We start from the raw sequence: 121,896 nt of genomic DNA, 5'->3' as shown, positions 1-121,896 counted from the left end.
ACTGCATTCAGCAGAGACTTGGGCATGTGGGGTTGGGGGTCACTGGATTCAGAAGCCCACCAGTTAAAAATAGTCTGTGGGCAGGTTGAGTATGAATTCCAAACTGGCACACGCACAAACCCTGTATACATGTGGCCACTCAGCACAACCCAGTGTAGTGATTTTAGCCCAGCTGGAGCTCAGTGCTCACTCACTCCAACCTGGTGGATGTTTAGTCACCTCCAGGAAAGCCAGGCTCCCTCACGCCTGATGGTGGCTTGGGGAGAAAAACTCCATCACTCTGACCATCCCTTCCTTCCTCCTTCTTCCCCCAGCTCCACATGCCGACCGTGATGCCATATGGTTTGGAATGCTCCAGCTACACTGGGATGCTCAGCTGACCCCTCCCAGCTCCTTGTGCATCCTGGGCTCCTGCCTGCCAGGGAGCACTGAGGAGCACAGAAGGCCTTGACCTGTGTAAGTGCTGCTCAGGCACAACAAAAACATCCCTGTGTTTTCAACACTCTTTTCAACACAGATCCAAAACACAGCCCTGCACCAGCTGCACTGAAAATACCAGCTCTGTCCCAGTCAAAACCAGCACACCTAGAAAACACAGCACTTGCACAAGCAGCACAAAAGTTTTAGTTCTGTCCCACTCCGTGTCTGATCCACACGAAGGTTTTTGTGTTAGGAATACATGCAGACACACCATGTGGGCAGGAACTGTGCTCATACATCCAATCTATCCAATCCATCCAGCACCTACCAGTGGGGCTCCAGCCCCACTCATGTGCAGAGACACACACACACCCACATGAGGCTATGCACCCCTCCTGTGACCAGGCATGGACAGCCAGCCCACCTGGCAGCTGGCCCTGGGTGCCCTTATCAATCTTTGGACACACACACACACACATGCAGACAGGTCTCACAGTGAACCCCAGACCTCACACTCTCCCCTGTGCTTGGCCTGGATCAGTAGCCAGCTCCTCCCGTTGTTTTGCAGGTAGGGATGGAGAAATAGCTGGCCCAGGATATTTCTGCTTTGCTATCTGTCTCCCAAGCCACCTATTCCATTTGCCTGCCAGCAACAGTGGAGCCTCCACCCAGGGATGTGTATGGACACAGTTTGATGAGCAGACAGGAGAGATGGCAGCAATGAGGTGCAGGGCATGGCCAGACAAGGGCACTGACTGGTCTCTTATATCCCTTAACTCTCACCTACTCATTACTCCCCAAGCCACCATGATCCCTCCCTTTTGCCACACTGCTTCCTCCCCATAACATCCTCTAAATTTGTTGCATCCCAAGACTTTGTTCCCCTGCACGCCACAATGTGCCAAACCCCTCAGGTGAGCCTCTCCTGTTGTCTCACCCTGATGGATGTCACCCTTGGCCCATGGGGCTGAGGGTTCCCTGGGACAGTCCAGCAAAGGGCAGGGAGGGATCACGTCCCCAGTGAGGCCACCAGGGTCCCCTACCTTTTGTCCCATAACAGCACTGGGTCTGGCATATGAAAGCCTTTTTGCCCTCTCGTTCAGTTTGAAAGCTTTTCTTAAGGAAAAGCAGAAATTTATACAATCTTTGGATTTTAGAGGCTGCAGCTTTGTTTATACTAAAAAACGTGGGCTTTGTGGTGAGATCAGGATCCTCAAAGTGCAGCAATGAAAATAGGAAAGGGAAATGGTCTGAAAACACAACCAAAATACCTGATTGCACACACACATTAAGTAGTAAAAGAGGAAGATCTCAGAAGTGTCGGCAGTAGGCCAGGAAAACACTGGAATTTCACATGTTGAAAATTCATCAAACCTCCTTGGTATAAAGTTACATGCAGGCAACTTCTGAGCAATAAATGAGTCTGTATTATCCCAAAGCCTTAAAAATTGAATTGACTAGTGAGTGGGAGCTTGGAAATCCTCCCTGAAAAATTCTTCCCTTCAGCTTCAGCCATGGCCAAGGAATAGCAAGTCTTTTATGTTTTTTTATTTTTTTAGCTTTCAAAAAAATGAGAGATGTGCAGAGCAGCAGATATTCTGCTTAAGTACTGCAAAGACAGCAGCCCCACACATAATCACATTATCTTACTTTTCTACACTCTGTCCTTGATATTTTTCCATTTGCATGATTTATTCTTGGCTACTATATAGCATAAATCTATACAAAAGATGTAGAGCCCTTTGTCTGAGTGCTAAAACCACAACAAATAGGCAACAGGATTTAAAATACCCTAAGCCAGCTTGAAGCATTTGGTTCAACAGCCATCAGTTGCATGTTGGCACAAGGAAAGCTACTAGAGTAGGTTTTTTACAGATGAGTGAGTTTTAAAAGTGGCAGTAGAGTAGGCCAGGATCTGACCAAAATGGTCTTGGAGCATCCTAAAGTTAAGATGTTTCTTTGAGAAAATGAAATATTTTCACACAAAACTCCCTCCCCATGAGTTGCTCTCTGCCAGTGCCCCACCTATATCTGAGTTTTCTGCAATGGGGTGTGAATTACAGCACCTCACTTTCTGATTGCTGAACTCCATCACATTCTAGAGCATCTTGAGTCTCTTTGAAATAAGGGCCCCTTTTCAAAACACTTCCAGTTAGTCTGAGCTGAAAGCCTGAATCCAGAATTGTGGGAGAGATGGGGAATTGTGAGGGAAAAGATTTCACCACCAGGAGTGCAGGCCCTTGATGGACCTTGGCAGGCAAGCGTCAGTTTTGTTCCTGGAAATGGAGGTACATCTAGAACTTGGAAGAGCAGAACAAAGCAGGCTGCTGCCTCTAGGTAGCAAATTAGAGTGGCAGAAAGAGGAAATGTTTGGCTTTGGGAGTCTCCTGTGAGTCTCATAACTGCATATGGAAGGCAGCTCCCTCTGGAATGACTCAGTGTGTGCCACAGCTCATGGGTGTCTTTGCTGGGTGTAAAAGAGCTGCCATGGGTTTTGGGGACATGACTGAGAGCCTCTAGAATAGGTCATGTCAAGTCTACAGACCCATTTGGAATAACAATTTGTAGCCTCTCTGAGTAATAAATGCCTTAAATCTTACTGTTCCTATTCTCATGTCCCTCCCAGGTCAGTCCTGGGATAAGCAGATTCTGCAGAAGTTTTCTTCTGAGAAAGCCCATGACAGCTATTTTTATATATACTGAGTTGGAAATTGTTGACATCTCAAAGGGAAATATATTTTAATAGCAATTGTTTCAGTGCCAGCTCACATTTGCTTTAACATAAATGTCTTTTTATAAATGAACCCAGTTCTGTGAGAAAATCATACATGCAGTAACTTCAAAGAGCTGGCACTGCCTGGAAACCACCAGCCTCCACAGCACATACCTGTCTTTTAAAAGAAATATTGATCAGATTTAATGACTTGTGAAATAAGTCATATATTTCCACATGTATTTCCACAATATTGTATCAGAACAACATGGCCATTTAATGTCTTGACAACATTTTCACAAAAGCCTCTTTTGCTTATCCTTAGGGTGAGGTGCCACCAACCCCAGAGCTCCCTGGCTCAATGCTCTCTGTGTACCACGGCAGAAGATGGAGCAGATGAGACATAAATGCAATTCCTTTCTTGGGAATGCATAATACTTTTCCAGGATTGCTAAGGAAATATTCTCTGTCAATACTCACAGGCTGAGGAATAAAAAAGGCTTTCTGGCACCCCCCTGAACAGTTAACTCTTCCAACACAAGTTTGAGAAGAAGAGAATCATATTTCAAATAACTTCATGTGCTTCTCTATTACTGACCAAAAAAGAAGTAGAGGGAAGTATGGCTAAAAAAACATTCTTTACAACATTTTACATTTCTTCTTTTCCTTGCTGAAGTCAAATTATTAGGATTAAACTTCAAAAGTCCCACTGGTTTCTCTGAATGGTTTGCCAAGCATTTAGTGATCTATTAGCAATTATTAGAGTGTGCTTGGCAGGCTAGCAAGCTGGAAAGTATTCATTTCACATCCAGCAAGCAAAACACTTTAGAGACTCATATAAAGAGTGCAGTGATTTCAGAGAGGGTTGTCATGATGAGTTTGAGTTTCTTGCCTACTTCTATTAATTTGACAGTAATGATATAAGTTCAATTGCTAGGGCAGAATGAAATACTTCAATAATTCTAATATTTCAAACTCAATTATTTTAGATTTCATTTAATGGAAAATTTTGCTATTTTGTTCCAAAGTGTAAGAATACTACAATTTGAGATGCAGGATATTTCCATGGAATAGCAAAAGAAAATTAGATTTTCTGACTTGCAGCTATAGTGTCTTGGTTCTAATTATATTCATCCTTACACTTGTGTGAGAGGGTACCTGCATTTTTGCAAACTGGCTTAAGTAAAAGAAAATTTGAATTAAAATAATTGTCTCTTCTAGGACATCTGTTCAACATTAAAAAAGTATCAACTCATTATCTGATACACATTATCCAAGATAATGTTAGCTTTTTTTCATTTTATGCTTCTTTTCAATTGCAGCCTAAATTCCCAAGCTCTCTGAAATGGTGAGTCATTAGGAATGTAATTTCAAAGACTGTATTTAATCTCTTTATCTTTTCCCATAACTGATTTACCCATGGGCACAAGTAAAGCACACAAAACATATTCCTAAAGGCCCCTAAATTGTTATTTCTTCCTTATCTAGCTTTATTTTATTCTCACTTTATTTAAAACTGTTCTAAAAAGAGTCATAGAGTTGGTAATTTTGACTGTGAGGGAATTGAGCGGCTTTTATCACCATATGGATTGGAGCTGATGACTAGATCTGAATTTTGTCTCCTCTGCTTCTTGTTTCATGTGTGTTTGATCCACAGCACTGTCTCCTGTCTGTTCCTACTGGCTCTGGAATACAGGCATAGAAAGGTTTTTTCCTTTGTATCACTATTTTTTTTTTCTTAAAGCATTCTCCACATGAAATTGTTGTCTTAAGTAGGAACCATGCCAAGTAAGGTACTAAGTAACTGAAAATAAATTAATTCAAAACAGTTATTAAAGTTAGTGACTATCAAAAGTGAAAAAAACCCAAACCCAAACCAAAAATCTAACTGATCTCTTCTTTGAAGTTTAAAGACCTGGGTAGAACACTCAGAAATAAGAAAGGGGGGAAAAGGGAGATCTTCTGTATTTCCAAATTGTTGTTAATATTTTATTTATTCTGGTACAGTACCTGAAATATATTAATGTGCATTATTGCCACATGTGTGTAATATCTTTGTAGAAGACATGGCGTAGAATAGAGGTAGACATGGAACCCTTCCTGCAATTATTTCTGGGAATATTTTTCTCACTTTTTTGTCTGAGTATGTCATGGATGTCACCAGTTTGTACTGATAACTTTGTTGGTACATTGGTTAGTTGCAAGTGTAGTCACTAACCGGTGTAGCAAGCATGTACCAAATGTTACTGTCCTGATTTGGTAACATGTTCTATCTAGTTTGAGGATGCCTTCCCAATAAATACACACTTTTAGCTTAAATCAGCTTTTCCATCTGTAATGACAAAACCTTTCTCCCATGTTGACCTAAACTCCAACTAATTTTCCTAACAAGATGCTAAACAGGAGCCTTGGCTGTAAGTGAGGCTGATAAGCCTGGACATGGCTGCAGCTGGAATGCAGACAAAAGCCACCCAAGGGCAAGCAGTCTTCAAATGTCCTTCTCAAAGTTCCTGCAGGGCAGGGTTATCTCCCACCACTGCCAAGCGTGGGGGACAGACCTCACTGCCCTTGACTGGAGGCTCTCTTCACAAAAAACACGATAGAGTAACTTCTCCCAGGCCCCAGCAAGTCCACGTGGCTCTGCTGTGATAGTGCTTGCACCTCAGGCACTGTGCCCAGGATGCCAAATATCCAGCCACAGATGTATCCTAAAAAATATTTGAAAGAAGAGAAGTAGCTTTTAAAGGAGTGCAGTGACACAGAAGACAATTGCAATTCAGAAAAAAATCTCATATTTATCATTGAGGGAGACTGATGTATATTTAGAGGAATCATAATTTTGAACTTGATCAAAATGAATTGTGTATTTTTATAGCACATCCTTGTTATAAGACACAACAACCCAAACTGTGCTGTCACTTTGTAACCTGTAAAATAATTCACAGAGGACAACGCTATTTTTATCATTTATAGCACCTAATTTTTTGATACAGTGACATAAAAATTGCAATGCACAGACTAAAGAAGCAAGCTGAAATCTGAGGAAAACACTACATTTCAGGTTTTACTGAAAAAAACTTAAACTCAGGTCCATCTTCCAATGACTTAACCTTAGGTTTATTTCTGCAGTGTCCTGCTACCTTTCCTTCATAGTTAGGTGCTCATACTTGTAGATAGAGAACACTCCTGGAAACTTTATGCTCTGTGCAGGAACACAACAAAGACAGATTATGTTGAGAACGAGCAGTCTTTCTACACTAAGAGACACACTGACAAAGGAAGTGTCAGCTTCTTCTTCCAAATGCTCCACAATTGATTTAAACATAGCAAACCCCTTCCCTTGAGGATCAGGGCTGATGTTTATTATTTCTAAAAACAAGAGTCCACTGATACCCCATGATGTGCCACCAACAAGAACCTCATCATTCTCTTCTACTCTCTCCTGTTTTTCCCTGGCCTATGATTTTTCTGCTCTTGTATTATTTTTCTTTGTTTCTTTTGACAGGAGTTTCTAATTACCAGCACACAGACATAGTTTTCCTTCTGCTTCATTAGACACAAGGCATTTATCCTTTCTGCATGAGAAAGGCAAAGTTCAAAAGCACATCTAATTAAAAGCAACTAGCAACCAAGTTGGCCTCATGGGCAGTGCAGGAAACAGCTTGCCTGTGGACATTTTACCAGCAATTTGACTTCTGTGCTCCAAGCAGTCTAAAAAACCATTTTTTTGATCAAAGGCTCCCTTCTCAGACTGAGATTGTTTGCAGAGTGGGCAGATTACACTTTGGAAGTGCTAAAGCCATGACTTTGCCAGCTTTACGTTTTTGAGAATGACACTAAGCCACCAACTTGAAGTTGTACAATTCTTGGGTCCACACCAATGGACTGGAACCCAAGAGGTTTACCTCAATCTGAGTTCAGAAAAACTCAGAAGCCCATTCCAGTTTTCAGCCCATTCCAGGGAGGGCTGTTTTTGCTGTTGTTGAATGGATGAGTTCCTAGGTATTACTGTTTGGGGGTACTTCCTACATGAATGTCATGTCCTCAAGCTCTTCCAGTCCTGACCAATACTATATCAGCATTTATTTACATAACTGCAAGATGCACAAATCCTAGCATTGATTACTAAGTTTTCCCTTTTAAAATGAGAAGAGGCAGCATGAATCCTTAGATTTAGTCCCAGCTGAGGACAGGAAACAAGGAGACAGCTGTGGCTATCCTGGCTGTTCTGCCAGGTGGTGGATGCACAACCCAATAGTCACCAGAGATTCCCATTTGGATGCTCATACTTCAATAACCCTGAAGAAATTTCTCCCACTCTCTCAACTTCTGAGTAATGCCTTCAGGTAAGAAGGCATTGAATATTTAGCTCACAAACACTGGTTTTCGCCCCAATCTCCTCCAAAGACAGAAACCTCCTTCAGCTCATAGTTTTTATCTGATTTTTTTTTCCACTGCCAACTGTGGAAAACCTCACAAATCTCAAAGAACACAGTCCACTCCTCTTGACAGCCCAGCTGACTGCAATTATAATGTGCTGCCATGCCATAAAGAGGAAAACCCAATATGTATAAATATAACAATATTTAAAGTAACATTTTTAGCACAATTTCCTTACTGGCTCTGATTGGCTCCCTTTTTTTCTTCCATTCCTTCTGGGCAAAAGATACATAATATTCCAAGAGTGTCCTAAAATGTAAGCAAGTCATAATCATAAATTTCTGCAAATAGAAATATTTCACTAATTTTTTAAAATTTATAAATTCCAATAATCTCTTTGGTATACAAAGGTTGCTTAGACTTCTGGTATTTCTTTATCCTTATTTTTGGAGGAGAAATCAGTCTGTTTCTATTCTTGTTTCTTGATTTTTACAATTGATCTCTTGCTTCTCAAGATGAAGTGAAACAGTTTTTCTGGCATTAGAAGAGCTAGACAAGAGATCTACAATTTAAAAGTCAATATAAATCTTATAAAACTGGCCAACTATCTAAGGGTAACAAAGAGTAATTCTTACACTGCTTTAAGCTCAAAAGCAGCTCCTTACTGTCCTCTAGTGGAGCAGTAAATATCCTCATAGACACTGAGCTCCTTTCTTGTAACTAAACCTGTTGCCTTTGGAGAGCAATCCCTGCTCTTTCCTTTCCTCTTCATGACTTCATCAGCATCCATGACATCCCTTTTGTGTGTGAAGGGGTTCTGCTCTTCAATTTCCCCCTCTTCTATATCCCAGTTCCGCTTGTTCAGTTAATAATTTATCAGACTTCTCCCTTCACCCTTTCTCAGAACACAAATAGGCTGAATAAAATTCTGCTAAAACGTAGCAGAATCCCACTGTAATGCCTTATATACCTTTAAACAAGCTGTCAGATAAATCATATTTTGACACCTTCAGAGTATCTAAAAAGTCATCAGAATGGCGGCTGTAAAAAGCGTCATCTTTTCACACTGTGTTTATAAAGGTCTGAAAATCTTGTTCATTACACTCCTATCAATTAGCCCAGCTCCCATGACTCCATAAAACTCATCAGGCTGCAGCCCCACTGATGTCCTTGGGGTCTTCTTTAGGACCTCAAGGCAGAATTGTTACTTTGTTCTCCTTGACAACCACAGCTGGTTTGAAGCTCATGTTCCATGCTATAGTGAGGAATTTAGCTGTTTTTTCTCTCACCTTCCAATCCATGGGAGCAGGCTCCAATCCTGTCCTCTTGCCAACACCCACATCATTGACTTTCTCTGCCATTTCAGTTCCCAACAGCTCTGTCCACCCACCCTGCAAAGAAAGGTTCCCAGGCACTTCCATAATGAACATTGTGTAAAAATCCCATCTTTCCTTGTCATCTTACCTTTAAATGTTCCCATTATTGTTTGATCTTTCACTTTCACTGATCAAGTTCTCAAAATAGGATTTATAATTATTTCTTTCAGAAACTGTCTCAAACAGATGCCTTGAGAGGCTACCTAGAACAGAGGCTAGATAGTGTTAAAGGAATAAAGGAGGAAGGAATAAATAATTTATTAAATGGCCTTCAAAGGATACATCTTGGGCAGTACAAGAGCCTGGCTGTGGCTCCAGCCAGGATGGATGGCGGGTCCCAAGTTTTCACACTTTTCTAAGTTTGGGTCTAAATTTACATATTTGGGCTAATTGTCCAATTACAGCTTCAGGTTATGAAGTCCCATCCTCCCAGATTGCTCTCCTCAATTTGCTGTTTATACTTTTTGGGCCTGAAGCTGTAATGGTGCCCATGGTTCTCAGGCTGGAAAAGGATTGTTTTGTCTAACTAAGCCGTGAAGAGAACTTGCTAACACTTCACATAAAAGTTCAGTTATATGCTAATGCAGTACAGAATCTGGAAAATATGAAAGCTAAAACTTAAGGCATCAAAACAGCCTACTTCATAGCAAAATTTACATTTGACTAGTTGCAGAGTGCCTCTACTTTTCTTTTGGTGGATGTAGCTTTTACTGTGTAAAGGCTCTCCCTAGTTAAAAGCAGTCTCCTACCCTACTCTTCTTGCTAAAACTTCTTTTCTAATGGATAAATATTTATGCAGACCATCTCAGAGTTGTTCTAAAACAATTTTCAAGATACCTGCAAGAATTCCACTTTTTGGCAGCACCTGTTTTTTTTTTAATTTAAAAAAAATTCCAGGAAACCAGACTTACTTTGGAATGGGTTGACTGCCTGTTCCAAGAAATGATTTCACAGTGTTGCAAACATTTATTGTCAGCATGAATTAGTATATATGGGAAGGAATAAAGACTTTCATTGTTATTTGGCTCCATGCCTTTGGCAATGCTTAGGATACATCCCTGTGAAGTGCTGAAGTAAGAAAACCAACTAAGCAGGTAGGATGGGGACAGTGCCTACTGTTATCCCTTCTTCTACTTTTCTGCAAGGCCTGTTACTTCAACATAAAAGGATTTTGTGGCACTCAGTGTTACAGTTAAATTGATCACATTTGTTTTAGTTTTCTTCTTGGACCTATGCTACAACTTCTCCACCAGCAGAACCTGCCACCATTCCTATATAAAAATAGCTGAATTTAAATGGTCCTATATCCACCAAGATTTTAAATATATTTTTATACCCATACATAAAGTATAAGAATAGAAATTACAGATACATTTGCTTGCTTTATGATCTCTTTTTAAGAGTTCTCAGTGCTTGAACCCAACTCTGTAGCTTCTTTATTCCTAGGGATCTTATGGTGATCTTTGGCTTGCCTACCTATGTAGGTATTACCCTGCCTCTGTGATACTGTATGATCTTACTTTCCCAATGCAAGTATGGAAATATATCCCCTCCTACAAAAGATTAATTTAAAATATCTCTGGATAATAATTTGTAACCTAGGTGATGACTACTGCTGTCCACTAGGAGAATTCTGGGCAGAGCTGTCACCCAAATTTAGGAATAATAATGCTTATCTCTACCAATAAATGAGACACATATCTGCAAAGAGATTTCAAGGAAAAAATAAAAGGAATATTGGACATTCTAATTTAAACACTGAGGAAAACATGGTGCTCTACATTTAACACCAGAATTGAAGAAAGACACTTAAGACTTCCTGGTTTTCACACTCCCAAAGTATGAACAGTAGACACATTTCATATTTAATGCAGCTTTATTCCAAGTAGATACAACCATTATTGCAACAAGAGAAAAGAAATACAAGAAAATCCAGAGCAAAATAAAAGCACCCTAGAAAATTGTCATTTCTGTTCCCATTAACAGACATTACTCTTGCAAGAACAACTGATTTCAGTGACTTCAAAGCAGTTATTCACTGACACAAAGTTCAGACAGGAATTGCTGGAATTTCAGCTGCTGGCCTTAAAGAAAAAAAAAAGTAGGAGACTTCTCTGACAGGTGCAAAAATGAATACAAAATGTATTAACACAATATGAAACAAACATACATTAAATAGTCTTGTTTCCTGGTACATCAGACTTGCAAACCAATTTTATAAAATTTACATATTCAATTAAACAATTTATCTATCATTGTGGAAAACACAGTTCTTTATTTCAAGTTTATATTAACTATAAATATCTACGGACAGGAGAGATCCACTTCAGGCTGGCACTCCTCACTTCCCCATCCTTTATGTCTTTTGCTCTTTGCCTTTGGGAGAAAACATCACAGCGTAAGGCTGCCGCCTCTTTGGACGTTGACAGGGAGCAAGGTCCTCTTTAATGTAGCCTTAAAAAGAATAAACCTGGGGTAAGAAATACTATACAAAACCAGGAATAACTTTAGCTTTAATGTGTGTTTAGCCTCAAAAAATGACTTGTAACTTTTTTTTTCTTTTTAGGGAACTTTGGGGTTCTGACTTCACATAAAAGTTTTGAGATTCCAGTGTGTAAATATCATTCATTAAAATACACAGCAGCTTTCTAGCAGGTGACTGCACAGTAATGCCATTCAGACAGTTAACAGTGAAGAACAGAATGGAAACTATGAATTGTTCATCTATTCAAAACAAAACTGCACTTGTCATTTTCTTTTACCAAGGATTTTACTTAAGAGTAACAAAGTATGCAAGAACTGCTAATTCAGTTGACTAACAAAAATCACTTTTGAAAATGTAAATCCTAGTCATACAGAGGAAACTTCAGGCACATATATAAACAGTACCTCCCTCTGTTTTAAGAGCACCCAGATTTATAAAGACTGGAAAAAGCTGAACATGAGCCTATGGATCAAACACACTGTGAAAGCTCTCTGATAAGAGAAGTGGATAGAAAATTTCTATAACATACTCAACTTAGCTAACACTGACAGTGAACAGACATTTTATGCAAGTCAGTTTCAGCACCTGGCTTTTGTCAATTCCTTACTGTTGATCAGCAACAATGCCCACCAAAGTGAGAGTAGCAGATTTCTACTTCATAGTTGGAAAATTCTGTCTATGTAACTCAGTTATTTAAAAAAAACCCAAAACAGCACAAACAGACAGTTCAAGATACCAATAAGGAGTAGAAGATACCTATGTTGTACCCCACTACACCAGAGTGGCAAGAGCAATTGCTCATCGTGGGAACTCCCTCATGTTTAAATTCTCTTGCTGCACTGCTATAAAATTATTTCCTTTTCCAAGGGAGGGTTGATCTAAAGTCTGATATGCTGTTGAGAACCATCAACAACTGAACAGCTCTTCCTCCAGACAAGAAGCTAATTTTTAATGAGGCTGCAAGCAGATTCCAAATGGGTAGTAACAAGTTATATGGTCCATAAAAATCAAGGCTCCCTGTTGTGAAAGATTAAGGATGACACTGCAACACTATCACACAACACACATACACAACTCTGGCTACATTTTCCTATGCCTGACCTGACACTGTTACAAGAACAGATAAAAGCAAAGATTAATGTTTCACAGCTAATGCACAAGTAAATACATAAATGGAACTCAGAGAGTTCCTGTAGGCCTGCTCACCCCAGCACTTCACCACTTCTGAAGAATTGTACCTAGAGTACACTACAAACTCACTGTGTTTTAACATAATTTGTAGAACCTCAGTTTTACACCAGGCTCTAAGATTTTGAAAAATTATTTAGAAAGAACAAACTTCTATGTGAAGATCAGTTAAAAAAAAACCCCAAACCAAACACCACATCTTTTCATTGTCACTAGCAAGCAGGGTATATGTATGAAAAACTGTTTAACTACACCTTACCTGCAACATTTCCATTATTACCTGGTATTATGAAGCTCCAAAAAAACACTGACAATGGACATCAATAGTGCTGCCTGTCTCTCCTGAGTAAGTACAATCTCTTGGCCTTTCACTCTGAAAATCCAATTCTTGCTTATGGTCAAAATATAGAGTTTAAGTTCTATGAAAATCCCAATTATTTCCCAATGCCTTCTCTAAGAAAATCTCCCTATATTCCTTTCTTAGTAGTATAGGAACTGCTAACGCCAGTGGATAATTTCACTGGGAGAAATGGTAGATAATTTCAGGGGAGAGGAAAAAAAAAAAAGAAAAAAAAAAAAAAGCAGCAGCTTTAAAAAGTACTTTTCAAGATTTTTTTGGTACAAACCTCTTTCCACACAGGTTTGGGTGGAAGGAAATCCAACCTCCCAGAAATTTTCAGGAGTATTTGGAGGAATGTAGCGAAATCTATGTCTTGAACAGGAAGCGAGTTTCTTCTCTCTCTCTTCTTCTGGAATGTCTGCATAATACTGAATGTAAGCAGGGGAAAAATGAGTTAACAAATTCATACATAATAGAAACTGCTTTACACAATTGACATTATCAATCACTGTGTTTATTAACACAGTTATCTAAAAACAATGGTGAAGACAGCTAGAGTAGAGATTTGTTATCCAAGCGACAAACACCTGGCAATTATCCTAAAAGCTCACTGAATTTACAGACTAAGTATAACAAATTCATTGTGGCAAATCTGTTAACCTTCTATCTTTTAACATACCATAACAAGGTTGAGGTATGTGTACAATTACTTATGTCAACAGTCTACTGACTGATTTTACAAAGCTAAGTAGCACAGGTGTTGAAAGAGATTGGAATTTTAAAATTTATTAAGTGTCAGCTTGCATCTAGAAATAAAATTAAAAAAGGAAAAAACTACACACCCCATGCTGCAGAATTGTTTCCAGTATCCAAATTTACAGTAGTAACAGCAAACTTAAGTCAAAACGTTTCCTACTTACTTAGCCTCAAATTAGAAGTAAATAAAGAGTTAGTTTAAATAGCTGACTGACACTGGGACTCCAGAAATTATCTGTCAGCTGAGCATTCTCTACAGTAAATTGGCTACACTCTTTCACCCCTGTCAGCTGTACTGGGGGCTGCAGTGAGAAAAGTATATACTCCCTCCAAACCTTTTTGCTGGGTGTTTCCCTGAGTAGCATCATAGAAAGGTAGAGTATATTTTTTTCCATGCAGTTTTCTCTGTTTTAATTCTAGTTGTAATTCTAGTTGTATTTCCTAAAAATACAAATCTGGACCTTAGAGCACATAGAGGGTCAAAATATTTTAAAAGTGAATGCACTGCTTGATTCAACTGGTAAGTCAACAGTCAGAGCCACACAAGAAACCTGACCTTTGTGAAAACAGTAAAACATTCTACTGAAATGTCAGTCTTGCAATTCAAAAAGGCAAATCAAAGTTTATAACTCATTCAATCAGATGGAAAGTGACCTAGACTGGGGAACTCAGGAAGAGAACAGGATACCTCTATCAAAAGAGATTATTTCATGCTCTCAGCTACTGGCATGATTTCAGAAAACCTACTTGGAATTGTAAAGTATGCTCATTCAATTTTTACTGACAAAAGTTAAGAACGAGGTGTTAAGTCAACAAAATTAACTATAAGAATTCTAGAGTGTCTGTATAAGACAAATATTGCTGAGTTTTACTTAGGGATAATTAGCAGTGCTCCTTATTTTGTCCTGTAAATAGCCTGAAATTTTAGAAATTAATCTACTAAAAGTTGTCAGTGTGTTGCATTTTTTTAAATTAAACAATCATGATAAGTAAGGAATAATTACAGATCCAACAATGAAAAGTACAGTACAGTTTAGTGGGAACAGAAAATAAGAACAATCAAAAATCAAAATAAGCATGTTTAAAAAATAAATTAGAAAGAAACTTCTTCTTTGGTTTCTTTAGGAATCTATTAGGGTTGACAGAGAATGAGAGTTATGTATGTCAGCTAAACAGCAAAAAGAACTCTCAGCTGTTTTCTGGACTGATCTCACTGTCCATAGCATTTTTAATCCACACAAAACATTCAAGCTAGGCTTTTCCATGTGTGAAGATACTGCAATCTCATCCTGTCTTCCCTGTAAAAGAATTGTTTATAGAACTCTACAATTTACAGTTTCAGAAAGCAAGCAAACCCTAAAAATGTTCCTCCCATTAGTTTAGCAAAAATTTGCAGAATAATTCCAGTAATCTAAATGCACGTAAAAATGCATCTGAGTGATCCTCCTACTCACCTAAGTGTAGCTACACTTAACAACCACACTAACAAATGTTACTTTTACAAGCTACCTGTAACTTCTGCCTACAATCCTTCTCTGATAGCATCACAAGGTCATAAAAAACCAAAACAAGACTTCTTATCAAAAGTTCTACACTGTAAAGTGTATGCGATGCTTCCACAAAGCTTTAAGATAAAGCTTATAAAGGACTTTATTATCAGCCTGCTGTGGCATGTGCAGAAGTTAAATCCCAGGTCCTCTCAGAGTGACAGTAACTGACCCCACTGACACCGCTTGCCGTACAGGGCCAGAATCAATTGACCGATCTCTCTCCACTCCCTAAATATTCCCTTAGACTGTGGCAGCTTTTCAAACCCATATGGCTAATCAGCAAGCCAAGACTTTTCTAAAGCATCATTTATACTTTATCCAATACTCCCTTCTCTCACAGGCATTTAATTCAAAGCTAGTTTTATTATTGTGCAATGACACAGCCAAGCATTCCACACATTCCAAGACATTAATCTTGAATGGTGTAGACTTAAAAAAAAGCCCCCAAAAGCCAAAACCAACAACGAACCCAAACTTTCCTAGCATTTAATGTAAAAACCTACTGTTACAAAACTGGAGCTGTGAATGTTTCCAGACACTATAGTTATCACTCCAATTTGACAGAAAGTAACACAAATTGGATTTACAGAAGGAAGATCTGTAGCTTACAGAAACAGGAAATTAAAATGCTTAACACATGGCTCTGGAACCATGAAACAGACTGAAGGTTGGGGGTTGTTTTGTTTTTTTTCAAACTCTTTAAATCAAACATTTTTTTAAATGATATTTATAGTTGACTGTAAAAATTAGGTATTTGTATTTAGTGAGTTTTACCAATATTTTTCAGAAAATATTTTCATTAAAAACATACTCTAATTAATTTCTTCATCTAAGTAAATGGGACTTGACTATAAAGTGAATAGCAGGAGAATCTCTGAAGATGTTGGTTCTAAATACATGTGAAAATTAAGTGGAAAGATTCCAGAAAATCCATCATTGTTCAGTCATTAATCCACACTTCTACTGAGTCATCATTTATGAGCTCATAACTCTACTAATGGCTAAATATGTTCTTATTACACATATAATTACGTCAATATTTTATCTCTACACCAAGTATCTGAAAGCAGCTTAGACAATAGAAAAGGAGAAAAAATTTGTGTAATGTGAAATCAAAAATTTCATACTTTTTAACAAGTATTTTAAACAAGTAACTTTAAACATTTTTGCATGCATTTGCATAAATATACACATTGTCTCCTATGATGGTGCAATTATCTGAAAAAAATAACCCAGAAAAGAAAGAAAAAATCAACCAAAATGAGATCTGTCTATAGATAGACATATAAAGGTACCATTGGATACAGAACTTATTCCAGCACCCATAAAGTTCAGTAGAGCTTTTGATCTAAAGTTTGGAAACCTGTAATAGCTCTTTGACCAGCTAATTTATTTTTTATTAACAATAATTGTACTGGAACCATGATGTAAGAAGCTCTTCTGTCATGCAGATACACACAAAAAAATCAAACCCAAGTCTTTCCATGCTATATGTGGTTACTGCAATAAAAACAAACAAACCACCTGCAAATTTGGTTATCCAGCTTTGGTAAACACTTACTTCCCAGCTACTGTAGGTAATGATGATGATGCCACCAGATTAACAATTAAAAACAGCACTTCAGCACTTAAGATACTGTCTGGAGTTAGAAGAATGGAAGACTGACAAATTTAAAGCACTACTTACTATTTCACATTCCTTACAAGTGTGGCCAAGTAATTTCCTTCTTTCGTCTTTTTTCCGAATAACCTCAATATGAGGAAAATCTAACACAGTATTCTTTCTGAAAAACAAAAATGTTTTCACATAATAGTACTTTTATTTCTTCCACATGACTGGAATTTTCAAACTTTTTACAACACAATGATGGACAGACAAGTTAAAAAATAATTCAGAAAATGTCTACAAAACCCAAATCATACTGCCTTTCATAGTTGAACTGGGCAATTTCTATAAACTAAACAGTTTTCAAACATAATATGAACTTTTACATAACCAGAGATATGTGTCTCATTATTATGGCTTTTCATAGTGTAAAAGTAATTCCTATATAGAAATTACTCAAATAGAGATCTTGTATAGAATATTTTTGTCCAAGACAAAGTTGTGCTTGCAATGATTTCCATGAGAGGAACATATGTCGGGGTTCAAGATCAGTAGTTTCTTTTCAACTTAACTGCTTTCAAAACAGTAAACAAGTTTTCCTCCACAAAGAAAACATGCACTGAGATAAAATATAAGCTAACTGAAGGGCTTGGTGTCATTACAAAAGGAAGACTCAGACTTCTAATTATGATTATACTGGAAGGCAACAGAGGAGGCACTAAGAGGTGCAGTTGTTGAAAACTATTCATTTATTGCCTAGAGAGCAAGGGGTAAAAAAAACAGAGAAGGAAAAGTTTTCATTTGTACAAGCAGCCCACAGGTCCTTGGCTCATAAATTCAGGCATGACCACACACCTGCAAGAAGCCACACATATTACAAAACACTGCATTCACTAAAATTATAAAAAGCAGAAGAGGCAATCTCTTCTCTTCAGCAAATATAATAGGCATCTCAACATTTTTTTCCTTTACCCCACTTTTTATCTAAAGTCTTTTATCTAATGTAGTAGATCTACTTCTGCATCTTCTGCAACTGCTAGGCTGTTACGCACAAACACGTTTATTTTATGGAGGATCAAGTTTCCTATAGGGAAGATACAAAGAGCCTTAAAATGCCCATAGAGAAAAAACTAAATTACCTCTCATCACTTTTGAAATAAGGCTCCACAAAAGCTTTCTGCTTGGCTTTATCTTGTTTATCCTCATGTTCTATAAATAGACATGCAAAACAAAATGGAAGGTTAACAGACTGCCTGCAGAAACTTCTGTAAAATTATTAATTAACTTTTAAGAAATATAAAAATGCAATGTACAGTCCAGTCTGAGACAACAGATTCAAATAGATACAAAAAATAATACAGAATTGATAGAACCATCTATCAAAAAGCATTACTGGAGCAGAAGGAAAGCAGCAGTGACACAAGCAAAAAAGAGAAGAACATCAAAGGAAAGGCTGCTTAAAATACAAGATATACTGTAAAATCTTCCACAGAACCTAGAATATTGAGAAGAAAGGAAGTCAATAACTGTAGCCAAAACCTGGTGTTTCTTTTAAGAGTCAATTTAATGTTCTGCTGCTGTGCCAACTTCCACTATACATTCCACATTTGTGTGGTGATAAATGAACTACCAAAAAAAACAAAAAAGAAATTCATATTGCCTTATGTTTTGTCCTTAAAAGTAATCAACTTTACCACAAACTGATGCAAAAAGAACTGGTGGTTAATTTGGCATATTTGTTCCTAAAGAACAGAGTCTGATTTCAAATCAGCTCCTGTAGTTTAAGTAAGCTAATAAAGACAAAACCAAATTATATCCCACTCTTTAGTTTCTTGCTTGCTGCTGTTATTCCCTTATCCTGCTCTTCATCATGAAGAGTTTCTCTTTCATCACATGCAGGAGCACTGTCTTCTGGTAGGCAGGATTCGTATTCTTCATGGCTTGTCCGATCAAACATATCTGTTATTTCTCCTCCTGTTATTAAAAGCACAAAGAACATCCAAATCAGTGTCTCAATGATTTTAGTCAAGAAATTGCATTTTGACTAAATGTGTATCAAAATAATTAACATTTACTTATTGCTCCAGTACCAATTAACTCAAAAACAGCTACACCTTAATTCTTGCTGCAACTTCTCTGTCAATCTTTCAAATGCAGCCAATGCTCATTTATTTTTCAGATACCTTGGATCCCATTTCCAAAATCTGATTAACTGCTAAAATCATTGTGAGGTACCTTTAACCTTAATACTGGATATGTGAAATTTTTGTTCTTGTAATTATGGACTTATCCAAGCAAAAGGAAATACTTTTTGTGGGTAGGAAATAGTCAGTGCCCTGCAGCCATGATTCACCACATACCATATGGTAAAAGTGATATAAACACATTTGGATTTATTTTAAACATACTAGTTCTACTTATATGTCATTAAAAACAAAATTAGTCTTCTCATACAAAGAATGATGTGATTACATAGAAAACTTTTGAAGCTGTTTACTGCAGGTGAGATCAGAAATGTTATATGGTTAAGTATTTCACCCTTTAAGCACTGTAAAGGAATAGCTAGCTACTGGCTCTCTCAGCACAATTCCTGTCTTTTTTCTTAACCTATGTTAAAAAAAAACAACCTCAAAACCCATCACCAACTCTCTAGGAAACAGACTGACCCTGTGTAGCCTATAGATTTCATCACCAGTTTTTTACTGCAAACCATTTTCTACTATCTAGCCACACAGGAACAAAAACTGCCCCTTTTTACTCTTTCCTCCTCCTCCTTCTCAAAAAACCAACCAAACAGAAAAGCTCCAACAAATCCCCAAACTCCCACCATACCACAAAAAAGCAAAGTAAACTGAAGAGAAAAGAAAAAGTCTTACGTGGACTGCCTTCCTGATTTTGCTGTTGACTTTTCATTTCTAATAGCACACTGTCACTAACATAAGTATAATCCATATCAACAACTTCCCCTCCAACTCTGGTCTGAGAACCACCCTAGGGGAAAAAGAAGCAAACATGACCATTCCACCCAGAAGCAATTGGTCAGTCAGTGTCAATGCTGTGTATCAGAAATACTTTCAAAGCAGTAACTGGCTTCTTTTTGGACACTGATTTTTTTTTCCCTGCAGGTTACAGCTTCATTAGAATTCTTTCTCACAACCATTTGTCCACTTTCATACTGAGGTTATTCCTGCTGAGTTTATGAAGTACAACTAAACAGTGGACATGTTTTAGGATATCTGTAGCATGAACAATATCAAATGAGCCAAATTCTGAATTTTGTTACAAAGTGGGTTTGGTCTGCCCAGAACAATGTTCACAATACTGCTTTGCAGGCTTTTTCAATATCATAGAACATGCAGACTTATTATAAAAGTTCACCTTTGTATCAATCACAGTAATGTCCATTTTGTACTGTGAAAGATCAGCTCCTGGGTCTATGCTCCACTGGAAGTTTTCTAAAGAAGGTTTATCTTTCAGGTCTGTATGCACAGAATACGAGAAAAAAAGGACAAATAATTAGAATGCAACTCTGCCAGAAGCATCTGATCTGCTGGCTGTCCTGTGTATGTGCTTAATGATGGCACTCAAGGTGATCTGGGGTCAGCCTGGGTCAGGCTGACAGGCTTGTAGCTCCCTGGATCCTCACTCCAGCCCTTCTTGCGCATGGGTGTCACATTTGCTCACCTCCAGTCAAGTAGGACCTCCCTGGTTATCCAGGACTGCTGATAAATTATGGAAAGTGGCTCACTGAGCACTTCTGCCCACTGCCTCAGTACCCTCATGCGGATACCATCTGGCCCCACAGACTTGTGTGTAAGTGGTGCAGGAGGTCACTGACAATTTCCCCTTGGACTATGGGGGCTTCAATCTGCTCCCTATTCCATTCTTCCAGCTCAGGGGCTGGGCACCCTGAGAATTACTACTAAGGATTTAGGCAAAAATGCACTAAGTATCTCATTCTTTTCCTCATCCTTTGTTTCCCCCAAATCCAATAAAGCTCATTCTCCTTAGCCCTACTTTTGTTGTTGATGGATTTTCAGAAATACTTTTTATGGCAGTAGCCAGGTTAAGCTCTAACTAGACTTTGGCCTTTCTTATTTTCATACTTTATATTTTATACTTTATATTCTTATTTGATGTGTAACTTCACAACATCCTTGTAGTTCTCCTGAAGCTGCCTGCTCCCTCTTCCAAAAGTCATAAACTCTTTATATCTGAGTTCTAGCCAATGCTCTCTGTTCACAGGCTGGCCTTCTTTCCCATCAGCTCACCTTGCAGCACACGGACAGCCTGCTCCTACACCTTTAAGATTTCCTTCTTCAAGAATTCCCACACTTCTTGGACTCCTCTGCCCTTCAGGACCACCTCCCAAGAGAGGACTACCAAGTGATCTCCTAAAGAGGCCAAAATTTGCCCTCCAAAAGTTCAAGGCAGCAGTTCTGCAATCTCCCACTAACTTCTCTGAGAATGGAAAACTATCATTTTGTGACTGTCATGCTCAAGATGGCCCCCAACCATCACTTCACCTACCAGTCCTTCTCTGCTTACAAACAACAGGTCCAGGAGGTGCCTTCCCTAGCTGGGTCACTACTGAAGTTACATCAATGACAATTCAAGTGTCAGGTCTAAGCAAAGAGTACAAGTGTCTGGTCATTGCTCCAAAGATGCCTCTTGATTTAGCTTGGAGGGGAATATTTAGATTTCAAGCCACATGGCCACACCAACTATTGGCAAGTATCTTTTAAATTCATAATGCAGTATTTCTAAATAAAGTATGCAGTGTAACAGCTTGGCTGAGGAGTACAGAAGCTTTGATTCTACAATGCTAGTTCAAGAAGTTTTCCACCTGGGAGAACTTAAGAGGAAAGATACATGCTCTGGAAAGAATATATGACAGCCTGTGTTGATTATCAATGAAGATACAAATTTCCTTACCAGACCATTAGGAATAAAAAAAATGACTTATGCTTACACTTGAGTAGTTTTCAAGTATTTGATATAGACAGTTTAAACTCAAACTTCATGAGATTTTATTATTACACTGCAATAAATAACAATTATTATAACAGCAAAGAAGAAGATTCCTAGCCTGTTGAATGTACACCTGAACACCAATGATATATTTATTATACAGTGGCAAAAGTATGCCAGGAAGACAGAGACTTGTACATGTTGGGGGTGATCTTGAGAAATCCCAAATAGAATGTGACTGAGTTAGAAGCAGAGCAAAGGATTAAAGTGGAAGAAAGGAAGACAGGAAAAATTCTATTCAATCTGAGCACAGGCTGAAGGGGTAGGCAGGCAGTAAAAGGAATATTTTCATCAAGTTACCTTGCTCATTTTGCTGTGCTTTACTTTTTGATAGTCTACAAGGGTTTGGCTGAAGTACAGATGCTGGTTCAGACTCTCCATGTCCTGTCCTTGTTTTCTTTCTACTGGGTACATGGCCACTGGCAACCTAACAACATATTGCAACTTTACTATTACCCAAAACTCAAATAAAATACTTCAAAGGAGAAGAAAAAAGAGTCAGAAAAGCATACCTTTACATCATCAAAAAGTTCCTCTGTCTCTGCAGAACTCGGCAGTGGTGCAAATTTGAAGGGGGGAACTTCTTCTTTCGTTGGGATCTGGTTTTTCCTGTCAGGGAATGCTCTTCCCAGCACTGCCTCTTGTACACAGGATTCCTCTTGTACATCTCTGCCAAACAAACAGCTCTCATTGTTGGCATTTGGAACGGATGATGAACCTTCAGGAATGGTCTTCCCTATGTGTGAAAAAATGTCATGCAGAGTCACTTGCTTCAGTCTGTTTCTATATGTCTCCTCACTTCCTTGTTTTTTCTCTTGCCCACGAACTCCAGAGAAGCGATCAGACAGATCCAAGGGCTTATCCCCTGTATGTTCCCCATTAACCTTCTGAACATCAGACCTAAAGGGCACAGAGCTCTCCTTGCTGAATGATGTTTTCTCACAGCTAACTCCATTATCATCTTCAGCTTTCTTTCTCTTAGCACACCTGCCTTCTAGCTGCTTCTGGTATACAAGCAGGACATCGCTCTTGATCACCTCATTTTTAGCTGTGCAGGTGTTTCCAACACAGGTTACAGCCTCACAAGAATTCTTTCTCACAACCATTTGCCTATGGACAGAGGCCTGGCTGATAACAGAGTTGATTTCTGTCCCAAGATTCAGAGGTGCAACAAAAGCAACATCTTCAGATTTTGATCTACTTTTATGAGATCTGGAACTGGATGGATTGATGAAGAGGTTGGTTTTGAGATGAGGCTTCAATCCTGAATCTAAAATACAAGGAGCATGAACTGTACTTGAGTTGTTCTTCATGGTGCTAGAAGCTCCAAAAACAGGGGAAGCTACCCGAGAATCCCAGTCATCACGTGGTGGAGTGTTATGAGATGGATCTGAAATACTGAATACAATGAAACATGAGAGATTTTTCTGGTGTACAGATGGAAGGAGAGAAAGTGATATTAAAAAAATATAACGTTTCCTAGTGCTGATCTGCTTTAAAGCTGTGTGAGCTGCTAGTATTAACTGAATATGGAAGGAAAAACAACAATTAACCTATGCTAGGGATAGGTACTGTTGCACTTAGAGCTATAGAAGGCAAACAAAATACAGATCTCATCCTTCACTTTGGTGTATGGTGTGAAATTCTGTTCCACATTCAACTGAGAACCAAGGACAGAGTTAAGTCTGCCTAAGTATCTCTTCTATCCAAGGACTCCCTATTTCTCAGTGCAATGAAAAGGAAGAAAGTGAGAGTGGTTGCAACAGAAGTCTATTTAGGTTCTTGCATACATCTTAAAACCACAGCAGATTCTCAAAGCTTCTGCAAGTGAAGGAAAAAACTGCAAGCTCCTTTCAGGTACTGTTTTTTGCCTGTCATCAACAAAACATAGTTCAAGACAACAAATAGGGCCAAAAAAAATCAGTTTAGACTACAATATCCTGAGGAGAGTGGGAAGGGCAGCAGTCAATTGGCTTGACACCTAATCAGAGCAATAGGATCCTTCTTGCATTCCAGCTCTAGGCCCACTGTCCACAGGGTTATGGGCCTTAGAAGATACCTTGCAATAATGAGAAGTTAGGAAAGAAGGGACTATGTATACAAGAAGCCCAAACAAGAAGTTTGTGAATTAAGTAAAAGCCTACAGTTTTGCATTCTATCAGTTTCACTGCTTCTCATGTTACTTACTTGAAAGAAACCCCTCTGATACAAAATATTTGTTTCCATTTCTATACCTTTAAAGCAAAATGCTGCATGATTTGAAATTCTACAAAGACCCAACTTCTAGAAGCCTACTTAAAACAATTATAACTATTATAATTGAGTGGAAACACACCCTAAATTGTTGTCATCATTTCTTGATTCAGAAGCTGGCAGTTTTCTTGAGTCTTCAGACTGCATGCTCTCTGAGGCCTGGCTCATAACTGTATTAGTGAGGGGAAGATTCAGTACACTCTGGGACTCCTTGCAAGTGGTGAAGGAAAACAAAGAAAAGAAGTGTGAGAAGATATTGGAATTAAAATTAGAAATATGCTCAGTTGGCACATAAATACTCTGAAAACCAATTAAAATCAAAACATTCAAAACTCTGAAAAATCATGAAAGCTAAGAGATTAAATTTGGACCAGAAGCTTTAAAGAAATCTTATGGAAACTGAAAAAATTCATTCACATGCATGGACACAAAAATATTCTTCATACTATAATTTTCAAGGTAGTTACCAACCAAAACGATCAAATAATCTCACCTGAGTCACCAACCAGTCTCATGGCCAAGAAACATTTTTCAATGTCTTAGATTTGATTACTGCACAAAGGGAATTTATCAGACCCAAGGATTTAGATCACTGTACTAACAAAACTTGAAAGGAAGAACCATGTCTCTACCTTCCTCAACCCCCCCAGACAGGTCAGCACAGTAATATCTCTTCATGCTCAAGTCAGCAAAGACTAAGCAAAAGCAAACCAAAGTGAGCTTACTGGAACTCAGAATACTTTTGCAGAATTTTAATGCAAAAGAGAAAAACACTGGTTTTGTAAACAACTGGCCCAAAAAGTTGGTTATGTAAGAAATTTGGTAATACTTACAGATTCCTCTTCAACACTAAGTCCAATTGTTTCTGCAACAACTGCAGCCAAGTTAAAAGATGGCTTTGGAACAGGGTATCCTCCCACCCTTGGTTTATCTTTGTGAGTAGAAAGAAGATCACAATAAGCTACATATGCACTATAGTATCTTGCTTGACTCACAGAGATGGTACAAACACAGAAGAAAAAGGATCACAAATTAAAACTGGCATTTATGGAAATAGTTAGATCTCTGTCAGATAAAAGATGTATCTGGAAGCTGTAAGAGGCAAAAGAATTTCTGATGAGAGCAAACTGCTGTATCAGTTTGATACAGAGAAATATGTGTCAAATTTGAATAATACTGCTCCCCAGAATTAAAAATCATTGTATAAGTTGCTTTTCACACTGCTGGTACAGGACACAAATAGTCTGATAAAAGCATGTAGAACAGAGATAATGTGTATTTATAATACAATGCTTGTCTTGCATATTTCCATTATTTTTAATTTCTTTTTACTAGGAAAACAAGAGTTTCCCCTCTTTGAGGGGTTTAACATTACTCTGTTCATTAAACTGCGGCAAGACAATAATATTGGAAAGCACAAGAAGAGCAACCACCACAACCCTGACATGCATGAATAATTCCATGCTGATTCTCAGTCATTATTTTAAAAGGTTTGCACTTTATTAGGTTTCTGTGTTAAAAAAGGTTAAAGAGATGAAACCTCAGTTTTACAATATTTTTGCCTTATTTTGAATGGAATTAGAACTAAATCTATTAATACACTTACTTGGCACAGGGGACAGTTGTTGATCGCAGGTGTCTGTCACTAGTATCTCTCCTCCATGGTGAGTGCTCACTTGTGTGGAAAAGAATGGAATTTTTCCAAACTCTAGGAAATGTGGAAACATTTTCACATGGTGAAATTATCCTTTTGTGATAATTTTGTACAGATACAAACAATGACCTAGATCTTAAAGGCACTTAAATGCGAGACTTAATATTTCAGTAGATCCAGCAATGTAAGCACATCTGATAATTTGTGACAGTGATGTGTCAGAATAAAAAAAAAAAAATGATAAATATTATATATTAATACTTTTTCTCACAAATATGATTTCAGCCAGTCAGGCCTAAAACACTACTGACACAAAATGACACCACCATCTAGTCTGACCACATAAAAATAGTTATTCAAGCTGTATTTGGCCTGTTAATAGGGCAATACAATTACTGAACGATGAAACATCCAAGGCAACAAAGTTCTGCATCAGCTAAGGTAATAAAAAGGTGAAAAACCTGAGATCTGAATCATGACAAACATATGCCATGCAGTCCTTTCTACCTTGATGACCAATAGCTTTTCAAAGCCATTAACTGTGATAGTTAAGTGTGACACCACTTCTTCCATATTAAACCTTGGATTCATTTAGTAGCTCTATTTTTTATACAGAATATGGAGAGAGATAGGTATGCCTAGAAAGGAGAAACTACTCACAGCACTAAAAATTTCAAATGCAAAATAAAGGGCATGAATAACCAGCCCACCCTTTTCATCCCACAGTTATCCTATTTTTATTCTTGGGAAGAGACTTTTAGTAAAGACTAATACTTGGATGTATTCATACTTAAAATATCTTTTTTTATGCCACAAGATAAATTGACCTGGATTATAATATTTCCTGTGTATCAATAAAATACAAGCACAAAGTGCTTTATTTCACAAAAATACTTTTTGTAGAAAAAATTAATATTTCTATGACACGTTTCTATTTCTTGACAGAACAAAGTCTGGAAATTAAAGGCACACAGTACTTTTGAATTTAAGTCACAAAACAAATGCAAACAGTGTGGAATACAGAGAGATGATGTAGATATCTACCAGTTCCAGTTACATTACTTCAGTTGCAGAATACTTTTAGAATGTGGCAAAATATCTATTTCACTCTCCACTAGGTGGTGACATTGCTGCGTGCACAAGTCAAACCCGAACAGATACTTTATCAGCCAATTTGCACGTAGAGAAGAAACATAGGCTGGAAAACTGTTACATTTGCATATGCACATGGGTGAATAAAAGTAGAAGGTTGAGATAAGTTCTGAGCATATCACTGATATAACAGTTACTGCTATAGACTTTTTTGCCTGGACTCATGCATTATCATATAAAAAGAGAAAAGGTAGAGCAAGAAAAAGCACAGCGGTTTGTTATTTTTAGTTTTTGCCCTTTGCAATCAAGTTTATACACCATCCTTTTCTTTAGCCCTTAATTAATTAAAAAAAAAAAAATCCTCTTACCACTGTTGCTTTCCCTAAGCTCCAAATCTGGGGGTGCATGTTCTGCATATCGGACATGCCTATTCTCTTTTTTCCTTCTCATACGATTAACCACAGAAAATGAAGATGTTAGAACTGGAGAATCTGGAATAACTTCTTCTGCCTCCACTGCTTGCTGCTTTTGCACCCTGGAGACCAAATCAAGTGGTCAAATAAAAGTCCAAGTCAGCAAGATGAAGAGTTTTCACTTCAGCAAGCAGGACAATCACACAGTACGAGAACTCAACAATTCTGGAAATACAGCCACCTCAATAACATTACACTGTAAAAAAAGTTATATTCAACCAGTTTTTAGATACATCCAACAAAAGACTGACAATTGCTCCATCAAGCCCAAGAACAGAATACAACCCTAGCTTTTCACCTTTGAAGTCAACATACAACTGCACTATGGAAGCCCCTTTGCCCAGAAGAAGGTAGGTACTGTAGAGGTTACAGCTCGTCCTCTGAAGCAGGTGCTTCTTTAGCAAAAGGATGCTGAAATGGATGGATCAGTGTCTCTTCCCCTGTATGGAAATCCCTGTACATCTTCACAGTTTATGACCCTGAGATTGGCTGAGCTGGTTAGAGCATGGTGCTGGATAACACCAAGATCCTGGGTTCAATCCCTGCATGGGCCATTTGCTTAACAGCTGGACTTGATGATCCTTGTCGGGTCCTTTCCAATTCAGAATATAGTCAGTGAGCAGAAATACTGCCTTAAATACAAAATAAAAGCTTTTGGACAATTTCAAATAGTACTGAATAGCACTGTATTCAAAGCAATCCCTCTCCAAAGCACTGATGTTACCTCTAACTCAACTCAAAAAGGTCTTCAGGAAATAATGTAAAAAGCATGGAAAACAAGTAATGTAAAATACAAGATAAGTTATGAAGTTTACCTTCTCTCACACTGTCAGCTCTAGCAGCCAGCTGGAGAGTCAGTATATAAAAACTGGTGTAACAAACAACGTCTTTTCTTTCCAAAAATTCTATCTATACATAGCAAGGAAATAGCAACAAAAAAGGACTGATTTTGGATCTTTGAATTTAAAATAGTTTGTTTAGTACTTCACAGAGGGCTAACTGCCCTATGGTGGTAGCAGTGAGATGTGGAAGAGACAGTAAAAGAAAAGCACACAGAAATCTAACTCAGCCTGCTTGGTCATCTTCCTGCAGTTGCATTTTCCCTTAAGATTCTCAAGAGAAAACACAGGCCAAAAGATAACTTCCTAACTATAAAGAGAAGGATATAAGGCTTTGATTTAAGGGAAGAAGAGGAAATACAGATAAATTTTTGCTTGCATTGAAGCTGAACCACAACATCTTATATAAAATAAGGTAATGGAAAACTTAAAAAAGCTGTCTGGCTTGAGACAAAAAGCATTTTTGCAGTTAGGCTTTTTACCACTACTAACTTTGAACCCTTAATGACAAATAGTGATGCACCAATGTTCTCAAGTCTTGATGAATCCCTTGTGTGATTTTGTAATTTCTCTTTTCTAGAACATTTACAAAGAAAGCACTGGAAAACTGTATTATCTACTAGCAATTTCTTAAGACAAAAATCAAAATAAACAACAGAGAAATATACTAATCAATTTACTTTGCAAATTTAAGTTAGCTGTTTGAGTTCTCTTTAAATTTACTGGCCTTGTTTGACAAATGAACCTACTAAAAATATATTTCTCTGCACCTTACTTCTATATAAACCAAGAGGTAGTTTCTACATCCCATCACAGAAAAAAACCATCAAATGAAGCAGCTGCCATACATACTGTACATCATAACTATGTAATAAATAACTGCTGAATCATAGATTTATCTGAGACCCCAGGAGAGGTTTTTGCAGAAATTTCCTTGCTGCTCCCATCCATGCATAACGAAATCTCAATGTCATAAAGGATCAGATAACATAGTTCTTCTACACTTCCACTGACTTCACTTATATGGAGAATTCTCAGGTTTTTATTCCTAATATTATAACTTGGTTACAAAATACAGAAGACTGCAAAAATCTGATTTCATATGATGCAGTAGAAACAATCTGCTACTTTGCACCTACAATGTGATATTATATCAATCTAAGTTGCTAATTCTAAATAAAGTACCGTGACTATAGCTCAACCAAACCAACCAAATGCAGTAGTATTAAAACTGCAGTTCCATCCTTGTAAATTACTGTTCATCCACTCAACTCTGCACTTATTTAAATGATCACCTAACATGCAAAGCAAATAACATATTGTGACATTGGTCATTGTCAGCTTTCCTGCATTGGCCAGAGATTTTTAGTGGAAGCTGGGGTCATGAAGTATGTTACCCCAAGAAAATTAAATGCATACATAAAAAAAGAAAGGACAGTGAAGGTGCAAAGACAGGAGACAAACCAGGAAATACAAAGGAATAGGGCTGCAGTCATTCTGAACTGAACTCTAGTTGTTTCACTCTCTACTGAAGTTGAATTCTGACAGAGACAAGAAATAAGCCACATGCATAAAAACCCTTCTGTATTAAGTCCACACATCCTGTCCCATTTCTCCCAGGCATGTACACAGCTTAGTCACAGATAGGGAAAAGTGAGATAAGTTTCAGATGATGTCAGACCACAACAAGAAAGGAACACTACCTCTGCCTTGCACAGTACACCACATTCACATATTAACAGCAACATTAGATGGCACATTCTTACTACAGCAGATTAAAATTTCAGTCAATTTGTAGCTCATTATTTCTAGGTCTTTTTTTCAAAATTTACTATAGTATTTTTCTTTTAAAATTGCAAAATTATAGTAAGTTTATTTTAAAAATGTATTGCAAGACCCTGGGACTTTTTGACTATTTAAGTAACTACTTTTCTGAAGTCTTAGTCTAGGAGGAAAGAAAAGGTAAAGAGGCAACCAAGGAATAAAAGCATAAGACGTAAGGCTTTGCTATACACTGTGATCAGAAGTCAAGAAAAATTTCTATGATAAATTCACTTCTCCCAGTTTTACTCTCAGTTTAAAGCAAGATGCACACAGATAAAAGAAAATAAAAATCTGCACAACAGAAGGCAGCTGGGCTTATGTTGTTATAAGTAGGCTACCTTATCACAGTCTATCTATCAGAAAGAGGAAACAAGATTTTAAGACTTAAAAGCTGATATTTATATTCCCAGACATTTCTACTGAGGAACGGGGGAATATCCCAAACAACCCAAAACTTACTCTAGCTCCTTCTGTAATTGCTGGAACTGTTCAGTTAACTTTTTATTCTCATCTTGTAAGTTGTTTTTTTCATTCACTGAAATTTATAGAGAAAAGTATTTAAAAATTCAATATACACATGTTAACAGAACAATCTTGTCCTTGAAGGAAACAGAACCAATTGTAAAATGTAATACCATACACCTTCTCTGTGGTTTACAAAAATTAAGTTTCAGGCCAGTCATTGAAAAAGTAATAAAATGACATGTTAGAAAAGGCAGAGGTGACACAATTACTGTATCACAACATTAGTTCTACACAATCATTAACTACTTTTGTCCACATACACACAAGTGAGACTGTGTTGTAAAGATGAGTGAATTGCTCACTTGCCTCCATGGACAAAACTGCTACCTTAGACTAAGGATAACCTATGAAATACAAAGCAATTAGAATTTGCTTTTAGCCACTAGTGCAACCATTAAGCCTTTCTGCCATGCTGTCTCAAACTAATGTAGTGATAGCTCCAACTCTTCTGTCCACTTTAATTTTTTTTTGTTTTGTTTTTATTTTGCTGTCGTCTATTTTGCCTCTAGATTCCTCAAATTATCTTTTTCATTGTTCTACAGATCTCAAGTCAAACCCATGGGAGCCTACTGTTGTGTCACAGCTCAAGATTTGTACCTAATAGGTGCCACCTTGATTTTTAAGGTTCAGAGCTATATTTAGAGATTGGCTGTACCCTGTTTGCTGTTCATCATTAAACTCACAACTCAGAATAATTTTATGTAAGTGCTCAATATTAGAAGTCCTTAAAACACTGATGTGTCCTGTAGTAGCATAGTATTTCCATAATTTATTTAAGCACCAAAAAGTTATTTTTTGTCTAGCATTTTCTGTATTTTAAATCTCATTTAATGTCTGCTTGTTCTTGATAAATAAAGACAACTAAATGATATAAAATAATTAATGGTAAATATACCATTATCATTCAAAAATTCTCTCCTTTATTATTGTATGCTTTATACAATCAATCTTTCCAAACTCTCTTTATGAACATATTTCTGTCCTGCTTGTGTATCACCCAAAACAAACAGTGTAATTTGTGTCACATGTTCTATTTCTTGATATCAAAATGAGCTGGCTACAAGATGCCAGGTATAAAGCTAGTTTTTGTGGCCTCAGTTGGTTATGTGACAGTTATGGGTTTACTGCAGTTAAAGTCCAAGATCAACTACAGGACACAAGCTGGATCCACTTCTGTCTGAACTTGATACTTTGCAATCGCCAGTTCCTTTTGAAGTCAGGGTTTTCTTAGGAAAGCTGGCAATCATTCTGGCTGTAGGAATAAACAGAAGCACATTTTATCTAAAGTAGCTACTTTACAGTGTAAGATTTTCCACGTCAGTTCACTTCCAGTATCAGCACTTCAATCTCAGAAGGTGGGTCAAATGACTAGTCACTGGTATGTCACATATTTTCAGACTGTACAGTTAAGTATCCCCTGACTGAACTTTTTGGACTTACTGAACACACCACATATAAATTATATCAAGTTACAGGAATTACTGGAGAACTAGTTTACAAAATAGCATGTTTTGTCTTCAGGCTTGGGGATAAAACTCACTAAGCTCAGTTATAAGTTTGAGATTCTGCTGCCGGATATTTTCAAACTCTTGCTGCTTCTTTCTCATATGTTCTTCAGTTACAGCACAGCGATCACATAACCCCGCTCTCAATCTACAATAAAATGAACAGAAAAAGGTCCCTCAGTTAAAAAAATATTGCCATGCATGAGGCAGATACCAATGTTTAACAGACCTTTTGAACAATGAAAACCAGAGAACTTCTGAGAGCTACGCAGAGCACCACTAAGTACTGTTGTTTCATATGTTCACATAGCAATGTTTTGAGATTTCTGAACTATCTAATACTATATGCTCTAACATTTGCATAAATGATTGTAGGTACTGGATAATTCCAAAGCAACCTGCATTACTTTATATAACAAAGTGGAGCATGCTACACCTTGCCACTGAAATCCTTTGTAAGGCATCCTACTAAAAATACTGTTGGATGTAAATCACCATTTTATGTAAAGTTCCTTCAAGAAAACACAAATAAGCAAATCACTTCACTAAATAGAATTACTACCTCATTTAAGAAGGATATGTACTGTCATTAAGCAAAATACTAAAATAAAAGGGACAAAAAGCAATTTCACTCTTAACAACTGCCAAGTAAATGTGAAACCCTTTATCTAAGCACAAACAATTTGAAGTGGACACAAAAGTTCATGAGAGGCATTGACTCCACTGTCTCAAATAGTTCAGATTAGCTGTTTAAAACACATCCATGATCAGAAAAGGACTGGTTAGAATCACTCCATCTCACCTGACACATTCATTCATGCAATGAAATATGTGCTCATTTTATAGTTGATAAATGGAATGTATTTATTTCTGGTACACAGCAAAAAGCTAACAGTATTACCAAAGTGAAAACCAGACTCTCCTTTGCCTGCTAAATAAAAAACCAGTTAGTCAAAAGTTCTCCATTGCTGATGCTACTACATCAAGTATTAAATCCCAACTAAACAAACTGTGTAACTTTCCAATTTCACAGCTGAATATTGGAAGCAAAAGCCATACTTATTTATTGGTGTTTTAATATTGTGGAATTATGGCAAGAGTAAAATACTGAAATGCCTTTTTATACTAGCTTATCTGAATGTGTAACAAACATAGAATTACAATTTCCTTGTATTAAGTCAGTTGAAATACTTCTTTTGTTTTTCACAATGTGAGTAATTAATCTGCCAAGGGATTAGAAAGGTCCATCCAGACCATGAATGCCTCTCTACTTACATGGTATGAAAGTTTATTACCTGCATGGCTACAAGCTTATCCCTAATGCCTTTCATGAGAATGGAGTTGAAAGTAAAAGTAGAGTATCACAGCTCAAAATTTGAGGTAGCACAGGAACATTGGTAAACATCTCCTGCTCCTAGAAAGCTTCTGAGAGCCTATTAACAGCAAATTTAGCATATACTTTCCAAAACAGGTATAGTTTTTAAAGAAGGAAAAATGCACTGTAATTTCATGTCTATTAGTTTTGCTTTGCTGCACCAGATTAAACAGAAACAAATTAAGAAAAGGCAGAATGGATCAAAATGTGAGGAGAACACCTAAGTCTGAAAAAAGGTAACAGATGGAACCTGTGATCAAATTTAGGTAAACCAGGCAATTGGTAAAAAAGACCCCCTCCAATTGAAACATTTCCTAGTGAGTTATTTCATTAGTTTCACAACATAGTATATAGCCTTTGGGTTTTGTACTTGTATTACATCTTGATCAATATAAAATTTAACTGTACAAAGATGGATACAAAAGAACAAACCTGAAAGTGTCTGTTTGCTTCCAAGCTGCTCTATTCTAACTTTTATTGAAACAGAACTAAAGAAGTTAAGCGCTTTGAAAATAACAATACAACAGAAATTATTTCTTTTTATCCATTACTGATTTTATGTTTAATTACATAGATGAGATAAATAAATATATATGTTATAGATTTATTGATTGCTCTTCAGAAAAATGTAAATTCTACACCTTTCTCTATAACACACTATTTGCATTGCATTAGAAAAGAATTGGCTCACTAAAAAAAAATAAAAAACAATAATCCCACACTAAAACACAACAAACTCAACTTGCAAAGTATCCAGAGCTACTCTGCAAGAGTAAAATTCAGCCAAGTCAAAAGCCAGAAGACAGTACTTCACCTGTCCTCTAAAACCTTGATAGTGTCATGAAGTGCTTTTTGCTGTTCTCTGAGCTGTTGGTTTTTGGTATAGAACTCTTCAAGCCTCTCTGCATCCCTGAAAAGAAAAGGAGGAAAAATTAGTTCTAGCTTTAAATTGCAGTAATTACTTTTTCACTAGAGAATTTTCTCTGGCATGTTTCTTTCATACCCTCGGGAAATGTGATTATCATGAGCACAAACATTATGTTGAACGTACAAAAAGTTAGTGTTTCTGATTAATAATAATTTGCAAATTAGAGGAAAGATGCAGCTAGTTTCTAATTCATAATACAGGTGATCTTCTGTTATATAACTTTTGTTCAGGTAAAAACTAGAATTAATGACAGTCGAGACATAAAAGCTAACAATGTTCAAGCAACAATTTCAGAGAATAAACTCAAACACTTCTCTTACACCTTACTGTGTTGTGGAGCTGTAGGGAATCTAATGGGAGCTTTCACAAACAGGTCATTTTGTTCTTGGCATATCAGTGAGTAAATTCTGCAGTGTGGCAAACCACATTAGTTTGGAAATCTCTGAAAAGTCTTTAGCTCCATTCGAGGTTTACTTCCTCAAGAAGAAATTCTCTGTAGAGCATGTATTCCCATAATATGTATAAAGACAAAAGAAGTCTCTTTACAAAACGCTCAGAAGCAGTTCATCTTGTAGAAAACTCCTTCTCTAAAAATCAAAACTAACTAATTGACAAAGGATATTTTCCCCTTAAAAGAGCTAAGGAAAAATAGTCATGTTAACTCCCCAATTTCAGCTCCCTTTCAATGTTATTATTAGATCACAACAACTCTTCAAGATGCAAACATGGTATGAGTGACAAGACATGATTATTTTCTACAGGGATATTAATGTCCAATAAAACTAAGTGCCTGAATCTGTGCAACATGACAGTGACTAACTTCTGAGAAATTCCCAGTCCTTCTTTCTATCATGGAATCCTTTGTATATATCCATGAAAGCAGTTGTTTGTTTTCAGTGTGCCTGAGATGGATTATTTGTGGAAGACATGAAATTGGCTCATGAAAGGCTGTTAAGCACACACACACACACACACACACCAGGAAATGAAAACATATTTACTAACTTGATACAGTTCTTTTACACAAACAAACTATTAAATTGGCACTATCCCTTTAACATATGTTTAGCCAACCACATTTTCATATTGCTGGCATTACAATAGTTCAAGAAACTAGCAATCATAGGTCATAAAGTGGATGGGATAGCTGGAAGCTTCTACAGTGTATGGTCACATTTTATTAAACTTTAAATTTAAATACAGATGCTTTATTTTTTGGTACTATCACACAGACCCACACAGGCCATTCCAATTGCATATTCAACCTATAAAACAGTTACATGTAAACAGCATGAGGGACTACTTAAGGCTTGTGCTTCTACTTGGGAAACACAAAATGTTAAATGTCTCTTACCTCAGTTCACTAACCAAGTACAGCCAGGCCATGACAAAATTCAAAGTCTGACAAAAGCAGGCTGTATTTTCTGATGTTTAGGACATTAAAAACTCCCTCCAACAAAAAAGTAAATCTACAAAAAATTCCCTCATTTTTTTTGTTTATGCCACTCACAGGAGGCTTAAAATAGCAAATTTAAAAACTGTTTCTTGTCAATTAGATGTCATCCTATGGCATTAAGTCATTTTCAATAAATAAGTAAGATATTAATGTACACTAATACTACATGCCTTTCACCTAAACCCTGTAAAATGCCCCATGAAGACAGTAAAACAACAGAAGGAACTAGGCTTTTGGTTGGGTTTTCTCTCCTTAGAATTCCAGCGCACCTGATAAGCAGGACAGACTCTGTGGCTAGGAAGGCACTGCATAATGGCTGGTCTCTGACCCAGGGTTTACAAGTCATTAGCTCCAATGCTGGAGAGGGATACAAAATAAGGTGCTCATTGTCAGCTGATTACCAAGTTTGAAATACTAAACCCCAGGTATTCAGATGCAGCAAGGAGAACAAGACCTCCTATGTAACAGTTCTGTAACCACAATGTGGCAGCTGTAGAAAGATTCCAACAAACAATGAGTAACCTATTTGGTACTTGTTCAGTCACATCACTGATAATATTTCTCATCTAGAAAAATGACTGATCAATTTAAGATTCCAGAACAGGGAAGCAACTTATGATACAGCAAGCTAATATCAAAAGTAAGGGATAATTTCATAATTTCAGATTAAAAATGAGCAACTATTTAATTTAAAAATTATACTTAAGAAATAAGACACCTTGTAAAGAGCTCTGTACATCTTCAGACAACTTTAGCTGAATTATTAAAGTAAGCAGTGTTTTTACACATCTAAAGGAAGAATCCATGAAACCTTAATTGATCTTACAAGAATTGCATCTCATTAATGGGACTCTGACTCTCCTTTAATAAATTATATCATTAAGATGAGTACTTACAAGCATCTTTCCTTTTTCAACTTAGATATTTTCAGCTGTAAGCCTGAAAAGTGGAAAGAAGAATTACATGTTATAGAATTTTGATTTTAAAAAATGATTGAGACAATAAATTAACTCCCTGTTTGCCACTGTTATCTGCAAAGAGAGACAAAAAATGTCACTAATCTGGAGAGAAAAAGGTTCCTTCTGGACTTTTTGAAGGTGTTCTACAGGATCTTGGAAACAAATACAGTCATTGTGATCTCCAGGTAACAAGGACTTAAGCAAACACACAGATTTCAACTTACACAAGTAAACAAACACCTTTGTGAAATAACCACATATGAATAGCGAGCACTGACAATATTTCATTGACTATGCCCACAGAAGTAGCATAAAATATGTTCTGTGTGCACATAAATTCATAATACAACACTGGAAATGAAGCATCCAATCGCTGAACTGAGAAATGCTTTACAGTGTATATGCAAAAAGGAAACAATAAAAAGATGTGATTCAAGGCTTTAAAGCACAGAAGGACAACGTCCTTCTTTGGAGATGTGCTACCAAACTCCCTCAGTCAAAGCTTCCTTGGAATATCTGAAAGCGAATTGATGATTGATATTTCACCTGTGGCCTTTTGGAATATCTGAAAGCGAATTGATGATTGATATTTCACCTGTGGCCTTTCTCCCCCTAAGAGTTCTATGCTCCTAACTCTATATTCTGAGCAGAAGGAAAAAAGTTTTCAAATACAACTGATGTTCTCAGCAGGAGTGGGCAGCTGACAGCCCAGGGGACAGAACACTGTCCAGCCAATCTGCTTGCAAGGCCTTGGGTGCATTTGTATGTGCACAGAGACAAGAAGATATTTGTGCACAAAACAATTTAACAAGCAGGACACAGTGTTATGGAAATTTATGTGATATTACACACACACAAGCTGGCCATTCCTATTCCAAACAAACAGAAATAATCAGATCCCAATGACAGAACAGTTTCTTAAACAGAAATCCAAGAGAAATTTCCATATCACATCAGAAAATAACATCATCTAGCATGGTTATTTTCTTGTAACTATGAAAGGTTGGTAACAACTTCAGGTTGAACACTAGGTGTTTTGTAAGCTCTCATGGAAAAGCATTACGCATTTAGGATAGCAGGATAAACTTATAAAATCAGAACACCTGTAAGAAAACTTCAGACAATTTTGAATTTTAGCCTAAATACAGAGCTGATACTTCATCTTAATATAGAAAATGTAGGTTAAGGCAGCTAACAGACTATTTTTTCTCCACTACCACACTCAACTAGGAATGACTCTAAGGGAAAAATTAATTGCTTGAGAAGGTTCACTCCTCAGGCCACTTAAAATGTCAAGCCAGCCACAGACTCAGTGAACCCATACTTGCTACAAGATGCCAGTGAGACAATGAGTTAAAAATGCAGGCACACTACTTTAAAAATTCTTAGGAAATATAGCAAGATTTCTTTTATCTCCAAGTGTTCAGCACCTGTAAGAAGTTATGTTCCATCATGCAGATCAGCACAGAAAGAGGGTTTATTTTTTTAAGCAGTTGCTATTCATCAAGTCAATTAGGCATCTGCAATTAGAAGCCCTATAAAGCTTGCTTTAAAGCTGCCCCACACCCATGGGAAGGAATGAAGCTGCACAACAATGCATCTCCTGTACGAACAGGTAGTCTGTTCAGTATTTAGGATTGTAACTTTGGCAACCCGAGCGACCAATTCAAGAGGCAGGGCTCAAAAGGCCCAGTACTGTGCTACAGGTAACACTATCTCCCCTCTCACCTGAATTCAGGAGGAACTAAACTAGGAACTTAAAGGTTGCATTTTTTCCTAGTTCAAATGACTGCAATGAGAAGGCAGGAAACCAGCCTGCTAAATTTATCCAAGAGCCTTGAATTACTCCATCTGCTGTAGTCTCTCCCTTTTGCTTTTCCAGAGCATTGAGAGTTTTCAAGCATGCTCATTTAAGGAGCTTTGCTTTTTCAGGTTTCCTTATTTAACACAGGGAGCACATAAAACTCTGTGGAATTACACTATGTCTCTTCCCAATTCAATTTTATCTTTTGCACAATATTTTTATGGAATAGACAAGTTGTAGACTATATAAATCTACATTAGCTAAAGCTTGTAAGTGCATTAGTAAACGACTCTCTACACCTATTAAAGCAACAGAGACCTTATTTAAACTATCATTAGGCAGATTAATTAAACTATTTTATGAAACTTGTTATTTGATTAGACTATATAGCTGTAATATTTCAATTAATGGCTATGGTGATTTCTGTTCTGATGAATTTTCAAAAGCATTAAATGCACTTCCTTAAAGCTGACAGTGCCTGGGAAGACCACAGAATCTTTATCACCGAGGATTTCTTGAAACAAGTTGGACAAGCTACTGTCAGCAATGACACAGACATAATCCTACCTCAAGGGTACAGAGATGGACTACATGACCTCCTAAAATCCCTTCCAGCTCTATTTTCTAAAATTATTTACTTTGAGGAACTTCCAGCCATTTCATTTCCTACAGCAATCTATCAATGAGATTGCTTTCCTCATAAGTTTCTCTCCTTCTATGATTACAGTTTTTTGTCCATTGATATCTTCTGCTTTTCAGAGGTAAGCAATAACTAAAAAACCCAGACCATTCTTCTACATAAAACACTGCTCACATCTCCACACTGATAGATATTTTAGAGTTTCACATTTAAATTAATCCTCAGAAACCATCTTGATTGACATGCAGCAAGCTTTTATATAATTATTTCAAGCAAGAGGTAAGAATTACCACCTGTAGAAATAAATCAGTTTACAAAAAGTATTTAATTCCTTTGAATCTTCTGGGCACTACAGAAGTATCCCACATGTAGGAAATAAAAGCAAAGAGCTTTAATAACCATTATTCTGAGTTGTTGAGCACTTCTGAACTCCATGAAAAGTCAACTGACACTGATGATAACCAACATTTTGGAAACTGGGATGTAGGTGTCCTACCCATTGTTTCATAATGAATTTAATTTAAATAATAGCCATTTTTGGCTGAAGAAGATCAACATTTGAATCTTTTTGGAAGTGATCAGTTTAAAAGAACAAGAAGCTGGATTTCTTCACATAATGGTGAAAAAACACACCTTTTACAATATAGTAATATCAAAATTCAATAAAATCCCTTTCAAACTGCAGGAGTTTAAAGTATTCCTCAGTCTACATTCTATAGATATAACTTGCATAGCATGTCTGACCATGTCAAGTTCACGTGTCATAATTTCTATTTTTCATGGATTTTAAATAAGAAGAATTCCACCATTTCAGTGTTCAGTACATTGTACATGAAAGAAGCTTTTTCAACTACTAACTTTCCCTTAATCCACCTTCTACCACCTTTAAAATAATTTTTGCTGACATTCAGATTGGAAACTCATGAGTCAATTTTAATTCTTATTTATAGACTTCAGAAACAAGCAAAGTCTAGGCAAGTCTGTGTTTGATGTTTCTAAAATATCTTCCAGTACCATTTTCTATAAGAGGACCCCACCTTCTGAAAAAATTAACTATCCTTCAGGCATGTCTTTGATGTTATCATGGAAGACCTAATTTTACCTAACACAGTGTGGGACATACTGACAAAGGGCTAGGCATGAAAAAGACTGCCTGGTGGCAAAATTACCTGGCCACACCCTGCATGCATTCTAAAGAGTATCTTGCTTGCATAAAGAAAACCCAAACTTGCAAATCACGTGCTGCACACCCCAAGAAACTAGAGAAAGGGTCACTTAACCTAAGTCTCTACATCAGAGCTTTTTGTTTGTTAAGTTTTTGTTGTTCAGACATGCCATAGATTGCCAGATCCCAGTCTGCCAGCACTTCCGCGTTTATCTGTGGTTGACATCACACCCACTCCAAAAAAAACCATCAACAATTTATAAAATAATTATTAAAAAAAGATTTTTTTTGTAAAACTGTAGGCCATATGTTAATGTAAAGAAATGCTACTGTCTGCTATAGTTTTTTTCCAGTTGCCATATTGGTATATGCTTTTGGGTTGCTTGTTTGGTCTGGTTTTTTTAATAATCAACAACAGTGTCACAGCCTAGTGCTGCAAATAATTGAATCAAGACTTTCAGTAGGAGGCATGTAACATTTATTAATTATAAAACAATCTCCAAGAGTTTTTGAAACCAAGAAGTGATGGTCCAACTGGGCCAAAATGGAAAGACCTGAAACTGTTTTGAAGGTAGTAGAAACAACCAAGGCCACTGAAATGCTCTAGGTAAAGATTCACTTGCATAACTACAGCTCTTAAATTACAAAAACTCAACCAGTTTTATTCCAGCCTAATATAAATACTATTTCATACATAAAGTAAAACTTCTTAGAAGACACAGTCTAATACTGTTTCAATTCCATCCAAAAAGAATGGATCATGTGATTTTAGATTAGCAGAACAAAATGTTAACTTATTTAATGTTTTTAGCAAAAATCCCTTGTGAATAGTCCTTGTAAAACAATATTACAATAGCAATACACATAGTGCAATAATTCATCTTTTCTGAATTACTGAAGAATGAACAGACAGTAACAGCCAATCTGTAGTAAAATTGTTACTAAAAGTCACATAATGTAAGAATAATCATATTATAAAAACATTACAAATTCTGTTAAGAAAATGCAGAACACTAAAATCTGAAGTAATAATTTTCCCTTCAGTAACATTATTCTGCAGTGTGATTTTGCACAATCAATAGGGGAAATAAACAATGCAAATAATTTTAATGTATGTGAAGTAACTAAAGCCAAAAGAAAAAGAAAATAATCCATGGAATAACATGGTTTGGAAATTTGAATCACATTCCATTAAGGGTGAAGTAACACATAGATATTTTGTGGGCAAGCAGAGACTCCATGTAACATTGTGTTACTTTTTATTCACTGACCTAGTAAATAATTTATATGTGTTGATAGTTTAATCCTGTTAAACCAGACTTAGGTGGTCAATCTCTAAGGATCATTTGTAATCATCAGGTCCAACTTTCTGCACAACTGAACACATTAAAAATCTATTTAGTTCAATGCAGAATATTTTGGTTCAAAGTTTTCCTGTGGTAACTGACAAACACCAACTTTAACCTGAAACCCAGCCTTCAATGATTTACCTTGTACTTCTTTATCATGACATTCCTTCAGTTTGGACCACAGTTCTTTGAAGAAATCTCCTGCAGGTTCTGCAGAACTAGGGCTTCCACAGCTTCCTCCAGATGCATTCATCTTGATTTTTCCTGCTCCCAGCTTCTTTGACTTGCAGAACTGGCTCACTCTCAAACTTGATATTTTAAATTACATAGTTATGAAACTGTTTCTGAAGAGGGGTGTGCATCTGTAACAACAGAATGAAAACACTTACATTTGAATTTATCAGAGCATAACTTGTAGCCATGGATCAAATGCAAAATTTACTGTCTATCCTTGCTGAGGATATGTATTTAAACACTTTCACACTGACAGTCACCCTGAAAGCTTAGATGATGCTAAGTATTTTGCTGCAGGTAATTACAAACTAACAGAATTTTCCTCTCCTTAAAAAGCTACCAACTTAAAATTAGGTTAAAACACTTAAGAGTCTTTATTTTTTTTAATCTCAATCTAGAATTATACCGAATTCCTGTTTTCCAAAAGTAAGTCATAGTGCCAAAATCTGACTGTCAGCAAAAGCATTTGTCAAAAGTTTTATCAGAGATGGATTTGTCTGTATACATCCTTTATATAAACTTGGATTCAAATGACAAAGAAAAACTCACATCCCCTTAAAGTGTTCACAATTTTTAATAAAATTATTCCCATTCCCTGATGAAAAAAAAATTGGAGACTAAGCACAAAAATCTATACATCTCCAAAACATTAATATTTGAGAAGAACAATCAAAGTCAGCTAGCTCTGTCTTAGAAGCTTGACTGCCTAGAATATTTAGGATAATCTTACCCATAATTTTCACTTGTTTTGAAGGATTTTTTACAGAGATGATGCCCTCAGGCAAACTGTAGAGGAAGCATGGTCCTGATCTGGCTCTGAGCCAAGGCAAGATTCAATTCTGCTGGCACTGAAATACTCCTGTAATCTCTGTCCTTCAGTTTCCCTGTGTGAAACTGGACATTCTAAGTTTTCCCCATTTTTAAGCAGTCAGTTTAAAACAAACACTTCTGAACACGGAGTGTCAGTACCAGGTGGACATATCTCTGTGACCTTGTAATACAAAAAGCAGTAAGGAAAAAAAAAAACTAGATATCTTGTACTATTCCTAAATTAGCAACTTGAGCAAGCAAACCACCAATGCCTATTCTGCCAAATGGAAGGAACAATCTGCTCTCCAATTTTTGAGGTATAAGCTATAGTTGAGATGATACAAGGCCTATGATTAGTCAAGAAGCTGCATTTCCTATCTTGAAAGCCTTCAAACAACTCAACAGTATCTGAATGCAGCTGCTGGTTTAGCTGGTCCCCCAGATTCACCACAATAAAATGTTCAGTCCAGTGGTCAGTAACCAAGTGTAGGGCCTGGAGGCTTTGGTTCCACTCTTCTGTCTCGTCTCTCTGTGCACCGTTTTAAGTCACTTTTTTTCAGTCTGGCTGTCTTTACAATGGAATAAAAATAATGGAACAAAACATTATTCTCAACAAAAACACTTGATCTATATGCTTTCTATAGTATAAGGATATTTAAATGTTACACTAATGAAGCCAGCAGCTCCACATTTGCTTTAACCTCCATCCATAGCAAATTCAGTGCCTATTTCAGGATATGGGCTTCATGTTAGCAAATGTTATCTTCAGAGAAATCCTTAATAGAAAATAAAATTACCCTTTGAAATTAGCAATGCCTACAAGTCTTCAACAGAAGTTGAACAGTGATTTGCTTGCATCTTTGCATCTCTGAAATGCTCCACTTTGTGTGCAGCCACATTAAGCCATCTTACAACGCTTCTTTGTGGAACCAGTTGCCTAGTAAAATTAGGAATGGCTTTTAAACTCTGGCTTTGCACCCTCAACAGATGTTTCAGGATCAAGCTTTTTCTCTATCAAGCACTAGGGCAGTGAAAACCACACGCTTGCTTTCACTTACTGTTTCAGATTTAAGTCTGTCAGATGACTCATCCCCATGGAAAAGTCACCTGACTATAGACAATAAATGGTGTCCGTAGGGTTTGTTTTGGATTTTTTTCCCCCAAGATGACTGCAAGAAAAAAAATACACAAAACCCACTCAAAGTTTTTTGCAAATTATTAGTGCATCAACCGACTATAAATAGGGAAAAAAGAGCAAGGCATTTTCCCAAGCTTCATCTGCTTCAAGATCCCAAAATGATACATTGCTTCCTGCAGATGGTTCAACCTCCCCTAAAACTCAGGGAATGCAAGAAGCGTTCAAGTGGAGCCTTTGACAGGCCTGGGCAGCTGCACAGGTGTAAAACGATGGCTTAGTCCCCAGCCCCAAGGAAGCGCTTTCCAGTCCTTAGGGGGAAAAGCGCCAGAGCTGGATGTAGGGACACTGGCAGGCAGGGTCAGCACTGGGAGCTGTTTGGGGATGGAAGCACAGAGCCAGCCCCTCTCCCGGATGTCCTGCCTTGCTGCTATCCTGCCGACTGCCGCTTTCATAGAACCACCTGAAAGCCTCCATTTATTTCCCTCTTCTTCCACAACCCAACTCCCTCCGGCACCGTCAGGCTTTCCACGGCCCCAGCAGTGACTGCCTCCAGGAATCCATCAGCACTGATAACGCGCCGAGGCCGCTTATCGGTGCTGATACCTTTCCGCCGGGGCCACACCGCCCCTCCGGGATTGCGGGGAGCACACGGCCCCGATCCCCGCCGGCTGCTCCTACAAACTCAACTCTGCTGCACTTCCCGGCGGTGAACTTCGCTCTCCTTTCCCTCCTGCACCAACACCGCACAGAAAACTCACTCGACAGACACGCCGGGATGCTCTGGGAAATCCTGCCATGACCAACACTTGGGAGCTTCCCGCCAGGCTCGGGTCACACCCCGCAGCCGGGACGCCAGCGGAGCGGTATGGCATGTCCCACACGCCGCTTGTCCCGAGCGGCGGGAGCCTCCCAGACGGAGAAAACTGGGCTCCCTCGGGCAGGCGGGGCAGCGCCTGAGGAGCGCCCGGCGGGGTCCCGGGGCCGGAGGGGCCGTGTTGGGCCCGTCCCCGGGGCGGAGCGGGGGCGGCGCGCTCGCGGTCGCTCCCCGGCGGAGGATGAGGAGAGCGCGCGCCGTTACCTGGTTGGCTCCCGGCGGCTCCGCGCGCCAGCGGCGGGAAAATAGGAAAAACCGCAGCGAGCGCCTTCCCCGCCAGGGGAGGCGGGGCCGAGGGCAGCTCTCGCGAGGCTTCCGCGCTGCTCTCGCGAGAGAGGGGAGCGTGCGGGTCTGTGGCCCACGCCCGGGGAGTTCGGGTGGCGGGGGTGACGCAGTGACAGGGTCACAGGATGAGCTGGGTTGGAAAAGACCACTGAGGTTATCGAGTCCAGCCTTTGACTAAGCACCACCGTGTCAACTAGACCACGGCACTGAGTGCAACGTCCAGTCTTATCACCTCCAGCGAGGGTGGCTACCACCTCCCTGAGTAGTCCATTCCAATGTCTAATCACCCTTTCTGTGAAGAAACTCTTCCTAAAGTCCAACCTAAGCCTCCTCTGGAACAATCTGAGGCCACTTCTTTTTGTCCTGTCCCTTGTTTCCTGGGAGGAAAGGTTAACCTCCACCTGGCTGCCCCCTCCATCCTGGTAGACACCCATAAGGTCTCGTCTGAGCCTTCTCCAGGCTAAGTAGCTCCTCATGGACATGTGCTCCAGACCCTACACCAGCTTTGCTGCCCCTCTCTGGATATGCTCCAGCACCTCAATGTCCTTCCTGAACTGAGGGGCCCAAGGCTGATGGCCTCACCAGTGCCAAGTACAGGATCCTGCTGGCCACACTATTTCTGACACAGGCCAGGATGCCATTGTCCTTCTTGGCCACCTGGGCACACTGCTGGCTCGTGTTTGTTCATCGACATCACCAGGTGTTGTCTCAGCCCTCTCCTCCTCTGGCCCAGTACTTGGGGTTTCCACAGAGAGCTGCCAGAGGACAGTCAAGGGGACAAGCCAAACCCTGGCTGGTGCCACAGTTCAGTGTCACAGCAGGCACAGAACACTCTGGAAAATCAAGGGTGTGAGCAGGAGCCTGCATTGAAACAAATGCTGCCCCTGCCTTCCTGAAGGAAGTTCTTGCTGATTTAGATGTAAAAAGGATCATCGGGGTGTACAACTGTGCCAGAAGTGGCCTTGCCTTTAAGGATATGCTGTTAAATCTTGTCTGTGGCCCAGTATTTGTATTCTGGTTGCTGGGGCTTACACACAGAAGTTTGTGGGAGGGCTTCCCCCCACCCTCTTGATCTTAACAGTTTCCATGGCTCATCACTTTACTGTACAACAGAGCAGCTTAGGCATGTTCTTGTGTTTTGTGTGAGTATGGGAACCAGTAGGCACATATAATTTGTACAATATAAGGCTGCTAAATTTTTTTGTTACTTCTCAGTGTTATTTTTTTTTGCCCAAATTGCAGATCAATGTTCCTTCATTCATTGGGACCAGCCCTGCTGTCTGCAATGAGATAAACCTCTTGATTTTAGGTAGTTCTTAGGGATGAAATAGAAATAAAACAGAGTTTTTCACTATTACTATTCTGTCTTCATGTGATTCCACTGGACCATTTTGATACATATAGGAACTTGTGCAGAGACAGCTTGGTGACATGATTAGAAGACATAATGGTGATCAGTTTGAAAGGGACAGTGCTGCAAACATATACTTTCTAGATTGTTCATAGCAATATTTAAAAAATTAAGTGTTCAGGTATTTCATAATTGTTAGTAGCTGTTCCATCTAATTCTTTTTACATTACTCAGATCATTTTGGTCTCAAGAAAACATAAATAAGGAACTACAGCATAAACAAAAGTGTATCTGAAATAATATTTCAACATTTTTAAGGTATTTTGAAATACTGTCCGACAGGAGATGGCTCATGATTCAAGCTTCAAATCTGTTGTTCCCCATTGTTGAAAATATTCTTGGTTTCCCATCAAGTACATACCATGAAGTATTTTGAAAAAATCATGTACTTAACTTTTCTACTCATTCCTTATCATTGTTTAACCACTTATTTTTTGACTTAAATAAAATGAACATGTTGTTCAGGACCTCAGCAGCAGATTACTTATTGTAAGATCAAATTGTAAGTTTGATGCATTATCAGATCACTAGACATATGGGAGAACTAAAATTAGCTAGGTGTTTTGGAGGAAGCTGTCATGTCATAATAGGTTGTGATAGACACTCCAGTCTTTCTAAATAATGCTTGTTGGCAGCTTTTCATTCTACTTTTGAAACTTCTGTAATCGAAAAATTTGTGATGTAGGCAAGCAATCATTACCTCATATTAAGAGAAGCAGATGCCTTAAAGCTACGCACAGATCTGATAAGTAGCAATAAAATAGTCCTCTTGCTGATCGATCAGATATTTTACCATAAACTGTACCTTTTTTACTATTTATAGGAAGCACTCTGGCAAATAATTATGTCATCCCTTTTATTTCCCAATAAACTCTGTTTGTTTTCATATTCTCTCATGTTGATCTTTACAGCAGTATAAATCCACTGACTTCTACAGCGTTATCCTTATCTACTCCACAGTAAGTGGAAACGGATTAACGTTAACGGTTGAACTTTACTTTTATCTCCCTTCCAGATTTATTTGATTTTATGTACTCCATAATCACATAGCTGGCCACTGAATAGATTCCTGGCTCATTGAATGTGCCAGAAAACTACTGGAGAGTCTGATATTCCACATTCACACACTGGGTGTCTTGAGATGACTAGTCTAACTGGAACTACATCTCATTCACCTCATAAGAGTAAACACACACACCTAGACAATAAAACTGTGGGAAAAATGCTTCACCGTTGCTGCGCTTGAACAGATATGAAATTTCCTGTGGTGTTGTGGCTTGTGTCCAGATTTCAAAATAACCCTTACTGTGGCACATTGAACTAGGTCACAGAACCCGTATCCATGAGCAATTCTGCACAGCAGGAATCTTATTTTGTCCTAGCCCATTTTAGACCTGGATGGTCTGAACTGTTTCATCCTATAATAGTAGGTGGAGCTGTCAATTTTCAGTTACATTTTAGTGGCAATGCCTTTCCTCTTGATGGCTGGACTATTTACCAGCAATTCAGCTAATAACTGAAGTTCTATTGTAAGAGTACTGCAATGTTGCAGCACAGATAAAATTCAAAATAGCCTTTAATTCACACACACCCCCCTCCCTTTTTGAGGGGCAGTACAGAGGCTTCATCAGTGTTTCTAACCACTCAGGTAGCAGCAGATGACGTAGTTCACTGCATATGCATACAGAGTAGGGCTAAAAGATATTAGCAGAAAGCTTACTTTTTTTTTGTTTCCATTACTTTAAATTTAGATGTAAAGATTAAAACCAGATTTTCATTACAATGGCATATCCTGTTTAAATATTTTATTTGCTTTACGCACAAAGGTAACTATTTCATTCTTTGCATATATATATGTATGTGTGTATAAAATAAATATATATGTGTGTGTGTGTATAAAATAAAATAGTGAGGTCTTTATGTATTTGCATCACATTTAATATATCACACATACATATACATGGCCAAGGGTGTTCACAACCTCCTCAACTTACAGATCTGCAACTGAAGGATAAATATATTGTTTAATTCTCTGGTCATGTTAATTTAATGCATTTTATGTTGCAATTGCCAATGAGGACATCAAAGGAGCCCAACTTCAGATGCAGTAAATAAGAGTATGTGGCACAGTTCAGCTGCTACCTAAATGGGATTTGAACTGGAAGTGTTGGAACTGGAAGTGCTCTGAGTAGCATGATTTCTTGCAGCTGGGAAGGCACACAGGCAGCAGACCCCACCACTGCTGTCTGGCACAGGTGGTTGCTTTCTCTGGAAAAATAGGGAGGAGCCACTCCATCACCCCACTAGGTGAATTTGATTCTTCTCAAGCTGCTTGCGTAGCCACATTTGAAACTGAGCCAAGATCAAATTTCCCGATGCCAGTAGCACTGTTCATTTTAAGGAGCCCTCTTCTTTGAAGTGCTTTCACTGCTCCTCATCTATAGTCAGAAACTGCCCGGGCTTACTCAACCCAGACTCTCAGGTCTCTTAGGAAGACCCGATGGAGGGGGAAAAAACCAAAAAGGTCACCTGAGGGATGCTGTTGCAGGACCCCGTGTGGTGTTCCTGGTCTTCAGGCTCTAAGCAGCAGCACCTATTTGTGTTAGCTGCATGTAGAAATGTTTTGCTCAGACTGATGTTACTCAGGGTAACATGACCAGTTTGAGTAGTTCTGCATATTTATCTCAGCTTTGGAAGGCTGAAGTAAAAGTTAACAGATCTGTGCAAAAAATCATGCCACCTACCTTTTACTGTAGTAAACAACATGAATTCAGGGACAGAAAAGAAACAACATATAGGAAGTAATATTTGTAATATTTTACTTACCATTTGGGAAAAAGAAATCCCCAAACAATAGCCCCTGCGCTTCCAGCACCCTGAAAAAAAAAGGCAGCTGAGGAAAACCTAAATAAAACAGAACATGTAAAACTGGAGAGGGGATGGCAAGCAGCATTTTGAAAAAGTGGTTTATTTAGCTTGAATTTTAAATATATTCAACATGTTCTGTGTTAAAATCCTATAGTTTTAGAAATCAATGCTCTCTTGTAGCATTTTAGAGGCTCTACACAGAGTTCTTGTGTAAACCATATATCTCAGCCAGCTGTAATTTGTCTTTGGAGAATGGTTTATCCCGTAGCAAGTTTTCATTATGTATTTGATAGCAGAATCAACTGAGAATATAAGGAAATGGAACTTTTTTTCCTGATGAGTATTATCAGCCTCTGTGAGACTATAAAATTTTCCTATGTTCTTTTCTGTTTATCTACACTTTGAAGAAAAAATTTTACACACACTTACAGTGCAGCTAATGAGAAAGTGATTTCAATTCATTGATTTTTTTAAGAGGCTCAAGGGGCCTTTTTCTTGGCACTCTACAAAAGAATAATATTAATTTTAGCATCAGCCTGGAAATAGCTGGCAGTAAACATAATTGAAGCTTCCTGTTGTGTGACTACCATAAAATCTTACATAATCCAATATAGATATTTTGTATCTAGTGGTTTGTATCCACTGATTCTGATATGGGTTTTTCTCACATCGCAAAAGAGAATGGTAATTGTTTTGCTTGAAGTTAGGCAAAATCGAGAATTCCCGGGAGACGGAAGTAGCTATGTGAGGGTTTTTAAAAATGTAGCTACACAGATGTTGAGAAGATTCACTTTTACTTAAGTTAAAGAGTTATTTTGTCCTAACAGGCATGACAAAACCTGTCTTCATTCCTTTCTATTCAGCTCAGCAAGTAGTTCTGTGCCCCAGTAGTTAATCAGTTACCAGATTCCACAGCTTTTGTTTTCACACTGTTTAATTTTTCTTATTTGACACAGAACCTGTGAATGGATTCAGCTGCAGATACAGGTACAACTTTCAGGTCAGCCTATCCTTTATGACTAGCACTGCTTTTTATTGCCATTACCACCACCGTTACTCATTCTAAACAGATAAATTTCTAATAAGTATGTAGAAAGAAAGCAGTAAGAATGACAAGTAGTTTTCCTATCTTACCATGAAATAGGTAAATCTAGGCTTAAGTAGCTCACTCTATAAAATTGAACTGTTAAAAAAATTAGTCTGACAGGAATTAGTAGCCACACACCTTACTGTAATGGCACTGTGCCTTATCACAACACTGCTGTTATATGACAGGTATTACAAAAATGCTGTATAAAAGAAAAGCAATATAAGCAATACTTAAGTGAACTGCTCAAAATACCAAGTCATTGGCTGTGGAGTTTCTGTCTCTCACTGCTGTGCTAGGTCCATTGAACTGTCTCTGCAGTAAATACCCTGCAGACAGCAGATGTTGTTGAGCTGCACACAGAAAGCTCAAACAGCTGCAATTACCAAAATTCTGTCAACCAGTGCTGTAGAGACTGGCAGTACTCAGACACATTAAGGAAATAGACACTACACCACTTCAAGCATCAGAGAAATTTTTTGCTTAAGGTTATCTTAAATTAATTTTAAAGAAAGATTTTCAAAACTCACCCTTCTGTTTGAATTGTGAAAAGTTCTGTTCTTGGTCGGGGTGATAAATATTTACTATTGACTTCCCCTCCAGCTATAAACCTCAAGTGTAAGTGAGATGAGGAAGCCACTGTGGACCACACTAGAGAGTGCCGAGAGGAGATCTGCTGCACCTAAGATATATACAATGTGCAATGGATAACCTAATATGCCTTTCATTTAACTGGCTGGGCAGGTTTCTGCATTCTGGAGAGCATGGAATCATACCAGAATTTGTTGGCATAACAGGCCCGTCAGACCGGTTCCTGGGGCACCCAGGAACCTGCCCAACCAGTCTGCATCAAAGGCCAGCCCAACATGCTGCAGCTCAGCTCGGCTGGGGAGGCTGCTCCGCCGCGAATTATTCACGCCTCCGTCAACTCCCAACACACTACTCCGAGAGAATGATGTAGCCTGCAGCAAAATAATTTACCGAGGGGTGGGGGAGTGATACATCCTTGTTAAGTGTAGCAAGATCTTATTGTTATAAATTTTGTTTCATTTTATATGCAGATGAACTGGGCTAGAGGTCTGCCCAGCATAAGTGCAAAGAGAAACAGAGAAGAAAATGCCCTTTTTTAATAACACTAACAGTACAGACTTATTATAATGTAACACCAAATCTTTAGTGTGACCAGCTAAAACACCCAAAATTATGCACTAATTCAGATTTCTTTCCAATGAAAAGTGTATTTATGGTGTTCATAGAGTTCAATGTATCTTTGTTACCACATGAGAAACAGTATACTGGGAGCTTGCATGTGGAATATCCACCTTGTGACTTTGGTGGAGCCCAAGTCTGTGCAAGCTGACCCTGAGTTACTGCACAGCCTATTTCAAGGTGAAACAGGTCAGAGAACATGGCATGTTTGGGCCATAACTGCGAGGAACTACAGCAGTTGCCCAGCTACAATAGCACATGGGCTGCAATAGCAGCTGTGCTGCTTCTTGTTCATGGCTGTGGGGCAAGAATACTTGCACGGCAGTCCTGCAGATTGCAGTTATTCAGGCTGTAGGCAGTCATCAGCATATGCCCTGACAGAAGCTGAAGCCTGCATCTGTGTAAACTTAGTACTCTTTTTTTTTTTTTTCAAATACAAATATAGACCCTAATTTTTAAATCTCCTGCTGTGATTGTCATAGATGTTGAGTTAAATCAGTAAGAACTGTAATTAACATTTCTGGAAGTGTAATCATGGGTACATACACGATCAGTTGGCTAAACGTGTGCTTCTTTTTTGTTTAGGCACCCAGAATTGAAACACTCAGGCTTGAAAAGGTTTGCTGTATTGAATGTTGTCAAAGGCTATGTGTAACTCTAGAAAGCTGTATTTGTTCATAAAATGATTCCACAATGATATTTATCATTTTTTAGATCATCTTTTCTTACTTACTGATTTTAGTAATAGTTACTAGACAACCTGTGATTAGAACAGGAAGTTACCACCAAATTCAAATGGTGCTGTGTAGGATAGGCAATGGTGTTTTCACCATTGACCTGAATATGAAGAACAAGCTGACATTTGAATATACTCAGATGATTTTCCTACAGAAAAGTAACCTTTCCTATAAAACTGCCTTGAAAGGAAGGCTCTTTTCTGAAGAAGGCAGCTAACTGAGCTGAAATGCCAGATGTATGCTGTTTGTGCTTGCACTCACACCACCTTAGGCTATGATTGCATACAGCTAAGCAGGGTTGGGCTGGGTCAGTACTTGGATAAGGGATTTATAGAGAGTCCGCTGCAGGAAGTGGTTTTGGTGATTCAGGAGGCTGTACTGAATAATCAGGCATCACTGCCAAATGTGACGGGGACATTGGGTTCTGGGTATGCCCCAGTCTTGGTGCCATATTAAATGGAAGTTTTAAAAACTCCAAAGCTCTTTCCACAAGCTCTTAATCTTGAACTGTAAATCCCTATCCAATGTGAATGTACTGTTGTCTGCCTACGATTTGGTTTTATGAGTGTCGCATAATTGGACAAACTGTGTAACTGATTAACACAAGTAAATTACCACCCAAAATAGCTGTAAGAATGTATAATGTAGCTAAGGTTCTGCCTGTGTACTAGACTTAAGAAGGGATGGTGTGCTTGCTTCAAAGCTGGTCTGCTTCCAACTATGTCAGCTGGTCTCATAAAAGATAGGGTCTGAAATGTTCCTTTCTGCATCCTGAGCTCACCATTAAACTTGGAGTCTTATAGTGAACCTGATGGTGGGTCTTTAAAGGCATTGTACTTGCCATTGAACTCTTTACAGGACTCTGAAAAGCCTAGGGAAAAGGGGATGTTTGCTACCTCTTCTTTTGACTTGAGAGATTTTAAGGAGCTTGTTGTTTCCAGACTTGTTCCCCCCAAACAAAACCGACCATGTACACACCTTAGAGATTCAGCAGGGGCTTTTCCTTAGTTAGGGCTTCTCATGCAGTGTCGCTGTCAGGACTGAGATTTTAAGTTGTGCTTTTATATTAATTTCCACAGGTTATAGAAATATATTTTTTTGTAAGTGAAAGGCAAAAGTATAAGACAAGGAAGTTATTGTATGTATCAACACATATTTTGGCATCAGTTGACTGTTGTTCTCAGCCTCATAACTCATAGCAGTTCTAAATGTAAACTTACCACAGACATAAATATTGTAGTATCAGGCTTCCTTGGAGTTCTCTGTGAGAGAGATCATTTTTTCTCCTGAAGAAGGCAGTATAATTATCTGAAGGACCTATTTCTCTCTTATTTCAAATATAATTTGCATTAAATGGACTTCACAGATTAATTCTTTTCAAAATCAAACCTACTATTACATGCTTTTCCAGTCGAGAATAAAGTATAAGTTGTTTGTCATCTCCAGCTTCCATCAAGAAAAGTCTTGTAATGCTTATCTGTGAACTCTACCAATTTATACAGTGATCACATAAAATCTTCCTCAGGAGAGGAGTCTCAGAGAGGTGCAATTCTGAAAAGTAAGACAATATAAATGATGCAGGCTTCAACTTGTTCTTATAGTGAAGGTATGCACAAACATTCATGTCTACAAGTATTCATTACAGAGAGTTTACAACATACCTCCCTGTAGCTATCAAGAGCTGTTCAGTACATTCACAAGCAAATTCAGATAACACACATGCCCCCACCCCTTATCACAGTTAGATAATATTTCTTTCCTCTTGACTAGTTGTGTAGCAGTGTAAGGGCAGGATACTGTTGGTTCATAAAGGGCATAATGAAAAGTAGGCCAGGTCCAACCTTGGAAAAGGAAGAGAGGGAACAGCAGTTAATTCCTGACCTAGAGGCTAACTAGAGAAAAATGCCTTCAAGTGAGCCAAGGGACGCAACCTAAAGCATTTTTGATGCTTTCCTGAGCAAAAACAGGTTTAGAACTTGTTGTAACTAATTTGTTAATAACAACAGTTTCTCCTTTACCTTGTCTGAGACAGAAGGATATAAAAATTAATTACAAGAGAACTATCACTATTCTCGCTATAAAAGTCAGCCTGATACAAAATCTTGCAATTTTTCTCTGAGAGGAAAAAGTCTTGAAATGTTATTATTTTTTGATGTCTTACAGACATTTAGGACTGCTTTGCCTTTTTTTTCATGGAGATTAATCATTACAGAAGTGTGAGTATTTGCTGTAAAGAGAGAGTTATAAAGGAGGAGCCAGAAGAGGCATTGCTGTCATTGTTTGTGTCTGAATAATAAACATTTTTTGTTATTAATCTTCTTTTTCAAATGATACTGTATTAAGGAAAAGGCTTTCTATATGAAGACATGGAAGCATGGGATATCATGCACCTCACAGCTATCTTTCCTGGTTTGTCATCTAGGCCGTCAGTTATTTTAAATATGAGAACTACTTTCCCATCGCTTAATCTGTACTTATGGTATCCTCTAGGTCTTGGTCAAAGACCCTAGAAAATCTGAGTAGATTGTCTACTACTCATTTGTCTGCTGTTTTACTAATACACCAGATAGTTTTGTTTAGGAGCTAAAATTTTCTATTGTAGGAGTTCTCCTGAAATATTCTTAGCACATTAGATCTCTCTTTGTGTCTCCTATGCAAAACAAAAAAGTAGTTTAAATAAAGCTATTACTGAAGAAAGACTCACTAAAATTTTCAATAGGTCTGTACTTTAAAGAAGAATATGTTATTTGTTGCTTTCTGGTTCATTGAGCGAGAAAATATGTTTTTTGTTCTGAAACCTAATGTTGCTGAGACAATATATTTTGTTAGAAACTTTAGATGCCACGTTGGTATTAAGCGTCTTCAGAATTCAGAACATTGAGGAAACCCAACCACTCTTACATTCTGCTACTTCGTTCAGTCCTGCTGCAGAATTTTTTCTTCCAATACCTAAGGCTTTGTTGGTCTCTCCTGGTTCTTGTACTTAAAAACAGCAGGAGGAAGAGAGTATTAGGAAAACATTAGTTGAATATGAATATATGTTCCAACTTTTCAAAAGCAAAGCTTTTGACTTTTGCAGTTAATGTCTTTCACAGAAAATTCCAAGCTTCTAAAGTTAGAAGGAGCTTTGCTGATGATCTTACTGAAGCCATATTTTTAATCCTCTTTTGTTATCTTATATGATAAAACAATTTTGAAAAAAATTACTGTTCCAGTATATGTTTTCTGGTTTGAGCAGTTAAGGGAGCCACTCACTTTTTGAAGCAAGGGGGAAGTACAAACTTAGGCAGCCATTTCTCTGTGCTGCTTGTCCATACACAGTATACAGAACCACACTTTATTGTGACTCAAGATTCCCTTCCTGACCATGGATGATAAAAACACAAAATCAAGACAGACCCTTCAAGCCTCCACCTTTGACCTTCAGCCTGTGACTTAAACCATAAATGTGCTTGTATCAGTTCAGCACATCACCCAGCAGATCACTAGCTCTACATCTTCTCCCTCTCTCACTTCTTCAACTTCTGTCATGTTGTTCAACTTCTGATCAGTTGTTTATACTCAGTGGCTACAACAGTCACACTGTTTAACCTGTTCCCAGCTCTCTTAGGGCTTTAAAAGGGAAGAGCTCACAGCAGTCTTGCAGCATTATTGAAACTGCATGAACAGAGTGTCTTGTTTTTATGCCTCATTCAGTCCCTCTTCTTTATCCTGTTTCAGATTAGCTACCTCTGGGAAATTCCAGAAGGAGATATCTTGTGGCAGAAGGACGGGAAGAGCAGTGGGAAAGGTGTGGCAGTGCCTTTCCCCAGCACAGGTCTCTGCAGAGCTTCTGTCCACCTTCCTCTGAGACATACATCTGAAGCCCTGACATTCACAAATGGCAGAGAGGCTGTCACTCACCTTTTTGATTTATCCAGAAGCCAACTTTGCCATTGTCTCCAAAATATTCCAATGAAAGTGTTGATGGGCTTTCTTGGTGGAGGGTATCAGTGGAATAGTCTGGTTTAAAAATTTTATACTTAAAAAAAAAGGATATTTAAACCCACAATTATTAAATAAATATAATAGCACAACCACACAAAATCTGTATCAGGATAGCCGAAGTACCATCAAACCTTGGCAGGGCAGACAAAAGCGGTGGGCTCACAGGATTATTTTTTAAAGCAAAACGTTTCATTTTGAAATAAAGGACTGGTAGCATTTCTGAAGAGCGCATGCTCCAAACTTTTCAATATATGAAAGAGATCAAACTTTTGGGAAACTGGCACATGCACAGTGACCAAAAACTTTACTTAGTATGATATGAATGCTGTTAAATGCCTTAAAATTTCATGAAGAAACTGTGTAATGAGCTGACAGCTACGGTATGAGCACATTACTGGACTAAGTCGAGAAATGAAACTATACATTTTCCTCATTTCCAACTGCTTTATCACTAAAGAGGTGGGATCAACTGAAAAAACCCACAAAAGACAAACATAGAAAAGTCAATGGTGATTTAACACTATCTTTTGTATTAGAGTTATTTTCCTCCCTCAGGAAAACTGCCTGGCTAAAACATAAACTCTTCACCTGCACAGGAAAGATATGAACTTTGAAGTGATTCTTCATTACATGATGCCAGTCAAATTTTGTTTTGCACTGTGTTTACTGTGCTGAGCATAACACCATGGCTTTTTCAATGCTGTAGTGATCAAAAAAAAAAAAAACCCAAAAAACCCCAGTACAATGCAGACACAATGTAAGTATTGTTGTTTCCTAAAGTAGTAATGAGCTTCTGAAGATTCCAAGGGAAGTGGTAATTTGCCTTAAGGAAAGTGTATTTTGTTTCTGGTGCTTCCATAAGCTCCTGACAGAAGGCAGGATAGTCAGGACTGATGGCTCAGGTTGACTTTGTCCAAGCCTCCACCTAAGGCAAGGTCAGAATCCAGCTGATAGCTAAGGATTGAGTCATGTTTTCTGAGAAAACAGATACTACAGGATTTTAGTGTGGAAGAGCTTTTTGGATGATTCACTTAAGCTAGACCAAATTCATCCGCAGCCACTTAGTTTGACTTCCATTCTGAATCAGCTAAGCTAAGACAGGAAGTCTGGTTTTGAAGGTGAACTTCAGTGATCAGACTTTGGATTTGCTCAGTGTAATCAGTTTAAAATCTCTTCTTTCATTACTGTGTCTAACATAGGCAGATTAGAGAGAAGTAAGATAAGGTGAAAATTTACAGCACAAATTCTTGTAGGAAGTGTCAATGTATTCTACTGTCAAACTGGACTAACCAGTGAATTCTGATGGTGGTCCCTAGTCCTTTTGGCAGGGGTTTCCTTTTATAGCTGGAACTTAATCCACTGAAGCTTGCTCATATCCCACTCATGAGATTAATTTGTATTCCTCCATGATAAGCAAAAAGTGGGCAACAAAGTCAGTAAAGCTGACCTGGAGCTTGTCCTCTAAATTGGTGCTTATGCAGGTAAAAGGTGTCATTTAATTTGGTGCTATGTAATACAATTATCTAAAAGGAATTGTCCTAATCATCCTTTGTGAAGGTTCTTGCAGTATGGTCTTCTTTAGGAAATAAATGTTTTGACAGATGCTTTTTTGAAAGTAAAATAATTGGAATTTGTTTTAGAGTTTAAAAAAGGGACTTACTCATACAGTGTGGAGGCCTTGAGTGTTTCTATTTGCAAATCAGCAAGGTGTTTTTCTTATGTAAGCATCTAGAAATGCAAAATCAGAACACAGTGGTCAAACCATTCTTTCCTGGGCACAACACCTAGAAAAATCACTCTGATGCACCCTCTAGAATTAACACAACTGCATTTCTGCAGGCACCCACCCCATGCTCCCCAATAAACTACTTCTAGTCAAAACTAACTGGGAAACAAATATCACTCTCCTTACTTGGCCCAAACACTAATTCTCCACCTACCTTCTTAAAACTGGGCTGACTCATATGCAGTCAGGACCAGACAATATGCTCTGTAAAATGGCAGCAACTAGGAACCTAAAAGAAAGCAAAGAATACTGACCAATAAATGTTTTTTTAGTTCGATAAATGAAAATGTGTGAGCTAAATGGGAGAACATTTTTACCCACCCCAGCAATTTAAAGAATGTATGGAATAGTGAATAGAGTATTTGTAACTTTGATCATATATTTTTTCTAACACTCAGGTCTGTAGTTCATTACTTTCTGGCTTGTATTCAAGCAAACACAGGAATATAATTCTAAGAACAAATATCAGGGACTCATACTTGAGTTATGCTTTAAAAGGCAGTGAAACAAAAGCATAAAGTGTTAAACCACATCCAGGGTATTGATCTAGGTTCTGCTACTGTTAAAACAAGCTTCCGTGTTAGAAATTAAGGGATTGTTATTTCATTAAGGAAGTGCATAAAATAATTTTTCATCCTGAAATGGGTGATCTCAGTGTAGGTGTGTGAGGAAATTGTCCAGTTGTTCTTTCTCCTTTCACTAATTTGCTGCTCTATGTAGGTTTTGTGATTTAGGACTCTTCAAAGACTTGTCCCTGTTTAGTCTGTGGGGGCACATAGAACCAAGGAATGAAGTGGGTCCCCCTGTTTTATAAAGTGGGCTGGCAAGGATTCTGCTGCCTGTATGCCTGTGCTGGAAGGGACACCTGCATCCCCTGTGCAGCCAGCTATCCAGCTGCTCCTCAGTAAAAGGCCAGCAAAGTGGATGAATGGGATCAGAGCAGAGGGGTGATTGCTTTTTGCAGGGGCAATCTGTTGCTTCTTCACTGCAACAGCAGGGGTTAAACCCTCAGTTCCTGAGTTTTGTCAGCACATGTGAATTATGTTAACCTGTTCTTAGGGTGTCAAGGTCTCATCTTCCCTACATGTTGATAAGACCAGGGACAGTCAGGTGTCAGCAATACTGTTTTCTAAGAATTCTGCACCCTTATAATACTTATTTCACAGATGATATCTTTATTGTTTTTCCAATCATGCTACTTATACTTTTAACACAGAGCAGTACAAGGATTAATGGAACTGGAATGTGCAGACTGGAACAGGGCCTGTTTGTCACAGGAAGCCTGTGTCACGCGTTACTGACAACCTGACATAGGCTCGATTGTCTGCACGGCAGCGTAGAACGGGAAAGTTCCCTTTGGGGAAGTAGAAACCATTTATCAATGGCTAATCTCCATGTTGTTTTCTTAATGTCAGTGAGAAACAATAATTCAGTGACAGAGAGAAGTTGTTTTTTTGTCATAGGTACTCTACCTGGGTAAGCAGCAACATCAGTTTATTTAGAAATTTTTTTTACTGTTTTACATTTTTGCAGTGCTAAACCAGAAGAATAGCACGTGCACACACACACACACACACACTCACTGTTCTGGTCTCAGTGAATTTCAAGGCACATGGGGCTGATTTCAACCAGTACTGGAACTGGTTTAAAAATGCTCAAAGTTGCTTTGGTTTCCTCCTCTCACCTTCTAGATCCTGTTTTGCCCATGTCTGGGCTGTGTAAAAACCTGAAAGCAGAAGTGTGCCCTGGCCCTCTACCACTTTGTTGGCTTGAAAACAAAGCAGGGTTCAGCCCAGCCTCTGTCATTCAGATCAAAATACCCTTTTCAACATAAAAAGGATTTTATTGGTAGGACAAAGGTCAAGTAATTAAAATGCCTTGCTAAGTTTTTTTTTAAAGGACACCTGAAAGAAAGACTGAAAATTCAAATAATATTCAGCTTCTGTAAAACTATAGGAGTATAGGAGTTTCTGTCTGCCACAGGCATGACATAAAGGTTAGACTGAGCCCCTGTGGGTGAGTAATATCAGGAGTGATCAAGGGCAGGAAGGCTGGACAGGGTGCTGAGATTTGTTTTGCTTCAGGCTTATGACAGCCCTATTGCCCTGGAGATTTGGCATCCTTTTTCTTTTTTTTTTTTTTTTTTCCCTAGCTGGCATAATGAAAGTCTACCTCTTCTTCTGGATGCATATGTGCAGGTTGTAGGAACAGGGGAAACGTACTGAAAATGAATGTGGGATCACAGAGCATACTCCAAAGCACATGGCTGGTGACCTGCAGCCTGTACAGCAGCCCTGTGTGCTGTAGTTGTTAAATCTTGTTGGAGAAGGCAGCAGCTGACAGCAGTTGTTGAGAATAAGAGAAGGAGGTCTTGGGAACAGCAAGGATGATAGCTGACACAGCAGTGGAAGTATGGATTAGAATACAGGTGAGGGGAAGGAATTTGGACAAGAACATAAGGTGTATTTGAGTTTTAAAGGTTTCTTGTTGTTAAAGTGAATGCCTGCTGCTACTTCCTCTGAATATACTCTCAGGGGGTTTTACTGTTACCCAATTGCTTATGAAGCACTTCACCAGTCCTGGTTACATGCTACCTGCATATTAATTTTCAAGAGAGAAATTAATCTTATTTATGTTTTGGTAAGCATATTGCTATCCAGAAACCAGACAATTCCAACATCTGAGAAACAACATCATGAATGTTTCTGATCATCTGGTGTTTTCAGTGGTATCAGTCAAGCAAAAGAAATCAAGAAAACGTCTTTGTCCAAGCAGCTTTCTCCCATTTCTGTTCTGGTTCAGATTTTCCTCTGATTCGACTCCAGAATAAGCACATTATGGCAGTTGTTAGCAAGGCTGGAAGAGTTAAACCAGGGTGAATATGGCCCTTTTGTTTGTGCTATCTGTACTTTTTGTACTCTAAAGCCCAGGGTGACACTTGATATTGTATTTAGTCAAAGCCTTTCAAATGGTGCTCTCTGTATCAGATTAATGATGCTCTGAGTTACACAGGGCAGCAAATCAACCAAATCAATACACATACAATAGTTCAGGTGGCTTTTCTTTTTTCTTTTTTTTTTTTTTTCCCAAAAGAATGAAGGACTTGCTGTGACAACAACACAGGAAAGATAGAAATATGTGGGCAGATGGCAGGAGGGCCTCATTTGGGCAAGTGAACAGCCTGAACTAGTGTCATCTCACCTGGTATGTGACCTGAGAGAATTTGGCTCCGAGTTCTTTCCTCCCTTTTGCATGCCCTTTGTTCATTGTCTTTCAGCAGTGGCTGATGTTTGAAATCATATGCTACTGCTGCTTACAGAGCTCTGGCACCTGAGGAAAGCCCTGGTGCCTAAACCTGAGATTTAGGGGCAAAGCAAAAGAACATAACTTGGCACAGCTGTTTAGTCTGGTTTCTTTATAAAGTTTTGCCACTGAGAACATGGCAGTTGCCTAATTTTGAACTGCCATTACCCTACTTTTACTTTGAGGGGACAATCACCTCAGCTGGGATCTCTGCACTTCCCTCAGAGCTGTCTCAATACCTAAGTGAAAGCTGTTGTGTGAAAGGTGAAATATTCTTTTTTAAAAATCTAGATCCTATGAGAAAAAAAGAGATAAAACTATCCATTTAATGCAAATGTTTGGGTCAGAACAAGAAAAAGGACTCAATCTGAGGTGGTTGCCTCTACAAGATCAGACTACAAGCCTTCCAGAGAAATTCCAATGAGATTGTTGTTAGACATGCTAAAATAGCTTTTCTGTTCCTTTCCTTTTTTTTTTTTTTTTTTTTTTATTAGGTTACCTTGTTTTATCATTCATATAGATCAAAAGACACACAAACATCATGAAAGAAAATTAGGAGAAGCTGCAAGTGGAAAGAACCTGGCAAAAGGCTGCCAAGTGAGTGGTGTTGAGGAGACTGAGCTGGCTTCTGGCTGGGCCTGAGATTCCAGAATTAAATTGAGCAAGGTGTATTCACTGGCCACTTAGGAAAGGCAGATGTAATACAAGTGGAATTTTATTTCTGTACTTCATATTTCTTTGTAATTGGAAGACAGCTAATAGCAGGAATGCTGTTGCCTCAGATCTGTACTGAAAGAGATGATTTCTTAAGGCAGAGTGTACGTAAGGAAATATGTTGGCTTCTTATCCAGTAGTATTTTCATGCTGTGTAACAAACACCGCATGACACATAGAACAACACTTCCATGATGTTTATATGTTTTATAATATGTCCTAGCAGTAGAATCAAGACCAAGTGCCAAGATAGTTAATTAATTCCACTTTCCCTGAATTACCCATAAGGTTTAAGTTATGTATGGCAATTACCTCCTTTAAATGATTAAGTGTGCAGAGGGTGGTTATTGCCTGCTGTCTTTCTGTCTGTGCTGTGGCAGGGACAGTGAACCTTGCTGTGTGTGCTCTTGTGGTGACACAGGAGTGCCACACGCCCTGCTGCTGCTGCTGGAGCCGTGAGGATCTGCACCAGTGGTCCTGCTGTGCCAGGCTGTGCTCCTGCAAGCAGCTGCCAGCACCTTGCTTCCCGTGGAGCTCCTGTTCCAGGAGGTGAGGCAGGAAAGGGTAAGGCAGCAGTGCATCATCATTGTGGCTGTAATGTGAAGGAGGAGAAAAGACACAGAGAGTTGAAGTGACAAGTCCAAGGTTGCCCCGAGGAGCTGGGGTTACTGTAAGGAACCGAATTCCCTTTGTAACCTGTGTCTCCAGCCCAGGACCTAGCCACTGAACTCTGTGTTAAATCACACAAGCCTTAGAGATTTTTTTACAGTTTAGCTTCATCATGCTGCCAAAACAATGCCAGTACCTGGCCATGCTTGCTCCATGTATCTTCAAGGACTCAGGTAACTTGAGCAAACAAGGAAAACCACAACCAATGGGCAAAAACATGCTGCTCCTTGCTTGGACTTCTAGTCTTGTTTTTTCAGCTGAAGGTGCCTGGTTGCTTTTTAATTATCTTAATCTGATTAGCTTTCACTGGACCTGTTTTAGAATAATGAACCTAAACTTGAACCTAGCAGTCTGAGACTGCTGTGTGTTTCTGTAGAGTGATATAGTGCCTCCCCATCTCCTTGCAGGACATATTACAGGGCCTCTGCACAGAAGCTGCTGAAGTTAAGTGGTTCTGGTGCATTTGGTGTTTTGTACCAACAAATTACAGATGTCTGCAGTGGGTCCCATGGCCCTGAAAGACCTCCCTAAGCCATATGTGAGGCTTCACTGCATAGAACCAATGTACTTGAGTCTACTTTGGACCGCACTGTTTCCTTCAGTGGTTCTTTCCTGGGCTTTCTGGCGTGCTTTGACGTACAGCCCTGTGTCAGTTGAAAGGATAAAGATGATGTAGTTGATTCATATTTAAAAGCTAGACCACCATCCCTCCCAGCAATCCATAGTGAGAAGGCAAAACCAGAGGACAGTGTACTAGCAGATGATGAATTTCAGCTCCTTCCCAGAGAGCTGTGCACAGAGAAAGGGGTGTTCGCCAGATCTCACCTTTCCCTGCATGTCTAGGGACCCACAGCAAAGGGTAATGCTACTCAAATCATGTAAAGCTGGGGTCCCTGGAGAGGGACATTGCTATAAAAATGCCTGCTCTTAGCTTACTAAGAAAAAAAAAAGTTAATGATGAAAAATTAGAGTGTTTTTATGGTTGTATTTAAAACCCGAGGGGACCCTGTAATAGGCTAAATAGACTACTTAGAGAGAAGCCCTCATGTTTTCCTCTTTTTTGTGTGTGCTTTAATTTACTGTGTGTAGCTGCCATTATCCATAAACCAAAACTTACGACTCTGTTACAACAGGAGAAAAGAACACTTTATTGTCTGCTGCTGGCAGATCACCCAAGGTCCCCTCCCAACTTAACAAGCGTTAAGCTTCAGTAAGACACAAGACACTTCAGAAAAAAACATCGCCACAAGGCTAATGATGACAACAGCTGCCAGCAAACTTTCCATTGCAAGCAAGTAAAGACTTGAAACAAATTTTAGCTCAAGTTTTGTTTTAGTAGCATCAGTGACATGTCTGTACCGGCAGCGGCTCAAATCGCATTCCTTAACACTAGGACTGAAGACCTATCTCCTGGAGTCATTACATTGCAATAGCCTGGCAGTCATCAGTAGAGTGAAGTCTTTAACGAATCTGACCTTTTTCTTCTTTTTAGAAGAGGTATTTATGCCCTAAAAGGCCAGTGAGACAAGTCACTAGAGTCTCACACAACTGAGAATTTTTGCATGACAAAGAATGTTAAGGTGCCTTTTATGTTTGGAGGAAGGCATGAGAAAGAGGTTGTGGGTCTCAGCAAAGCTGAAGAGTCAAGAAATTTGTAATTTTGTTTACTTTTCTGGTACTAATATTCTTCTTAATAAGTTATTTAAAGCCCACTCTGTGACCATACCTACATGAATAAGAGCTTTGTATAAGGATGGGTAGATGAGGTGTGACCTCCCTTCATTCTTCCAGTCTACAGTGCAGTGAAAATTTTATTTGTATACTTCTCTCTCAGCTGGGTGAAGTTGCTCTATGTGAAATTGTTCTATACAGAAAGATAATTAGATGAAAACAACACAAATCCCCTGGTAAGAGTAAAATGTCTAAACAATGTAAGTACAAGATGGTAGAACACAGGCAGTGAGAACAGGCTGCTATGAAGAGAAGATCACAAGGTCTGTTTTTGATGCACTTTCCCTTCTCACAACAGCTGTTGCCACTTTGCTCGGCGCCTTCAAGAGCTGAAAAGATATAATGAACAAAGGCAGGCTGAAAAGCCCTTCTGACAGCCTGACTGTCTTTTCTGTCCTGTGAAAAGAATCTCCACGTGGGGACTGTCTTGCAGAGGTGGAAGTGGCCATTAGGTTAAAGTAGAACTTACTTAACAAATTGTGTTTTTTCTAAGAAGAATCAGGAAATTTTGGGCCACATGGGCTGCATCTCCCCTACCCTTGTGGATAAAGCACAAGACAGAAAGCTGTGTGAAACAAAATGTGCTTTCTCATCTGTGTGTCTGCAGTTCTGGCCCTGGAGGACAGCTCAGCAGCCTACCTATCCTTGCTGCAGGTACCAGCCTTTTTGGAAGGCACCTACACTGCCTTGTCTGCCTTGTGTGATTTTGCTGCACACTAACATGTTTGAATCTGGACAAAAGAATAGCATGACCCAAATCTCTGTTTGAAGCTCTGTTTTGGGTGTTAATATTGAAATTATTTGGACATGGAACCAGTTTGAGCTTAAACACGTGCTGGGACACAAGCTTGAAATGCAGTCTAAAAGTGACCATTGTGCTGCCCACAGCTGTGCAGACTGTAGCCCAAAGTCCTGGAGCCACACAGGGGCACAATGATGTGACCTCCTGCTTTTGTTTATTTGTGGTGCAGATACACCAAGTAAAGCACATACTTAACAAAAGTACAGACCTCCTAAGCTTCTTCTAAGAAATTGTTTTATTTTTGTGGTCTAGTATGAGCAGAATAGTACAAAATAGGCAAAAGGAGTGTATTGTTAAGGAGTTACACTGACTAAAGTAAAAAAACAAAAAAAGCTAATTATAAAAAGTGAAGAGGAATATTGGATTTGAGAGTTTATGTTGAGTATTTTGTATGGAAAACCTTATATTAAAACTGCAAAGAAACCTGATTGTATTTCAGGGATGTAATCCTGGTTACTTATATACAAAATACTTGCCTGTCTTGATTATTTAGGATATGTTTCTCAAATTAATTTCTTTTAGAACAGAAGAAGACCAAATTTCTATGTTCTTACTTCAAAGCAAAACTCCCACGTTTAGCCTAAATGAAACTAACTTGGCTTGATTTATCTTTTAGTCATTTTCTGCTGGACATGTTGTGTTATTAATTTAGGCAGAAGGCAGAACACTCATTGTTTTCACTGGAGACTCCTGCTTAAACCATGGGTCCACATTACACTATCCTAATGATGAACTTGGAGTAAGTAATCAGATCTGAAGAAGGAGACAATCTGATTTTGGTAATGTATTACTTTTTATGCAACTTGACTTAAAAAAAGGAACAAAGAGACAACATTCAGTTTGAATCATGCCACACAGAATTAATTTTTCCAAATGAAACTCTCTTCTCTGAGAAGGAAGCTTCATTTGAGGGGAGGGGAAAAAAAAAGAAAGAAAAAAGGAAAAAAACCCTGAATTGCATCCTCCCACGAGGACATTTAATTTAATAAAGCAGCCTCCTCAGGATTGCTCCACTGTTGCTTAGGTGCCTCGGGGGCAGGATTCTTCCTCATGAGGGGGAGGACCTTGGCCAGGCATGAGGGAGACGCCAAGGCTGGGTGTTAGGGAGTGGATTTGTCCCTGAGGGCAACATTCCCCTTTCCAAACAGCTGTATGAATTTCTAATGCAAATTCTGTCTTCATTATGTCTGTGAGAGGATTCAATTTTAGGTAGGTCAACTCCTTTCTGAATTCCCCTGGCTAACCTGCTTGATCTGGCAGTTTGCAGAAGTGCCCACCCTGTGCCCTGGTGTTTACCTGCCACCCCCCTCCATCCTTGCCCCCAGGTGATGGGATGTTGGATAACAACAGGGTAAATGAATTGTTGGCAAGTTGTACAAAGGAAATCTGAGTTTTGGCTTTAGTGTGCCAGTGTTGGTAATGCCAGGAAGAAGAAGTTGGCCCTTCTGCCTTTCAAGGTGGAGTCAGTGGAGTCCCCTGCCCTGTCTGCAGCTGGGGTCTGGGTGGTTCAGCCAGCTGCTGCCCCACCATCAGTCACCCACCAGCTCCTAGAGACAGAGCTGTATCTCCTTGTCACACTGTGTCAGCAATTCCTTCTTACAGCATCAGTTTACAAGGTAGAAGCAAAAGACAAAATCCACTGTATGCTCCAAAAGAAACTGAAAGAAACTTTCTCTGTTAGACTCAACATGAGCAAGACTGAGAAGAAGCCTGCCCCTGCCCTCCCAGCTTTTACAATAGTGCAAGAGTCTTTCAAAATGTGGAACAGATGCCTGCTTTTGGGAAGCTTGGTGTGTATCTGTTGTACACTGCCTTCAACACAGGTTGTATGTTGTCCAGGAAATGGCAAAACAACATCTACAGTTTTGCATACACAAATAATACACTCTTCTATCCAGAAGGAATATTCTAGGGGAATAAAATAAGTTGTCATTTGTTACTAAAGCATTTCAGGCCAAACAAGCAAAGAATGGAGACAGGAATGAGAAGATTTGCAATAAACTTGCATAGAAAAAAATCCTTACTAGGTGGTTGGCATTTGTGTGCAGCATCTTGACTGATGAGATCCATTCCCAGCTTTGGGAGTTTGTGAAGGACTAGATCGTTGTTATTGTTTTGGTTCGGTGTTTCTTTTTGTAAGGGGGGCAGGGTGGACGGGAGCTGGAAGAATGGATGTGTGATTTTGTTTGTTTGATCTTGGTGCTCTTGCCTCCCATGGCAGTCTCTCTGATTTGTCTAACCTGTTTGAGTTTTCAAGAGGAAGCCTAAAGGAGGGGAAGCCAAGGAACTGTGAAGGAAAGGGCATTGAAACGCTCTTGCATCCAGAAGCAGGAGTGCATCTGGCAGCACATTCATGCCTTTAAGCCAAAACTTCTCTGATTAAATGTTTTTGGCTAAAAATCAGAATTGATAAGTGCATTGCATATTGAGCTCCTTTCCAAAAGCACTACAAGAAAGGAGGGAAAATACTAATCTGTTCAGCAAAGCTCGATGGTACTGTATTTTAATATCTAGCTATGCACATTTTTTGTAAAACATGAAAAGTGGAGGTGGCCGGTGTCAGGGTGTCGTAACCAGACTTTTTAAGGAAAAGCCGACAGTAACGCCAGATGGCGCTTAAAGCCCAAAATAGCGCTAAAATTGCCTCAACCGCAGGGCCTCCAGTGCCACCTAGTGCCGCCACCCACCCTCCTGCTCCGGGCAGGTGACATCTCCGGCTGGAGCAGCTCCCAGCACGGCTGGCTTCTGAAGGAGCAGGTTGTGCTCGCCGTGTTCATAATGTGCAACCCAGGCGATGGTTTGCGATGGGGAGTCTGTCTGGAGGAGATATTACCACCTTCCAACATTCTAACTCTGTTCTTGCACTCCTCCCAAAGCATCATGGACAGTGCACTGCTTTAGGTACACTTTTCACTGTTCTTGTGGTATTTTTTATGGCATGGAAATTTGCTATCAAAAATCAGTGATGTTATCAAAACCCAAAATTTATTAGTAATAAGAGGCAGCCTGTGAGGAAATAAATGTGCTTTCTTCAGTATCCCTTTCAGAGTGATACTTTGAACACTTACATGCCTCCAACAGAGATTTTACAAACAGTAATGAGTTGTTATTGTTATTGCAGCTATTACCACGATACTTTCTTTGTTTCCCTTTATCCTATAACTCACTAAGTGAGGCAAACAGAAGAGAATGATTGTAGAGTCATTTTCAAGGATTCATTTGGAGCAGCAAGTCTTCAACTCCTTCTGCTTTGCTGCTGAGCTTGCAAATACTTGCTGGCAATCTCTGTTGTTCATCATGGGGAAAAATTTTAAAGCAAATGAACATCAAAGAAGTAGTGAGAGTAAAGGATTGGCAGTCTCCACACTAGACTAGCCTATGTAAAAAAAAAAAAAAAAAAAAAAAAAAAAAAAGAAAGAAAAAAAAAGTTGTTTTATCTCTGAATGGATGGGACTTACTCATCTCTCACAGCTGCCTGTCTTACACAGTCCTCCAGCCTGCCTGAGCATGCATGTTTTCTGAGTGGAAAATGTCCTGTCCTGTTGTATCAGCTGCTTTTTTCCTTGGGGGGGGGGAAAAAAAACCAAAAACTGCTGGCAACAATGTTCTTTTCTTGCAGAGTTATGATTTTCTGAGCAATGATTTTCTACATTTAGTGGCTTCATTGCATGCTGCACATTAGTATTTCTAACTGAATGAAAATCTTCCTAGTAGTTGAAACAGGTTAATTGCAATTCTTTAATAACAAATGCTTACAGGCATTGCCTATTAATTCATTATTTTGCATAGCAACCTGTTTGCCTTATGGTATTGTTTCCCTATCCATGCCAGTTCTCTATTCCTCCCATGGATCACAATCATTTACCCACAAGCAATAGGCAAATAAGGGTGTTGTTGTGGTTTTGGGCATATTTCCCCCCTTCATCCAAGTGTTCATGGTCTGCTTTGTCTGTAAAGGACACCTGAGCCACCTAGAGGGCTGAGGGGAAGGAGACTTCCCTGGGAGAAAGTCAGAGAAGGAGTGAGAAGGAGACCCCCAAGGTCCCACTGGTTCTTCCTGGGAGATACACAAGGGACACAAAAGAATTCACAGCAGTGTCACAAGCCAGACAAGTAAAGTCTTGCTCTGATTTTTTGAGTGTGTAACAAAATAAGGGAGAAAATTATTAACTCATCTGGAGAAAGTGTGGGGGAAATAGCAGCCAACTTTCCTGCCAGCTTACATATTTTTAAAAACAAAAACGTTACATTTGTGATATAATTAATGTGCATTTTGGCTGTCAGTGTCACAAAGTGCAATATGCAAGCCTCAAGCCCCAGTTTAGGAGAAGACAGTGACAAACACTGCACTTCTGCCAGCTTCAGTGGAATGAATTCTCAAAATGAAAAGTGTGCTGGACATTTGGGGGGTGAAGCACATCTGTACTGTGAGATTCCTGCATAAGTATTTTGCTGAGTCGAAGCCTGGGACACATGTGGACCCAGACTTGCATGTAAAGTAAGGACACCCAGTAGAGCAGAGGCATGACTAAGAATGTATTCCCTCGAAGACACTTGGAATGGATAGTTGTGCCTGCAGTAAAGATTGTCTGAGGCTTCCCAGTGAGAAAATGGGCGCAGGGTAAGTGGGAACAGATGTGGGGATGGAGAGACAAGCCAGGGAGAATAAGAACAGCACAGTTTTCCAAAAAGAAAATACATTTTTCTTCTGTGATTGAACTGTGCTTTCCCAACTTTCATCTTTCATTTGCTGTCTAATAAATAGCTTTGAAATATACTCATTAAAGTTCTGTCTCATCTGCCTCCCGTGGCTGAGCATAGACAATAGTCTTCTACTGTGTCACCAAATGCTCAAGCAGATTAGGACAATCGTAGGCTGTGCTGTGGATCTAAGCTTTTGGGACCTGATGACTACTCATGAAGTTTTCCAGTTCTCTGTCCCTCATTCTTTTTTCCTTTAATGGAATTGCATGTAAAACCTACATTATTCACTTGCAAGTCAAGCACTACAAAGTAACAAAATATCAGAAATAAGTTGTCTCTGTTACATTGTCTCCTCCATGTCCATGACATTTACATGCTTTTTCCCCATAGAGCCCTTAATTGCATAGTCTGGGCTATATTCTCAGAAAAAAATATCCAGATTCTATTAGTCTTATCTCTGGTAAAATGCAGAGGATGGACCCAAAGTTACAGTCTGGACCACTGGAAATTTTCAGTTTCCTATAGTAGTTCTGGTAAAATCGAACTGCAAGAGAAATTTTCTGGAAAAAGAGATTTTCTGGAAGAAAAGCAATCAAATGCTTACTATTTTTCATCCTCCTTCTATTTTTGAAGCCTATATAAAACAATGTGGTTTTGTGTGTGCTTTTTGAACCAGGCAGGTGGTGAATTCCCAAGTGGATTATGTGTTTCCTGAACCCTCTGCTGTTTGGTTTGGCTGGTAGTTAAAATCTAAGGTAAATTACATGGAAAATCTGTGCTGGCTGACTCCTCTCATGGTTTAGGTAGTCCAGGTGGATTAAGAGGTGGCTTCCACAGACAGCATATGAAAATCACAGTCCTTCAGGTGCTCATTTCCAACAACTGGTTTCAAAACCTCAGCAAAAAGTATTCGAAGTTTTTAAATTTTACCCATGACCTTTCAGGGCCACTGTGGCCAAGTAGCTTTAAGTAGATGGTATTTAGAATATCTCATTTGGTCTTTCCTACTGAAGGTACCAGATGTAGTTGCCTCAGGAAGGATCAAATAACAGATGTGTTTTAGAGGTTCCTAAATGGAGACCCAAGTGCCAACAGAGATTCATCAGAGAGGAGACTTGTAAGCCTAATGTATATTCCTGTGCATGCTTCTCATACTCACAAACAGAGTACAAATTTGGGACCCTGGGTCTCAAACTTGTAGCAGACTCATCCCAAACATGTGCCTTAACTCATCAGATTCCTTCTTCTCAAAGAAAGCTGGATGGAAAAATGTTGTCAGCAGAGTTGAGCTGATGACTAAAGTTTTTTGTATCTGGTGGGTTACTTCTGCATCCCTGTGTAAGCTAATTCTGACCTAAGGATTCATATAAAGGACATTCAAATATATCCCTAGATCCCAGCCAGATGTCATGAGTCAACAGTCCCAGAAGGAATTATCTCCCTATGAAAAAGTGAAGAGAAGGATGCAAAGAACAATTTGCTTTACTGGCTGAGGTAAACCATAGCTGCAATATGCATGACCTCTGGTTCTTTTTCTGGGGGAACATAGCTGAAATCTGTTAGACTTAGACAAGAGTGGAAATTTTTGTGACAAAGAGATATTCTTACAAGTTTGCTAATCCTTCCCTGTTGTAAAATTTGTCTCACCAGATGAAATACATCTTTAAATTCATCAGAAGACTTTAATTTTAAAAGCATACACTAAATTATTTTTTGAGTAGCCAAATAAGACCCTGGTGCTGCTTTGACTTGTCATGGAAGGTCTTTGAGGCCTCATCCACACTTAGCAGTAAATTGATATTCACCCCCTGGGAGATCTGGCAGAGAGGAGAGCAGGAGGGACAGTGCCACTGCTGCCCTGCAATAGCAGAGGGGCTGCTGGCAAGGTTTGGCTGTACAGCCTCTACCCCTGCTGTAGAGATGTTTTATGGAAGCACTTTCAGAATTGAATATAGCCATTCTTCCTTCTGCGTGCTCTTCTCAACAAAGGATGTAACTGCATTTTAGGCAAAAGCTGAGCAAGGAGAAGGGGTTTTTTTTTGAAGTCAAAATGCCAAAGTGAATATTTGAATACAGACATAAGGAAAGGCTGAAGCAGAATATATGTCCTCCTTTATCCTTTTTGGCCTTGCCCTAGAAACTTTGTTCTCCACTTAAAGAGAGTTTACTTTAAGCACAAAAGAGCTCCTGCAGAGTACAGAATTAAGATTTATTTATTTGAGCCCTGATTTTTGATGGCATTAAAGCACATCAGAATATGTTCTAAGAAATGTTTTCTTAGCCTCATTACCAGAATTAGCTGTACTGAGTAGCAGCTTCACAGATCTTTTACTTTCCTCTCCTGATGTACCTCTGCTGGATTCCTTTCCCCCACTATTACTACAGTTTTTCTTACTTACAAAAAGAACACACACCTTGTTTATATAAAACTGGCATATGAGGAACAGCTTGGTACTCAGAGAGAGAAAACTTGATCTGCAACAAAAGCAAGTGCACCCAGATTACTTTCACTTTCAATCTGCTTCATAAAAAAATGTCTATTTTTGTCACACTGCTCAGGTGCCTATCTTTCAGGCCTCTGTAACTTTTGAATCTCACAGAATCACAGAACTGTCAAGGTTGGAAGAGATCCTCAAGTTCATCTAGCCCAAGTTGGTACCACTATAACCACCCCTATACCCCTATCCCAGGGGCCACATTCAGATGCCTCTTGAACACTTCTAGAGCTGGCGACTTTGCCACCTCCCTGGGCAGTGTGTTCCAGCACCTAGCTGCTCTTGTAGAGAAAAATTTATTCTAATATCTAATCTGACCCTCTCCTGGTACAATCCTTGAATTTGCTGATGAATTTCTGATTATTTGATGTAGGAAAGTTGACAATAATTTCTTCTGTGTTTAGTGAAAATTAGTAGCTGAGCAGAGTTGAGGGGTCTGACTTATGTTTCTGCTGAGGGAAAAACTTCATTATGAGCCAAACATTATCACTGGACATCAAAAAATCTCCATGGGAGACAAAAAGACCCGATAGATGCCTCAACCTCAGGAAAAGCTTCAATCAGAGTTTGCATCTTATTAGGCATAAGATAATTCAACCACAAGACACAGAGCCACAGGAAAATGGACTTCATTTTCTGTAGCTAGTTGTTTTCTTAAATCAGAATATTTGGGGTTTTCCCCTCTCTTCACTTCCAGAGAATTATTACTGTGCTATGATCCTGGGCTTTGAACTTACAGCATTTTTATTTTTTAACTGCAGCTCTTTTTCTATTAGTTTGTAATGCTTCATGAATGTAAAAGTTAATTGGGAAAGTGTGGGTAGTAAGTCTGAGTATTCAAAATGTACTTGTGATGTCTGTCTGCTGATTAATTGTAGAGTTTTACTGCTTGTAAACAGAGTAAGTAAAAGTACCTTTCCAAGGGCTGATTTAATTTTCCAAACAATAATGTGTGTGCAACTCATTTATAGTAGATGCTGTGGTTATGGTTACATCAAGATTTCACTATAGCTCTTGGCTTACAATTCCTTGAGAAGAAAAATGTACTTTTGAGTTAACTTGTCTGTATTTATTTAAATCGCTGAGGATTAATTTGCTTGGGGGAATTTTTACTGTTTATTAAATTATTTATTTGGTTTTATAGCATTTATTTAGTGAGATCTGTTTTCACTCTTGGCTTACATATGGGAGGAAAAGCAGTTACAAGCAAGATTAAATATTGTTTATATGCATTTCTTCATTTCTTTCCTAGAACCTCTCCCAAGAAGGGAGAGGGTAAAACTTTTTTCTTTAAGCTATTAATTGTATGAATTACTTAATTTATTTATTCTTTCTTCTGTTCTGAATTCCATGTAGCCAGTTTGTTGGTGCACGGCATGCTTCTTTGCATGGTAAATCCAATTCAGTCCAGTTCAAATCACCATCCAGTTCAGGACTGCCATTTAACACTTAAATAGCAAGTCCTTAGTTGTCCCCAAAGGAAGCAATGTAGTTAAATTAAGCTGTCCCCAGCCTGAAGAGTTATTGTAAAATAATGAATATTCCATAGTAAGGAAATGGCGGAGGGGAGAAGACGAATCGTTGAAGCCTCATGAAATGTTGGAATTAGGATCTGTATCAAAACCTAATTAATGTTTCCTTTCTGAATTAATTTTCCATCTAATTGGCCAAGCTCTGATTGGGAACTGGAAATGTCATCTAAAAATATTTCCTCTTACACGACTACTCTAAACAGAGTGATTGTAGCCTGTCATTATATTCCCAGTTTATTCCCAGAACATTGCATTAAGTTCTGTGTTTTTATCCTACAAGGATTTTCAGCCATAGTCACAAATTTGTGGCTACTGTAACTGCCTCACCTGGGCAAATTTTCAGTCCCAATTAAACTATAAACTGAACTTTATTTTGGATCAACATAACTCAGAAGAAATAAATGGTGCCCTGTGCCATGTGAAGGACTCGGACGGGTGGAGTTAAGCTCCCTACCCACCATGCAGACAAAGCTGTGCTTCAACTCCCAGCTTTGGTGAGCCATAAACCAGGGACAACCTTGTTTAACATATCACTGAATCTGATTGATATGTTAATATCATCCAAGTTCAAAGCAACACGTCCTGGCAAGATAAATGCTATTTTTTTCTTGTAATTTACCATTTCCTCCTTCCGTAAATCCAGCAGACAAAATAACAATGGAGAGGGGGAAGGGGGCTGGGTCGGACCAATGCTTTTAGAAACTAAGAATGCTTTGGCAAAGCCTCTCTAACCTGTTACTGTAAACATCAGCAGTCCTGTCACTGTCTCAGCCCGTATAAATATGTTCATGGCGCCCCACCTAAATCAGTGAAATATGTACATAGTTCAGACATACAAGTTAAATCCCAGGCAGCAACAATAAGGAGTAGGAACCCGAGGTCTTTTCCCAGGTTTTATCTTTTACAGGCATCAGTGCTGAGAGCGTAGTAATGCAGTTACTAAATCCTTCTCAGCCCGAATCCCGCTTCCTCTGTTTGTGTGGCACTTCCTCCAAGTGTTGTGGCTGGGGCAGCGGGGCTGGGCCCAACACAATAGTCCTGGGCTGAGATTGTTGTCACCTGTCCTTTTTTGTCTCTTGGTTTTCAACCTACTATACCTAAGTATGAAAAGGAAAGCCCATGGACAACTGATGCTATTTTTGTTTGTTTGTTTTTTCAAAGAAAGAGATGAATTATATTTACTTGATCTTAAAAAACAAAGTCCTGCTCAGTGCAGTCAGGGCAGTGCTCTTGCCAGTGCTCTTTCTCCCAAACTTCTCCAAAGTTTGTGTTGCCTGTGACATGACCCCTGTTCTCAGTGCTGCTTGAGAAACGCTGTGGTCATTCATTGCTTATTGTATCAGTGGCTATTTTAGAACTGTGGGAGAAAAGTGTTTAAAATTAAGTCCTCTGTGACTTCAAAGGCTCTGCTGGCATGATTAAGGGTTAGCATGCATTTAAAGTCTCCTCCTGAACTGCAATGGCAGCATGAGTGATGAGAACTGGGATGAGAAACCAGGCTGAAGTCCAGTCCTCATGGACCGCTTGAGAGGACTGAAAAACAGCTCTTACTCAGACAGAAGATATTTTGTACTGGGAGATTTCCAGTTGATTAGGTGACAGGAAAATTTTAGTCAACACTTTGTCAGAGTACCCACTTATGTTTGGCTGTAAGGTGTTACAAATAATTTGGGGGCTCCGGAGTCTCTTGCTCTCCGGATTTCACCTGGATTTTTTTTAATTAGGAAAAGAGCATTAGGTGATTGAGATATGGATTGACAAGTCTGAATAAGTTGTAAAAAGGTGTGAGGTGCCAAAGTGGTACTTTGTACAGTGTTGAGGCCTGGACTTAACTACATAGCAGTATGTTCTCTGGTATCACTTGTGACCATTCTGCAGGTACATGAGGCGGTACAGCCACTGCCAGACAGGGCTGATCTGTTCTGCTCCAGATGAGGCTCTCCTGACCCCATCCAGGACCAAACCCATGACAATAAACTGTACTAATTGGTGGGGGAGGTCCCAAGGGTGTAGGAGCACTCCACTGACATCTACGCTTGGGAAGGAGCGTGGGTGTCCCACAATATCGGCGCCAAGAGGCCAGCCTTGCCTCAGCTCTCTGAGGCACCCTGGCTCAGGCCAAGCCCCTGCCTGGGGGACCTTTGTGACAAGAAAAGCAGTGAAAGAGGCTCTACATTCACTTTGGGCATCTCCTCTTACCCTGAGCTGGCACTGGGGAAACAGTGAAGGCTGTTCTTTGTGCTTGGTATGGCAGTGCTGTGAAAGCGCTGCTGACAGCTGAGCTGGCGGCATCTCCTGAGCTTTTATGGGGCCCTATTCCAACAGCAGAGATGGGCAGGGGTTTGGATTGACCAGCTCTGTCCCAGGCTGAGCCCAGGGGAGCACCCAGAGCACTGACCAGGGCCTCAAACCCTTGCTCAGGAGAAGGGGGTTCATTGCAGGGATGACTGGCAGCGCTGGTGAGGGGTCACTCTTGTGAAGGCTGAGATGTTGGTTGTGCTCCTTACAGAGGGAGGGGGCACAGCTCCTTCTGGGACAGAAACGCTGGTGATTTATACTGCTTGGGGAAAATGTAAATAATTACAAATTTCCATCCTACCGTCCAAGAAAGACAGCATAATTTTCTACATTTGTTTTGGTGCACTATAATTATAATCACTATTCTGGAACATTATTGGAAAAGTTATTGTTCTTTCTGAAACGTTAGGTCACTTTAATGACTAAAAACTTAGTAAGGGTCTGGTTGTTCTTATTTTTCATTTATTATCCAATTACTTCACAAAACTGGCTCTGAAAATGTAAAATGTATTTTTATGGCATAACAAATGCTACAATTAAGTTTTAAAGAGAAGATTGTTTTTAAATTCCTGTGGAGAATATTAAAACTGAATTTAAAATATTAAAAATGGAATCTGAAAACGAACAAAAACATTAGAATGGAATGAAAACAAGTTAGTAAAATTATTGATAGTATATAAGCCGGGAAACATTAACCCTTCCACCATTGCAGTTGACAACATTTATTATCACCACTTTCACAGGGGTGAGAGACTTGGCCTCCTTTTTCTACCTTGCCTCTTGCTCACAGTCACCCACTTTATGACTGAATAGCACCCTGAAGAATTAAATCAGTCCAGATCTGGTTCTGATCTTCATTTAAAACTGAAATAATTAACACTAATTGTCATCAGTGGAGCTCTGCTGGTCAAGGTCTCGGTTTAGTGCATGTAATCACTACTTTGAAATTTAATGCACTTTACAGTTACTTGCCTTCCTTTGGGGCACTCAGTGGATTTCTGATTAATTGCATCCAATTCTGTGTACAGATGGAATTTTATTGAATTACCAGTTTGTAAGAAATGAAGCAAAATAAACATATTGATGTTTCTATGAAGATATGGGGTGAGTTCCTCTTCCACGAAGCATTTGGAAATTGAAGTCAAGATCCTTTTGTGGGAAGGTTGGTGTCTTTTACATCTTGTACCACAGGACTGTGCCCTGCTGGGCTCCATCAGCCACTGTATCTTTTGCAGTTGAGAGTTCTGTTGTCTTGAAAATCAAAGCAAAAAAAGGCAACAAGGAACATGATAGGGGAAGCACAGTGCTCAGTTGTCATTGTCTGAAATCCCCATATGTATCTGGGCAAGCAATTTGAGAAAACCTGTTTGTTAAGATTGTCATCTCCCTTCTAGGAAATTTGAAATTATTTATTGAAATTTTTCATGAATCTGCCTCCTTAACAGGTAGTTTTCCAACAATGAATGCTCCACATTCAGTAGTGAAACTCTGCAAGCAGTCAATGTCTGCTAATTATGTAAGGTTAGGCTGGTTGAAGGGGTGTAAAAAATACAAAAGAAAACATGACTTTTGAACCATGAGTTTTATTTGATAGTTAATATCCCTTGTTTGCCAGTGGCATGTTCAAATTCAATACTCATTTATTGTAGTATTCAGAAAAGGAGAAGAAAATAAAACAGTATTATTAGAAATGAATGGCAACTCATATCTGTGAAAATACTCGAATTTAAATTTGCCTTTGATTCAAATATGAACATTTTCCTAAGCCCATTCTTTTCATATGATTTCTAAGACTTCACAAAATAGTTCAAATTAAGGGTTAAACTCACTGATGATCCTGTTGCATTCTTTAAATATTTGCATTGAGGGGCAAGGTGATTTCTTTCTCCATGTTATTATGTTTATTAAATCTTTTAAGATTAATAAAAATTCACAGTGACAAAAGGGAGTGCTCAGATTCACTGGTGTATAAATTTGCAAGTTTCTTTATTTACAATTACAATGCTTTTTAGCAACATTTTATTTTGTGTCAAATATTACTGGCAAAAGAATGAATGCAAAACTGCTTCTAAGCTAAATTTTCATGTGACTAAGTCCGTGTCTGGCTAAGAACTGTTTTGCCATACATAATATATAATAATTCGTTGTTGTTTCATGCTCTGGTGGCAGCTGAGCAATTGTATGTCAAAAATATATGACCCCATCTTCTGCAGAGGCCACCAGCACTGAAACATTGTCCATAAGAACAAAAACGTTCCACTGGCATACTGGTATTTCATTCTGGCAGCATATGGGCATATAAACTTAGACATTTCCTAAAAAGACAGGAGATAAACAGTCCCAAGGAAAAAAATATCAAGGAACTCAATCAAAAATCTTTCTCATTATAGCATCTTTATTATGAGGATGGCTTGCACACTGATTTATTAGAAAACATTGCCAGCTAATAAATTTGCAATAGCATATAATATTGTGACAGAACTGGCTATAAATAGCGTAGGTAGATATTTTTTTGTTCAAAATTCTGAGTTCAATCCAAAGTTAAAACATAATTTATCCATTCTCTCTACAGCTGTTTTCATGTACTTCTGGTAAACTATGCAAAAAAATGTGCCATTCCATGACCTTTAGCTGCTTTTCCCTGGTATTTCCTCTTGTCTCTTGGTGAAAATGGTGGCTGATGTTTTGCAGTCTGTGTCCAGGATGACTTGCTTCTAGTTCCCCTTATCCAACCCTCCTCTCTCCTTGAGGAAAAAGATTTTGTGAAATAATGATCTGAACAAGCCTGTATGGAAGAGATCACTGAAAGATTACAAAATGCTGCAGAAAGGATGGAGAGAATGTGGAAGTGAAGGGTTTGAAACTCTTTTTCTAACTGTGCGAGAATCTAGCAATGTCACACTCACAGTGTACTCCTCATCAAAGAATAACCTCTGTTTCCAGTAGTGCTAAATACAAATTGTTCTCCTTTAGTTATGGGATTTAAACTATGCCAGGACCAGGGAGACTAGGCTGCCCACCCTCACCTTACTGAGTTTCCCACATGTCCTTGCTGAGCAGATGCCAAATACTCTTCTAGCTAATTAATTCTGTGGGTTTCTCTCAAAAATTGTACAATATATCAAACTATAACATTTATCCTGCAATCCCATGGCATCACATGGCAGGAAAAAGCTTCAAATTATTCAACTCTGATTTCATTAGCACTTCATCAGCTGACTTTGCTGGTTGCTGTAATGCTGCAAAACAATTGCTAACATGCTAATAAATACCTGTACTTTTAAACACATCTTTCCTCACCTCTTTGTCCATCCCACTAGAAGAGTAGAAATCTCTCAGCAGTACACATTGTGCTGCCTTGCCCACCAATAACAGATGTGTAGAGTATAGAAACCTCATTGCCTGAAAATAGTCTGGCCTGGGGAACAAAAATAAACTTTCCATTGCTCTGAGGTCCCCAAGTGCCATCTCAAGGACACAGAGCTGTTTTCCAGATTTCCACTAGCCCTTGCTTGTGCAGTTTTCCACCTGCTGACAGCATTTGCTCAGGACAGATTAAGTAGTTCAGTAGTGTACCTAATGCTATCATAAACTCTACCAACCAACTGCAACAGTTAATACAACCCCATCTAAAACCAAATTCAAGAAATATTCAAATGGATTGTTGCCTTTCACAAAGAGTTACAAGCTTCTAAATCCTGAAGGAAAGAAATGGCTATCATATAGTCCTTCCTGTGGATGACTTCACTTCAGACTGCTATCAGAAAAAATCCATTTAAAATAGTAACAGATTATTAGTTGGTAATAACATTTTGAGTCACTTTTCCACATCTCCTGCTTGCAAACTTAATCCTGCCATTCTTTCAGATTGTACTGCAATTATTTTCACCTTGGTAATTTGCTGGGAAACCTGTAGCTGGAAACAATCACCTCAAGGTGATACCACGGTGTTTCAGGTGGTCACCACCTTAGGGCTTTCCACTCCCACAACAGAACTTTCAGATCACAACAGGATAACACAAAACCTCCCTGCAATCATGTGCACACCAGAGATAAATATATGGCTGCATGAGAATGGGGATTAAATAAGCATAGTTTCTTCTAGTTTCATCCAGAAATGATTTCACTTGTTGGTTGTAGGCTGGAATTTGAGTCTAAATAGTAGGACAAGTGTAAGATGTTTTTGCTGGGAAGACCCTCTGGATGCAAACAAGGTTGAAATCATGGTCTCATCTCAATGTGGACCCTGACTTAGCTGTTTGCATTACCCTCTTTGCTCTCATCCTTGTTAAGAAGCTTCTAGGAGCTGACAAACTCTGTAAGTAATTTCTAACCTGCTGGTCAACATATTTGAAATGAATGTGAAAGGGACAGTGTACAGAACATAAAACCTTCTCTTTCAAATTAGGCTAAACTACTTATTTTGGACCCCTTTTCTCATGCCTACTGTACATCAGTCATTTTGCATGGCATCTGTTATGTTGCACCTATGTTAGCAAAAAGAACAGGGTCTGGGCAGAAATTCAGCACTGGCACATCCCTGCCTGTGGTGTTCAGCTGGTACCACAGTCCCTGTGAGGTTTTGGCCTCTTTCAGGGACATGGGACAAGACCATTCCCATCAGAGACATGTGGACAAGGCCAGGTTTTCCTGTCATGGGGTGTGTCAGGAGCCAAGACAGTCTGACTGAAAGCCCAGGCCAGAGGAGAGCTCTGGATCTTTACTGGCTAGCATGAGTCCCTACAATGATAGAGAGTCAATAAAAATTCACTCCCCACTTACAGCAGGACAATCCACAAACTCACAGATAAACTTTCTTGTGGCTTTGTATTTCTCTTACACCTTCTCTGGGTAAAATGGTACTTCTGCCCCTCCATGAGACAGAGTGAAGTTCAGTGTGATGAAGGATATATCTGCAAAACACTCCTCAGGCTGAGAATCTCAGTTCCAACATGTCCCCACTAAAGAATGCTTCAGCAATTTTAACCACTGGACAGCACCAAACTTCATGTCAACTGCAGCTCTCCTTATCCCAAATCCTTCCGCAAGTTCTAACATCACCTCAAGCTCAGATTCTTCCTTCAAGCTACCTTTTGGTCCAGGGGTTCAAATCAAGAGCAAATTTGTTACCACAGTCAATAAAACAGCTGAGTGATGTCAGAGGTCCCTCTGTCTTTTCAAAATATCTTTTGTATCGCAGTCTAAATAAACTCTCCAGAGGAACTGGGTCTTCTCCAGTCTCACCAGCAGCTTGACAGGAAATAAAGGGAGGCATTTTTTCCCACTCACATACTCTCTCTCATGCACACATTTTATTTTCTATAGTATTAGTCCCTGATGGAAACATTTCCCCATGTTGTTCAGCAGATCTGTTTCCATCCACAAACAAGAGGCAAAGGGTATAAACACACTCAATTAATCAAAGGGAGGGAAATTCAAGCAAAACATCACTTAGCTCCAAAGACCACACCATGATTCAAGAAAACTCCAGCCCGGACTTGATCAGGACTGTGCTTTTAAAGCAAGCTGAAGGCAGCATACACTCTTTTTAGCTATAAAACATATCAGAAGGCATTGACTAAGCAAGATTTACTCTATCTTTCTCCGGCATTGTTTCTCTTTAGTGCACTGAAGACAGTTCTTGTTCAGACAAACCAGTGAACTTGGATAGCAGTCATTTCCTTCATCTGGCATCCAAATTGTTTAACTTTTTCCTGCAAGAAAATTTTAAAAATCCAGAGCAGAGCAAATCTATTTTTTGATCCAGGTAGCATCTCTAAGAACTAACAGCAAGAGTAACAGAGGCAAACAACATGGAGTTTGTTGTTTGAATATATCTCATACATATAAATGAATTTGCAGTAGAGAGTGATGTTTATTCTCCCCCAGGTATGGATTTGAAAGAAGTTTCAGTAGCAAAGAAGTCACATGAGACAGTAAATAAAAACCTACCAAAAGAGACTGATATAGAAAAGGTACTCAAGGAACAAAACAAATCTTCACCTCTGTCATTGTTTAATCCCAGCCAACAACCAAATCCTATGCAGCCACTTGCTCACTCCCCTCACAGTGGGATGGAGAAGAGAATGGGAAGGGTAAAAGTGAAAAATCTTGTGGTTTGAGATAAAGACAGTCTAATAAGTAAAGCAAAGCCATGCACAAGCTAAGAAAAACAAGGAATCCATTCATCACTTCTCATGAGCAGGTGTTGCGCTATCCTTGGGAAAGCTGAGCTCCATCATGTTTAATGGTGATTTGGGAACACAAACACTATCACTCCAGAATGTCCCCCTTCCTTCTTCTCCTCCCAGCTCTATATGCTGACCATGATGACATATGGTATGGAATGTCCCTTTGGTTAGTTGGGCTCAGCTGTCCCACCTGTGTCCCCTCTAACACCTTTTTCCCCCCCAGCCTGCTCACTGGTTGGGTGGTGTAAGGAGCAAAAAAGGCCTTGATGCTGTGCAAGTGCTGCTCAGCAGTAACTAGAACATCCCTGTGTTATCAGCACTGTTTTCAGCACAGATCCAAACCATTGACCCATACTAACTACCATGAAAAAAATTGACCTTATCCCAGCCTAAACCAGTACAGCCTCTTTTTATTCTTCTAGAAATACTGTCACTAAAATAACATTTGACTTCTGTCAGTTGTTTCACTAATGATTCTCAGGAACTGAGTCAGAGTCAAAGCATGTAGTTTTAAATAAACAAAGTAGCAGTCCCAGTTCTGCAAAATTTACAGAAAAATATTTACTAATACCCCTGCCTTTCTAGCAGAACCCTTTTGAAACATGGTAGATTACTGGCCACATAGGCTTAAAATGAGTCTAGAGGTACAGCAGTTGAGCAAATACTCAGCATTACTTTTGTCATCCTCTGAGAGCACTTCTTCACCTTATCAGAGGGGTGTACAACACACAGGTTGTCTTGTTCATGCTTACAGATTTTGTGGTAATGCCATGATCATGGCAAATGGTAAGAAGAAGACAGCACATTCCCACTACCTACTGAAAAACTGTATGGCTGGAAATACAGAAATAGAAGCATATTGTGGTACCAAATTATTTTTCATTTTTTACTGACTACTAGTAATTTCCATGATTTTACTCTAGGTTTTTTATGCTATTCTAAAGCAGAAATGTGTTTTCCTCAATGCTGGTTGCTAACAGCAACTGCACATGGAGGTGGTCCTAATACACAGATTAGTGAATCTTACTCTACAGGAGGGTCTTGTAGAAGTACAGACTGAAAGGCAGAAATGTGAAGAATATAAAGAACAGCCTGAGAACTTTCCAAAATGCACAGATATCAGTCAATATATTGCATTCTTTTTCCTTGAGGCTCTAGTTCTCCATAGCTACCAGAGCAAAGAGATGTCTGTTCTCTACAGATACAGGCCAAATGACTTTTAAGTGCTATTATTTTTGGCTTTAATTTACTAATTAATTAAATTAAATTACATAATTGATAGTTTTTTTGGAAACACAGCTAGCAGACTCTGTTTCAGTGACACAACATCCCTGATGACTAAAAAGCAGCTGCTGTGTACTGAAGTAGAGAAGAATTGGGATGAACCACCTTTTCTTCCCTTAACACAGCTAATAGATTTGAATTAGCAATAGTGCTTGTTCTCCCTGTGGAATATGCTATTACCCATCCTAATACTTTTCTGCTTATTCAGCATTTCCATGGTAAAAGAGGTTAGAGACATCACTAGTGTGTTTCATATAACAATCATCCCAGGTGGAAACCAGTTATTTGATACTTTAAATTACTGATGCTCCTCAACTACATACATTTCTGTTTACACTAGCACAAAAATGCACCTTGGCTTCTCCAGCAGATAAGAGAAGTACAAGAAAGCTTCTTACCTTTGGGTTTTTAGGTGAATGCCCTGCTGCAGAGTACACTGATATCACTGGAAAACTCCCATTGGCCTTAGCAGTTTCTTGGAACCTCTGGGGTGGTTGAAATACAGAGACCACGCATTAAATTGGTGTGTGTACTGATCAGCTTAGAGACTGTATCTTTAGTCTCTACACATATGTATCCAAAATGGACCAACACTCATTTCCATTGACACTTCTCTTTGGAAAGAGAATTTGGAAAATTTTGGAGCCTGAAGTCCTGATCCTGTGAGGGAGTTATTACCAATGCTATCTTGTCCATCTGCCGAAATTCCTGTTTTGGAAATCTTATTGAAAACAGACCTTGAGCAATCTCTTTTGTACAACCTCTGTTGTGTCAAAGGAGGAGGGATGAGGCATCTCCAGAGCCTCTGAGGACAACAAGAATTCTTTCTCCAAGTATTCTTCTCTTGAGTGTTTTTCAGTTTAGGTGAGACTTATAAACATCAACAAAGAACGCTTAGATGCAAATTCTAAGGTCAAGATTTGCAAAATCAGACTGCAGCCAACAAGATACCCCATGACTACTATAATCAGTAGGAACCTATCTAGGTGCAAGGAGATCCTTCCCACATGGTGTTGCAGGGACAAAAAATACATGTTAATTACACAGGCACTTTTCAATCTATCCAATGGTCAGAATACTTTCCTGTCTTCCCTTCTCCCTTAGATACCTTCTTTTACATTAATAACTGTAACCCCTTCCAACAACCATAACTTACACTGCTCACAAGTGACATTTCAGGAAATGTTACGTGAAGTGGAGCCAAGCAGCAGGATTGTGCAATGCACTTGATTGAATGCACCGGGGTAGGAAGCCAAGCCAGCCCCCACCACAGCCTGAAACCCGTGGAGCAGACAGAGCTCCCTCTGCATGCAGTGCCTCCAGATTCCCAGGCCTGGTTGAAAGCCTGCTCCTGATTTATGAGTAATGAGCCTGCTGGTGATTTCTAAGCAGCAAACTTCCAAACAGAAGTGCTGATGGGCACTGCACTGTATCATATCAGCTAGACAACACCTAGGCAGGCTCTCAAAGGATGCTTTCATTGGGATGAGAAACTATAGGGTGATTGGGTGCTCTCCTGTCACTGTCTTCTCTTGCCTTGCACAGTACTTACCCTTCAGATGCTGTTAAACTTGGATTTTTAAAAGATTTTGTTTTAAAGAACTTATCTGCAATCACAGCACAGAAATACATGAAGCCTAGTGGTGAAGGTGCCAGTGAGACTGATTGATGCAAAAGTCTGGTTTTGAGGAGGGAAGGAGGGAGAGCAAATTCCTTTAACTGTGCTTAAAAGTAACAAACTCAAAAACAAGACAAGAAAGTTGAGTGGAAGCTGAGAGGTTGAATGCAAGCTCTGCCAAGATTTGAAAAGTTACAAGCTAATGCTGGTACTGCATGTTTTCTTAATGACTGAGGAATCAATCATTTTTGTGCATGGAACTCCTAGCATATAGACAGTGTAAGCTAAATGTGTATTACAAAGTCAGGGAAGTGATTAAAAAATTATTTGCTATTGGTATTTTGACTGAAGAAGTAGAGAAAAAAGAAGTCCTAAGACATGTTTTTACTGAAGCATTCTTTGTCAAAGTCTTCCTTACTTGAACTCCAAGGAAGATGTCTCACCAAGTTCTGCCTATTACTCTCTGACTTTTATTTCTGAATAAGACTGAGATGTAGATTTTGACTGTACCTACCTGCATCCTGCACATGTATATGTTACATCTGTGTATCACTTGAACATCTAAAAAAAACTACCCAGACACACATTTGCCTCTGTAAAATCTCTTTGTCACTATGGACTTCTACGCTTGTACCCATGTGGTTGTTAAAGTAGAACTCACAAAATTCTGCTCATAAGGGAAGCAAGACAATTAATGTTAAATAGTCACCAGTCTGACTTTTAATGTGAAGTAAGTTTAGGCCAAAACTTTGTTTTTTAAAGCAGTTGAAACTTTGTCCAGATCTTGAGTAAGACTTGAAGACAGTTTTTCTGTATCTTTTAGAAGTAACAAATATAAAATGTAACAGGAAACTGCAAATGGGACTGTTTGTTATCCTTGAGGAAAAGGGTGAAAAAAAGGAAAATAAAGTCCCTCAGGATTTTGGAAGAAGGGAACATCTGTGAGGAAAATAAAAAACTACTTCCAGAAAACACATCCAGAAACTGAAGTGTTCTTGGAGGCCTTTAGGGCTGTGTCTAGCCTCCTATGACCACTTTGGGAATCTCACTCTTGCTTTAACCCAAATGGCTGTGGCCAGTTTGGAGGGAGAGATGTGGGACTCTCTTTTCCCTCCACTTTAATCTGGTGAATCTGTAGCTCTGTTGCTTGCACATTTTCTGAAGCTGTGACTCCCATTTTCATCAGGTCACCAGAGGGATCCTGCTAGGCTGGCTTAAAGGTGATGGCTTTGGCCTTGGGAGTGGAATGATGGATGAAATAAAGACAAACAAAATTAATTCCCTCTTCCCATGGCCCACGTGGCCAGATGACACGAGGTGCACCTCACAGGGTGTCACCACTCAGAGACAGCCAGGTGGCTCTGACCAATGTCTCACTTTGGAGGTGCTACCTCGTGGTCAGGATGGCTCAGCTCAGGCAGCAGAAGTGTGGTGTGGGCTGATGGCCTTTGCCAGCCCCACAGGGCTCAGAGCAGAGCCTGGCCTGAGCTCCATTCAAACAGCTTCACATGCCTGTGAAGAGCACTGTATTTTTTGGCGCTGAGTATTGTCCAAGCAGCACTAGAGCAGTTAGCTTGAGATGTCAAAACAACTATATTTCTAACAAAAAGTAATTAAATTTTATGCCAGACTTAGAGGGCAGTTCCATTTTTGTGCTGCTAATGGAGCATCAGAGTTGCCTTTTGGTGTGCTTTATTCACAAGCTGGTCTGGAGACAATTTTTTTTCTTCAAAGTATTTTTTAAAAAATGAATTGTTTGTAGTTTCGATGAAGTTGTTCCTCCTCCAGGCTATACATCAGTGCCTCACTATGCACCAGTTACTCCCTTAATTTACAAGCTGTGGTAGTCATTGTGTTTTACTATGCTTTTAATTTATTTATCTGGGAAAGATCCACTCAGAGTCAGTGTTTTTCCTTCCTCAATTCTCACTAAGATCCTGCTTTTTGTACAGATTATGACCAGAGCGTAAAATAGCCAAAGTAAGATGCCAAATTTTTCAAAGCACTTGTCTTCCAACAAAAATTCACCTAGAAAAGGGACTGAAGGAGTGACATGACGTTCCCTGTGCTGCTGAACACCCTTTTGCAGATAGCACAATTGCAGGAGCATTCCATATTGAACTTCACATTGTCTGGTCTGTGTTTACCCTGTGATTTTTACAGAGCTTGATAGCCTCCATCTAACAGGTTTTGAATGTCTTACCTCCGTTCATACTGATCACATAGAAGCATTTTAACTTCACATTAAACTTCTCACACCTCTGTTATAAAATGGACATTATTTCTACCTACTGCCTGTTCCAAGACCAAAACCAGGTTTCAAACAACTTTGTGAGATCTACTGCTTAGTTGTTAGTGCTAAACCAAACCCTGGCTCCTTCTGAACTTTCCACTGGCTGAATAATTCTGGCAGACTTTTAGAAAAGGTTTTAGGGGCTTTCTTTGTGCCCAAGGAAAGCAGCATTTCTCCGTGGAGTTGGAGACCCATGTCAGGACTCCTCATTCTCATTCCAGGAGCACAATATGCCCTTTGATGTGCACTTACTCAGCAGCACACGAGGTAAAGCTGACCGACCTCTTGTTTTGTGCACAGGTAATTTATGCACTGCCTCTGGGAACACACAAATGACATGACTTACATGTGTGAACCCTATTTGTGCATGAAATCAAGTGTAAATTTAGAGCAGATGGGGTTTTGACTCATTCATGATAGAATTTATGGCCAAGATTAATAAAAAAAAAGGAGGAAAAAAAAACAGAGAAAAAAAGGAAAAAAAAAAAAGCCTGAAGTCAGTTTCCCAAATATGGGGTATATATATATATATATATATATATATATACACATACACACACACACACACACACACACACACGCACACACACACATATATATATATATATATGTGTGTGTGTGTGCTGGAACTATGCAGGGCACATACCTGGTGCTTTGGTGCTTAGTGGCTCTTGGAAAACAGGCTGCTGGTTTGGATGCTACTTTTGTGCCTAACTGAATGGCTTTCTTTAAAAGATGGACTAAGGTGCCATCTAATACAAACCATTTGGTTTGATTATCTTATCAGTGAGCTGTTGCTGTTTATGTGAGCTGTAGTCAGAGGTGGGCACACCTCTAATGCAAGGGATGGGGTAAGTGTCTGAATGGTGGGGAGAGAGTTGCCACTGCCAGACTCTTGTTCTGACACAAAATGATTCTGGAGTACTCAGCAAACTGGTCAGTCTTTAAAGCTAGCTCCAGCCTAGTTCAGTTCTTTTGTTGATCTCCTCATCAAGGCCTTGGACAAACTTTGGCATCAATCACTGCTGATGGTGTGGTGCAATATCTACAGTATCCGTACAGCAGTACCTGTGCAGATACAGAACCTGTATCTGAACAGCAGTATCTGTAAAATGCATTAACCACCCTTAACTGGTGCAGCTCCCCAGCAAAAGCTCCTCAGGGCTGCAAGTCTGTAATTTTCTTAAAATCTCCTTCAATTTATTTGGTGACTGCCTCTGTAAGCTTTGGACACAAGTATTGTTATATAGTAAGCAATATATGCACATAGTGTACATTCCCAAAGCCAATGTTTAGAGAGCATGAGGAGATTGTAACTTCCCCACTCTTCTCTTTTGTCTTCTGATTCACCCTCTCTCTTTCCCATCTGTTCACAACTGGGCAAGGTTCTTGGCTGTTGACTCTCCTTGATGGGCTCCAGTGTCTTTAGCTGTCCTCCAGGACCTGCTCACAAGCAGTGATGCAGCTGGCTGGGAGGGCTTTGTGAATCTCATTCCTCCTAAATAGTTTATGATTTCCCTCAAGCCTGTGGAAATTCTTCTCGGGAGAGACAACTTCATGGCATGCTGGGATGTCCATCCTCTGAGGGAACCCTGTCATGGTTATTGATGATCCTTTATTTTAAAAAATCCATCGTAAGGGTGGAAAAAAGATCTTCTGGAATGAGGCAGTCCCTCTTGTTTTGCTGACTCAAGAACATTTGGTATGTATAAACTTAAATTGGTACATAATGAAATCTTCATAACTGAGTGCTGTGTGAACATTGTTTGGTATCCCTAAAGGCCACTTTTCCCTTTGAGTTCCAATCCATCAGTCTTTTTGTTTGACTGTGGCCTCTCTCTATCAGCAACTAAAAAGATTTTATGCTATTTTGAAACACAACCAAATATCTTAAAAACAAGCAGGCTTCTTTTTGCAGCACATAACATGACTCCTTGTTGGAGTAAGTAGTCATGAATGTGAGTAGAGGGTTCAAAAGGTTATGGATATTGTAAAATACTAAGGAAAAAATGGGTTATGCCTTTTTTTTTTTTGGTCTATCCTTTTGCAAGTCCTACTACCTAAGGCTGTTTGAAAATCTCAGCCTGAAGGATTCATAGCCATGAAGCTCAAGATCTAAGTATGCAAAGTGCCACCCTGCTATCTCTGCTGCTCCCTCCCTTTCTATGTAACAGCAATTTGTTACATCTTGTATTAAATTACAGAAAGGCTGTGGGCTACTATGCACTACTCTAGAAGATTTTTTTTTCCTTTAACGAGAACACTGCTGGCCCTGATATCGCTGCTATGGGTACTTTGGAAAGAGACCAGTCACCTGAAAGGATGGCCTTCCCAGAACTGTGGTTTGTACCCTTCTCCTGAGCACTAGGTTGGCTCAGTGGTGTAAGTGGTGCAGTTCCCTGCCATGGCTGCTAAGGCTGCACTGTGTTCTCCTCTCTGGCTGTGTGCAGTGCTGAACTGAACCCCACTGTACAGAGAAGACATCCATGGGAGGTGGGATGCTGCACCCACCGTGCTGGTGCAGGGCAAGCAAGCCAGCCCACTCTCTGTGTCGCCCTGGCAGGAGCACCCCGGGATGTGCCAGCTCCCAGTGGGAGTGAGGGAGGGAAAGATGTGATGGGATCCCCTTCTCCTCGGCTGGCTAAATGCAAGGATATCTTCAGAGTGGGTCTGGGCCTTCAGCAGGGGCGAGCGTGAGCCCTCCTGCTGTGCCTTGTCTCTGCAGCATGGCCAGGGCTCACAGCTCCCCACATCTGTCCCTGGGTGTCAGGAGCCAGCAGGCCTTCGGCGCCGCTGTGACTGACACCCAGCGCAGCGCTGTCGGGGAGAGATAAGGGCAAAAGCACACATGGCAGAGCTCCCCAGGACTCTGTGCCTAGGGTGCAGCCATCTGCATAAGCCAGGCTCCTCTTTTCCAAACTATGAAAAAAATTTCTACCTTAATCCCAAGCCTCATCACCGCTTGGCTATGGCTGCTCTGGCAGCCATCAGGGGAGGGAAGTCCAGTGTGACACATTGCTGAGAGGGCAGAGCAGCTGCCTCTGCAGATACCTGCCTCTCTAGGTTGGAGGGTAGAGCCTGAAAGGGAAAAAAATAAGCCAAACTTGCTGACCACTCTCTGATTTCAGCTAGTGTGCTAAGGTGGCTTGAGGCTGTTGCAAACAGAGGGGCAAAGAGCTGTAAGTGAATTCTTTTCCTTCTCCCTTTTCTTTTAGTTAACATCCCCAACAGCACTCAGAGATTCAGAAATCACAGGCCAAAATCAGTGGTGTAAAAATGTCCTGAAACTTAAACATGAGATCTAGCTTTCCTTTGCCATCTGGCCTGGGAGTAGTTTCAGTTAATGTTTTATTGCTGCTCTTCGCTGTTGGAAGGGATGGAGTTTTGGTTTCTTCATGAAACCCAGGTTCTCAGGTAGAAAAAACAAGTGACTCTAGCTGGAGCATTACAGAAAGCACCAAATAATAGTGAAACTCATGATAAAATTGCAGGATCAGGAAGTCTCACAGAGCTTCAGCCCATGACAGAGTTTGACTGAAAAACCAAAACAAAGACAAAGGCCACATTACCTAATGCAGATGAGAAAGAGCAATAAAATTGTGGGCCATTCCTGTTCCTTTGTTACTGACAGAGTCCCATAGCAATTTCCGGGACTGTAAAGACATCCTAATAAATTTCCAGTGTTTCCTCAAGTTGAATGAATCACAGAAATGCTGCTAGGCTTGAATAGGTTCAGCATTCACATCGAATGCTCAATGGAAAACTCAGCTGAATCACGGTGGAGCCAGAAACAGGCTGTAAATCATGGCTCCAGGCCATGAGGTATGGAGGGCTGCTTAACAACATAACCAACAATAAGATTCCTTCAAGATGGAAGCAAAGACTTCTTCCACAATGGAAAATGAATGGGTAGACAAAAGGAAAGACATCACCCTCTGACTGGACTTCTAGCTCAAGTGGGAGAAGTTTAGGAAATCCTCGATGGGACAAGAAATAACCCTAGGGAATCAGCAGGTGTTTCTGTTGCTCCTCACTGAATTTAGAAGTAAAACAGTGCCATACTTGGGAAGCACATTTGTCTGGTGGTCAGCTGTCCTGTAGGACTGCAATTCACCTATCCCTCCTGTTGTCCAGTTCCTTGCTGGAAGGAGCTGAGCTTGAAAATGCTCTTGCTGCTTTAAATGCTTGAAAATATTTGCCTTAACTGCTGTGGTATAAACCAGGGGGACTATAGGGCAAATACAATTATGTTGGTATCACTGGGATACTCAGGAGGTCTAATTTGGGTTGCTGTATCTGAGACCAACTTTGGAGATTCCTCAGGAGAGTTTTCCTTTTCGTAAAGATGGTAAGAAGAAGAAGATAAATGTATTTTGGCAGAACGTCCTGTCTTTGCAGTGTTTCCTTTCAGATGCTCTAACGATGCAGGGTGGACCTTGGGAGAAGTGGTAGGTTGGGACTTCTGCTGTTTCAGCTAAAATGGGACAATTGTGGGACACAAGATTCCTGAGGGCGATGGGAACTGGTGGAGGAAGTCCTTTGCTGGGTAAGAGGCAGCCCTTTCCTCTGAGGCCAGAGAGGGAGCACAAGCTCCGAGGCAGGAAGCAACACCAGTGGTCACCAGCCTTCCTGAGAGACCTGTTAGGCCCAGGTCAAGGCAGGGGGACCTGGAGGAGGAAAAGTGCGTTGGTTACTGGGAGGGGATCTAGCAAAAACCACGGGAGGAGGTGGGAATGCCAGCTTGTATGAAGGAGGGTACAGTCCCAGAGAATTGCCTGGGAGCAATGGCTTGGCATGGTGAAGACTCTCAGGAGAGAATCTGGCATACCTGCTGGACAGAAGAGGAAGGCTGCAAAATCAGCAGCGAGAAGTAAACCTGCTAAAAATGTGCTAATCCAGCAGCGCTTCTGAAGAACCAGGATAAAAAAAGTGTCCCAGGTATTTGGCAGGGTGAGAGTGTTTGTCAGCGCAGCCTGCCCTCCCCATCTGCCCATCTCCCCAGCACTCCCCACTAGGTGCCAGTATAGGAGCGCACCACTGCACATCCGCCTCCCGGAGGGAGAGAAAGGCATGGTTAAGACTTCTCAAACGTACATGTGCTTGAAAATGTGTTTTCAAATAGACATGTGTTTGTAGTGTCCTCAGATTTTACTTAATACTGAATATTGCACGAGGTGGCCAGTAGTGTCTAAACCAATCCCCACAGGCACTATTGCTATTAAAATGTTAGGTGGATCAGGAGAGAGGGCACCCAGCTGCTGCAGCCTTTGAGTGGCCCCCACTCTCCCTGGGCAATGCCAGCCCCAAATGGGTTGCCATGGACAGAGCCTGTCCACTTCCATCTAGCTGGGAAGCAACCACATCACCTGATGGTACTTGCTGCTGGAAGAATAGGTAATTGTCAAATCAAGGGTTTTATCAGAAAACAACAAACAGGTTTGGGATCCTTTTTTATTTTCATTAAACCACCTGGCAACACCCATTGCTAAACTCCTACTGAGTATAAATAATTTTATAAACTGCTTTTGCCCTTCACTGCAGATGCTTTTGCAGTAGAAAGCAGGATGACACTTGAGATGGAGGATGCCAGGTGGGAACCTGACTGAGCCTCAGAACTGAGCCAAGGTCACAAAACACATTGCTAGTACATTTCAAGTTTTTCTGGAAGAAAAGTTGCTCCATAACCTGCAGACCACCTCTGCCTGCACTCTGCACTGCAGATTTAGTTATAAAATTAAGTGAATAAACAGTGAAAAAAGTAATTAGCAGAACAATTCTTTGTTACAGACCACTATGGGAACAAACAGTTTGTTGAAACTCTAATGCCTGTCAAGTCTTAAATCTTCTCTGTGAAAAGAGGTTAAGTTGCTTTGGTTTCTCTGTTAGCCATGCCAAAATAAATAGAATGTGCTCAAGTGAAGAAAACAAATACTTGAATATAATGAAAAATCAATAGTACCCTTGTTATTGGGTAGCAGGTATACAGATCTAATCTGACAGGCTGTGTTGAAAGTGTAAACTGAATGCTCACACACATGTGTTAGTAATGTCAAGATGAAATGTTAGCTTAAATCTTATCAATTCACTTTATAGGACAGGGAGGAATTACTGAAGTAATTTTATCTGAACACCCCCCACATGCCACCTCATTTTGGAAAGGGTAGCTCTCAACGGAGTGTGTATTTGTGTGCATTTAAAAACGTTCAGATTTCAGGTACTCTTCTTCATTGCCATGAAGCTTTTAGTATTGCCTCAACCTGTCAGCTTCTCCAGTCAGGAAGAAATACTAACGACAAATCTATTTTCATGGAGAAATTTAAAGGAGTCTTTCATTCTTGGCCTGATAGCATTATTCCCATGGGCAGAGGACAAAGAAATATACAGCTAAGGAACAATTTCACATAAAAATTACATCCCTTCGTCCAAAAGCCCCGCTATGTGTCACGCTGTTATGGAGCACATACAGGAACTGCCTCTGCCCTTTTGTACACAGCTGGCCCTTAGGCTCCATGCAGTCTGCATCCACCGGCCCCACTCATCTGAGAGAACTAGGAACTTAAAGAGATTCCAAGCTTTCTTTCTCCAAATGTCTGTATTTCTAGTCCTTCTCCACAGCAAATGGAAATATCTTAGGAATGGCTTTTTTTTGTCCTGGAATTAAAAATAAACAAACAAATGAAGAAACAAACAGAGTAAAATACAGTCCTCCACAACTACAACATGGGCAAGGAAGGATGTAGTGACAGAAGAAAGGAGACAAGGCTTGCCTTGGTAGGTCTGACTTGCCATCCAGCAGCCCAGGAATCCCCCAGCAGTGGTGACTACAACCTGGTTTGGGGCAAAGTACAAGATGAACACAGTTTCACTGCTCCACTGCTTAAACTAAGGAAATAGACCGCAAGACTGCAAATATTCAAAGAAGAATCTTTCCTATTATTTTTGGAGCAGCATCCTCTGTGACATGTGTAAGTCATCACAACAGAAGGAATCCAGCGACAATGAAAAAAAGTCACCAGGAGATTTGTTTTGGGAGGAGTCACAAGGAGGGACAGGACCTTATTTTTGAGAATGTAGGCTGTGTCATCATGCACTCTCCTCTGGCAGTCATGGCAGAGGCTGGGTGGTCACCAGGGAGGAGGGTGTGCAGTATGGTGTGTTGAGGAAAAGAGACAGAGACACCTGAATTTGTCATGTCCATTCACAAGATGCTCCTCCGAGTTGTCCAGCATGAGCCAGTGGGCCTTGTGTTTCCTCTGTGGGACACAGAGCTGATGAGGGTCTGAATGCTGCTGAGGGCGTTGTTGGCGAGGAGCTGAGCTCTCCCAAGGCCTCTCTGTTATGTGGGGAGTGTGGAAATGGCTGCCCCATCCCCTGGCTTGGGGCAGGACAGCTCTTTTCCTGTGCCTCTTGGGAAAGGGTGACTCAGGCCCATCTGTGCTCTGATCAGCTCGGAGCCAGCACTGGCAAAACCTCAGAGAGCCCTGGATTACCTGGGAAGGTGCAGTTAACAGGTATGGATATTGCTTAACTGCAGACACCTACTTGGTGACTAATTTAGGAGAACTATTGTCCCTGACTAAGGAGGGCTTCCAAGAATCCCTATCTCATCATGACAGATTTAAGTTATATGGATGCTTTCTCTCTAGATTACTCAAGAAGCATAAGAACTGTCACCATTACAATGATCTCCTCTTCTAGATCTCCACCAAAGTGAGGGTTTACAGGGCATACTTCCCATTTGGTAAACAGGACAGGAAATTTTCTGAACATTTTGTGTCCAGGCTTACCTGATCTGGAGCCCTTTCTCTTTGTTTCAGTGAAGCTTAGCAAACTATTATTCTTACTTGTAGCAATTATTTCCCAGTAGAGGACTGCTTTGAGTGCCAGGGAGTCATCCTGCTTGCAAAGGGGATGACTAGGTTATTGGAGGCTATTGAACTCTCCAGCCTTATTTTGTGGAAACAAAAGTGCTCTGGGTGCAGCTTACCTCTAACTGCTGCTGATGCATGGAAGCACCTGAGATGTGAATATTAACACTGCCACATCCATTGCTGTTTGGTATGAATGGAACTGCCTTTGCCACCTTTTTCATCTCCTTTGGTGTTTCCTGCCTTTCTTGGGAACATGCTTGGCTCTTTGTGGCTGACTAGATTCTGCACTCCTGGAGTGGGCCAGGCACAGGCTGTCCCTCTAATCCACTCTTGGGAAATGGCATTACCCTTTCTGTGTGTGTGTGAGCACTCGACCCTGGAATTTTCATAGACTAGAAAATGGGTTAAATCAATTAGAGAAACACAAACTGCAATTGGTTTTGCATGAATCTATTTGAAAGATAAGAGTTATCTTCAGTCCTCCCCCGTGAACAATAACTGACAACATTACACTCCTTCTCAAATGCTTTTGATAGGTTAATGGGCCCATATTGAGAGCATGTAATTGCAGCAGTTTTGGTTCAAGAGCTGATGTGATGGATTACACCCCTCTTGATGCTTGAGGCTGGGATACAATACAGAGAGGCTGCCTGGACCCTCTGGTGCCAGAGGGCTTAACACGGTATTGACAGGGCTGTGCATATTAAATCCAGATCAACCTTCTGAATGAACACAGGCACATCTGAACTTACATGGCTGGAAATCTCCTTCCATAGTCTTAAAAGAGTTATTTTTAGTAAAAGTTGTTGAAAAAAAAAAGAAAGAAAAAAAGCCCATACCCTTACTTACTGCTGAGATATGAGCTGAAGGAAACTCTCCTGTCAGATCTGTTTCATATATGTTACAAGAACAGCAAAACAGAAAAGTTCAGCAGGGTATTTCCTTTTTTTCTGTTTTGTATTTTTTTCTTAAATTTCTTTTAAATTTATGGGGTCTGACAAACCAGTCTGGAGGGTGCCAAGTCCAGAGGAGTCTAAAGGTATCCTTCAACATCGGGTGATAGCTGCTGATTAGTTTTGGCAGGAATGGTTTCCTGATGCTCTGCAAATGAAAATTAACAAACTCTGGGGCTTCTTGAAAAAAAATAATGCAGCGGTATTCCTTCCTTTACAGGTCCATGCTGGGAAGTGCTGCTCTCCTAGACTCAGCTTGGGTAGCTCCACGGGGTAGTACCACACTCACTGACTCTTTCCTTTGGAATGAGCCAGGATCTTCCCAGAGCCAGGCACGGAGCAAGGTGGGGCGGGCAATACTTCCTCCTACTTGCACAGCTGCCAATTTCAAAAGAAATCATCTTTTTTTGGTTTTTTTTCTATGTTTGTAAACTCTGATTTTTAGATGCACTGTGAAGTCAAAAGCTCATAAATAAGAGTACCTAAGACTGTCTTTCATCTTGCGACCTCACACGGAGCACTTCTGTCCTTTAAGAGGCCTGATACCACATCCTACTTCTGGTACAAAGTTCTCCAAATCTGTCAGCAAATCTTTCATTCCTGCCTGACTTCTTCCTATGTGGCCCTTCAAGAACACACTGGAGAACTTGATGCAAGTCCAGCTTACATAAAGGGAATTGTTTTGGGGTTTTGCAATAGGTGTTCAGTGATATTCTCTCATTTCACGAGTTCACCATGAAACTTGGTATGCTTGTCTTTTTGTGTCAAAGAGATTCCTATTGGAACCAGGTAAATTTTCTAATGACACCCCTCTCCACCTTTTCCTATCAAAATAAAGTCTTGTTTCAGACAGCCTGATCCATTTTGCAAACTTGTTTCCATTACAGTGACTTTTCTTTCTTCCTCTTGTCAAGAGAAAGTACAGCTCGCACCTTCCTTAGGGCCCTTTCTAGGAGCTGACAGAAACAGGGTAAAGACTTCAAGAAATCTGGTGCATTTAAGGTTTTTGAAATAAAGTTCTGTCCTTCAACCCAGCCCAGTTTCCCTGACTCTTGGTGGTTTTGGGACAGGCAGTTGTCTCTTGACACATCTTCAAGGCCTTCATTCCATGCCAGAAGACCAAAATTCAGAAATATTCATAAAATTAAATTGGTGTTTTTCAGTTATGTCTAATGTGCAGAATTAGTAAAATGTTGAGATGGAAAATGTGCTGGGGCCTTGCAGTGTGCTAGCCCAAGCCCTGATACTGTTCATAGTTCGAGACTTTAGGAATTAAATACACAGGAGTCTTTTAGGACAAAAGAAAGACAAATTTCAGAAATGGCAGACACTGAAACCAGTTGTTTCCAGGTTTAAAACCCCTAATTGTCAACAATACCCCTGAAAATTTATTTTCAGAAGATGTGAATCAGTTTTCCAGTTGAAACATAAAATAATGCAAGACGATCTCTCCTCCTCCCCCCCTGAATTTCCTTTAATGAGGGTAGTTTAAATCTCTGTTCACCTAGTGAGACTTCCAAGCTTACAAAATCCTAGAGAATTCATACTGGAGAGACCCATGCCACTTGTTGCTCTCTAGTATTTCTGTGAGTAGTCAAAATCAGTAGTCAAAATCTGAAAGATCCCTGAAAATTTGCATGATCCCTCTCCATGCAGACCTTCTGACACTAACAAGTTTCTCTGCTCTCTAACCTGTTCTGCTGCTGCTTGCTATCTCCAAAGTGATACTTGATGAAATTTGACATGCTGCAGCTCTGTCAGTTGTATGAGGCAGGACAGTGTAAGGGTTTGTTTGGCTATTTGCAAGTCCTCTTTGAAGGACATGGAAAATGGTCCCCTGCAATGGAGAGCCATTGATCTTGCTCAGATGCAATAAGATAGTCTTACTTTCTGTTTTGTTTGAAGAAATTGAATACTCCTTTTTTCTCATAACCAGAAATAACTAATAAAGGTTCTTGCTGTTCAGACTTTGTGGTTCAGATGTGCACACTGCAGGTGCTTGAGTCTGATGCATTAGCAGCACTCTCCTTTAGATGATGTTGTATGCCTCCTTACCTTGTGGAGTAGGACATGTGAGGCTATTTCAATAGATAAAGTACTTTATTTTATATAATTAAATTTTTATATAATTAAAAATTATTTCTACAATATACAATATTATATACATATATAATGTATAAATAATTATATAGTATATAATTATTTATATAATTAAAAATTAACTTTTTGGGAGAATGCTGCCTTGCTTTCCATGTTAAGGCCAGAGCTCCCCTCCAGAATCTTGTATTCTCTACTGTGTTTTACTTTATTTTGAATAAAAACTCTGTCACTGAAGAACTTGCTTCTCTTTCTGTTCTGATAACCATAAACTGGCAGGATCTTCTTGCTAGGTCTTTGATTCTGTATCTAAAGAAAGCATGGGTGATAAAGGGCCATTGCTCTGGAGATTTTAGTATTTGTTGAGTTAAACATTGCTGAGCAGTCTAGCATCCCCACCCTTGTCATGAATGAATCTGGAAGGAATGAGTTTGAAGTCTTGCTCTGGTTGACTATAAACCTTTATTATACGTGGGATGTTCCTTGTGGAGGGAGGGAGGGAGGCAGTTGCCTCCCAGATGAAATAAGAATTCATCAGCTTACTCACTGGGAGTAATTCAGGGTGCCTGGCACCTGCTGGAGCAGGGAGGCTGGCTGGCAACCATGAACCTGCAATCAACCTTGATGCCTGCCCTCAGTGCAGACTGTAAACAACAGAGGCATTTATTTTATTTTTTCAGTGGGGATAGGAACAGTGGTGAGAGTAAAGAGAAGGAATTAACACCACCATGTTGCTGAAAACAGGTGGTGGCATGCCCTCGGCTGTCACCGCGGCCAGTCTCTTTCAGAGCTTTTTGTAACAATTTCTACTCAAGGAAAATTGGTTTATATCTTCTCCCCTTACCTCATCTTCAGTGTAAGAAGCAATGGGCACATGAGCAAATTTTTACATGAAGAAAAAGTGAAGCAGAAAACTGCAAAGACAGAGGACAGCCACTTAAATGATGTTAACTGACAAAGCCCACCTCTTGCTCCTCCCTTTCCATTCTTGGCACCCTATCACAGCTATATCAAGGAATACAACCATGGATATTTTCATGACTTCATGGAAATTTTTCTTTAAGTCAAACTTCGTTTTTATTATATGTTCCTGTAACTGATGTTTTGTTCCCAGTTGAATCCACTAACCAGCCTTTTTTTCCTCTGTAAAGGGTGTGTATTTGAGCTATTGGCAAATAATCTTCAGTCAGGTTGTTAGTGACTACAAAGACTGTCATAAAATGCTCACCAGAGTCACCCATCCAATGTCAGCACCTTAGCTGGAAATTCCTGGTCCTTATGGATTTTAGGGGAATTTCACAGCTTTGAGACAGACAGCAAGAGGGGCTGTGATAGTGTTGCTGTTCATGGTGCCTAGAGAGATTATGTTACCTGGTCATTCTGGGCTGAATCCCCCTCATCTTTTCAGGAAAAGTGAGTTTGAAGTCTTGCTTGAAGTCTTGAAGTTTTGGAAAATAACTTGGAAAGTAACTTGGATAATTTTTTTAACTTTGCATGGCCAGTGATTAGAAATCCCAAGTGCTAGGGATGCAGCTAAGGACTCAAAGTCACTGGCTCTGGAATTGCTGGACCACAGAAACATGGGCTGCAGGCTCAGACTCCACTGACTGTACCGACTATTTCAAACTGCTTTTGAGCTTTATTTTCTAGAGCACTGTAACATTTCCAACAATGAATTTAGTTCAAAGCTATTAGATGGACAAAGGAGGAAAGCCTTACCTCTGAGGCTGTTAAATTCATATTTTTATATGCAGTAGATTGTTTCTCAGTAGACAGACACAGAACTGTAAATCACCCTATACAACTGTCCAGGTGCCAACAGAATATCTGACAGCTAAATGACATGTGAGAGCTGGAGGACAGTGCCCAAAGGCAGAAAATTAAGCCTTCAATTAACAGGAGTCACTTTCCTGTGATTAGATTTTGTAAAGCTGTGATCTGAATCCTGCTGCTTACTTGTCTGGGTGTGCCCTGCACTTCAAGCTAAGCTCTTCAGGTGAAATGCTTCTGCTCCTACAGTGTTTGGAGTTTGTACCTTCAACTGCAGTAAAAGGCATGATTCATGTTACAATTTAAAAAAACCCCAAACATCAAGGAAATATATATAAAATGTGAGTGTTCATAATGGCAGAATTCACTTTTACAAGTACTTTTATGGAGAAGTGTTTATCCTGCCATAAAAGAGAGGTGCTAGGTGGGTGTACAATGAATTCTCAATTATTCACAAGCAGTTTATCCAGGTTGTGGATTAACTGTGCTGCAAAGGCCCTGACACTTAGCTGGCACTGTGTAAGGGGGTCCATCTGTACTCATGTGCTCAAGCACAGTGTTCCAGGATCCAGTCCAAAGCTTTAGTGAACTCTGTGTGGCAACACCTAAGTACACCCTGGCTCCAGCAAAATTTATCCTTGTGGCTGCAGTGCTGCAAACATACTTTGGGTTGCACATTATCTAATACACCCTCTTGGAGCAGAGTGCAGAAATACCTAAGAGATTGTGCAAACAGCAGGTTGGATCTGGCAAAGCCAGGGCTGAATTGGAGCTAATAAGTCTGGCTAAACTTACATTGACTCTTTCTGGAGTCAATCACAAAGCTGACCAGTCTTCACTTTCAATATGTGCAATGTGCTAAAAGACATACAGGCTGTGTCAGAACTGTTCTCAGGAGTGACTCTGCTCTTCCAGCTCTGGATGCCTCCCAGAGTTTGTCCTAAGCACCTATTGAGTTGAACCGTGTAAATGTAGCAGTCTCTTTCTCCTTCTCATCTCTTCCTCTGGCCCTGCTTCCCAGGTGGGTTCCAGTAACAACTCAAAATGCTCCAGCTGACACCACAGCAATTAGAACTGTGCTGGATACACAGTGGATGACGTGGTGCAATGGAAATGTGCTTATCACAGAAACACAGTTCTTGGGAAGTGACCACCTAGAGCCTGCGTCATCCATTCTGCCAACACAATCCAGCATATACCACCATGAAATGAAGTCCATGAATTTGGGAAAGTCCATGAATGTGGGAGGATTTGACCCAGCAGTTTGCTAAAGCTAAAAACAATTATGTTTTTCTCATTGCTTTAACTTAGCACTTTTCCACCTTTCATGCTGAAATTCCCCCTCTTTATATGGCAATGAAGGAAGTGAATACATCATTAAAATCTCAGAAGGAAAAAAGTCACAGATGAGTCACTGAAAATATTGATAAGATCACTGAATGAAGCTGACCTATAGCTTCCAACCTTCCTGTTTTTCTATGCCCACTCCTCTTGCAGCCTCTCCTTGGTGTTCAGAGGGGAACCAGAGGGATTTCTTCACCTCCCTGTAGCAAGGACATATGCCAGAGTCACAGAATCCCTTCCTTGCCATGCCAGGTTGTCACAAAGTCTTTGGCACCTACAACAGCCCCTGAAAATTCTCAGAGCTACTTATAGCAGCAACAAAAATGTCTTATCACACCCCTGCTTTGGTGACAAATTAAAACTACAATTTGATTATTAACATCTTTCCAAATAAAGGCCTGGATCTCACTGCCCCTGCTGCTGATTGCAAAACTGGACTTCAGTGGAAGCAGATCTGGCCTCAAGGGTATATTTAGAAAAAGCAAGTAGCAGCTATTTTCCTAGTGTTTATTTTACATTTCAGGTTGAGGCATTTGCAAGAGTGGTTTCTGCTGGACTTTGTATAGCTGGGGCTGTGACTAACAATAATAACAGGCGAAGCTGTGACTTTGCCCCAGCCCCGGAACAAGAGGCCGCCTTGTCCCCAGAGTCATGCAGAAGGCACACGGTGACTCACACCCTCGTAATCCCTTTGCTGGGTTTCCCCTCACTCCACAGGAAAGGAACTTTTTTGTCCTTCTACACTTGGTGAAGCCCATGGTCCCAGCCGTGCTTGTCCCATAGCTGTGAAGTGTGTTGGGAGTGTGACTGCACTGGAGCCCACAGGTCAGGGTGGTTAGCAGCCAAGGGAAGGTAAGCTAGGGGATCTAGTGGGAAACTGTGCTCTGTTTTATTCTGCCTTGAGCACAAACCAAACATGCATCACGGTGTAAGGTATGGGATAAGGGCCCCATAATGCCACAGCCTTTGTCACAGCTCTCCACAAAACCAGTGGCTTCAAGGTGCTCTGTTATCTCCATCCAATCCCTTCGTTTCCAGGTTCTGTACCTTAGCCAGCTCAATACACAAGGTGTCTCTGGGCCTTTTTTCTGTGGCAGTCTCATGCACCAGCTTTATTCATTCATTCATTAAGAGATCTCCTTCTTTGCAGAGGTACCATCCTCAGGTGATGCTAGGATCTTAGTACATACAGGTGTTGGCTTCCTGTGAGATTACAGCTCTGGAGCACTCACACAGGGGCTATCTGGACAGTATTCCTGTGAGACTAGTGATGGTTGTGAGAGGCTTGGAAAATGATATCTGTCAAGGCAGCCTGGCTGTGTCACTCCTCTCTGTCATCTTCAGAGCATCTGAACTTACAGTTGTTTGGACAACAGATAAAATGGAGTTTCTTGGACACTGGTTTTTTTTTCCAAGTGCTTTCTCTTTTTTTCATACCTTCCACTGTTTATCAGTCCACTTTTGTTTCTGATAGATTTGATTCATATTTAGGGAGTTCCCTTGGCAATTGAATTGGATTCCTTATAAAGCTCCATGACAAATGTGTTAATGGACAGCTAGATTTGGGGGACACCTGTATTTTGCTCACAATAAAGTTCCATGTTTTCTCACTGAAATGTTCATGGGCTTGTTGACTGCCACAGCCTTGAAGGACCAGCCACATGCAAGTCCTTTGCCAGACAAACCCATGCTTCAAGATGGCCTAGACTTTTGAGGAGGTCAGCTTCTCTCATGACTCATGACCAATCAAGATTGGAGCAAAATCTAATCAAAGACACAGCTTCTTTGGAAAATGTTCAGCTTTTGCCCCTTAGGATAAAATTTTTGACTGTTTACACCACTTAGGTTTAGATTCTCGGAATTCTTCTTCATATAAAGCTCTTAACATCACATTACTCAGAAATTATGCCTCTGCTGCTGCTAACTAGGAAACCTAACTGTGGGACAGAGGATATCTGTACTCTGCAGTCACAGCAGTGACTGCTGTGGCATCTGTATACCTGAGATAGCTGCATAGCCCTGAAACTGCAGTGCCTTTTGACACCTGCATGCAAGAGGCAAAAAAAGTCCTCGTGTGTCTAGCAAATCCCTCACTGCCTGCTAACCCGATTCCTCTGTTTCAAGTAAGCAAAACTATCCAGGGCAGCCCTTCGGTTTACCTCACTGACCAGGTGTGTGCATGGTTCCTGTGTTGGTGGTCTGTGCCACGACTCAGGTGCCAGCAGGTACCTGGTGATTGTGGTTTCAGTACAAAAGGTTCACCTGCTAGCATGGGACATGGCCATTTTTTCTCAGCCATGTCACAAGGGCACACTTCTTTAATTTTCTCCCCAGAAGAGGTAATAATGTGCATATTTGAGAAAATACCCATAATCTAAATCTCTAGGGCTAACTAATTCAGTGTAGTAGATCATACAGACACCCTTTGAAAGTCCTTAAACAACACTTTTGTGGGAATTGACTGGGGGATTCTTCTTGCCCCAGCATCCTGAGTAAGTATAGGCTTTTTCCATCCAGAAAATTTGACTGTGTGTCTTGTCAAAACTGGGATTAGATTGCAAGTATGAAAATTCCCAAGGTTTGTGATTAAACCTCATGGGAAGCCAACCCTGCTACAAATTCAAATAATTTCTGAGGAAAAACATAAGTTTTATACAAATGTCCTCGAAGTCCAGAAATTCAAAGCGACTTTGTGTGAAACCATTTCACCCTTCAGGCATTCTTGGCTGCCTGTTTTGCCCAGTCTGCCTCTTCCCTGATGCAAAAGCAGTCCCAGTGTGCCCAGCAGGAGCTGGGGGGTGGCAGCGGAGGGGGCAGCTGGTGGAGGGCTGCAGCAGCTCTGGGAGCTCTGTGAGCAGCCCCTGCACTGTGGGAGCCACCCCAGCTCCGCTGCTGAGGGCAGTGTTGGCTCGCGGCGCACGTTATCTCCTCGCGGAGCTCCTTCTCCCAGCACATAAACAATTTTGTTTTTGTTTAAAGACTTTCCCACACGAGTGTCTGCCAAGTTCAGAGGACTGCTCTTTGAGACTGCTCTTGGATTTTTTGGAAATGGAGATGAGATTATATAATAAATTCAGTTAGTCTCAGTGAGGCAGTTGGGAGATGCTGTTTGAGACTATAACGTAACAGCCAACAGAATTGAGAAAAACAAAAGAATCCATAGTGTAAGTGGGGAAGGAACTCAATTTTCAATTTAGTAAGTTTAATTTGGAAGCAGATTCACAAGCAAATAATTTACACAGTAAACCTGAATGGATTAATTTCTCTTACAATAAACAACATGTCTTTTTTCAATATTCAGATTGCTGTACACCTTGATGTGTACCTATGGACTCAATGATCTCAGAGATCTTTTCAGCCTAAAGACTTCTATGATACAGTGGTTTTAAAGTAACAATCAACTGGGGATTTAAAGAATTATTACTAGTCTTACTGTTGTGAAAATATTGAAATTCATGTTGCTTGCCAAGTGTCTGTGGGTACTGATACTTTTTGTTCAGCTCAGGTCTTGCTCTTCTAAATAATTAAGTGCCCCAAATGCAACAGTTAGAAATAATAATGCAGGAGAAAGATTCCTTTTTAAATTTTAACTCAGTAACCCAACATTTCCAGAGAAATTGAAATTTAAAAGCACTGTGGAGTCAAGGAACTGGTCTGGCAGGGAGGCAGGCAGGCTGCATGCTGGAGGGGCTGGACACCCACCGTGGCTTCTCTCGGTGTTTCTGGTGGAATTGATGCAGTTGGCCAAACTAGCATTTTCTCATGGAAATGCTGCTGGCAGTGAGGCTGAAATGGGAGGGAGAGCTGTCAGAGAAGCATCCCTGAGAGAGGAGGAACTGCTCATGTACTCATCATCTCTAATCCTCCTGAGTAATGTCTCCTGTGGTCAGTGAGGGCAGGTATTGCTCTGCAGAGGGAGAAACCATGACACAATGTACAGACAGCACGAAACCTGTGACATTGCTTGAGTATCCTCCTGTCTCCTTTTCCTTGGATATCTGTCTTATCTTTTTATGCTGCCTTAGTGTTTCTTACATCGCCAGTCCAACCTCTCCTCTGAAAAGAACACAGAGAATTAGTAAAACAGCAGTAGTGGTGATGGGAGCGCTTCAGTCTTACGACATTTTAGATGGTACCATAATAATTTCATTCTTTAATTGTATTTTTTATACAATTAAAAATATAATTTTCATTATGCTACCATCTAAAATGTCCACAGGAAGAAAAATTCATCTTATGTTTTGAGAATTGAATAACTCTATTTGTGTACTGAACAAGGAAATACATCAGTTTAACAGTTGTCTCATAGTTAATTATTTCTTAAAATAGAACTTGATTCTGACTACAGAAACTGTAGGGACTCTTGGGAGCTAAAAAACCTTGAAAATTCCCAATTAATAGACCATAAAGCAAATATGTGGTTCAAGATTTTAGAGAGATTATTTCAACTTTTCTATTCTTTCTATGTGACCAAGGTTGTTTTCTTTTACGTAAGGTCTTAAATTCATACTGCTGAACCAGGCTACAGACTGTTTATGGCATATTTCTTTAATTATTTAGGGTTTTTTCCATTACATTATAGCTTTTCCATATAAAGCTAAGAAAAAAAAAAAAAAGAAAGCTGCTGTATTCTGAAAGATAAAAATGAAGAACCTGTTTATTATCATAGAATTATGGAATCATAGAATATGCTGACCTGGAAGGAATCCATCAGGATTATAAAGTCCAGCTGCTGTCCCTGCACAGAACACCCCAAAAATCTCACTGTGTGCCTGAGAGTGCTGTCCAAAGGCTTCTTGAACTCTGTCAGTTTTGGTGCTGTGACTGCTTCTCTGGGGAGCCTGTTCAGTGCTCAACCACCCTCTGGGTGCAGAACCTTTTCCTGATAGCCAGCCTAAACCTGCCCTGAGTCAGCTGCATGCCTTTTCCTCGAGCTCTCTCACTGGTCAAGAGGGTGAAAAGATCAGTACCTGTCCCTCTGCTTCCCCTTGTGAGGGGAAAACCACAGCGAGGTCTCCCCTTGGTACATCAAATGCCCTTTTACTGTTGTTCTCCTTAGCTGAAGTGGTTTGGCCTGAATATGATGGTGACACCTGCTCTTTTTATCTACCAAAAAAACCCAAACCCCAAAACAAAAAAAAAAAAAAACCCTCAAAAATAACCACGCCCCAAATATCCAGGAAGGGCAAGGAAGGTAATCCAGCTAAGAGGAAGGGGCCAATAGCCATTCCGTCCCTGTGGCAGATTGTGTCTCCTCAGATCTCCTTGCCCCCGGGGTCATGCTGGGTCTCACCTCTTTCACAGCTAAATATCCCAACTCCAGAACTTGCCAGCTCTGATACCTCATGACTTAGTAAAGCATAAAGAATCTTTTCGTTCTCTTTCAAGCATCTGTAATCCCATCTGTAGGAGATTTCAGCCAGTCGAACTGCCTCTTCTGACTCACCTGGGCTCCCATTGAGGAAATGGGATTTGCTGGGGGCAAGGCAGAAGCTGTCATAGCCTGTGGATGCTGGTGCAGGGTGTGTCCAAGTCCTTGTGCTCTTGCCAATCTTCATCCCCTTGCCTGCAGACACCCTGCCACCAGGCCCAGATACACCATTCCTCAGGTAGGGACACGTCACATCTGAAAAGTGAGAAAAAAAGCTCTTGGGAAATCTCAAAGGATTTATACATTTACATCCCTCAGGATGTGGGGTTGATTACTCAGGAGATGACTTTACTTTTCTTCTGAGTCAGTACTGAACGAGTAACTGGTCTGGCACATCACTCGGAGGGACTGTGGTGCTCTGGTGCTGCCTTCTGCAAGAGCCTTAAGCCACACCTGCATTTTCTCAGCCAAAGCCAGTTTGGTCCTGAGAAATGTACTGAGGAGCAAATGCAGCCAGTTGTGATTATCCCCCACAGTTTTTCCTGGTTGTGCTTGGTGGTGTCACCAAGCATTTGAACCTGAGTTACAGAATAAATTTGGGAGGTCAGTGTCCCTGTGCTTTATAGAGCTACCTCTTATGGATGTTTTGAGCTGCCTTAAATCAGTCATCTTCTGCGAGACTCTTAGGTGGAGACTCGTACCAGATGTAAAAAAAGTGAAAACAAGGTTTAGTCTTATGGGAAATGTCTGCCATTCTATTAAAAACTGAGGGACAGCTTCTGCTCTGTCACTACATGGAGGAGGAGGAAAATACTTTTTCTAGTTATTAGAAATCTGTAGGATTAGTATGATTTATACCCAGTGGCCAAGGCAGGTAGCGCTGTGATTATTCCCTTTTGTAATGATGCACTTCTGTACCCTTTAGATGCATTTATTTAACTGGTGACTGCTAAAAATGCAGAGAAAATCTGAAAAGCAAGATAGGCAATGAACACTTTTCTCTTTTTCCCCTTTTTTGTGTGGTTAGAGAAAGTATTTTAGACCATCTGTTTCCCAAATTGGAAACCAATCTGGTCCTGTTGTAAAAATTTACAGTTATGCATCGCCACCTGGAATCAGAACTAATGAAAGTTCACACAATAATATGATCAAATACAGCCCCAGCTAATAACACTGTTGTTTTCTCAGAATGGTTGATTCAAGAAAACAAAACCTTTATGTTCATGGCCCAGTTTCTTCTGGACCCTATACAATAGTAATGTTCAGAAGAGGCTTATAAAGACCAGTCCTCCTTCCTGAACAGCACTCATGTTGCAGACACCCACAGATAGGATCAGATGATCCTGCAGTGTCATGAAAAGGCACTTCCAGAGGAATTTACATCCTCGTGCTTTTAGCTGTCCCCAGAATTTATTAGTTAACAGATCACTGCTTCCTGTTTCTGGAAGTCTTGGTCTTTTGATCATGCCACCAAGTTCCTGAAATGCACAAGAAAATGGAAGCTTTGGATGCCTGTTTTGTTTGATGAGCACAACAGTCCTGAAGCAATCCAAACTATGCATAATTTTTGGCCTGCTCACAGCAAAACAGGCTCATTGTTTAATCATTATTTGTGCCAGATATCAGAACACCAGGTTTACCTCTGAGAGCCCAGCAATTTACCTCAGAAGTGCTAGGTTGGAAGTCAAAGGAGCTGATGCTGATCCTCGTGTTCTGCTGACATTGTGGTCCCCTGGGTCCACTGAATGACACAGAGTGACTTGTGATCAGATGAACAAAAAATGAGGGGTGCACCTTTGCTCTGACTAGAAGCTGTTAATTAAGCAAAATTGGAACTACACTCAGGCTAGTAACAGTGCCATAGCTGGGTGTCTTACACGGGAACTTCATTCTGGGAAAAAAAGGATTTAGGTAGTAGCAAGTATTCATTGATTAAAAGGTTGATTGATTGATTGATTGATTGATTGACTGATTCATTATTAATTCATTAGGAAATGTATTTGGGACCAGCCCTGGGGATGCTGGTGGATGAAACACTGGACATGAGCCAGCAATATACACTCCAAACCCAGCAGAGCAACCACATCCTGGGCTGCACTAAAGCAGTGTGGCCAAGAGGCCAAGGGAGGTGATTCTGCCCCTCTGCTCTGCTCTGCTGAGACACCAACTGGAGTGCTGCATCCAGCTCTGGGGTCCATGGTACAGGAAAGACATGGATCTTTTGGGTCCAGAGGAGGACAATGAAGATGATCAGAGGGAAGGAGCAGCTCTCCTGTGAAGATAGGTTGCTGAGACGGATGGGTTGCTCACCTGGAGAGAAGCCTTTGGTGAGACCTTAGAGCAACCCTTCAGTACTTAAAGGGGGTTTGTAAGAAAGATGGGGACAAAGTTATCAGGGCCCTTAGTAACAGGACAAGGGACAACAGTTTTAAACTGAAAGATGGTAGGTTTAGATTGGATACAAGGAAGAGATTGTTTTATTATGAGGGTGGTGAGACACTGGAATGTGTCTCCCAGAGAAGCTGTTGATATCCCATTGCCATTCAAAGTCAGGTTGAATGGGGCTTTGGGCAACTGGATCCAGTGAAAGATGGTCCTGGCCCATGGCAGAGGAGTTAGATAACATCTGAAAGTCCCTCCCAACCCAAGGTGTTTTATGGTTTCATGATTTGAAGTATCCTTCTCCCTCAGATCTGGCTTGCTCACTTGTTGAACATGCAGTTCATGGCCCCATGAGACAGAGAAGTGGGTGTTAGAGATATGGTTGCTCCCCAGATATGAAGAGCTCCCCAGATGATTCTGAATTCTTGAAATATTAAGAAGAATCAAGATTGAAAAAAACCTCTTGTTTCTCTTGAGGCGTTCTATAGCTCTTGTGAATTGCCAAAAAAAGAGGGAAAACTCGCCAACGCAATAAATGTCTTTCTAATGGGTTGTGACCCAGACTGTGCTCTTGCATCACAATCCCTGTAAAAGCATAAAAATCTGCAATTCCTTCTAAAACCTGGCACTGCCACAGTGTTGTCAACTAGATTTCTCCTCAGCACTGGGCTTAATATAAAAAAATTGCTAGAGGAACCTGAAGATGGACTGAAAATAGGAATCAGCATTATTGTAGTTTGATAGCTGGAGCTTTTTGGAAAAAATACAATTTTTTTGTGTCAAGACATATTCCTGGATTTTACAGCGATACCTGGGTATTTTCAGAATTGTTTCCAAGATTTTTCATGTGCAGTGTAACTTTATATTTGCTTTTCTATCCAATTCCCACTGAATGGAAGTTTTTCACATACTGCTGCCCCTCCTCCATTCCACCCCTCCAGTTCATGAGCAAGTTTACTGAGCTCCCCAGCAGCTCATGTTTATTTTCTTATCTTATGTTAGAGTGTGAAATTAAAACACTTGATTTGTCCTTGGCAAGTTAAAGTGCATATTAGTTCTATGGCACTGTAGGGGTCTGCAGCTCTTTGTGAACAAAAAGCATCTGAAATACTGTGACACAGGGCAGTGCATTGCCAGACCTGCAGACGTTCAGACTGGGCACGATGGAGCGCACGGAGCCGTTCCTCGCTGGGCTAGCTCCTCTGGATGCTTTGTGGATGCATGCCCTGCTCCTCACACCTGGTGTGTCCAGCCAGGGTGTTTCACTGGAAGGACATTAGAGCCATTGTGCTGTGTGGGCACAGCCCCTGGGGACACTTTCACAGGGCACCTTGGTGCCAGGTGTATGTCTGGCACCAGGTCACGCAAACATTCCCAGCCAGGTTTTACTACACCTCAATTGGGTATTGCTAGCAGTCAGCTCGCGGTGCCATTGACCTCCAGGTGGAAAAACTGCCTTTATTCACCTTTGCAGGATGTTTTTTGCAGTCTCCATGGAACTCCAGGTAGCTCTACCTGTATTTACAGCTGAGGCAAATAGCACCGGGGTAGTGCACCCCACAATGACTCATCATGGTCATCATAAAGCTGTAATAAGTTATTTAAAATGCTGTTAAATATTTTTAAATGTTCCATATTAGTTAAAGTTAAAATCCAAATCAGTTACATTAAAATCTAATTAATTATTAATTAAAATATTAGTTAATTAGATAAAAGTTAGTTAAAAGTTAGTTAAAATATAGTTATTAGTTAAAAGATTAGTTAATTAGATAAAATGTAATTAGTTATTAGTTAAAATCTAAATAAATCAGAAAAAATTATCTATGCAACTGCAATTAATTTTAACCTTAAATTTCAACTAAAGCACATATTCAACAGGCTCTCTCCTAGACTGTTGACAGAAAACAAATTTCTTGTCACTGTTGAATTTGAGGTGGGAATAGTATAATAAACTGTAAGTTTTAAGAAACTGAGTAGTAGTAAGTAAAACTTGAACATTTCGCCATTTCTTTATGCAAAACTCTCTAGAGTATGTGTACACACACTTGTGAATGTCTCAGTACAAAGTACTTCTCATAAAAATAGTCACTACCCAGCCTCTTGTCCAATTTTATCCCTTTATCAATGCCTGCCCTTTCCTGAAAAATAAGCACCATTTCCAAAGAATCAAGTCTAGATCAAGATAGAGCAATTTCTTGGAGGTGGAGGGTAAAGTCAAGCATTTTAAAGCTGAAGTACCAATGTGAATGAAATTCTTTTCCATTTTTCCTCCTTTGCTATATCAGGTGAGGGTTATATTTGTGAACAAGTAATTTGCCATCAGTTGTTGCAGTTTGCCCTGTAGTTCCATGACATAAACTTTAGCACATCCAACACCATATTGTTCCAGTTTTAAGCCTATCATAAAAGCACTAAGACTGTTTTGCCTGAGACATGGAAGAAGTATTCAGTCACTTAAATATCTCTCCATTCCCTCCAAATATTTAAAAGTGCAAGTGGGAAATGCTCACCTAATATACAAAAGCAGTGTCCAATAGCTGGAAAAAAAGATCCTTTCAACTGCAGGTTATAAAGATGGTTATCTCTGGGACAACATTCCTCATCTTTTCCATATGTTTGAAATAAACTGTCTTCTGTGATTCTGAAGTTCTTTTGGCAGGAGAGGAAAAGTGTTGAAATACTATGTTTCACAATTTTCCAGACCAAATAGTAACTTATCTAAGCGATACATTACTGTATTTTCCAGCACATAAGCTCACCAGCTCTCTGCAAGTTGATAATCCTTTTCATTTTTCATTACTTGATAGCTAGAGAGGTATCTTGCAGAGTTATCATAGGCATTATCAGTGCAAACAGTGATGTGAAGCCAAGGACCTTTGTGATCATAGCATGTTTTCTGCTTGTATGGGATATTTTAATGCAGTCTCAGTGCCTCATTGAAAGCAGTCCAGCAGACGACAGATTATTTCCCCTAACTGTTTAGTGAGCAACAGCTATTTGAAACATTTGACATTACAATGGCGGGGAGTCATTGGCCACAAACTAAAATCTGTTCTCTTTATCAAAGATTTAGTTTTTGTATTATTTGAAAAAAAAGCAATACGATTGGCAGCATTTGGTGTTGGCAACACACAGAAGCTTTTGTCCTACAAAGTTATGTGATTTTAGTTCTGAGTGAATCTTGGGAAATCACATCATCTCATTTTCACCATTTCTTTGTGCACAAATCTTACAGCATGTACAAAAAAGCTCATGAACCACTCAGTACAAAATATTCCTCAAAAGAATAAATGTGATGTTCGCAATCGAATTCGCCTACTGAAGTGTGAGCATGGCAGAATTTTGGTATAAATTTATTTCTTCCTTAGCAGGCATCCTGTTGTTTTCTGTGACTTCATGTGTTTTAACAATGAAAAACATTTCGAGAGTTTTGTGCTTAGAAGCTTTGTTAGATTTTTTTTATGATTCACACTCTTTGCACTCTGTCTTGCCATGAGCGATTCAGAAACTTCTATATAAGTGACCATGAGTTGTCTGACACTTACTGCCTTCTTTCCCTCTTTCTGCTCCAAACAAGATCATTTCTACACTTATTTGGTAAAGCTGACAATCCTATTTTTTAATTTTTTTTTTTTTCTTTTGAGGGAGGGGTTTTCTTGACATTTTCATGGAAAAGCACCAGTTTATTTGTTGTCATACTCCAGATCCATGGAGGGGTGTAATTTGAGCAAATAAAAGTATATGAGTAAACTTACACTAGTCTTTAAATCACAATGATTTTGTCAGTTTCAAAACCTTGTGTACTAGGTTGACTGATCCCACAGGCTGCATACAGTACAGGCAGTATTTGGTCCATGACATGTATTTAAGATAAAATCACTATACATACCACAATTTTTTCCTGTGCTGGTTTACTGTAGCAGCAGCTCTTTTGGTAGGTAGATGACTTTGGAAATTATTTTTATGCCCCTTCTTTCTTTTCAGCCACAATGGAAATGATGGTTTTGCAAACTTCCAAACAAAATTTAGGACCCTTTGTCATTAAAAGTGTTGTGCAAGTGTATTATATTATTTAAGATCAAGAATGCAAGACTTCATCTGAAAAAAGAGCGTGTGGAAAGATCTGGGGAGGTTCCCACAACGGGATCTTAATTTATGAGGGACTCGTCAGAGGACCTGTCTCTAAGTGAAGTGCCGGTGGAAGAGGTTATGGGCTCCATATGCACAGCGAACAATGCCAAGTTGTCAGGATCAGATGGTATTTACCCAATGGCTGTGCAGGAATCCAAGCATCAAACAACTGAACTGCAGTGTTTAAATGCACACTGGAAGCTAGCCTGGTAGCTGAGGACTGGCAGCTGGCAAACTAACACCAAATTTTTAATTGTGCTACCTAAAAAAGAACTTTTTCAGGGGAACTACGGATGTCCTGACGTCTTTGCTGTACAAAAGACAAAATTATGCTTGTAAAGGAAAGTCTATTGTTGAAATTCTATTAAAATATTATTTATGAAATGTTATTTCTCTGGAGGACTCAGCAAACATGTAGGGATATTCCATTGATGCAGTCTATTGAATTCTTAAAAGTCTTTCATGAGACCACAGAAGTCACTCCTAGAGAAACTGAAAAAACATGGCATAGAAAGTCTTTGTATGCATAAATAATTGCTTAGAAGATAGGAAGGAAAGAGTACAAAACACGATATATTTTCATGGCAGGTTGTTATCGGTGGAGTTCCAGAAGACCTGTGACAAAACCCTTGATCAAAATATTTGTATTTTGGGATCTGTAAAAGAGCTTAGTAGTGAGATAACACTGGGGACATTTTTAGATTGTTCAGGATAGTAAGATGATGGCTGGCTGTGAACAGTTGCAGAGAGTTTCACAAGATTATGTGGCCAAATGGTAAAATGGTAGATGAAGCTCCATGAAAATAAACATCAGGTGATGCACATGGAAGAAAATGATCTGGAAATTAAATGTAAAATGCCAAGGACCAGGTTGTTGTCACTTGTGAAAAACATCTTGGCACTATAATAGCTGCATGGAAAAGTCAGCCCTGTGCTCACTAGCACTTAAAAAGCAAATCAGATGTTAGGGAGCATTAGGAAAAATATACAGAACAAAACATTGACCATCAGGGTGCCACCACTGTATAGATCCATGGTTTCCATGATTATTGACTAGCATGCAGGTCTGAATCCTCTCTCCACCTCTGCAGCAAAAGAGAAGTAGGTCCCATCAAGGTGGTGAAGGCAGCTGAAGATTTCCACATATGTCATGAGTGTGTGAGCAAGGCTGTTCAACTTGGAAAAGAAACCTCTATGGGAGACCTGGAGCTAGAGCCTAAACAGGCCTTGGCAACAGGGAAGGGGAATCCGAGACAGACTGATCACTGCCTCTCTCAGCTTGAGACCTCACATTCAATCAATCTGTCAAGTACCAGCTTTGAACAAAAAAGGGTGTTTTAAAGTTCAATGCCTTCTGATAATTTTCTTTCTTAGTCCTAGTCATTGGTCTGAAACCCTGTCATTCTGAAATCTAGTTACTCTGGAACCCAGCACAGCATCTCAGGGGAGAGCTGTGGCCAGTACAGGAATGACACTCAGGTCTCAGCTCCTCCTCTAACAACAGGCTGTTGAGCCTGGATAAAAATTCCCAGTGTGATATTACCACTTAAAAGCTTTTAAGCCTGGCCAGAAAGACATGGCTTGAAACAATGCTTCAAAGCAGTATCACCTAAGGCCTATATGTAGGAAGCCTTTTCTGTTTACAGAACTACTGGTTAACATTTTCTGATCATGTCATATTTATTTACCTGGGTTGCAAATGCAAGAAACTGACGTAATTTCATGTTTAATAGATGAAGTCTCAAGAAAAAAGACATTGTCATATGCTTTTTTTTTAATATTTCAGAGATGTGAAACCTTTTCTTCCTGACATAGAGTTTAGTATTTACTTAAGATAAGGAGGAATCCAACAAGGAAAAAAGGTGATTACCTGATTAACAGACTTATTCCCTCATTCATTGAATCTTCCACTTCCTCCTGTGACCAGTGAATGAAACAAGGTGTAGCTGAGACACCCCAAGCCAACAAGCAAAGAAAAGGTAGCTGAGGGTGAAAAAAGGACAAAGAGGAGATCTCTTGGAGAAAAAGGCAAGAAATAGCTCAAGGAAAGAAAAACCCTCTTAGAGAACTAGAATAGGAGAGCATGACAATAGTTTTATTTCTACAGTATTTTGAACAGTATGTTAATCTGTGTCTCAGGTATGATTTATAGCAGCACACTGGACTTTAATGTTGCAGTAGTTCTAGTTTCTCTCATTCTTTTTCCTTTTTTTCTTATTTTCCTTTTTATTCCTCTAGCAGAAGCTGACATTGTGAATTTTATGTGAAAAAGGTTTATTCTGTGCTGTTTAAACAGTTCCTAGCATAGTGTCCCTGACCCCATCATGAGGATGTGCTTTGGCAACTAAAAACCAAGAAGAGAGTGTAGCTGGAGATGAAATGCTGAAAGTGGGCCTTGATGCTCAGAAAAGATGTTCCTTTGGTATTCGTTTCTGTGTGTTACTATTATTATTCCTTTAAGCAAACAAACACATTAGTTCACCTCATTAAAATCAAAGAGAAAAATCTGAGAAATGTAGCTCAGCAGCCAAAGTCTCAAAATCCACCTTGAAATCTTATTGGCTATCTTCTCGGGGGAGGTGTAAATCTTCCTTTTGTTGGCTTTTATTTCTGAATTTGGCTCTGCTCCTGGAAATCTTTCCTGAGAGGCCTCCACTTGCTATAAACGTTGCAAAAGGAGCTTCACTATTTGCAATGCCGTTCTAATTATTTTCCTGATGGGCCAAGAATCGCCTTGTGGCCATCTGGAGAGAGCCTTGGTCCTGTATTTCTAACTCATCCCTTGGAATCATTCTGAACATTGAGCTCTCACTGCCAGTCAAAACCACTCAGGGCTGGGCCTTCAGTCTGCCCAGATCCCCGCAAACTCAACTGGAGATTTACATCTGATGGCTGTGATGAAATGCAGCGGATTCCTTGCTGGGAAAGCAACAGAAAAAAAGAGATTAAAAAAACAAATAGCAAGGGACATGAAGGGAGGCTTGACCATAGGAAACCAGGAAGAGTGACTGTATCTTATCTTTTACTTGTCCTCTTCTTCTGGGATCCTGCTCTCAGAGGGGTCTGTACCCTAATTTTGGAAAAACACCCAGTTGTCCACTGAACTCTTTTCCAAACAACAACAGAAGGATTCTGGAGGGAATGCAGTGACCTTTTTAATATATAACTTTGCTTGAATTAGTGGATGGCCTGGGGTGCTTTTGAGAAAGAAATCCTGTCAGGAAAACACACCAAGGGCTCGGTGTCTCACAGCAGATCAGATCATTTTGCAGTAACAAGGCAGGAAGTTCAAGCTAGGCAGCTACAAGAAGATACCCAGAAAAAAATAAAAAGGAAAAAACAAAAGGAAAGAAAAGAAAAAAAGGCAGCACAGTGGAGCTCAAATACAACTGTTTGTTTTGTCTGTGCTGAGCACAGTCCAGCTTGCAGGCTTCGCAGAGGTGCTCACAGAAAGTAGGTTGATAAATGAATGAATTTCAGGGGGCAGGAAATGCTGATGCTAACTTTACTGGGAGCAGCTATAAGACTGCACTGCAACCTTTGAGCTCTGACTGCAAAGAAATGCTGTGCAGCTCCATGTGACACTATCACAAAGCTTATGATCTGGGGGCAAAGAGGAGGGAAGGGGAGAGAAAGGGGGCAAATAACATCATTACTTACTTTGGTTTTAGTTCAACATTTATCTTTAAATATTTTTTTCCCCTCTGAATTAGTTTCAATAAAACGTGCATCGCTCGTGGAGCTCCTTCAATAAAAAAGTCACTGTTTGTTATACGATAACACTGAACAGACTCCAGGCACTCCATTTTCTTATCTTAGATATACAGTGGAGCATAACTCAAGCAAAGGGGAGAAGTTAATGCATCTGTAACACTAGGTAACAGAAGCAACAGTAGCATGTTAGTGTAGTAATAACTCTCACATGTGGAATATCTGAAGATGGGTTTTATTGAATTCAGTTTATTTAACCAGGATAAACCCTTGAGATATGGATCTCATTTACAAGATGGTGTTGGCAAGAAGGCAGATTATTACAAGCACATGTGGAAGATAAATATAAAACAAAAAGTGAAAGACCTGTTTATATTTTTAATTAGGACCCTTTTATCACCAAAAAAGTTAAGTGAAAAGGAATATAGATAGATATATAAATATTCCTGTTGATATTAACAGCAATGATCCTTCTTACTTACATAGCACTTTTTTTCTCTAATATCTTAACACTGAGGAAAAAAAAAGGTGAAATGTCCTCCCTTGTTGCACATCAAGCCTGGCTAAGCCTGTTTTGTTCATGTCCCAGTGAAATGGCCCACAGGATGCAACAATTGTGTCAGAAGAGGGAAAGGGAGCAGGGCAGAGAGCCCCACGTCTGAGCGTGCTACTGAAATGCAGTCATAGCTAGGTAGTGCTGACACATTAGAGAAAAAGCCAGGGAGAACACAATGTACAGTTGAAACTTCAGGAGAATTAAAGTAGGCCAAGTGTAAGTATTCAAAGTGGAATTTGACCAGGACTACCCTTTTTAAATCTTGCTAAAAATACTACATGATCTTTCGCGAGCACAGGCGTTCAAGACTCAACTTCAGCATTTCATACAAAAGGCATTTAAAACGAACATTTATATGAATGCATTTTTTGAAACAGTTACCTTTTAAGTGACCTCTAAACAGGTACAGACCACATTAAAGTTATATGTGGTATGCTGGCACTTGAGGCTGCAAGGTGATGGAGTGCTTTTCTTTTCATAAGGCAATTTTGCTTGATAATCAAATGTCTCTGGTAGGTAAATAAAAAACCTCTCTCCTCTGTTAGAGGAGTTATTATGTTGTGTTTACAATGTATTCTTTTGGTCTGTAGTTAACATACTTTAAATACTCTTAAAAGTAAATGGCTGCCTTCCAGCCAATGACATTTTTGGGCTATCAAGTTGCATATTTTGCTCAGAAGTGGGATGCTGAGTCTGCTGCTCTGCTTTCCCTCTGCCCTTCAGGTTTCCCCTTCCTTGTGCAGAGAGCTCCAAGCAGCACAGTCCAGCATCTTTTTCATTTCTAGGAGTGATAGAAGACCAGGCTTGTCCAGCCATTCTAGGGTATGGCAACTTCTGGGATAAATATAACAGGACATGACAAAATCATGAAGGAATGTAGGCCAATGAAAAACAAAACAGAAAGTCTTTTCTGAATGGGAGCCTCCAAGATTTTCTGATGCATATTCACCTGAACAGTAGGATGTTTTGCTGGAGCCTTCACAGCAAAACCGAGGCTTTTAGTTTTTTATGATGACCACAATGGAAGCTACCTGTTGCGTTACCATTACAAAAGCCTTTACAGGTTACAAGGATTTCATGGGCCATACCTTGATAATTAATTTTATGCAGCAGCAGAGAAACAGAAGTTCAGCCCCCCAACGCGCCTGTTGGAATTTCCCCTTGTTTTCTCCCGTTTGCAGGAGAGATTTAATTGTGGGTGGTAAACCTAAAGGGTTTGCTGGTTGCCTCCACCGCTGCCCCCTGTGTTCTTCATTTTATTTGAGCTTTTCTGTGTGACTGAACCCTGGAAAAGTCAAGTCTCATGTCTTGCCAGTGGTGGAGTGGCTGTGAAGAGCTCCCCAGTGTTCCTGGCCCCTCAGCATTTAGAAATTTCTTGCCATTAACTTGCACAGACTGCTTCCTTTCCAGTCACTGCCTGCAGCAATCTGGTGGCAGACCAAAACGTTTGCCTGGGGGTATCTGCTTGAATTAATTTGCTTTGGCTGTATTTGCACTTTTGTTTACCATTTGAGCAGTGACATTTATTGGCACAAATGTGCTAAGGAAAGCCAGTTCGGGGAGAAATGTCAATATTTGCTCTGAAGAACAACCAGGCCCCAATTCAAAAACATACTTACTAACTCCAAGTACATGGATGTGTCTCATTGATTTTGTTGAATGAAACCTGATGCTGGGAACAGAAGCAATGCCATAAGCTTTCACTCGCCAATTAAGACAAATTGGTCATTGCCCAGCCTGAGCTAAGATTGTTCAGGATCTATCTTCATTGCACTGAATCCAAAGAGATAAAACACAGGCCAGGGATTTGCACACATTTGCAAAAACATAGCCCAATCACGTCTGCACAGAGAAAGAGGCAATGCGGTTGGTATGAGGAATTGTTGTAGTGTTGTCTCTCTACAAAGGCTGCAGTGAAAAGAGAGTCCAAAAGGAACATGACTGCTAAGAATATGCTAAAAATAATGCTGGAAAGTCTTGCTTGGGGAGCCATAGACTGCACTAGGTCTCCACAGGTGTATGGGCAAAACAGACCAGAACTGTCAGGACAAACAGTCCTGACATATATACCCTTTTATATAACTGTAGTTGTCTAAACACATCCACATCAGTGAATTTTGGCTGCAGAAGTGATGGGGGATTTGCAGTTCTTGCTATAAGTAGATTGTGGTTTTTTTTCTGATATTTATTATGTGAATTATTACATCCATGGGGAAACATGTTTGATTGAAGCTCCTGTCCTGTCAGAACAACTCTAAGGAAATAATATGAGGCTTGAGGCTGAGACTATCATGTCATATTAAGCCACAACAATGAAGACTTAGTACAGGAGTACCAAAAGTTCCTATATTAATGTTGCCTAAGTTTTCCCATTATAAAAGATTCAAATTCTTTTCCCAGAGATTTGGAAATGGTCAGACTTGCAATTAGGATGGATCTGTTTGATGTCTCTGAAAAAACCAACAAATTAATTCAGAGTTGCCTGTGCCCTGTAATGGAAAAATCCAAACCCATTCCTTTTATTTTATTATGACCTGTACAACTTGCCTGATGTTTCTGAGCATGATCTGCCAGCTGAGCACTCCCCAGCCCCTTCAAGGACTGTGACAAAGGGAGTGGGTTGTCCAGGTCTCTTTACTACCAACAAACCTTGAAGAAGCTGGGTAGGGAGGCTGACAGATCTGCCCCCAGAAACCCATGTGATTTCCTAAGTGCCATGAATCAGGGCTCAGGTGGTACCTTGAGTTATTCATGGAGACTGAGAAGTTTTTGGTCTAACCCACTGACATCTCCTGCTGAATTCAGCCTCAACTACAGACTATCCCTACATTCTGCCTGTGGTGAGGTTTTACAGCCATGTAAATCATGGAGTCAGGCACTGCATCTCAAAAGTGGCTGCAGTGAATTCACACCATGGTTTGGTTACACGGAGCTGTGCTCCTGCACAGGCTGCTCCAAGGAGGACAACCTGCCCAAATGCAGTTCACCTCTTGCTTTGGACATGGCCAAATCATATCCTACATCTTGATTTTCAGCTGAGAAGTGGCTTGCTTGCAGTTTCTTGAAATACGACATCCCTCTTCTCCCCCTATTCCTGAGCGTGTAGCATTGAATATACCCCTATGGCCAAGTTCAACAAATTATCAGCCAGAAATTTTAATCAGATATTTAATCTTTCAACCATGTAAGTGAGATTTTGTGTTTACAGTGGCAGCAGGCCAGCTCAACCTCAGAGAAAAAGATTGTTAGTAGTGTCCTTGAAGCTGGGGAGCCAGAGAGCAGTGACTCCACTGAGCAGGTCTGGCTGACCTGCAGCTGAAAGGCAGCTGTAATCACCACATCAGTACCTACAGCACTGTGTGCTTACTGAGCAGTGGAGAGCCAAGGAAGTTATTATCGTCTTTGGAATACTGCTGCTCTGAGCATTCAAAATTATTTAGTATAGTAAAGAAAAGAACTAAGCTTTGGTGACAGGAGGCCACAGCAGATGAAATTCTAACATACTCTGCTCCTGAATTTGCCAAATCCTGGAGTAATGGGAAGCATCTTCCTAGATCAAATGCCAGTAGTGAAGTTAATGAATCTTCTGTTTCGAAAGTTTCTTTCCTCATACAGATGCCTTGGACAGATGCATGCCTAAGTGTAGCCATATGCCATTATTCATTCTTGTTTGTAAGGATCTCATCTGATGCTGCAAAGCAGCACATGAACAAGTTGGTTTTCCTAATGTTAACCCTGAAAAGCATGTTGTAAAGTGGAATATGTGAAGCACTTTTCAGTCATACTTGGTGATCACCTTTATGACTCGAAGCTAGGGGTCCACTACTCTGACATTGATTTTGCTGTGTACAGTCATGGAAGGTTTATATTCAGAATATTCTTATGTTATGCCCAAGGCCTGAATGCTTTAAAAGTCTGGGAGGATTTGGTTGTCACCAGGGTCTGGGTGGGGTGGCGTAGGATC

At 39.9% G+C, this 121,896-nt stretch overlaps 1 protein-coding gene across 3 annotated transcripts; it reads right to left on the bottom strand.

Annotated features, from left to right (window-relative positions):
• Positions 1-10,746: 10,746 nt before the first annotated feature.
• RBBP8 (RB binding protein 8, endonuclease) lies at positions 10,747-51,109 on the bottom strand. 3 transcript variants are annotated; one of them, XM_063167436.1, is made up of 20 exons: positions 50,924-51,109; positions 49,265-49,314; positions 41,828-42,048; positions 36,666-36,708; positions 34,200-34,295; positions 32,046-32,158; positions 30,440-30,515; positions 27,213-27,379; positions 25,705-25,806; positions 24,932-25,029; positions 24,181-24,308; positions 22,358-23,243; positions 22,146-22,272; positions 20,193-20,293; positions 19,691-19,805; positions 18,636-18,788; positions 17,954-18,023; positions 16,896-16,992; positions 13,189-13,330; positions 10,747-11,343 (listed from the first exon to the last, which is right to left on the bottom strand). In XM_063167436.1, exons 3-20 carry the CDS (start codon positions 41,937-41,939, stop codon positions 11,246-11,248), a joined length of 2,724 nt encoding a protein of 907 aa, XP_063023506.1. In that variant the 5' UTR covers positions 41,940-42,048; positions 49,265-49,314; positions 50,924-51,109; the 3' UTR covers positions 10,747-11,245. The 3 variants fall into 3 exon arrangements, with proteins under 3 accessions (XP_063023506.1, XP_063023524.1, XP_063023516.1); XM_063167454.1 differs by lacking the exons at positions 49,265-49,314; positions 50,924-51,109 and adding an exon at positions 44,947-45,028; XM_063167446.1 differs by lacking the exons at positions 49,265-49,314; positions 50,924-51,109 and adding an exon at positions 44,627-44,794.
• Positions 51,110-121,896: the final 70,787 nt, after the last annotated feature.

This window comes from Melospiza melodia, chromosome 1 (assembly GCF_035770615.1).
Source record: "Melospiza melodia melodia isolate bMelMel2 chromosome 1, bMelMel2.pri, whole genome shotgun sequence".
NCBI classification, from domain to species: Eukaryota; Metazoa; Chordata; class Aves; order Passeriformes; family Passerellidae; genus Melospiza; species Melospiza melodia.
Note: the sequence above shows the minus strand (reverse complement) of the source record. Positions and strands in the feature narration are given on the sequence as shown.

Coding starts and splice junctions, on each gene's coding strand:
- RBBP8 (XM_063167436.1), bottom strand. CDS start 41,939: ATGAATGCATCTGGAGGAAGCTGTGGAAGCCCTAGTTCTGCAGAACCT. Junction 32,159..34,199: donor ATCAAGGTTTTAGAGGACAG/GTGAAGTACTGT, acceptor ATTTTATTGTAG/ATTGAGAGCGGGGTTATGTG. Junction 23,244..24,180: donor AATGATGACAACAATTTAGG/GTGTGTTTCCAC, acceptor CATTGTATTCAG/TATTTCAGATCCATCTCATA.